Genomic DNA, 144,179 nt, shown 5'->3' on the forward strand with positions numbered 1-144,179 from the left:
TACAATAGTGCATCTAAATATTTTAAGGGGGGGGGGGGGTGAGAAGGATTACTTTATCCTATCCTAGGTATTCCTGAAAGAGGTGGGGTTTCAGGTGTCTCCGGAAGGTGGTGATTGACTCCGCTGTCCTGGCGTCGTGAGGGAGTTTGTTCCACCATTGGGGGGCCAGAGCAGCGAACAGTTTTGACTGGGCTGCGCGGGAACTGTACTTCCTCAGTGGTAGGGAGGCGAGCAGGCCAGAGGTGGATGAACGCAGTGCCCTTGTTTGGGTGTAGGGCCTGATCAGAGCCTGGAGGTACTGAGGTGCCGTTCCCCTCACAGCTCCGTAGGCAAGCACCAAGGTCTTGTAGCGGATGCGAGCTTCAACTGGAAGCCAGTGGAGAGAGCGGAGGAGCGGGGTGACGTGAGAGAACTTGGGAAGGTTGAACACCAGACGGGCTGCGGCGTTCTGGATGAGTTGTAGGGGTTTAATGGCACAGGCAGGAGCCCAGCCAACAGCGAGTTGCAGTAATCCAGACGGGAGATGACAAGTGCCTGGATTAGGACCTGCGCCGCTTCCTGTGTGAGGCAGGGTCGTACTCTGCGGATGTTGTAGAGCATGAACCTACAAGAACGGGCCACCGCCTTGATGTTAGTTGAGAACGACAGGGTGTTGTCCAGGATCACGCCAAGGTTCTTAGCGCTCTGGGAGGAGGACACAATGGAGTTGTCAACCGTGATGGCGAGATCATGGAACGGGCAGTCCTTCCCGGGAGGAAGAGCAGCTCCGTCTTGCCGAGGTTCAGCTTGAGGTGGTGATCCGTCATCCACACTGATATGTCTGCCAGACATGCAGAGATGCGATTCGCCACCTGGTCATCAGAAGGGGGAAAGGAGAAGATTAATTGTGTGTCGTCTGCATAGCAATGATAGGAGAGACCATGTGAGGTTATGACAGAGCCAAGTGACTTGGTGTATAGCGAGAATAGGAGAGGGCCTAGAACAGAGCCCTGGGGACGCCAGTGGTGAGAGCGCGTGGTGAGGAGACAGATTCTCGCCACGCCACCTGGTAGGAGCGACCTGTCAGGTAGGACGCAATCCAAGCGTGGGCCGCGCCGGAGATGCCCAACTCGGAGAGGGTGGAGAGGAGGATCTGATGGTTCACAGTATCGAAGGCAGCCGATAGGTCTAGAAGGATGAGAGCAGAGGAGAGAGAGTTAGCTTTAGCAGTGCGGAGGGCCTCCGTGATACAGAGAAGAGCAGTCTCAGTTGAATGACTAGTCTTGAAACCTGACTGATTTGGATCAAGAAGGTCATTCTGAGAGAGATAGCGGGAGAGCTGGCCAAGGACGGCACGTTCAAGAGTTTTGGAGAGAAAAGAAAGAAGGGATACTGGTCTGTAGTTGTTGACATCGGAGGGATCGAGTGTAGGTTTTTTCAGAAGGGGTGCAACTCTCGCTCTCTTGAAGACAGAAGGGACGTAGCCAGCGGTCAGGGATGAGTTGATGAGCGAGGTGAGGTAAGGGAGAAGGTCTCCGGAAATGGTCTGGAGAAGAGAGGAGGGAATAGGGTCAAGCGGGCAGGTTGTTGGGCGGCCGGCCGTCACAAGACGCGAGATTTCATCTGGAGAGAGAGGGAGAAAGAGGTCAGAGCACAGGGTAGGGCAGTGTGAGCAGAACCAGCGGTGTCGTTTGACTTAGCAAACGAGGATCGGATGTCGTCGACCTTCTTTTCAAAATGGTTGACGAAGTCATCTGCAGAGAGGGAGGAGGGGGAGGGGGAGGAGGATTCAGGAGGGAGGAGAAGGTGGCAAAGAGCTTCCTAGGGTTAGAGGCAGATGCTTGGACTTTATAGAGTGGTAGAAAGTGGCTTTAGCAGCAGAGACAGAAGAGGAAAATGTAGAGAGGAGGGAGTGAAAGGATGCCAGGTCCGCAGGGAGGCGAGTTTTCCTCCATTTCCGCTCGGCTGCCCGGAGCCCTGTTCTGTGAGCTCGCAATGAGTCGTCGAGCCACGGAGCAGGAGGGAGGACCGAGCCGGCCTGGAGGATAGGGGACATAGAGAATCAAGGGATGCAGAAAGGGAGGAGAGGAGGGTTGAGGAGGCAGAATCAGGAGATAGGTTGGAGAAGGTTTGAGCAGAGGGAAGAGATGATAGGATGGAAGAGGAGAGAGAGTAGCGGGGGAGAGAGCGAAGATTGGGACGGCGCGATACCATCCGAGTAGGGGCAGTGTGGGAAGTGTTGGATGAGAGCAAGAGGGAAAAGGATACAAGGTAGTGGTCGGAGACTTGGAGGGGAGTTGCAGTGAGGTTAGTGGAAGAACAGCATCTAGTAAAGATGAGGTCGAGCTTATTGCCTGCCTTGTGAGTAGAGGGGGAAGGTGAGAGGGTGAGGTCAAAAGAGGAGAGGAGTGGAAAGAAGGAGGCAGAGAGGAATGAGTCAAAGGTAGACGTGGGGAGGTTAAAGTCGCCCAGAACTGTGAGAGGTGAGCCGTCCTCAGGAAAGGAGCTTATCAAGGCATCAAGCTCATTGATGAACTCTCCGAGGGAACCTGGAGGGCGATAAATAGATCTAGATCTAGCGACTGCCTGTAGACATATTCTAGTGGTCTACAGACATGTTGTTAGAACAGTTATAAACCAGCCTTAACTCAAATAAATGTTAGGCATATGTCACTTTGGTGAATGAATTGTTATTTCTGTACATGGGCTCCACTATCCTGACGTGCACTCTCTTTTTCCATTGATGAGCACTCTCTTTCCATTGACATGCACTCTCTCCCTCGCCAAGCCCCCGCAGTGTGTGTGTGTGTGTGTGTGTGTGTGTGTCCAGTACCGACAGGTTTGTTTGTGAGGGTTCCTATCAGCCAGAAACATGAGCAAAGTTATGCAAAGCACTAGAGTTTACAATAGTGCTGCAAAGTGAAGTGTCTATTTTTTTTTAAGTCCTTATTTCTAAAGTTATGGAACGAGTCAAGTTCCCAACGACTAATAAAGTCTAAATGTGCTTAGCCGGTACTTAGCTTACAGCTATTGAACACACGTAGTGTAGCGCTGTAGCCTCCGTGGAATATTATAAAGGCAATTGAAACCAAGGCCTTGCAGCATCTTACCATGACATGCTACCTCTTCAGGGATCTCAAGCTACAAAGCTGTATATTTTCAGAACAAAGATTATCTGCCTACCAAATAATATCCTGTAACACTTCTTTCCAGACTCCACACTCTGCTTGCACATTAATGATTAATTACATTCATCCAAGAGTTCCTGTGGTGCGATGTCTTGCCAGAAAAGAAGGGCCTAGCTTATAGGTAATTAGTAATCACTGCTGGGATTGGATCATATTGCCCATGTCTTGATTGGGTTCTTTGAAGCAATGCTTCTTGAGGGGTGTGTGTGTGTGTGTGCAAGAGCCACTGATCTCTATTCAAGCACTTTCCGATCAGAAGAGGTAAAAAGCCATTACATTGAAAAACACTGAGAAGAGTGAGGGAAGGAGAAAACCTACATACAGTCTCCATCTGCCACTTACTACTGACAAAGTGAAGAGATCATACAAAAGTAAACTCTTTTCCAGGACACACTGTTCTCAAATGGTCTGCTTTATGGCTTAATGATGCAGCTGAGATGAAGGGATTTTAAAAGGGAATGGATTTGGATGAGAAAGGGTTGAATGTTGATGTATGTACTGTTCTTTCTCGTCTTGATAAAGGGACCATTTATGCAGAGTCATCGTGCATTTGAGATCCACTCTACGAGTTGTACAATCTACGTCATCGCGTATTCATGATGTGTGGTATAATATGCTTTCATTCGAACATTTTACAGATATGTCGTGTGGAAAATCATGATCGTCTATCTTTATACATTGTAGGCCTTTGTCAAATAGTGAACCCAAGCTACAGTAACAGATATCCATGTAGATTGAAGGAACTCAACGGCCTCCCCAGTAGTTTCTTATGGTTTACTACCGCCATCTACTGGGCACCTTGAGAATGAACGAGTGCCCCTTGTTTATATATAAATTATGTTTATTAAACCGTTTTGAATGGTTCCCAGAACTACCCAATGATGGTCCACTAACTATATGCCTAACCGTGGCCCTTAACACTAAATCTAATCCTAACCTATCTCTAACCTTGACCAATTCTATGATTTGAGAGCAATTGACTCACCATTAACACACTGAGAGTGTTAAACTCATTCATGCTTACCTCTCGGGGTAGTAGAATACTGGTGTCTTCAAAGGCTGCATAAAAACACAATTCAAGGCTTTATCTCTTGCTAACCTCTTTCTAACCTCCCGCCATACATTTCTGGCCTCAATGTATGTCTATGACATGGTCTATGATCATAGTAGTTTGTAGTCCACAGCCATACTGATTGTCTAGCGTATAGGTCAAAGGTCGTTCAATAACCATGCCTAACGTATATATAGACTAGATATTCCTCTCAGATAGTACGGTCCTACTGCTCTTTTCCGTGCACGCTCCTCTACCCAAAACCTACTAATCTAGGCACAAATGTTAATCCTACATCTTCTTGTACTAGGTTGGGCTTATTGAAGCTAATCACATGCTTATGTAGCCAGACTAAACGCTGTGCTCACCAGCATGCAGTTTGGTTTAACCAGGCTAGATATGTATCTAAAATAGCCTATCGAGACCAAAGTGGAGGATGTGACCAAGAAGGGCCAAGTGGAAGGTCTGGCCGTGGAGTTTGACCATGTCGAGGTCTTCTTCAATGTTGTTTCAAGTTTCACTCTCATCAACTCATTTATTGGTGTAGGGACTAAAGCAATTTAAAAAATTCACACATTGAAATAACAAGACGCATTGAGCCGCCACACTTTAGCTTGGGCTCATTTCCAGCATTTGATTTGCACCCACTGTCCCTAAATAGCTATGGCACTGGTGTTAATCATTGTAAACCTACAGCAACAACAACTGCTTACATGTTTTCATCTGCACAGCACCTTGCTCAGGCCCTGTAAATAACCACTCTTGTCTCCCTCAACGTTGATACTGGTCTGGAAGTGGAAGAGGGTTGACTTGAATGAGAATTTGGTGGTGCAATGTCTGGTACAGGTCAACAGGTAGATGGGAAAAGGTGAACGAGAAGCCTTTGGTGGGGCTCCATGTCATCCTTTTATGCAGTTATATTTCACACCTAAAGAACCATAATAATATGAAAGCAATCTAAGATTCACAGAGCAACTGCAAAAATGACAACCCGGAACACTGCCATTTTGGATCATCAAATTGCCCACCACCCATCATCATCCTCTCCCAGGTTCGTCCATTTCGGCTCCAAACTGGACTCCGAGGATACCGACTGGGATTTCACCATGGACGCCAATACCTGCAGCATGTACCTCATGAGCAGGGCTTCCTGCCCAAGCTGACCCCCATCATCAACCCCATCTCTCCACTGAGTACACTCCACATGACCTCTGACCTAAGGATTACAGGAAGACATATGTCCATTCGGCCCCTGTTGTTCCCTGATTATCCAATTATCCTATTGTGTGTGAGAGAGAGAGAGAGAGAGAGAGAGAGAGACAGAGAGAGAGAGAGAGAAGAGAGAGAGAGAGAGACAGAGAGAGACAGAGAGAGAGAGAGAGAGGTGCTGCTGCGGTCAACATGTTGTTTTTCCTTCCTCTGCCCTTCCACCCAGATTAACTGCATTGCATTGAGCCATATGACACTAACTTCTAGCCACTCCTCTTGGGTTTAACCATAAACTGATCAAATTACCACAAAGTGTAGTCTTAATTAGCGCTCCTTAGCATACAATGCATCCCTCCACTCTGAAATCTCAGTCAATCATGAGTTGGCTTTTATTATAATCAGCTGTCTTTTATGTAAATTGGGAATGCACCAGCATCTTCAATTTAATAGTGAGTAATTAATAGTTATTACTAATATCTGAATAATTTGGTGAAACACTTTTTGTACCCAAAGTCAATAAAGTTCATCGTCCCACTCCCCTTCTTGATCAGCTTTGTAAATTCAACTCAGATGTTGGCCAAGAAGTCTGGAGAATATCATTAACAATGCATCAATGGCAAGGTAAAGCATCATTAATGTGATTTTGTGTGATATGATATGAATAGACAGTATAATTCCTGGACAGCCAATGAGATGGGGCCACGGAGTCCATATCCACTCTATCTGATCGTCTGACCATGTATTTTGTCAAGCAAAACGTAGGCGTGACTATTCGCTGTGTGTCACCACATCTACACTGAGTGAACAAAATATTAGGAACCCTTAAAGTTTATATATACTGGCCAGGTTTATCCAGGTTAAAGCTATGACCCCTAACTTATGTCACTTGTTAAATCCCCTTTTTATTTTATTTTAACCTTTATTTAACTAGCCATTTGGGACGCATTCCTTCTCCATTTGAATCATATACTCTTCCATGACTCGAGGACAGCACATACTGAGTTAGATTATGATTTACTTTTAGTCCGGTCCTGACTGGCCTTGACTTGACCCAAACATAGACATCCATCTCTTGCAGACTACCATGCAGAAACAGAATCAAAAGCGCATCTATTTTGGTACTGTCAGTCTGTGGCTTGTTTTTGGAGTCAGGTCCAGGAATGGTTGTTATGTCATAATGTCAGGTCACATTTGGACCTGCAAACTGTAATGTTGGGGGATTTGAAGGACCACAGTCCTTCAATAGGAAATATCATGTTTTTTTTGGTGGGGCAATTTTGGCAGAAATCTTGCAGATTGGGAGGTTCAAGTCCCTAGTGAGACAACATGATAGAATGGAGGGATGTATTTTAAGAGGAAACGGTAGAATGATTATTTACTGGGAAAGATGGGTTGATATGTGGCTGTGTGAAGGTATGACTGAATGAATGTGGGAATGAATGCGTATACAAAGTATATGGTCCTCCAATCGGGTGTGAGGGTGGGAATGTGATTATTGTATGTTTTGTGTTTAGTTATTTATGTTTAGTGTTTTGGTTTCACGCTATGAGCACTGTGTGTGCTGGTCCTGGTGGCGCCCTGACGGCATCATGGGTCAGGTGGGGACAAGGCACCCACTGACCAGAGCACCCACTGACCAGAGCACCCACTGACCAGAGCGGCCATTCCTATTGTCTTAGTATTGTATTGTTGTTTTAATTCAAATGATATATATATATATATACAGTATATATCATTTTCCATCCACTCATGTTATTCTCTATGACATAATTGTCAGCTCATTGTAACATATGAAGTTCATTCTAAAATACAGAAGTAGGTTATTTCTTTCCCAGGAAACTGCACTCTGTGCACATTTGTATTGCTGCCCAGGACAAACACAATGTTCAACTATTCTTGGCCTACAATTTAAACCACAATTAGTTAATTAAATGAGGTGTTAGTGATGGCTGGAACAATACAATTACATTTGTCCATATTCTTTATCTCTTACATTTGCTGACTTCAAATAGTTATCTTAACATTGCTTCTTTTTTGGTGTACCATCTCACAATCTTGCAGGCAAAGGAATACCCAATCACTTGGCAGAGTATGGATGAGGAGGCCCTTAAAAGACTGGGGAAGAGTTGGTGCATTGCGCCACAGTACAGGCAGACATGTATAGGGAAGATGTGGGATCTACGTTGATCAGGGTATCAATCTTTGGGACCGATCCCTTCTCATCTGAAGTAAACAGTATTTATGGTGCAATAGTTTATGTGTCGGGGGGCTAGGGTCAGTTTGTTATATCTGGAGTACTTCTCCTGTGTGAATTTAAGTATGCTCTCTCTAATTCCCTTTCTCTCTCTCGGAGGACCTGAGCCAACGGACCATGCCTCAGGACTACCTAGCGTGATGACTCCTTGCTGTCCCCAGTCCACCTGGCCGTGCTGCTGCTCCAGTTTCAACTGTTCTGCCTGCGGCTATGGAATCCTGACCTGTTCACCGGCCGTGCTACCTGTCCCAGACCTATTATTTGACCATGCTGGTCATTTATGAACATTTGAACATTTTGACCATGTTCTGTTATAATCTCCACCCGGCACAGCCAGAAGAGGACTGGCCACCCCTCATAGCCTGGTTCCTCTCTAGGTTTCTTCCTTGGTTTTGGCCTTTCTAGGGAGTTTTTCCTAGCCAACGTGCTTCAACACCAGCATTGCTTGCTGTTTGGGGTTTTAGGCTGGGTTTCTGTACAGCACTTTGAGATATCAGCTAATGTACGAAGGGCTATATAAATACATTTGATTTGATTTGACTAAACAGAGCAAGTGCACTTTGCTCAGCAGTATCCTGACATGTCAGTACTATTTGATAATGCACTAAACTACAAAGATGGTCCTCTTCATGATGCCCTCTGATATCTTGTAAACACAACAGAGAGATCTGCTACTAGTTAGTGCTGCTGTGCGTTTTAGCAGTGATCTGTTTTATTTATCTTTATTTTTGTAATGGAATGTATTTTATATACCTGTAATACACCTCCATACACAAACACCAAAGAGAAGAGCATGCAACATTGAAAACATAACATTTTAGACAGTTAACAGAACCGATAACTATATTTTACATATGACATAAACAATTCAGCACAGTTGACAATAATTAAAAGCAATCAACAGTGTGTGTGGGGGGGGGGTCATCAAAACAAGGTTCATAAGACAGACGAGCATATCGGTAAACTTCTGTGAGAGAGAGAGAGAGAGAGAGAGAGAGAGAGAGAGAGAGAGAGAGAGAGACTGCAAACTGTATTGTTGGGGGATTTGAAGGACCACAGTCATTCAATAAGAAATATCATTGTGCTCTTGGGTAAAGTGTTTATCTTTGGGGCAATTGCAGCAGAAATGTTGCAAATGGGGAGGTTAAAGTCCCTAGTGAGAATGGAGGGATATATTGGGATACAGTTTATTGGAGGGAAATGGTAGAATGATGATTTACTGGGAAAGATGGGTTGATAGTGGTTGTCTGAAGGTTTGATTGAATAAATGTGGGAATACATGCATCCACAAATACACAGTATAAATGCTTGAGGTCCTCCAATCGGGTGTGAGGGTGGGAATGTGATTATTGTATGTTTTGTGTTTAGTTATTTACGTTTTGTGTTTTGGTTTCACACTGTGTGTGCTGGTCCTGGTGGCACCCTGCCAGCATCTATGGGCGGGTGGGGGCAAGCGTACCCAATGACCAGAGCACCCACAGTGGAGTGGCCATTCGTATTGTCTTTATATTGCATTGTATTATATTGTTGTCATTTTAATGTAAACTATATACAGTATAAATATATACATTTCAGTCCACTCATGTTATTCTCTATCATGCACAATTGTCGGCTCAATGTAACATTTGAAGTTCATTCTAAAATACAGACGTTGGTGATTTCTGTCCCAGGAAACTGCACTCTGTGCACATTTGTATTGCTGCCCAGGACAAACACAATGTTCAACTATTCTTGGCCTACAATTTAAACCACAATTAGTTAATTAAATGAGGTGTTAGTGATGGCTGGAACAATACAATTACATTTGTCCATATTCTTTATCTCTTAAATTTGCTGACTTCAAATAGTTATCTTTAACATTGCTTCTTTTTTGGTGTAACATCTCACAATCTTGCAGGCAAAGGAATACCCAATCACTTGGCAGAGTATGGATGAGGAGGCCCTTAAAAGACTGGGGAAGAGTTGGTGCATTGCGCCACAGTACAGGCAGACATGTATAGGGAAGATGTGGGATCTACATTGACCAGGGTATAAATCTTTAGGAGTGATCCCTTCTCATCTGAAGAAAGCAGCAAGTGCTGAGCAGCACTTTGCTCAGCAGTATCCTGACATGTCAGTACAATTTGATAATGCACTAAACTTCAAAGATGGTCCTCTTCATCTTGTAAACGCAACAGAGATCTGCTGCTTGTTAGTGCTCCTTAGCGTTTTATGAGTAATCGCACCTCTCTGATTCAGAGGGGTTGGGTTAAATGCGGAAGACACTGTCACGCCCTGACCTTAGTATTCTTACTTTTCTTTATTATTTTGGTTAGGTCAGGGTGTGACGAGGGTGATATGTTTTTCCCTGTCTAGGGTTTTTGTATGTTTATGGGGTTGAAGCTAGTCTAGGTGTTTTTATGTCTATGGTTGCCTAGATTGGTTCTCAATCAGAGGCAGCTGTTTATCGTTGTCTCTGATTGGGGATCCTATTTAGGTAGCCATATTCCTTGGGTATTTCGTGAGTTATTGTCTATGTATAGGGGCCTGTGTCAGCACCAGTGTTTATAGCGTCACGGTCATTTTGTTGTTTTTGTCTATGTATAGTTGCATGTCAGCACCCGTGTTTATAGCTTCACGTTCGTTTGGTTAGTTTAAGTGTTCTTCCTTTAATAAAGAGTATTCTCATCATGCTGCGCCTTGGTCTCCTCGTTACAACCAACGTGACAGAATACCCCACCAGAAAAGGACCAAGCAGCGTGAAAAGGAGGAGCAGCGTATAATGGAGCAGACAGCACGGACATGGGACGAAATACTGGACGGTAAAGGATCCTGGATGTGGGAGGAGATACTGGCAGGAGAGGATCGTCTACCATGGAGGCAAGTGGAGATAGCACTGGAAGAACGGCGATGATATAAGGGAACACGACTAGCACGGAAGCCCGAGAGGCAGCCCCAAGATTGATTTGTTTTGGTGGGGGGGCAAACGAGGAGATTGGCTGAGTCAGGTAGGAGACCTGAGCCAACTCCTCGTGCTTACCGTGGGGAGCGTGAAACTGGTCAGGCGCAGAGATGCGCATGGTGTCTCCAGTGCGCTATTCTAGCTCGGTGCGTTCTATTCCAGCTCCTCGCATTGGCCGGGCTAGAATGGGCATCCAGCCAGGAAGGAGGGTGCCGGCTTAGCGCTCCTGGTCTCCAGGATATCCTGCGCCGGCTCTGCGTACTGTTTCTCCGGTGAGTCTGCACAGCCTAGTGCGTCCTGTGCCAGTGCCCTGCAATTTGCAGGGCGAAAATAAACATCCAGCCAGGATGGGTTGTGTCAGCTCTACACTCCAGACCTCCAGTGCGCCTCTACAGTCCAGTACGTCCTGTGCCTGCTCCCCGCACTTTCCCTGAGGTGCGTGTCCCCAGCCCAGTACCACCAGTGCCAACACCACGCACCAGGCTTCCTGTGTGTCTCCAGAGCCCAGTACGCCCAGTTCCTCCTCCCTGCACTCGCCCTGAGGTGCGTGTCCCTAACCCGGTACCACCAGTGCCGGTACCACGCACCAGGCCTCTAGTGCGCCTCCAGGGTCCAGTACTCCCTGTTCCTGCTCCTCGCACTCGCCATGAGTTGCGTGTCCCCAGCCCGGTACCACCAGTGCCGGCACCACGCACAAGGCCTACAGTGCGCCTCGCCAGTCCAGAGCGTCCGGCGACAGTACCCAGTCCAGAGCATTCAACGACAGTACCCAGTCCAGTGTAAAGGAGGGGTGTCCAGAACCTAAGCCGCCACCAAAGTTAGATGCCCACCCAGACCCTCCCATATAGGTTTAGGTTTGCAGCCGGGAGTCCGCACCTTTTGGGGTGGGGGGTACTGTCATGCCCTGACCTTACTGATCTTAGTTTTCTTTATTATTTTGGTTAGGTCAGGGTGTGACGAGGATGATATACAGTGGGGCAAAAAAGTATTTAGTCAGCCACCAATTGTGCAAGTTCTCCCACATAAAAAGATGAGAGGCCTGTAATTTTCATCATAAGTACACTTAAACTATGACAGACAAAATGAGAAAAAAATCCATAAAATCACATTGTAGGATTTTTTTATGAATTTATTTGCAAATTATGGTGGAAAATAACTATTTGGTCACCTACAAACTAGCAAGATTTCTAGTTCTCACAGACCTGTTTTTAAGAGGCTCCTCTGTCCTCCACTCGTTACCTGTATTAATGGCACCTGTTTGAACTTGTTATCAGTATAAAAGACACCTGTCCACAACCTCAAACAGTCACACTCCAAACTCCACTATGGCCAAGACCAAAGAGCTGTCAAAGGACACCAGAAACAAAATTATAGACCTGCACCAGGCTGGGAAGACTGAATCTGCAATAGGTAAGCAGCTTGGTTTGAAGAAATCAACTGTGGGAGCAATTATTAGGAAATGGAAGACATACAAGACCACTGATAATCTCCCTCGATCTGGGGCTCCACGCAAGATCTCCCCCCGTGGGGTCAAAATGATCACAAGAACGGTGAGCAAAAATCCCAGAACCACACGGGGGGACCTAGTGAATGACCTGCAGAGAGCTGGGACCAAAGTAACAAAGCCTACCACCTACACATTACGCCGGCAGGGACTCAAATTCTGCAGTGCCAGACGTGTCCCCCTGCTTAAGCCAGTATATGTCCAGGCCCGGTTGAAGTTTGCTAGAGAGCATTTGGATGATCCAGAAGAAGATTGGGAAAATGTCATATGGTCAGATAAAACCAAAATATAACGTTTTGGTAAAAACTCAACTAGTCATGTTTGGAGGACAAAGAATGCTGAGTTGCATCCAAAGAACACCATACCTACTGTGAAGCATGGGGGTGGAAACATCATGCTTTGGGGCTGTTTTTCTGCAAAGGGACCAGGATGACTGATCCGTGTAAAGGAAAGAATGAATGGGGCCATATATCGTGAGATTTTGAGTGAAAACCTCCTTCCATCAGCAAGGGCATTGAAGATGAAACGTGGCTGGGTCTTTCAGCATGACAATGATCCCAAACATACCGCCCAGGCAACGAAGGAGTGGCTTCGTAAGAAGCATTTCAAGGTCCTGGAGTGGCCTAGCCAGTCTCCAGATCTCAACCCCATAGAAAATCTTTGGAGGGAGTTGAAAGTCCGTGTTGCTCAGCAACAGCCCCAAAACATCACTTCTCTAGAGGAGATCTGCATGGAGGAATGGGCCAAAATACCAGCAACAGTGTGTGAAAACCTTGTGAAGACTTACAGAAAACGTTTGACCTCTGTCATTGCCAACAAAGGGTATATAACAAAGTATTGAGATGAACTTTTGTTATTGACCAAATACTTATTTTCTACCATAATTTGCAAATAAATTCATTAACAATCCTACAATGTGATTTTCTGGATTTTCTTTCCTCATTTTGTCTGTCATAGTTGAAGTGTACCTATGATGAAAATTACAGGCCTCTCTCATCTTTTTAAGTTGGAGAACTTGTACAATTGGTGGCTGACTAAATACTTTTTTGCCCCACTGTACACCTTAGCCAAATACATTTCAAATCAGTTTTTCACAATTCCTGACATTTTAATCCTAGTAAAAATTCCCTGTTTAAGGTCAGTTAGGATCACCACTTTATTTTAAGAATGTGAAATGTCAGAATAATAGTAGAGAGAATGATTTATTTCAGCTTTTATTTCTTTCATCACATTCCCAGTGGGTCAGAAGTTTACATAAACTCAGTTAGTATTTGGTAGAATTGCCTTTTAAATGGTTTAACTTGGGTCAAAAGTTTTGGGTAGCCTTCCACAAGCTTCCCACAATAAGTTGGGTGAATTTTGGCCCATTCCTCCTGACAGAGCTGGTGCAACTGAGTCATATTTGTAGGCCTCCTTGCACACACACGCTTTTTCAGTTATGCCCACAAATTTTCCATATAATTGAGGTCAGGGCTTTGTGATGGCCACTCCAATACCTTGACTTTGTTGTCTTTAAGCCATTTTGCCACAACTTTGGAAGTATGCTTGGGGTCATTGTCCATTTGGAAGACCCATTTGTGACCAAGCTTTAACTTCCTGACTGATGCCTTGAGATGTTGCTTCAATATATCCACATAATTCTCCGTACTCATGATGTCATCTATTTTGTGAAGCGCACCAGTCCCTCCTGCAGCAAAGCACCTCCACAACATTATGCTGCAACCACTGTGGTTCACGGTTGGGATGGTGTTCTCCGGCTTGCAAGCCTCCCCCTTTTCCTCCAAACATAATGATGGTCATTATGGCCAAACAGTCTCCTTCCTGAGCGGTATGATGGCTGTGTGGTCCCATGGTGTTTATACTTGCGTACTATTGTTTGTACAGATGAACGTGGTACCTTCAGGCATTTGGAAATTGCTCCCAAGGATGAACCAGACTTATGGAGGTCTACATTGTTTTTCTGAGGTCTTGGCTGATTTCTTTTGATTTCCCCATGATGTCAAGCAAAGAGGCACTGAGTTTGAAGGTAGGCCTTGAAATACATCCACAGATATACCACCAATTGACTCAAATGATGTCAATTAGCCTATCAGAAGCTTCTAAAGCCATGACATAATTTTCTGGAATTCTGTAAACAATTGTTGGAAAAATGACTTGAGTCATGCACAAAGTAGATGTCCTAACCGACTTGCCAAAACTATAGTTTGTTAACAAGTGGAGTGGTTGAAACACTTAGGTTTATGTAAACTTCCGACTTCAACTGTAGGTACGTACTTCAACCGTAGGTACATGGTTGCAACAGCCCAATTTGCCAAGGCAGGATACTGCGAGTGCAGCCCTATCCAGACATCTGGCAGTGGCTTCTGATTAAATTCAATTTTCACAGAACCGCTTGTTGCGATTTCAATGAAGCTCTCTTGTTCAGATATCGGTAAGTGGACTGGAGGCATGAAAGGGATAATGAATCCAGTTGTTTGTGTCGGCCGTTTCGGGAAATTACCTGCGTAATTGCGCACCCAACTCACTCAGGTGCTTCGCTATATCACATTTGACATTGTCTGTAATGATGGAAAGACCTGTGTGTTGTCCTTGTTAATGCAGACAGAGAAGAGCTCCAATTTCATAATCATAGCCTCAATTTTGCCCCGCACATTGAATATAGTTGCGAAGGTTCCCTGTAATCCTAGATTCAGATTATTCAGGTGAGAAAAAACATCACCCAGATAGGCCAGTCGGGTGAGAAACTCGTCATCATGCAAGTGGTCAGACAAATGAAAATTATGGTCAGTAATGAAAACTTTAAGCTTATCTCTCAATTTTTAAAAACTGTTAATACTTTGCCCCTTGATAACCAGCGCACTTCTGCATGTTGTAAAAGTGTTACATGGTCACTACCCATGTCATTGCATAGTGCAGAAAATTCATGAGAGTTCAGGGGCCTTGCTTTAACAAAGTTGACCATTTTCACTGTAGTGTCCAAAACGTCTTTCAAGCTGTCAGGCAGCAAGAGCCTCTCGGTGGATGCTGCAGTGTACCCAAGTGGCGTCTGGAGAAGCATTGTCCCAGCCATATCCGCGGCAGCAGGAAGAAATAAGTCCTCCACAATAGTATGGGGCTTGCCTGTCCTAGCCACTCGGTAGCTCACCATATGAAATGCTTCTAGCCCATTCCTATTAATGGTATCTGTTGCTATACATTTATTACTACTCAAAAGTCTTCTTAATTCTTGCTCAAAAAAATCCTGTGGCTTATTTTTCAAATTGGCATGTTTTGTTTGCAAATGTCTTCGTAGGAGTGAAGGTTTCATTGAGTTGTGAGATAGTACTTTTGCACATATAACACACTGTGGCTGAGGAAAGGCACTACTCCCAATATAAGTGAACCCCAAATCAATGTAATTCTCATCATATTTGCGCCACTTTGATGGTCCAACGTCCCTGTCTGTTGTTCGGTGCTTTCCCGGGTAATGGGGAGTAGCTCTTCGGCTGCATCAGATTCACAACTGTCAATGTCCATGCTAGCTGGGCTAACAACAAATGTAGAATTACTGATGCTAGCATTGGATGTGCTTGTGGAAGCAGAACAACTTGTGTCGTCGTCAGGTGTAGTACTGCTGGTAGTAGCAGTACTACCAGTAGAGCTGGAATGTGTCTCTATGGCAGTGGCGTGCCGTGGGCCTGGGGCCTTCAGTGAGGTCCTACACAGTCCCACCTGAATTAATCCACCTCTTATTACCATCATTATGATGCCATGGCTCTGGACACTATACTATACACTATATTTAGACAGAAACGCAGTATAACCAGGCGTCGCGTCGCACCCAAAGCAGTTTCACCGTGATGATAAAGACACATAACTATTCACTGAAAATAAAAGAAAGAAAACAAATAATTTGCAACATAGGATATTTGCCATTTTATTTTGTTAATATATAGGCTATTTAATATCAACGAAATAAAATGCGAAACATACATGCACATTTAATCAAAAATAAAATGCATTGTATGCCTACTCACCAAAGACTGATTATTTGAACACAAAATCCATCCTCCTTTCTTTAGCTCAAGAAGACTTCAATGACTCTGTTGTACAGTCTATCTGTGCGTTTTAGTTCCACCAATAAGTCCTTTTCTATCGACATGGAGGCTAATGCTGAAAGCCGAGTCTGTCCAGTAGCATTTCTAGGAATACGTTTTGATTCGCTTTAAGGCCGAGAATGACCGCTCGACAGAAGCCGTGGACACAGGGATAGTCACTGTCACACATGCCAATATGTAAAGTTGCCCCATGTCCCCATTCAGATTTTTCTGGTTAAGGAAATCAAGGAAATCAGAGGGACTTTTCCCTTCAAAATCAGTCATAGCATACATTACAGTCAGTTCTGTTTTTAGCTTGGATAGGTTGAACAGTGTTCCGTGACTCTGTTAAGCTGGAGAAGGCTGTTTGTGGGAATTTTGTTCTGGTAGGTCTGAAAGTGCTGGGGGTCCAGGAGGGAGAGAAACATTCATTTTTCGTGGTCTTGAAACCTGTTTCGAATCTGGCAAAGAATGTTGTCCAGAATATTGCTGTGGAGTTGTTGGTAGTATGTGTGAGGGTCTCCTTGTGCATGGGCCTCTGCGTGCGCTGGGTGAACTTGAGATGCGCTGTGTCATCCTAGATTTGACTGAACCTGCGCCTCTTTCGCTCAATTGTAATAATAGGCATTCCCAGCAGTACAGTTTGCAGTGCTTCTCGGAGCCTGTTAGCCATTGATAGCGCTTGTAGTTGGAACTTTGAAAGTGGCGAACGAACCCCTTTCCCGCCTGTGACAGGCTTTGTAGCGTCGGCGTCGGGCGACCTCTCCTTACAATGTCTAACTTTTCTTGAAAAGTTTGTCTTGAGAATGGCGTTATAATTATATCCTCGACCAAATCGATATCTTCTCCTCCTTCCGCCATTGTGGGTTGAAAAACAGCTTAGTAGTACGCAAATTAATTTGTTTATCAAATTCAGATTCCTAGTTCTGAGGTTCTGCATAGACCTGCCCATAGGACCTGCCTCTCAATATTGGTAATCCAATCAAAAGACGTGCAAGCACTACGCCTGCCCCCAGCAGGTGTACAATAGCCAACTCTAAAGCTGATTGGTTGACACTAAATTTTCATTTCCATTCACTTTAAGCTACAAGCGCCCGCACTGTTGATTCTGAAGGCCTGGGGGCAGATTTTAGACCCCTGGCAACACATGATGGCTGAATATGATTGGATAAAAGATCTAACATAAAGACCAGCCCAGTCCAAATCTCAACCTGGGGCTGGAAGCAGTGCAACCAAGAGGAAAGCTATGAAATGAAGAGTACTCTGGGGAATAATTTAATATATATATGTGGGAATATATATTAAAAATATATAAATATTCTGATGATGTTTAGGCCAGCAGAGAAGGCCTTGCTGGCCCTGACGGCCCACCACTGCTCTATGGACTTACTTTTTAAAATCATTTATCTATTTTAGAGCAAATGGAATGAGCAACATCTAAGTTAGGATACATACGGAATTCCAACGAGAGAGTAATGGTTAATGTGATTGGATGTTAATTATTTAACTAGGCTACCTGTTTTTGACATTGTGTTGTTATTTCGCTGAACACTAGATAATAACATTTTCATTTTTGGCAGTGAAAGGAGGCTACTGATGCGAGAAAAAAACTCACCCAAATGTATAGCCCTGTTGGAAAATATAAATGGACTGTTTGAAAATGTGAAGATTTTTTTATTTTTTTATTAAAAATAAAAATGTGAATTTGGCGTACCCCCGACGGCATTTGCGCGTACCCCAGTCTGGGAATACCTGGTTTAGCGTGACACATGGGAGTAAACTACGGCTGTACCCTACCCAGGGGCGTGGTCACATTTAGCCACGCCTCTCCGTGTGTATATATCCAGTTTGTAGCCGCTGCTCTCCACGCCTTTCTGTTATTGAGTAACAATTTGTGGATGAGATTAGAAAACAATGTCATGCAGTGGAAATTCATATCCGTCTTCGTTGTTTAAATTCGGATATTGATTGAACGAACAGTATACGGATCCGATCAATAGGTCCACCTACTATTGCTATGTAATGTTTCTTTTTTAAATGATGTACTTTTTATTTTATATTGTTGCTTAGCCTTGTAGCAGTCAAAATCCTGAATTAAAAACGGTGTGTTACTGTAATAATACACACTGATCTCATCATCCCGCCTGCCCATCATCACGTACTGTAGCAACACCGTGCAGGAGTGGACATCACTAATCCTGTGGAATCCGTTAGCAGGCACACACAGTTCATACAATGGGCATGGCAGTTATTGCGTTTTGAGGTGAGTGACAAGTCATTGTGACTACTTTATGGTGTGATTTATAAAACAACAGTTGGTAGCTATTTTTCTGAAGGTTTGCGCGCGGTAATTAATTGCGGTTTTAGACCGCCAGGGCATAATAGTTAGCCGTAGTGTTAAGCAGTTATGTTTTAAGCGTCTACGGGAATAAATACTTTTTAAAGGCCGTCGATATGAATCATGTGAATGTAAAGATACGATGAAGCCAACTAGCTAGTTTGTTGCTAATGCGCGAGACCATATGCCATAGGCTTGAGAATAACGTTAGCCAGCTAAAGTAGCTAGGTTCCAAAAGGTGCCATATGGTCTCGCGTTAAACCTAGCATTGATTAGTGTTTTCTCCTTCAAAATTGGATTAACTAACGTTGGTCAGTGTAGTTTACTAGCATAAACAACGTCATGTTTTTTGGCGGTATTGGTTCTCATTTTCACTATCCCGGTGGCTGTTTTGCAATAATGTGTCTGTGTGGTAACTTTGCAGTTTGACATCGGGACTCGAGGACGGTTACATGCACACAACAATAGTTCGGACATATAAAGTTTGTAAGCGAAAACGATTTCTAAAACGTATACTTCCCGTTTGCTCGAGCTACCGGTGCTTGCACATGCGCATATCAATTACAGTGCTTGAACGCCAATTAAGCGTTAACGTGCCCTAATAATTCCAAAATTTGCTTAGAAAACCCGGTGTTTTAATCGGTGTATGCTTACTTCGATTTTGACGTTACGCCGATTTAAGATGGTCATGTAAACACTTAACGCCATACTCGGCCTTATCCTATAATCGGTTGAATATCAAATTATTAGTGTTAATGAATGTATGAGCGCATGTTTATTTTGATTGGCGATTTTCTGCTTTAAAAAAAATATTCCTATCATGTAGCCTGATTTCAAATGTGTCCATGTAACGTTAAACAGGATTATTAGCAAAATCATTATTCCGGCAAAACATGTAAACGTTTTAAACTAACTATTATATTAATCTGATGATTCACAATAATCGTACTATTGTGTAAATATAACCGTACTCGGTGAGGCAAGGTAACTCGCGTAAACTAACGTTATGGAATCTCTTTCTATACTGAACAAAAATATAAACACAACATGTAAAGTGTTCCATGTTTCATGAGCTGAAAATAAGGGATTCCATAAATGTTCCATACAAACAAAACGCTTATTTCTCTAAAATGTTTGTGAATAAATTTGTTTACGTCCCTGTCAGTGAGCATTTCTCCTGATTTTTAAACAGCATGATCATTACACAGGTGCACCTTGTGCTGGGGACAATAAAAGGCCTCTGTGCAGGTTTGTCCCATGCCACTGATGTCTCAAGTTTTGAGAGGGTGTGCAATTGCCATGCTGACTGTAGGAATATTCACCAGAGCTGTTGCCAGATAATTTAATGTTTGTTTCTTTAACGTAAGCCACCTCCAACATCGTTTTAGAGAATTTGTCAGTACGTCCAACCGACCTCACAACCGCAGACCACGTGTAACCACGCCAGCCCAGGACCTCCACATCCAGATTCTTCACCTGTGGTTGCGTAGGTTTCTTTCTGTAATAAAGACCTTTTGTGGGGAAAAACTCATTCGGATTGCCTGTGCCTGTCTCCCCAGTGGGTGGATCTATGCCCTCCCAGGCCCACCCATGGCTGCGCCCATTCCCAGTCATGTGAACTCCATAGATTAGGGCCTAATGAATTTATTTAAATTGACTGATTTCCTTCTATGAACTGTAACTCAATCAAATATTTGAAATGTTATATTTTAGTTCAATATAGCTAGCTAGCTTGGACCGGCTGTGGGAGCTATTTAGATATAGTCTTATCTCCTGGCACGTATTCAGATACATCAGGACAACTAGCAAAAGAGCCAGCTCTTTATATTTGAAATACCGCCACACTCAGCTCATAGCTACATTAAATGTAATCACACAATTCTTTTCATGAGACCGCATGGTATTGAGAATCCTCACGAACAAGTGAAGAATCTTGAAGTATGTGACCAACATCTGTGCCACATCATTCAGTGTGCGCACCGCTATGTTGGCAACATAGATGGTGGTATTTGCGCAAAACTGAAAGCATGACCCACCGCATTTCACCATGGAAAGATGACTGGGAATATGGCTGAATACAAACAGTGTAGTCATTCCCTCCGCAAGGCAAGCGAATTGTCAGTATAGAGACAAAGTGGAGTCGCAATTCAACGGCTCAGACACAAGACATATGTGGCAGGGTCTACAGGCAATCACGGACTACAAAAAGAAACCCAGCCACATCACAGACACTGACGTCTTGCTTCCAGACAAACTACACACGTTCTTTGCCCGCTTTGAGGATAACACAGTGCCACCGATGCGGCCCGCTACCAAGGACTGTGGGCTTTCCTTCTCCGTGGCTGACGTGAGCAAGACATTTAAACGTGTTAACCTTCACAAGGCTGCTGGCCCAGACGACATCCTTAGCTGTGTCCTCAGAGCATGCGCAGACCAGCTGGCTGGTGTGTTTACATACATATTCAATCTCTCCCTATCCCAGTCATGCTTCAATATTGCCACCATTGTCCCTGTACCCAAGAAGGCAAAGGTAACTGAACTAAATGACTATCGCCCCATAGCACTCACTTCTGTCATCATGAAGTGCTTTGAAAGACTATTCAAGGATTATATCATCTCAACCTTACCTGTCACCCTAGACCCACTTCAATTTCCATTTGCGTACCACCCCAATAGGTCCACTGACGATGCAATCGCCTGCACACTGCCCTATCCCATCTGGACAAGAGGAATACCCATGTAAGAATGCTGTTCATTGACTACAGCTCAACATTCAACACCATAGTACCCTCCAAGCTCATCATTAAGCTTGAAGCCCTGGGTCTCTCAACACCACTGTGTGCAATTGGGTCCTAGACTTTCTGACAGGCCATCCAGGTTGTGAAGGTAGGAAACATCTCCACTTCGCTGATCTTCAACACTGGGGCCCCACAACGGTGCATGCTCAGCCCCCTTCTGTTCACCCATGGCTGCGTGGCCATGCACATCTCCAACTCAATCATCAAGTTTGCAGACGACACAACAGTGGTAGGCTTGATTACCAACAACGACGAGACGGCCTATAGGGAGGAGGTGAGGGCACTCGGAGTATGGTGTCAGGAAAACAACCTCTAACTCAACGTCAACAAAACAAAGGAAATTATCATGGACTTCAGGAAACGACAGAGGGAGCACCCCCCTATCCATGTCGACAGGACAGCAGTGGAGAAGGTGTAAAGTTTTAAGTTCCTCGGCGTACACATCACGGACAAACTGAAATAGTCCACCTACACAGTGTGGTGAAGAAGGCGCAACGGCGCCTCTTCAACCTCAAGAGGCTGAAGAAATTTGGCTTGTCACCCAAAATCCAGACAAACTTTTACGGATACACAATCGAGAGCATCCTGTCGGGCTGTATCACCGCCTAGTACGGTGATGCTCAAAGTGATGTCACGCCTTCAAATAAAGCTCAACTAATCACCTGATGGATAATAATTACTTTGGATCTGGTTATCCTATGAAAGGAAGTTCCGCGTCCGGGTAGGCTAGTCTACATGATGAGAATATTTGTATTTTTTGTCGAACGGCAGTCAAGCACCGATCATCATGTCACCAGAATAAGGCCCTAGATATGTATTGGAAAGCGGCATCAAGCGCATCACTGTGCATTGTCGCCACCCTGTGAAGTTCAAAAAGATCCAACCATGTTGAACGAACAAATGATCTGTCGGCATTTCTAAAATTGTACCGACACTTCCTGTTTCCATCACAGCTGTCACAATTTATTTTTATTCAGTATGACTTTAAAAACTGGGTGGAACGTGTTTATATAAAGTAATCGAACTTCAGCTTGGTTCCGATACAATGGGTTGGAGCGAGCGGTCGCATCTGCACTCGGTCCGCAGGTAGTATTACATTTCATTACATTTCATTATAGTACAACGGTTTGATTTGTCTAATCTTAGCAATTTCTTCTTAGCTAGCTACACAGCCGTCTTTGTATCATAGATAATTGCGTAATTATCGTATTTCGTCGTCCTAACGCAGTCTACACTGCCCTGCAGCTAGCCAGCTAGCTAACGTCCACCGTTAGCTAGTCCACCGTCTACCGATTAGCAGCACAACTACTACACTCAACTGAACAACTTGATTAGTGTAGTGTTAGCTAGCTACATAGTTGTCTTTGCTGTCTTCGTACCCAAGATAATTGTGTAGTTTAGAGTGTGTAGTTTTATGTCGTCCTTAACATAGGAGACTCTGCTAGCTAGCCAACAGCTAGCCAACGTCTACCGAACAGAACTTCTGCACTCAACAATCCGGTCGCATTTCGCTCGCTCCACAGGTAGTATCACATTTTTCATTTCATTTCATTACAGTACAACGGCTTGATTTGTTTGATCGTAGCTAGCTACATAGCTAGCTACATAGCCGTCTTTGTATCAAAGATAATTGTGTAGTCTAGAGCGATTTCCTAGGTTAGTTAGCCAGCTATTGTCGTTCTTTTAACGCAACGTAACGTAATCAACACTGCTAGCTAGCCAGCTAGCCCCGAATAGCAGCACAGTAGAAACTATTACACTCAACGGAACGACTTGATTAGTGTAGTGTCAACAACGCAGCCAATGCCAACTAGCCTACTTAGTCAACAACGCAGCCTCTGCCAGCTAGGCCACTTCAGCAGTACTGTATCATTTTAATCATTTTAGTCAATAAGATTCTTGCTACGTAAGCTTAACTCTCTGAACACTCGTGACGTGTAGTCCACTTGTCATTCCAATCTCCTTTGCATTAGCGTAGCCTCTTGTGTAGCCTGTCAACTATGTGTCTGTCTATCCCTGTTCTCTCCTCTCTGCACAGACCATACAAACGCTCCACACCGCGTGGCGCGGCCACCCTAATCTGGTGGTCCCAGCGCGCACGACCCACGGGAGTTCCAGGTCTCCGGTAGCCTCTGGAACTGCCGATCTGCGGCCAACAAGGCAGAGTTCATCTCCGCCTATGTCTCCTCCAGTCCCTCGACTTCTTGGCACTGACGGAAACATGGATCACCACAGACAACACTGCTACTCCTACTGCTCTCTCTTCGTCTGCCCACGTGTTCTCGCACACCCCGAGAGCTTCTGGTCAGCGGGGTGGTGGCACCGGGATCCTCATCTCTCCCAAGTGGTCATTCTCTCTTTCTCCCCTTACCCATCTGTCTATCGCCTCCTTTGAATTCCATGCTGTCACAGTTACCAGCCCTTTCAAGCTTAACATCCTTATCATTTATCGCCCTCCAGGTTCCCTCGGAGAGTTCATCAATGAGCTTGATGCCTTGATAAGCTCCTTTCCTGAGGACGGCTCACCTCTCACAGTTCTGGGCGACTTTAACCTCCCCACGCCTACCTTTGACTCATTCCTCTCTGCCTCCTTCTTTCCACTCCTCTCCTCTTTTGACCTCACCCTCTCACCTTCCCCCTACTCACAAGGCAGGAAATACGCCGACCTCATCTTTACTAGATGCTGTTCTTCCACTAACCTCGTTGCAACTCCCCTCCAAGTCTCCGACCACTACCTTGTATCCTTTTCCCTCTCGCTCTCATCCAACACTTCCCACACTGCCCCTACTCGGATGGTATCGCGCCGTCCCAACCTTCGCTCTCTCTCCCCCGCTACTCTCTCCTCTTCCATCCTATCATCTCTTCCCTCTGCTCAAACCTTCTCCAACCTATCTCCTGATTCTGCCTCCTCAACCCTCCTCTCCTCCCTTTCTGCATCCTTTGACTCTCTATGTCCCCTATCCTCCAGGCCGGCTCGGTCCTCCCCTCCCGCCTCCGTGGCTCGACGACTCATTGCGAGCTCACAGAACAGGGCTCCGGGCAGCCGAGCGGAAATGGAGGAAAACTCGCCTCCCTGCGGACCTGACATCCTTTCACTCCCTCCTCTCTACATTTTCCTCTTCTCTCTCTGCTGCTAAAGCCACTTTCTACCACTCTAAATTCCAAGCATCTGCCTCTAACCCTAGGAAGCTCTTTGCAACCTTCTCCTCCCTCCTGAATCCTCCTCCCCCTCCCCCCTCCTCCTCTCTGCAGATGACTTCGTCAACCATTTTGAAAAGAAGGTCGACGACATCCGATCCTCGCTTGCTAAGTCAAACGACACCGCTGGTTCTGCTCACACTGCCCTACCCTGTGCTCTGACCTCTTTCTCCCCTCTCTCTCCAGATGAAATCTCGCGTCTTGTGACGGCCGGCCGCCCTACAACCTGCCCGCTTGACCCTATCCCCTCCTCTCTTCTCCAGACCATTTCCGGAGACCTCCTCCCTTACCTCACCTCGCTCATCAACTCATCCCTGACCGCTGGCTACGTCCCTTCCGTCTTCAAGAGAGCGAGAGTTGCACCCCTTCTGAAAAAACCTACACTCGATCCCTCCGATGTCAACAACTACAGACCAGTATCCCTTCTTTCTTTTCTCTCCAAAACTCTTGAACGTGCCGTCCTTGGCCAGCTCTCCCGCTATCTCTCTCAGAATGACCTTCTTGATCCAAATCAGTCAGGTTTCAAGACTAGTCATTCAACTGAGACTGCTCTTCTCTGTATCACGGAGGCGCTCCGCACTGCTAAAGCTAACTCTCTCTCCTCTGCTCTCATCCTTCTAGACCTATCGGCTGCCTTCGATACTGTGAACCATCAGATCCTCCTCTCCACCCTCTCCGAGTTGGGCATCTCCGGCGCGGCCCACGCTTGATTGCGTCCTACCTGACAGGTCGCTCCTACCAGGTGGCGTGGCGAGAATCCGTCTCCACACCACGTGCTCTCACCACTGGTGTCCCCAGGGCTCTGTTCTAGGCCCTCTCCTATTCTCGCTATACACCAAGTCACTTGGCTCTGTCATAACCTCACATGGTCTCTCCTATCATTGCTATGCAGACGACACACAATTAATCTTCTCCTTTCCCCTTCTGATGACCAGGTGGCGAATCGCATCTCTGCATGTCTGGCAGACATATCCGTGTGGATGACGGATCACCACCTCAAGCTGAACCTCGGCAAGACGGAGCTGCTCTTCCTCCCGGGGAAGGACTGCCCGTTCCATGATCTCGCCATCACGGTTGACAACTCCATTGTGTCCTCCTCCCAGAGCGCTAAGAACCTTGGCGTGATCCTGGACAACACCCTGTCGTTCTCAACTAACATCAAGGCGGTGGCCCGTTCCTGTAGGTTCATGCTCTACAACATCCGCAGAGTACGACCCTGCCTCACACAGGAAGCGGCGCAGGTCCTAATCCAGGCACTTGTCATCTCCCGTCTGGATTACTGCAACTCGCTGTTGGCTGGGCTCCCTGCCTGTGCCATTAAACCCCTACAACTCATCCAGAACGCCGCAGCCCGTCTGGTGTTCAACCTTCCCAAGTTCTCTCACGTCACCCCGCTCCTCCGCTCCCTCCACTGGCTTCCAGTTGAAGCTCGCATCCGCTACAAGACCATGGTGCTTGCCTACGGAGCTGTGAGGGGAACGGCACCTCAGTACCTCCAGGCTCTGATCAGGCCCTACACCCAAACAAGGGCACTGCGTTCATCCACCTCTGGCCTGCTCGCCTCCCTACCACTGAGGAAGTACAGTTCCCGCTCAGCCCAGTCAAAACTGTTCGCTGCTCTGGCCCCCCAATGGTGGAACAAACTCCCTCACGACGCCAGGACAGCGGAGTCAATCACCACCTTCCGGAGACACCTGAAACCCCACCTCTTTAAGGAATACCTAGGATAGGATAAAGTAATCCCTCTCACCCCCCCTCCCCCTGAAAAGATTTAGATGCACTACTGTTCCACTGGAGGTCATAAGGTGAATGCACCAATTTGTAAGTCGCTCTGGATAAGAGCGTCTGCTAAATGACTTAAATGTAAATGTAATACTGCTGTAATTGAAATGCCATTATATTGAATGCCTTTATCATAGGAGAAGGAGAGTGGTGGCAATGTAGCTAATACATAGTATGATTTCTATATGAAGTTATGAATTCATGCATTGATGCCCTTATTCCCAGTTTCATTCCATACTCAGCAGAATGCTGAAATGTGAAAACCTCAGTCTTTATTGTCTGTTTTACAGTTACTGTTTACCTTCACCTTGATTGCTCCTGCATTTGGCTGGTTTCCACCTCCTATCTCTACAGCCGTGTTTGCCTCAAATGCCTCTCTGGCCAATTCCACCAAGCAAACACTCACTCTCACTGCCTTTGACTGATGAATAGGTGACGACTCACTGAATGGGAGCTAGTGCTGGACAGTCAGACCTTGGGATACAACAGGAACAGAGCAGCAATGCACCGATGGCCAACCCTCCACCGCATTTGCTGTGAGGGTAGAGAAGTGAGGAGGAGAACGTGAACTGTACTAGATGCCATGATGGAGGACGACCAGCCCAAGTCGAAGCCACCTACACCTTCTCCCTTGCTGGACCTAGAACACAGTGACGGAGCCTCGCCAGTATCGAACCATGCAGAGGTATAGTATATCTAGTGCTTTAGCCGAACTGCTAATAGATAGCCTTTACATCATTTAATGATACTGAGTCACTGAAGCTATGAGAAATGGCGGACCGGAAGCTTTGGCATAATACTAGTTCAAAACTGATTCTAGATCAAATGTATGGAAGGCTTTAGTTTACATTTCCTATTGGCAGTGTACTGTGCACTCTTATTTGGCTTTATGCATTGATGGGGTCAATTATTTATGGGAAAAGAAAAGTAAAATCATTGCTGACGTTTTGTTAGGTCATTTGAAACATACCTCGAGATGTACCCTACCAGCAGATTTTCCCATTACTTTTGCCAGCCTCTTTTTTTCACAGAGTGTGGTATAAGTTGGAACAACAGCCTTTTTCATGACACTAACTGTTCTCATTGTGGCACACTCTTTGTAGTAAAAGTCTGTACCTACTCTTTATGATAAGCATGAGAACTATTACTTACTGGGAACACAGTAGTGTTTTGTTAGTATGACTAACCTCTTTGTCAACAATGAAGAACCACTTAACATAGGTGTGTCAAAGAAATGGAGGCAAAAAATCCAGTAGCGTTGGCATTTGCTCCAGTACCGCTCTTATTAGAGGTCGACCGATTAATCGGAATGGCTGATTTAATTCGGGCCGATTTCAAGTTTTCATAACAATCGGAAATCTGTATTTTTGGGCACCAATTTGGCAGATTTTTTATTTTTTTATATATTTTTTAACACTTTTATTTAATCTTTATTTAACCAGGCAAGTCAGTTAAGAACACATTCTTATTTTCAATGACTGCCTAGGAACGGTGGGTTAACTGCCTCGTTCAGGGGCAGAATGACAGATTTTTACCTTGTCAGCTCGGGGGATTCAATCTTGCAACGTTGCGGTTAACTAGTCCAACGCTCTAACCACCTGCCTTTCATTGCACTCCACGAGGAGACTGCCTGTTACGCGAATGCAGTAAGCCAAGGTAAGTTGCTAGCTAGCATTAAACTTATCTTATAAAAAACAATCAATCATAATCACTAGTTAACTACACATGGTTGATGATATTACTAGTTTATCTAGCGTGTCCTGCGTTGCATATAATCGATGCGGTGCGTATCGTTGCTCCAATGTGTACCTAACCATAAACATCAATGCCTTTCTTAAAATCAATGCACAGAAGTATATATTTTTAAACCTGCATATTTAGCTAAAAGAAATCCAGGTTAGCAGGCCATATTAACCAGGTAAAATTGTGTCACTTCTCTTGCGTTCATTGCACGCAGAGTCAGTGTATATGCAACCGTTTGGGCCGCCTAATTTGCCAGAATTTTACGTAATTATGACATAACATTGAAGGTTGTGCAATGTAACAGGAATATTTAGACTTATGGATGCCACCCGGAACGGTTCCGTATTTCACTGAGAAAAATAAACTACTTGTTTTCGAGATGATAGTTTCCGGATTCGACCATATTAATGACCTAAGGCTCGTATTTCTGTGTGTTATCATGTTATAACTAAGTCTATGATTTGATGGAGCAGTCGGACTGAGCGATGGTAGGCACCAGCAGACTCGTAAGCATTCATTCAAACAGCACTTTCGTGCGTTTGCCAGCAGCTGTTTATGACTTCAAGCCTATCAACTCCCGAGATTAGGCTGGTGTAACCGATGTGAAATGGCTAGCTAGTTAGCGGGGTGCGCGCTAATAGCGTTTCAAATGTCACTCGCTCTGAGACTTGGAGTAGTTGTTCCCTTTGCTCTGCAAGGGCCGCGGCTTTTGTGGAGCGATGGGTAACGCTGCTTCGAGGGTGGCTGTTGTCGATGTGTTCCTGGTTCGAGCCCAGGTAGGAGCGAGGAGAGGGACAGAAGCTATACTGTTACACTGGCAATACTAAAGTGCCTATAAGAACATCCAATAGTCAAAGGTTAATAAAATACAAATGGTATAGACAGAAATAATCCTATAGTTCCTATAATAACTACAACTTAAAACGTCTTACCTGGGAATATTGAAGACTCATGTTAAAAGGAATCACCAGCTTTCATATGTTCTCATGTTCTGAGCAAGGAACTTAAACGTTTGCTTTCTTACATGGCACATATTGCACTTTTAATTTCTTCTCCCACACTTTGTTTTTGAATTATTTAAACCAAATTGAACATGTTTCATTATATATTTGAGGCTAAATTGAATTTATTGATGTATTATATTAAGTTAAAATAAGTGTTCATTCAGTATTGTTGTAATTGTCATTATTACAAATGCATTTAAAAAAGCAATTAATCGGCATCGGCTTTTTTTTGGTCCTCCAATAATCGGTATCGGCGTTGAAAAATCATAATCGGCCGACCTCTAATTCTTATCAACTTTCAATTGTTAGGCGAGGCTACCCTAAACAAGTTCCTGACACCACAATCATTCTCTCTTGAAAGAATGCAAAAATTTCACCTCGCGAAGCTAAAGCTACAATATGCAACTTTTTGGGCGACCTGTCCAAATTCACATGGAAATGTTAGTTATAGATCAGTCATTCTCATTGAAAGCAAGAGCTGTTCTCTTTGCACTATTTCAATGCTTCCGTTAAGTTTGTTTTTGCATCTTTTGGTTTTGTACACCAGCTTCAAACAGCTGAAAAAACAATATATTTGGTTATTGAAAATATATTTCAGAGGTTTAATGGTACAAGGATTCTCTACTTCGAGTGGCGCAGCGGTTTAAGGCACTGCATCTCAGTGCAAGAGGCGCCACTACAGTCCCTGTTTCGATTCCAGGCTGTATCACAACCTGCCATGATTAGGAGTCCCATAGAGCGGCGCACAATTGGCCCAGCGTCGTCCGAGTTTGGCTTGTGTAGGCCGTCATTGTAAATAAGAATTTGTTCTCAACTGACTTGCCTAGTTAAATAAAGGTTACACATACACTATACATTGCTTGTTTTGTTACATAAACTGAAATTAAGCGATCTATTCGAATTTTAGCAATCCATTTCTGCATATTGCACCTTTTAATGGGGATCAGAGTACGATGGGGTCGTAAAGATGCTTTTTGGAAGCAAGTTTTGGAAAAACATCGAAGTGTCCCTTCGTGTCAAGTGTCTCTTTGGCAAAAAAATAACAAATATCCAATAAGGGTGTTCCTTTTTCAGAAGCTTGTATTGAAATGTCATTTTTGTAGTAAGAAAGTTTCATTAAAAAGTATGACTACTGACACATTTTCATTTGGAGCTAAGACCCTTTTCCTCTACGTCTCTGCCCCCTCTCCCCCGGTAGTTCCTGGGTGTGAACCAGATTCAGGTGGTGGTGAGCCGGAGCTCCACCCCCCAAGTCACGGAGGAGACCTACTTCATCCCCCGTAACCCGGTGGTGGATGCGGGCACCAACACAGACCCCCCGGTCATCTGCTGTGGCAGGCTCCGCCGGGAATGCCCCTGCCCGCCCCGAGGCCTCCTGTCCTCCCTCATCACCAAGGGTGGGCACCAGCATAGAAATAGGCCACTCTAATATTGTCTCTATGCTGGTGCCCATAGAATTGAATTCTAATTCTATAGACACCAGAATAGAGATACAATATTTGCCTAATGAACCTTCATAACGCTACAATGTGCTGATAATGCCATTGTGGTCTGTGTTTTATTTAATTCCGGGCACCAGGGGGGGGGCTAATGCTACCGTAGAAATGTTACCGTGGTGACGTTGCTATGGGATCAGGGGTTGGCATCTCTTGTAGTGTTTTGTGCTTGGGCGAGTGGAAAATGGAGAGAGCGGGTAATCTGTTAGGATGGAGTTTGTAGAACCAGTGTATGTCTGTTTGTGTCAATAAAGGCACAAAGGTCCTCTAGAATTGCTGATTTTTATCCAGTGCATGCTGTTGAACAGTGCCACAGTTATACCCTGAGGCATTTATATAGCACAAATGGAGTAGATTTACAGATGGACTAAGGCACTACCCACTGTCCCTGATGTACTGAAATATACAAGTTAACATTTAGGCTTTAGTAGTAGACCTTTGAATCCATTATACCTTGCAAATCAAGTACAGCACATTTTATTTTATTTGGCAGGTGAAAGGCAAAAACTGCTAACTGGCCATGTACTGACTTCTGACCTCTCCTCCCTCCCAGTCCTCATTGCGTTAGTGCTGTTTGGCGTGGTGTGGTCCATCACAGAGAAGGAGTGTCTGCCGGGGGGGAACCTGTTCGGCATCACCGTGCTCTTCATCTGTTCCGTCACCGGGGGCAAACTGGTGGGCCTCATACATCTGCCCAAATTGCCTCCCTTTCCCCCGTTACTGGGTAGGTAATGCGAATGGAGAGAGAGAGAGAGAGTGTGTGTATATATATGTGTTTGTGTGTTCCGGTTACTAGTCCAACGCTCTAACCACTAGGCTACCCTGCCGCCCCCAGTAACAGTCAGAGACGCCATCTTTTTCTTTGTCTTTGATATGGGAGTGGTGGCCTGGCTGCTGGTAATATATATCTGCTGTTATCGTAGATAGAACACACACACACACACGACTACTTACTATAATAAACCCACATTCAGATGAATTACACCCACTCACTATATTTAGCATGCATGCACTTGCTTGTCCCCTCACTACTGCTCTTTACTATACATGTCAAATGGGACTGTTTCAGCTGCATGTAACATGGTCAAACAGTCTTTTATTATTCTGTCTGGCTTTGCCAACACTGCTACTTTGTGTGTAGTACGTCATACATGTGTTACTACCATACCTAGACAGTGGCGTGAGTTTATATCCCACCTTATTCCATTTCTAACCAAATGAACAACCTTGTTGACTTAGACTGATAAGGAGTGAATTCAAATCTATTTGCATTTCTTAACACAATATAGAGACTTGGTCACGGCGCAGCTTTGACCAAAGTCTTGATGCCGGTAACCACATGACACGTCCTGTAGTTTGCATAGACCCCTATAATAAGACAGTGGCCACTCGTTCAGCCCACAAGGAGATAGTCAGACGTTTAGATTCACAACCTGCTCCTCACTTTCAACAGTCCAGAAAGGAGATTGTAGATAATAAATAAGTGTTTGGTGGGTCTTTTGATTTGCCATCTTTGTCGGATAGACACTACACTAACGATCAGAGGCCACTCCCATAGTTCAGAAGTAAAGTCCTGATTGTTGGATGTACATCTTTGATAGTTAATGTCTCTCCAACCCCTGTTTTTCTTTGTGTAAACCCAGAGGAACTCTGTTTCCCAGTTCAAAGTCCCCGTTTCATTGTTTGAACTGAACAGACTTTTTTTTGGCCTACGTTGCCTCAAATCCACACAACCCTGGCGTTGGCTAATGCAACTCTCTTACCAACTGAACCACACAGGACCACATTGATCTTTCTGACCTTCAAAAGGCCATTCAATTTCATACAGTAGATTAAAGACTCCAATGTTTGCATTATCCCTACTTGGAAACGTGTTTCCTTTACTCCCAAAAGACTCCTATGCCTAGAAGCCTTTGATATCTTAAACCAATTGATCTTCAACTGTTTTAATATTCAGTTCCATAAAAGGTGTATTTCTTGGCATTTGAATATCTTAGCCTGAAGTTTTCTGTTGAACTCTTTAAAAAAACATGGTTGTCTTCAGAACAAGTCCAAAGAAGTCCAAAGAATAACAACATGTTTTTTTACAAAAGTATTATTTTAGCATACTATTATATTAAAGTTATCATTGTTTTCTGTCATTCTCTACAGGTATGCTATTGACGGGCTTCCTGCTGCGTAATATCCCCGTGGTAACGGACGCCGTGTACATCGACTTCCGATGGTCTGCCTCCCTGAGGAACATTGCCCTCGCTGTCATCCTGGCCCGAGCAGGCCTGGGATTAGACGGCTCGGTATGTCAATCAAACACTCATCTCTCTCCATAGGCCGACGCTTTTAGTGTTTAGTACTTGTCTTTTATTATTTAAGTTCCTGTGTTAAAGGAAACATCCCCTCAAACTATATATGTGTATATCTTTTTCATTAGTTCACTGTTGATACAGTCCCAAAATGTTTTGCATTTCAGCAGTTAAGTTTTCATGACTTTCAGGAAGCAAAGTGTCACTTTCCACGTCGTCATGGCGCAAAGTACATCGTATGATGCAAAACTCATCATCATCATCATCATCATCATGATGATGTAGCAATTGACACTTTGCTTCTTGAAAATCCTATTTCTTCAAAACTTCACTGCAGACATGCAAAACTGTATCCACAATGGACTAATGCAATGTGGATTTTTCCATTAATGTGTGTGTACATGTGTGTTCCCAGGCTCTGAAGAAGCTGAGTATGGTGTGTGCGCGCGTAGGAATGGGACCCTGCGTCATCGAGGCCTGCACCGTCGCCATCGTCTCCCACTTCCTCATGGGCTTGCCCTGGATCTGGGGATTCATCCTAGGGTAAACTCTCTTTCTCGGTCTCGTTTTGTCTCTCTCTTTCTCTCTCGATCTCTTTGCTGTCGCTCTGTCGTCCTCTCTGAGCCTTCTACTTCTAAATCCCATTCAGTATTCTGCCTCCCGATGCATTTGTAAAGCTAAAGGGCTACCTAACACCGCTTGCATTCCAATAAGACGGGTGTAGAGTATTTGGCAGCTACCTCACCATGAACACTTGAAGTATCATTTATACCAGGGCTCTCTAATCCTGTTCCTGGAAAGCTACCGGCCTGTAGGAGTTCACTCCAACCCTAATCTAGTGCACCTGATTCTAATAATTAGCTCTAACCAGGTTAGTTCTAACTGGGGTTGGAGCAAAAACCGACAGGATGGTTAGCCCTCGATGAACAGGATTGGAGACCCCGCCTTTATACATTTTCATTTCATCCTGACACTTAGCCCTTTGCTCTCTTTCTTTCTCTCTCCTCTCTTTCTCGCTCTCTCCCTCTCTTTTGCTATATCTCTGTCTTCTCTATTTCTCTCGTCCTCGCTCCTCTTGCTCTCTCTCTTGTCCTCTCCACTTTTATGGTCTCTCACTCTGATCTGTCCATCATTCTATTCATCCATCCCTCTAAATATACTACATGACCAAAAGTGTGTGGAAACCTGCTCGTCGAACATCTCATTCCAAAATCATGGGCATTAATATGGAGTTGGTCCCACCTTTACTGCTATAACAGCCTCCACTCTTCTGGGAAGGCTTTCAACTTGGAGTTGGAACATTGCTGCGGGGACTTGCTTACATTCAGCCACGAGCATTAGTGCGGTTGGGCACTGATGAGCTTTACACCACACCAGCCGATGCTTGGGATTGCGCATGGTGATCTTAGGCTTGTGTGCAGCTACTCGGCCAAGGGAATTCATTTCATGAAGCTCTAGACGAACAGTTCTTGTGCTGATGACAGGTGATTTTTCCACACTACGTGCTTCAGCACTCGGCAGTTCCGTTCTGTGAGCTGGTGTGGCCTACCACTTCACGGCTGAGTCGTTGTTGCTCCTAGACATTGCCAACAGCACTTACATTTGCCCGGGGCAGCTCTAGCAGGGCAGAAATGTGATGATCTGCCACACTTCAGTAGGGCCATTCTACTGCCAATGTTTGTCTATGGAATATTGCATGGCTGTGTGCTTGATTTGATACACCTGTCAGCATTGGGTGTGGCTGAAATGGCCAAATCCACTAATTTGAAGGGATGTCCACATATAGTGTATATCTCAAACTAATCCCTATTAGTAAAGCTGCATCATTAAACACTTTCTTTACTCATTGTATTCTCCCCTCCCCTGTCCCTTCTAGGTTTGTGATGTCTTCAAATCAATCAATCAAATGTGTTATTTTTATTTAGAGCCCTTTTTTACATCAAAGTGCTTTTACAGTAACCTGACCTTTGAAAGCATCTTCCACGGGCCCACATTATATGTTGAACTCTCATAGTGCGTCTCCTCTCCTGTAGGTTTGTACTGTTACTTCAGAGGTCGTTCTTCAGCCTGGCAACCCAAACTCACCCATTCTGGCAACCCAAACCTGATGAATATGATGATTAACCCTCACTTTGGCTCTCCCGTCTCTTGTAGATTTGTGCTGGGAGCCGTGTCCCCGGCCGTGGTGGTTCCCTCCATGCTGCTGCTGCAGAAGGACGGCTACGGCTTGGAGCAGGGCATCCCTACCCTCCTCATGGCCGCCGGCAGCTTCGACGACATCCTGGCCATCACCGGCTTCACCACCTGCATGGGCATGGCCTTCGCCACCGGTAGGGATCCAATTAGTCGGGAGCATGTTGATTTGTGCCTCTGCTCTGAGCCAATGATGAGAGGAGACCAGTAGAAAAAAATAGAACTTTATTATTCTGTTTTTGTTGCAACGTTACTAGAGATCTTCCTGCAATCCGTGCTGGATCCAATAGATGGCGCCCTCACACTTCGGGAATCAAACCTATGAACCATGTTGCAAGCGCCATGCTTTACCAACTGAGCTTACACAGGACCATTTCGTATGAGCTATTACGGTGTCTTCCTCTGTATTGCATGATTTGTATTATTGACTTCCCGCTGCATACTGCGTCCCTAATGGCATCCCATTCCCTATAGAGTGAACTATTTTTGACCAGGGTCCACATAGGACTCGGGACAAAAGTAGTGCACTCTATAAGTAACAGGGTAACATTTGGGACGATCCCATCTGTTTTGATATTAACTTCATATGTTTTGTTGTGCTGTGTCTCCCTCTGCAGGCTCCATGTGGTACAACCTGCTGAGAGGTATACTGGAGGTGGGAGGGGGAATGGTAGCTGGGGTACTGCTGGGATTTCTGCTGCGCTATTTTCCCAGCAAAGACCAGGTAGGAATCTCCATCGAAAGCACTTCGCTTTTAGTCTAGGAGTAGGCGTAGGCCAGGTCTAGGAAACTGGCTTGTAGAGTTGACCTATAACTGAGCTCAGTTTTCTCAGTAGCGTTTCCCTTTCTCAGTAATGTTAGTCCAGGGACATAGTCCTTGTTTGGGAAACTTTATTAATGCGTCCTTTCTTCCTTCTCTCGCTCTCTCTCCTGTAGGACAACGTCGTGATGAAGCGCTCATTCCTGCTGCTGGGCCTGTCGGTGTTTGCCGTGTTCGGCAGCAACGTGGCCGGCTTCCCCGGCTCAGGGGGCCTCTGCACCCTGGTCCTTGCCTTCCTGGCTGGCCTGGGCTGGAGAAGGTCAAAGGTCAGTCAACGACCCCATCCCGTGCCGACCCCTCACTCAACCCTCCACACATCTTCTAGCTAGGCACTTACTCTCTCACCCAACACCCAAATGCCCCTCTAGCCCTTACCTCTAACACAGTGGACTAAACTAAAGCATCGGATAGCAGCTGGACAGCTTGGACGTTCCAGTGTAGCACAAACTGTTGTCTTAAGACACAGTGGGACCCTTCCAGTCAGTATACAGAGGCTCAATCCTAAATATACAGTCACCGAGTCACATCTGATATTGTCTCTTTGGGAGGCAGATTCTCTAGTAGAGAAACAAAGTTGTGAAGTCTTGGTGTTTGCTGAAATCTCTCTGTAGTCTGGTTTGTGTCTGGTAAGTGTTTAAAAAAAAGAAGAAGTTTTTGTTATCACTTGTCTTGATAGTGCTTCTCAAACCCTTCCATTTAACTACTTTCACAAATTGTGTTTGAAAACGTCAGTAATTTGAGAAACCGTAACGTGTGTGTCTGACTGACTCTGTGTGTTTGTGTGCAGGTCCCTGTGGAGGACATAGTGGGTATTGCCTGGGAAGTGTTCCAGCCACTGCTCTTTGGCCTGATCGGGGCTGAGATCCAGATCTCAGAGCTGGACAAAAACACTGTCGGTGAGAACACAAACACATGCATAAACACACAGTCAGTAAGAACACACACACCACATATACCTTTATACCCCGCTCTTTGGAGATCTTCTATCAGGTGTGTTTTCCTACTTCAACCTGAGTAAAGTGTTTATCATTCTACCCCCTATTCCCTTCCCTGTCCCACCAGGCCTGGGCATAGGCTCTTTGGCCATTGGTCTGTTGGTGCGTGTTCTCTTCACCTTCGTCTGTGTGCTGTGTGCCGGCTTCAACTTCAAAGAGAAGCTCTTCATCGCTCTGGCCTGGCTACCCAAAGCCACCGTACAGGTACTTAACGTTAAACAGGAACCAAGGTGGCCTGGAGTGGTCTAAGCCGCTACCTGTGGAGCACACGTACGATTTACCTCTGCCAGCACGGGCTCGAATCCAGCTTACTGCTCTTTCAGCACTCTCCTACCTTTCATCTCTCTATTTAAAAAAACAAAAAACAAGAACAGAACAAGATTCTAAGGCAAAAATTTTCCTGACACAATAAAAGGTTTCAACAAGCAAAATAACCATAGCATTTGAATATTGTAACTAACTTGTGATTGCAACACATTTTTGTCTGTAACAATATTAGTATTGTGAGTAAAAAAAAAAAATTGCACACTCTGGTGCTGCTCTGCATGAGAAGGGGAAGGGGAAAATCTGTCATATCATTCCCAACATCGGCGTTAAGTTTGACTTGAGCTTTCCAATAAATTGTAGGTGCTTTAACTCACAATGTTGAGGGTAACGTGGCCAATGTGTCGATCTCCTCCCTTCCTCTTTTCTCCCCAGGCGGCCATCGGCTCCACAGCGCTGGACATGGCCCGCACCAAGGAGGATACAAAGCTGGAGAAGTATGGCATGGACGTGCTGACAGTGGCCGTGCTCTCCATCCTGCTCACCGCCCCCATAGGGGCCCTGGTCATCGGACTCACGGGACCTCGCCTGCTGCAGAAACCAAAGAACCCTGCCTGGGGTGAGAACGCACACACAGAATGTGCAAACACATCGTCTGCATAAATGCACAGACCGAAGTGTACACACACACACACACACAGTAATAGGAAGGACTGCCTCACCATCTCAGTGTTTTTAAAATCGAAGCGCACACAAAAACCCACAACTACTACTAACCTTGCTTGAGTGCCAGCTGTCATCCTCCACATGACATAAATGGTGACCTTATACAGCACATTATGGTTTTAACCTCCACTCCTATTATACACCATTGTGCTTTTTGTTTTTAAACCAGCTTGTCAGAGCTTTGTCCACACAGCATAGGGAAGGAAGCGTGCTTATGAAAAGCAGTGTCCCTTTATGACGGAGATTATCTTTATTTGGAAAACCTGGAATCCAAACTGTTATGCGTTTGTTTCAACATTGTTGACAGTGGTGAAACAGAGCTTATCAGTCAGAATCTCAGGCTAATAAAGAGAAGCCGTGGGTTGGAGAATGATTTGCATTGTGGCTTCAGGTAGTCTTTTGTTTCCTGCGTCATGCTTCGTCTCAGCCCTGTCACCAAACAATGGTAGCTTTTTTTTATGACTACACTATGTGTCCTGGTGAAACGTGTTACCTGCCCATCGCTGTGTCTCAGACTACACTCACTGAGACATTTTCCATGTTGACCATTTGGCCTATAGTCATATTTTGTTTATACTCAGAGGCACTTCAGTTACACACACACACACACAGTAAAATTATTTTCTACCCTTTTTCCTTGGATATGCAGAGCGGGAGCAAAGCGGAACTATGACCGAGTCCCCAATCACCTACGAGAGTACCCTCTGATACCAAACCAACGTCGGTGGTGGGAGCCAGGAAGAACACTTCACTGAGGAAATTACATGGATGGATCGTAGGGAAAATGGTGGCACTTCAAAGGTGCATCTAAATGGCATCCTATTCTAGTGTAAAAATGCCACCCTATTCCCTTGAAAGTGCTGTACTGTATTGAGAACAGGGTTCCTATGTCAGACTCTTGTGACACCCAGGATATTGCCTTTCAGACAGTGGGGTTTTCAGAGGGCCTTTGCCACTTCATCTGTGTTATCTGTCCTTGGTGTGTTTGACACCCTGCCATGTTTATTTATATCTCCCCTGAGGGTAGTTTTCAGGCCTCAGGGGAGATATAAATAAACATGGCTGCCACTCAACCAACAAGCCACGATATCTAAGCATTCTGCACTATACTGAAACGTTACGATACAATGGCTGAAAATTCAGTAATGCTACTACTAAAATTCTACCCGATCATTAAAAGTGGTTCGAAGAGCGGAGCCACTGGAATTGAATGTGTTTGACATTGACCATCAGGCATATGTTGTGTGTTCATTATCACACAGTCGTACACTGGATGTACGCCCTCACAATTTTTTGGGGGTTGTTGTTGTCCTTAGGCATCAATTTACCAGCTGTTGATGTTGTATTCTGTGTGAATGTAATGTATTTGAGAAGTGTGTTATACTGTGGTTTGATACAGAGAAAATATTGTATTTAGCGATGGACGGTTGTTGCTAGCTAGACGCAGGACAAAGGCAAGACATTTTTATTTATTGTACGTTTCCAATTAAGCAATATTCAAATCATGTGTGTACTAAATGTGAACGTCACAAAAGAACATGAATAATATGGGCCCCTAGCTGAGATATATTTAAGACTCGTCTTTAATGCAAAATCAGTGTAGCTCAGATAATAGCATCATATTCTGAGCAATATAACTGTAAAATCAATGTTTTTAAGAAAAGACTGCCAAAATGGTCTGTTTTTTTAATTCATATTCATTTATTCATATTCTTATTATTCAGTATTTATAGTTTTGATTCCATAAAGAGTTAATTATGCAGTTGATTTAGATTTTCATATTTGTTATGTTTTATATGGACTCTTGAAAGGGTCCCTTAGGTTTTTCAGTAGTAATTTGTAGTGTATCATACCATGTAAAAGTCCTGTATAGCTTTTGAAACTTGAACTTCAAAAAGCTCAATGCCAATTTGATCTGTTACACAAACTAATTCCATTATAATTTGCTCCGGAGAGCATATAAACCGTAGGTCTAGCTCAGCCAGAATATTATACCCGGAAATGATATATTCATACCAGAAAGGATTTGATTTTGAGAGAGACATGTCTGCACTGGCCCTTTAACGAAGGTGGTAGTCTTTTGACACTGTAAGAGAACATGAAGGACACCTTCCTAATATTGAGATGCATCCCTTCCTTTTTCCCCTCAGAACAGCCTCAATTTGTCTGGACATGGACTCTACAAGGTGTCAAAGTGTTCTACAGGGATGCTGGCCCATGTTGACTCCAATGCTTCCTACAGTTGTATCAAGTTGGCTGGAATGTCCAGCACTCAAAGGACATTCTTCATACACGCGGGGAAACTGTTGAGTGTGAAAAACCCATCAGCGTTGCAGTTCTTGACACAAACCGGTGCCATACACTTTTCAAAGGAAATTCACCCTCTGAATGGCACATACAGTGCATTCAGAAAGTATTCAAACCCTTACTTTCCCATATTATGTTATTTTACAGCCTTATAAAGTTGATTCAATCAAAAATCCTCAATCTACACACAACCCCATAATGACTGAAACGGGTTAAAACATTTTTGCAAATTTATTAAAAATAAACTTATTTACGTAAGTATTAGGACCTGTAAGAATATTTTGAAGATAAATGTACAACACAGAGGACTAAAGGTCAAGAGGGAATTAACGATCAATGGAAATAGTGGGTTTTCTGTAATAGGGCATTAATGATCAATGGGTCAGAGACATGGGAGGAATTTGTCTATACGTTGTCTGAAACAGGGTACTTGTTATTTGGCCATTGGCCTAGTTTTATTGCAAGGAATTCTAATTGGTCAACCACAGGCTAGGGTTAGGTTATAAATTACATCCTGTCACTTGGTTCTGTGGAGAGAATCACTGAGGACAGGGAAGAATGAACATCTGCCTCTCAGCATAACATCTATGATTTGTCCTCTTTGAATAAACCTATTTTTCTCTGCCTGATTTGCTTTGGGGTCTGTGTTATTGAAGCGTAACATCAACTGCTAACAGACCCTTTGCTATGAGACTTGAGCTAAGGCGCATTCTGTTTCCATTGATCATCCTTGAGATGTTTCTACAACTTGATTGGAGTCCACCTGTGTTAAATTCAATTGATTTGGAGAGGCACACGCCTGTCTATATGGAAAGTCCCACAGCTGACAGTGCATGTCAGAGCAAAAACCAAGCCATGAGGTCAAAGGAATTGTCCGTAGAGCTCCAAGACACAATTGTGTCGAGACACAGATCTGGTGAAGGGTACAAAAAATGTCTGCAGCATTGAAGGTCAACAAGAACACAGTGGCCTCCATCATTTTTAAATGAAAGACGTTTGAAATCACCAAGACTCCTAGAGCTTGCCACCTAGCTATACTGAGCAATCGGGGGAGAAGGGCCTTGGTCAGGGTGGTGACCAAGAACCCGATGGTCCCTCTGACAGAGCTCCTCTGTGGAGATGCGAGAACCTTCCAGAAGGACAACCATCTCTGCAGCACTCCACCAATCAGGCCTTATGGTAGAGTGGCCAAGCAGAAGCAACATCACAGTAAAAGGCACATGACAGCCCGCTTGGAGTTTTCCAAAAGAGACCTAAAGAACTCTGACCATGAGAAACAAGATTATCTGGTCTGATGAAACCAAAATTGAACTCTTTGGCCTGAATGCCAAGCGTCACATCTGGCGGAAACCTGGCACCATCCCTACGGGGATGCGTGGTAGTGGCAGCATCATTCTGTGGGTGTTTTTCAGCGGCAGGGACTGGGAGACTAGTAAGGATCGAGGGAAAGATGAACAGAGCAAAGTACAGAGATCCTTGATGAAAACCTGCTCCAGATTGCTCAGGACCTCAGACTGGGACCTCAGAAGGTTCACCTTCCAACAGGAGAACGACCCTAAGCACACAGCCAAGACAATGCAGGAGTGGCTTCAGGACAAGTCTCAATGTCCTTGAGTGGCCCCGCCAGAGCCCGGACTTGAACCTGATCGAACATCTCTGGAGAGACCTGAAAATAGCTGTGCAGTAATGCTCCCCATCCAACCTGACAAGACTTGAGAGGATCTGCAGAGAAGCATGGGAGAAACTCCCCGAATACAGGTGTGCCAAGCTTGTAGCGTCATACCCAAGAAGGCTCAATACTGTAATCGCTACCAAAGATGCTTCAACAAATTACTGAGTAAAGGGTCTGAATACTTATGTAAATATTGATATTTCAATTTTATTTTTAATAAATGTGCGAATCTTAAAACCTGTTTTTGCTTTGTCATTTGGGAGTATTTTGTGTAGATTGGGGGGGGATTTAATCAATTTTAGAATAAGGCAGTAACGTAACAAAATGTGGAGACTGAATACAAGGAGTCTAAATACCTTCTGAATGCACACAATCCACATCTCAAGGCTTAAAAATCCTCCTTTAACCTGTCCCCTCCCCTTTATCTACAGTACACTGATTGAAGTGGATTTAACAAGCGACATCAATAAGGAATCACAGCTTTCACCTGGTCAGTCTGTCATGGAAGGAGCAGTTGTCCTTAATGTTTGTTATTTTTAAGTAAAGGAGAGTCACACACTCTAGGAGCTCAGATGCAAAAATATTTATGTCCAACGTTGACAGACAAGCGGTCTTATACCCTGATGAAGACAGCTTGTCTGTCGAAACGTTGGACATAAATATTTTTGCATCTGAACGGCTCTCCTTTATTTTAAGTGTTCTACTCCACTAGCCAGGACCTCGCCTAAATAGGTGTATTTCTTTCGCCTCTAGATTGTCCTTAATATTAACACTCAGCGTAGAAGCTACATTTTATTTTACCTTTATTTAACTAGGCAAGTCAGTTAAGAACAAATTATGATTTTCAACGATGGCCTAGGAGCAGTGGGTCAACTGCCTTATTCAGGAGCAGAACGGCAGATTTTTTTTTACCTTATTGGCTCAGGTATCCATTCTTGCAACCTTTCAGTTACTAGTCCAACGCTCTAACCACTAGGCTACCATGCTGCTCCACACGTATTGTAGTCGCCATGTTTTTGTTGTGTGTTAGAGGTGAGCAAAGATCTTATCTTTAATGTAGTGATATTTTATTATAAAGGGTCAGATTTTCCTATCACCATCAGAAAGCACAGGTCGGGTCCTAGCGTCAATGTTTTGGAATGGAAAACAGATGCAAATAGTAACTGGTGCTGCACAGGTTATATGTTGGAGTATGAAAACACCACCCAATAGTTGTCAACATTTTTGTTCAGACATAACCCATGGAAAATATGTGTGAAATGATTGTAAATCACTTGTCCAAACAGTTCCCAAAACTTCAAGGCCTACCTGTTTCTTCTTGCCATTTGACAACACTAATTTTCTGAAACAAAGTAACTCAGGTCAATTTTCTTTTATTTTACAAAAGTATGCAGGCGGGCACAGTTTGCCTAAATTCCAGTAAAACATGAAAAATACAGATCTATGTACTGTAATTGGTCATTAAGGTAAGGATCAGTAACCAAAGGAGCAGATTCCTTCAAATCTTATGTTGTTGAATGAATTAGGAAATATTTGCATGACATTGTCTGAATGCAAAGGAAATTGGACAACTGACATGTTTGATACTGTAAAGGCAAAAAAATGAATTACTTAAATATTTTGGTGTAGAAAAACAAGGGTTCGTTGTTTCTTGAGGGGAGGAGTTTAGTGAAATTAAGATGTTCTGAAATGTCTTAAGATCTTCAGTTTTGAATATGAGGACACACAGTATAGTATGAACACAGAATTAAGGCATGTTTTATAAGGTTATGAACCAAGAGAAATGGCAGGGGAAATCCTGTAAATGTTTTTGTATGCAAGTGAAAGACTTCAAGCTTACAGTAGTTCGGACAGTAAAGTTTTTCTTTCAACCTAACAAAATATACTACTACCCGAAATAGCAAGTTGCTAGCCTAATTGCAATTGTGATTGAAGTTCAAATTCCCCTCAATGTGGTCCCAATAGTTTGGAACCGAGCGGCGCTACCAAGGAGACCAAGGTTAGCTGTTGTTTCTAACGAGAGAGTGAGAGATAGCCGGACTGGAAAATGGCCACTGTACAAAAACTTGTCAGGAGACAATAAGAGGGAGTGGTGATAACATAAAACCTTTCAAACCTTCTCAGTTATTGCCCATTATTGGCAAGTTCAAATAAATAGGATTCACAAAAGTGTTGATGGTAAAAATCTTTGAGGAGTCACCAACATTTCTCCAGCATATCATTACCAAAAGCAAAGTATGCGCCACATTTTTTTTAACCAAAAAAAAAAAGACAAATTGGCAGAGTGCAAAAGGCCATGCCCCCAAAAAATACATTTTTAAAGTAACTAAAGACAGAAGGGAATAAAGACGACGACTCCCCTTACAGTGTTAAAGATGGATTATAATATCTTCTTCTTGAGTATGAGAGGCCCCACGTTGTCTCCAGTCAACTCGTTGTGCTTTATGTGTGATTTGTCACAAACAGGAAACTGCAACAGGAAACAACTTAATATTAGCTGATACACATAGTACGAGGAATTGCTTATAGATAGGCGAACTAGAGCCCCCCCTGCATAGTTGACCATTTATTTCGTCTTATTGCTTCCCCTTGGCCTCAAAAGACCGTGAGAATGGAAAAAGAAACTGCTGACATCCGCATAAATTGCGGAGGTTAGAAGACCACTAGCTATAGCAATAAGTCTTTGCGTCTAACATGATCTAAAATCAATCTCAAGCCAACCCCCCCATCCAATTTCCAACGCATAAAGGCTTATCAGGGCCTGTATTCAAAAAGCGTCTCAGAGTAGAAATGCGATCTAGGATTAGGTTCCCCCTGTCCATATAGTCTTATTCATGATCTGTCTGGCAACATTGATCCTCAGCACTCCTACTGAGAGACTTTGTGAATATTTATTTTTTATTTAACAAGGCAATATGGGTGCCGAAATGACTAAGAAGGTGTGGTGTTAGCAATAACCATTCTACTCTACTTCTAGTCCAATTTACCGTTTTGGAGCGCCAACAGCGGCAGTAGCAGACGTTTGTTCTCTTCAAGTCCTCAATATCGATCTCGTTGACCACTTTGGGGTTCTCCTTCTGGATCTTCAGGTTGATCAGGCTGTCCTTCTGCTTCTTCTTCTTGGGCAGGAAGGGCCTGATGGTGAGGTAGCCCAGCAGGGCCAAGATTCCCAGGAGAGGCAGCAACCGGAGCCAGTCAGAGACTGGGAAGAAAACACACACAGATGTTGGATCTCCTCAAATTGTTCCATCCCTGCGGTTCCCATAACATTCTGCCTGGGGTGTCCTGTATCAGTGTCCGATGCTATGACGCCTATGGCACCTTTGAGGGCTGTGTATTTGAATCTCACGGCAATCAAATGAAATGGCTTTTGATTAAAAAGAAGGGTGCCTAATGGGAGAATGTTGATCTCATTATACGATTTATCTCTAATTCAAAAGGCAAATGTAAAAACACCATCAAATCCGAACAAATAATAAAATAATTGAATGAGGCGCTCATCCTTGAAGCTGCTAGACTGAAGTTGGCTGTACGGAGGCATCGTTTACACAGGCATCCAATTCTGATATTTTTTTCAATAATCACATCCGATCTTTCACATCAGATCTATTTCAGAGCTGATCTGATTGGTCAACAATTAGTGAAAAATACCAGAATTAGTCTGCTTGTGTAAACACAGCCTTATATATTTTTTCCACTATTTGGTCTTTTGACAGTCTAAACACAGCCATAGTGTCTTTAGATTCCTGCAGGGACATTTCACTTGACTCCCATCTTTTCCTGAGAGTGAAAACATTAAAATGACAAATATAATATAGGCCTGGAAAAAACCTCAGTACTTATGCTACCGACTTCAGGCAATTTAACTTCAAAGCTACATAGCAATGAAATGAACTATAATTGAGCTTCCATTGCCATGCCAATTATTCCAGTCGCTTCATGTTCATGCATCTCCTATAGATTTGCAAGCGAAGACTTATTAAATCAATGTTTACAACGTCAATGATTCTCAGTATGGAGCACCTCAGGGCAATGGGAGAAACCATAATTTACCACTACTGCTTTCCAGACCTGGTTTCAAATCCTATTTGAATTCATTTCAAATATTGTCTGTGCTTGATTGAGCATGCCTGGCTTAATGGACAAATAGAATAGTCCCAAAACTGCATACCCCCTCCCATTTGGCAATCCAGACAGAATAGGGGAAAACACTAAAAGCATTTGAAAGATTTGGAAATATTACTTGAACCCGGGTCTGCTGCTTTCCTTAGCAAGGGGCATGTAATCTCCACACTCAAGGATATCTGGTATGAAGGCCCAACTCAGAACCCCAGCCACTAGTTTAGGGCTATTTTTAGGTCCCAAATCTGACACTTTCCTACAGGGGTGCATTCAGCGTTCACCCCAAAGGTCAAACTTAAGCGTTTCTTCAAGTTGTCAAAGCTTGAAACAACTAAGAGGTCCCATAGCTCATTTAAAGCCAACACTTACAGTGGGTTTGTCATAGTACTTAAATTCAAGGCATAACTTTTCAATGTTGTGCACTGACAGCTACTGTCGTCAGACCAATTTTCCTCTCTCACAACTACTCAGAAAAGCTTGTGTGTGAGCCTCGTTCAGGTGTAGGGTGAGAGGAATCTGTTCTCCATTGAGGAAGCACGCCATCCTAGATTTACACTGCTCTATGGGAATACTGTGAGAGCGTATTTAGGGTTTTGCAGCTAAGGCAAAGGAAAGGTTTGTAGACGCACAGTTTAGTGACATCAAATTGTATTAGCAGCAGTTTCAAAAGGAACTTCTATATTGTATATCTATATAGTATTGTTCAGTGAGTCTGATTAGCCTACATGTGACTGGTCGGTAACGTTTTACTTGAAGCAGCTTCTCAAATGTTATTATCGTCTTATAAACATTTAGACCGCCAATAGGCCTATAGTTGGTTCCCTCTGTTTTTAGGTGACTTTCAGAAGCTAGACACTTTTGCTTCATTGACTGACTGGTCTCAATGTGCCTGCCTGCCATGAGAGCAAGAATCATCACTGCTAATAGCATATACTTTGCTCATGTCAAGCAATGAACTCCATCAACTGAAGCTTGGAGATGGTTGCTTATGCATACAGGAGTATGTCAAACACACATCACTGTAGCCTGTATATCAAAGTATAAAACAGCCTCAACTTGGATTTTAATTTGTACATCTATTTTGTTGTAGCCTCATGTTTCATGTGCTTGGAATAACATGGTTTAGTTCCCTTCCATAGCCAAGAGAGGAAATGTGCTACATACAAACGAAACATTTGTTTGCCTACACCTACCGTACAGTACACTTGATACAATGTTTCCACTCTGAGTCTGATACATTGTAACCGTACAACCAAACGTATCTCAAAGTAGTGCACTGTTAAACTACCCTTCAATGTTCAATCAACTTGACTTGAGCCAAGTAAGGAACTTTATTCAATATGAAGTGGATTAGCACTTTAACAGCCACACAGAAAACCCCGACAATCTATAATACATTTGAAAAAAACACATTAAAACTGGCGAACTATTGTGGCTAATCTTGTAGGCGTGCGTGCATGCATGGGGACAAGCTTTTCTGTCTTTCCTGTTTTCACCATTGCAACATTGTAACCATTTACCTGTTAACCTCGCAAATCCTCCAATCGTTTCGGGAAGGGGGAGCTTCTTGAGGTAGGCTGGAAGCTGGATTTTTATGATCCTTGAAATCGTTTCTAAAACCATCTTGAATGAAACTATAGGCAGGTTTTAGTTTGAGCTGGATATTTCCTGAGGTCCGTTTGCGTCATTACGCTATCTTAGAAGCTCAAGTCTTGACCGGTGCGTAAAAATTGTCCGTGCAATAGAAATAAATAGAGAAGACGCGTAGATGTGTTGGTGAATAGACGCAATTGCGGAAGATGACGCTAAAACATGTAGCCAATGAACGTTGGCAGAGTTGGTGTCATCTGATTGGACAGTTTATAATGAAGCAAATACATAGAAAGTAGCTAATTTAAGCAAACGTGTAATTACTAAGCAAACGTGTAAATGTTTGTATACTCATAATTTAACTCATATAATAATAATTTGATTATAACTTCAAGAGGAAATTAAACAGGCTGGGATGTATCTATTTGCATCATCCAGTCTGTGTATTTGTGTGTGTGTGTGATGTGGGTAGTTGGCTACAAATGGGATCCACTTAAAGGTTTAGGGGCAACTTAAATCATATATCTATGTCTTAGGCATCATTCATAATCTCAAATTATTTCTGTTTAAAAGATGGCTTTTTCTCTCTCCATAGGACAAAATGGTTTGTCCATGTCTCCTCCGTCATGCAATCTGTGGTGATCTAAAAACACAGAAGAGGTGAAGTCTTTGTGAATGATGATGTGTTCAGAGAATTTGCTTACGCCTGTCAAATTATTTCAACTCACCTTTGATGAATGGAAGGACTATTGAAATGCACAGAGGAAAAGCATGCATCCCGTTGTACTTTCCATATCCAGTTGATATTTATTTCCTCATGAATCCCCCCCAAAATATAAACTTAACATGTTATGTGTTGGTCCCATGTCTCATAAGGTGAAATAAAATATCTCAGAAACTTTCCATAAGCACAAAAAGCTTATTTATCCCAAATGTTGTGTAGCATATCAAGAAGCTGATTAAAGAGCATGATCATTGTGCTGGGGGAAATAAAAGTTTTGAGGGATTGTGCAATTGGCATGCTGACTGCAGGAATGTCCACCAGCGCTGTTGCCAAAGAATTGGATGTTAATTTCTATACCATAAGACCCCTCCAATGTTGTTTTAGAGAATTTGGCAGTACGTCCAAACCGCAGACTACGTGTAACCATGCCAGCCCAAGGCATTCACACCCGGCTTCTTCACCTGCGGGATCGTCTGACACCAGCCACCCGGACAGCTGAGGAAACTGTTGGTTTGCACAACTGAAGAATTTCTGGACAAACTGTCAGAAATCGTCTCAGGGAAGCTCATCTGTGTGCTCTTCGCCCTCACCAGGGTCATGACCTGACTGCAGTTTGGCGTCGTAACTGACTTCAGTGGGCAAATGCTCACCTTTGATGGCCACTGGCACACTGGAGAAGTGTGCTCTGAATCCCAGTTTCAACTGTACCGGATAGATGGTGTCGTGTTGCGAGCGGTTTGCTGATTTCAACGTTGTGAACACAGTGCCCCATGGTGGCAGTGGGGTTATGGTATGGGCAGGCATAACCTATGGACAATAAACACAATTGCATTTTATTGATGGTCATTTGAATGCATGGAGATACCTTGATGAGATTCTAAGGCCCATTGTCATGCTATTTATCCGCCGCCATCATCTCATGTTTCAGCATGATAATAGACCCATATCTCAAGGATCTGTACACAATTACTGGAAGCTGAAAAAAAATTCAAATTTCTCCCATTTTCCTGTATACTCACCAGACATGTCACCCATTGAGCTGTTTGGGATGCTCTGGATCGATGTGTACGACAGCATGTTCCACTCCCCGCCAATATCCAGCAACTTCACACAGCCATTGAAGAGGAGTGGGACAACATTTCACAGGCCACAATCAACAGCCTGATCAACTCTATGCGAAGGAGATGTTTCGCACTGCATGAGGCAAATGATGGTCACACCAGATACTGTCTGTTTAAAAAAAATCCATGTCCCTACCTTTATTTTCAAGGTATCTGTGACCAACAGATGCATCTTGGGAATTCCCAGTTGTGGTCCTCTGCAGCTCAGTTGATAGAGCATGGAGCTTGCTATGCCAGGATAGTGCTTCTACACCTGCATTGCTTGCTGTTTGGGGTTTTAGGCTGGGTTTCTGTACAGCACTTTGAGATATCAGCTGATGTACGAAGGGCTATATAAATACATTTGATTTGATTTGATTTAGTGGGTTTGATTCATGGGACCACCCATACTTAAAATGTATGCATGCATTTTACCTTTATTTAACTAGGCAGGTCAGTCAAGAACAAATTCTTATTTACAATGACGGCCTACCCCTGGCCAAACCAAGATGACGCTGGGCCAATTGTGCGCTGCCCTATCGGACTCCCAATCCCAGCTGGATGTGATGCATTTGAACCAGGGACTGCAAAGATACCTCTTGCACTGAGAGGCAGTTTTACTCGGGAGCCCATGACATGCATGACTGTAAGTCGCCTTGGGTAAAAGCGTCTGCTAAATGGCATTTATTAAATTATGTGAAAATACATAGATTAGGGCCTACTGAAATCATTTAAAATGTATTGATTTCTTGGTATGAACTGTAACTCAGTAAAAAAAAATAGAAATTGTTGCATGTTGCTTTTACATTTTTGTTCACTCTAAGAATTACATTTCCATAGCAGGTTTTACCCTTGGGATTTCTATGATGGGCTTAACACGCACTCTAGTATATGAGGCATGCAGACCTCATCCGAGTTGATGATGAATGTGATTGAACTCCACTATCCAGAATTCTTTGCTGTTTAAAGCCAACCTTGAATATTTGCCTTGAGAAAATTCCATCTCACTGGTTGTACTAATTTTGTCAGCGACTTAAATAATTGGTATAATGACAACATATTTCATTGGTATCTCGGTTGAACAAGTCCAAACATTTTTGCAACACATTTTTTAGTTGGGCATATTTATAGTCAGCCCTTTGCCTTCTACGTTTAGGTCCCTAGCCTCCGGTGTCATTGGTGAATGACCGGAGATGTCGCATAGTAGATTGTTTGCCCGGCTGCTCTGTAAGTAGAACAACATATGTGTTCTCCTTAAAAGTATTCAATGTTTAGTTTCTGGTAAATTAAGTGCTTCACGAAGCACGTTTTGCACGGGATTTGTTGGTTCTTGCTCACAGGGTAGCCATGGCACTCAGCCCTCGTACATCTATACTGGCTAACTCTTTTAGCATGCTGATAGCGCATCAATTTCCAGGCCACAGTCCGAACTACTGAACTTTGACCGTGCTTGTCCTTTAGGCTTTATATTTAGCATGTCAATTCTATAAACGAGATTAGGACATGTAGTTAGCTATACTGTAACTGTCATGTAGTTGTTTTGGTAGCTTGGTAAGCTAATGCCACCTAACGTTACTCCCCCATTGTATTGTACGCTGCAACCAGCTAGTAAAGCTTTCCATTTGTTGGTTGCAGTGTTGGGGGAAGCTACTAGTACTCTGAAAAGAGTTAACCAAGCTACCAATTATTTCACTCTGAAAGAAACAGCTTTAGTATACCTTAAATTTAAGAAATGGTTTACTTAAATGGAGACTCATATCTCCATCACTAGTTTGAAGCACCAGCTGTCAGAGCAGCTCACATATCACTGCACCTGTACATATATGATATCATAGATGTTAACAGAATGTGTGATTTAGTGTAACAGTATAACTTTAGACCGTCCCCTCGCACATACCCGGGTGCGAACCAGGAACCCTCTGCACATATCAACAACAGTCACCCACGAAGCATCGTTACTCATCGCTCCACAAAAGCCGCGGCCCTTGCAGAGCAAGGGGAACCACTACTTCAAGGTCTCAGCGCAAGTGACGTCACCGATTGAAACGCTATTTAGCGCGCACCACCGCTAACTAGCTAGCTATTTCACATCCGTTACATGTAGTTCACTACTCCAACACTGGTTGGTTGGTGTGAAACGACTTAAGTCACCCGTCCATTCCGTCTCTTCTCTTTACTCAATTGTTTTGAGCATTTCATTTCTCTACAATAGCAATAGGCTAAGGCAATGCTCCATTAACCGTTACCGGATAAGTAAGTTCATGTTTGGCATAGCACAGATAATTTTCGACCATCCTTAACTTGGCGATACGTTTGGCCGAATCGAGAACGAAGATGGTATCGTTAAGGTTGGTTTCAAATTCTGTGCTACCACAAACAGCACCTATCCTGTAACGGCTAACGTAGTATCACATTAGTAGTATCACATAAACCTGTTATATATAATCTGCTAGCTACACATTGACCAGCTCATAGAAATAGCATAGGTCAAAAGCTCATAGGGTCCTTGGCTAATTCTGTGGACCAGCTGCCCCTGAGCAGAAGCCTGAAAATAACCTTATCAATCAGTAGCCTATCAGATCCTATCAATGTTTTTTAAAAATTGATTTTCTGCCTCAGTTTAGTTCAATGCTCAACACAAATGGAGGACTAACAACAACATGAAGTGTTAACCGTTAGCTAGCAAACGAACGTTACATGCAACCATGATGTTGCCCTCTGTTTAAGCAAGCCTTCATGGCCAAATAGCAGAATTTCCACTTCCACTTCTGAGTCTCACAAATGTCTGTAGATTACTATACACATTCATGGTCATTTGTTTCATTTCCCTTATTTATAACTTGCCTTTTGTGAAATAATAATCTCACCATGACCGTCATACAGAACTGCACAGACTAATGCCATTCATAGGCTTATTTTGGCAGGTAGGAGCATTGGGCCAGTAACCAAAATGTCACCTCTCCATTCTGTCTCCCTTTGCAGTGCAGCAAAATGGAGTAAGGAGCTGTTATACTGCTTCAAGAAAGAACCTCTACATTGATAAAGACACCAAGGTCATTTGCCAAGGCTTCACGGGGAAGCAGGTATGTCGGCTACACAACACCTGGCCGACACCGGCTGCTGTCTGCATTCAACTGGGTTGTGTTCATTACGGCACTCAAAGGAAATCTTAACTTTTGCAACTGAAATTATTGAAAATTTGCATTTCCTATTGAACAAGTCCAGGTAGTCCCTCTGTCTGTCTGCTTTCATCCGTTTGGTGCCGAATGAACACAACCCTGATTGGGTTATCTATTGACAGTGAAACACAATAACCCAATCAGGGTTGTCAACAGACATAGTTGACGATCTACCTACAGTAGCACAGTAGCTAGTTTATCTGCAACTGAGCACTTTATCCCCAGATAAATGACAGCATAATCTCGTTCCCCAATATTGTCTTAGGTGAGGATGGTAGGCCCAGACAAAAGAAGAGTATCGGCATCATTGTCCAACAAGCGAACAACTCTCTCCTCTTCCACCTTGTAGGTTAATACCCCCCTCCCCCTCCAACAACTCTTCATCAACTTAATATAGGGTTATTAAATATAGTTCTTCTAATGAATACTCATGCTAATTAGAAAGGGCTGAGCAATGACTCAATTGTTGCTGCTGCTGCGCACTGACTTTCCTCCGTGGCTTGATAAGCAAACCATACTTCAAATTCATTGTCCGCTCATTAGTGGATGATCGCTAGGACCGCCACCACCGGAGAAAAGAGCAAAGTGAGCAGACGTTGCATTATAAATGAACAGAGGAAGAAAAAAGATGAGACTGGCGGAGGGAAGAAATATTGAAATGTAAAGATATCTGCGTTGCGAGGGGGAAAAAAGTGCTGGCTCAGTCTTTCCTTTCTCTTTACTGCTGGTAATTATAGTTTTAACATTAGGGTCATTGATTTGGACGTGTCGTAGTTGGCCCTCGTAGCCACTTATCTATAGCGTTTCTAGACAGCCTCTGTAATTATTAACTGAGAAGGCTGATGGAACTTGGCAGGTTGAATATTAATAATATTACGACACATTATTGGACTCGGTGTCCCTGAAAAAGTAAAGTTGGGACTGTGAGTGATTTAAAAAGAAAAAATGCTTTTTTATTGATGACCTCTTGAAATACAGAGACAAGGCCATTGATTATGGTCGTTTGGTCCGCCTGAGTTGGATTTAAACTGATTGTATGTGATGCCAATCTAAGCCCCTTTCACTTACAGGCAAATCCTAACTTACATTTAAGTAGAATTTTTACTTAGTTTCCCATTGACCTAAATGCATGACCAAGTGACAATTAGACAAAGTCTAATACCTGAATATCATTTACCAAATCTCCTCTCTGACCACCATTCACATAGTCCTTGATTTACCTGCTGTTGTACCTAGTCTTAATATGCTGGCAGTGTCCGTGTGCCCATCCATGTCAGCTTGATCTCCCTCCCTCAGCGGGCACTGGGCACCATTCTGCCCCGTTGATTAATGGTGGATGGCAGGCCTGTTCTCCTCATTCCCTTATACCTGGCTTTAATGATATCTCAAGGTTTGCGATTGGTGCCGCAAGTGACCTGGACAACTCCCCGCTCCATCTATCACAGTCAGCCGCTGCCTCCCATCCCCTTGGCCCTAATCCTTTGAACTGAAGGAACTCCACGATATTGCTTCCATCTTACAGATCTGCAATCAAACATTGAAGTGGGCTAAGGTCAAGTGAGAAACGACTGGGTGGATTGGGACTAGCTGATTCTCTCTGATTCTTCCTCCTTCTCTCCATCTCTAGGGGACGTTTCACAGCCAGCAGGCAATCGACTATGGCTCCCGGCTAGTCGGTGGCGTATCCCCCGGCAAGGGGGGGAGGACACACCTCGGCGTGCCCGTCTTCAACTCTGTCAAGGAGGTTAAATGTGTTCCGCTATTTCTTGTCTCTGGTCTAATTCAGCCCTAAGCGAGACCTGGTTCTCAACTGACTTGCCTGGTTAAGAAATGGTTAATTAAATGCATACATTGATGAATAGCAAGCCCTAAATTCACCATGTCCCTCTGTCTGCACCTACAGGCGAGAGAGGGCACCGGGGCAGAGGCCACAGTGATCTACGTGCCCCCTCCGTTCGCGGGTGCCGCCATCATTGAGGCCATTGACGCCGGCATGCCCCTGGTGGTGTGCATCACAGAGGGCATCCCCCAGCAGGACATGGTCAGGGTCAAACACAAGCTGCTGCGCCAGAGCACCACCCGCCTGATCGGCCCCAACTGCCCCGGAGTTATTAATGTAAGAACACATATATATATATATATATATATATACACACACACAAGCTGCTGCGCCAGGGCACTACGCGCCTCATCGGCAGCAACTGCTCTAGAATGATCAGCGTAAGAGGCTAGAACACACACACACTTTTGGTATCAACTTTGTGTTTTCCTATTTTGCAGCCGGGAGAATGCAAAATCGGGATCATGCCGGGCCACATTCACAAGAAAGGAAGGATTGGTGAGATATTTTTGCCTGGCTCACTTGCATTCATCTCAGTGACTCATTGAATAAAATCCACTTTTACTTGGCAGCAGTGTCATAATGCTGACAGACCAATGGCTTGTTCTGTTCCTTATGGAAAGTTAACAGTAGGTTAGAGATCCCACGATACATGCTTCAGTCTCCAAAATGACATGTGTGTAGTTGAATCGGGAGAATGAGTCCGAGAAGGAGAAAGGACCCATGTGGCTATCCACGCTAGTTGCTCGGCGAGCGAACAAGCGGTTTATTTTCTTCACTGTCTCACGGCAGACAGTTTGAGAAGATGTCAGTGCTGCGGCCCTGTAGGCACTAGGCATCAGACGCAGCCATAGCGAATGTTTCTCCAGGTGCATTGGAGGCTGGTGGGAGGAGCTATAGAAGGACTGGCTCATTGTAACGTCTGGAATGGAATTAATGGAACGCTGTCAAACACATCAAACATATGGAAACCACATGTTTGACTCTGTTCCTTTTTATTCCATTCCAGTCATTACAATGAACCCATCCTCCTCTAGCTCCTCCCACCAGCCTGCACTGGTGTAGTGATGGAGTGACTGCTGGGGAGCTGCATCGCTGCACTGACGTCCTCGACCACTTGCTGCTCATTGCAAAGGCATACAGTGTGCGTCCCTAATGGCACCCTATTCACTATAGTCTATGGGGCTCCAGTCAAACGTATAGTGTTGGGTTTGACATTTTGAACATTGAGATATTAAATAGATGATAGAGAAGAAGCCTTGAATAGAAAGAGTGGGAGAGAATGGGCTTTATGTCAGAAGTTAAGGGTTCTCTGTAGAAAGCCAGAAGGCTGTGTTTGATGGAGGAGAGGAGAGCGACGTGTTGATTTAGGGAAGACCGATGGATATCTGTGGATTAGGTGAAGGAGGGGTTGAGGTCAGGAGGTGAGGGGTGAGGTCAGTTCCCCTTAAGGGAGTAATCATGGTTTAGTATCTGGTTATCTTCTTCCTGTTGGGCATAAACTAAGGATTGGAGAGAGGGAGTGTCTTTAAGTAGGATGTAAATAACTTTGATGGAGAGAAATGTTTTGCTGTCTGATTACAGCTGTAAGAACCTTTGGGAAGAATTAAACTTGGTTAAAGCATCTCTAGTGTCTGTGGGTTATTTACTCTGGACAAATAAGAACCTGGCAATAGGGTGCAATTTGGGCCGCACCCATACAGTATAAATACAGGTCCTTTTCCATATTTACATGCATTCTTCCTCCTTACCGCTCAAAGAAGGGGAAAAGGGAAGGATGCTTGTTAAGAGAATTGGAACTTGTCCTCATTCTCTCCTTATCTTTCAGGCATTGTCTCAAGGTCGGGAACTCTCACATACGAAGCTGTGCACCAGACTACACAAGTTGGCCTGGGACAGTCTCTCTGCATCGGTACGTGGGACTAAACGTTATGATATAAAGATACTGCAAATTTATAAACCATCGATATACAACTTTGATGGGGTGGGAGCCACTAACACATCTGAACTGATAATGATGGGGGCCTCAGTGGCTCGCGGGTCTGCGTACCCACCCATGCGGTCAAAGCTGGCCCTAGCCTTTTGAGAGCCCAAAGGAAAATTTCAGCAGAGAGAATTTTCTGAAGTTTTAGAGTAATTTAATGCAATTCTACACTTTGCCATGAGAGAAGTTTTTTTTTCTGCGGGACTACAAAAAGGTCTGCTAGTTGTCCACCCCTGGTATAGACAAAATACAGCGCCTTCTGACAGAATTCAGACCCCTTGACTTTTTGTTACGTCACAGCCTTATTCTAAAATTGATTAAATCCTCTTTCCCCCCTCATCAATCTATACACATTACCCCATAATGACAAAGCAAAAACAAGTTTGTATACATTCTTGTTAATTTATATATATATATATATAACTGATATCACATTTACATAAGAATTCAGACACTTTACTCAGTACTTTGTTACAGCTTCTTTGGCAGCGATTACAGTATTGAGTCTTCTTGGGTATGGCGCTACAAGCTTGGGGACACCTGTATTTGGGGAGTTTCTCCCATTCTTCTCTGCAGATCCTCTCAAGCTCTGTCAGGTTGGATGGGGAGCATTGCTGCACAGTTATTCTCAGGTCTCTCCCGAGATGTTTGATCGGGTTCAAGTCCGGGCTCTGGCTGGGCCACTTAAGGACGTTCAACGACTTATCCCGAAGCCACTCCTGCGTTGTCTTGGCTGTGTGCTTAGGGTCGTTGTCCTGTTGGAAGGTGAACCTTCGCCCCAGTCTGAGGTGCTGAGCGCTCTGCAGCTGGTTTTCATCAAAGATTTCTCTGTACTTTGCTCCATTCATCTTTCTCTTGATCCTGACTAGTCTCCCAGTCCCTGCCACTGAAAAACATCCCCACAGCATGATGCTGCCACCACCATGCTTCACCATAGGGATGGTGCCAGGTTTCCTCCAGATGTGACGCTTGGCATTCAGGCCAAAGGGTTCAATCTTGGTTTCATCAGACCAGAGAATCTTGTTTCTCATGGTTTGAGAGTCTAGGTGCCTTTTGGCAGACTCCAAGCAGGATGTCATGTGCGTTTTGCTGAGTTGCTGCTTCCGTCTGGCCATTAACATAAAGGCCTGGATTAGTAGACTGTTGCAGAGATGGTTGTCCTTCTGGAAGGTTCTCTCATCTCCACAAATGACTCTGGAGCTCTATCAGGGTGGCCATTGGGTTCTTGGTCATCTCCCTGACCAAGGCCCTTCTCCCCTGATTGCTCAGTTTGGCTGGGCGGCCAGCTCGAGGAAGAGTCTTGGTGGTTCCAAACTTCTTCCATTTAAGAATGCTGGAGGCCACTGTGTTCTTGGGGACCTTCAATGCTGCAAAAAATGTTGGTACCCCTCCCCAGATCTGTGCCTCGACACAATCCTTTCTCTGAGCTCTACGGACAATACCTTCAACCTCATGGCTTGTTTTTTGCTCTGACATGCACTGTCAACTGTGGGACCTTATATAGACAGGTGTGTGCCTTTCCAACAATTTAATTTACCACAAGTAGACTTGAATCAAGTTGTCGAAGCATCTCAAGGATGATCAATGAAAACAGGATGCACCTGAGCTCAATTTAGAGTCTCGTAGCAAAGGGTATGAATAGTTATGTAAATAAGTGTTAAGGGAATTTTTATCAATAATGACTATGTATACATTTCAATCAGGACTGACTAATCAGAATACCATTATGTTACTGTATAGATGTATGAATTTTCTTTTTATCTTAGTACGGAATATAATGTGTGTAATTACAATCAAGAAATAGAACAATGACTTGGTAGAAATTAATGAACTTATAGTCAGACTGGCTAGAATGCTTATCTACACAGGCAGACCTTGGCTCGGTCGTAAATTATCTAAGTAGGGAGAGACGATGTGGGAAGGTTTGAGAACTGTACAGCCTTTGTACCAGGGTGAAGAAGAGATGGGACAGTTCGAAAACTAATGATGTCATTTTCAGTTTATAACCTGTGGTAAACTGTATCATGTTCAGTACTCTCGAGAATAAACGCTGCTGATTGATTTTGAGACTGGTCTCTGTCCATTTTATGCAAATAAGAGTCTTACAAATTCTTAGGAATTGACCGTGTTTAATTTTAATTGGGTATTAAAACATTTTTATTTCAAATACATTTCGAAAAACTTGGTTTCGCTTTGCCATTATTGGGTATTGTGTGTAGATTGCTGAGGATGTATTTTCTCTATCCATTTTAGAATAAGTCTAACGTAACACAATTTGGAAAAAGTCAAGGGGTCTGAATACTTTCTGAAGACACTGTACACTAAGTTTACAAAACATTAGGAACACCTGCTCTTTCCATGAGACTGACCATGTGAATGCTGTGATCCCTTGTTGAATGCTGCTTGTTAAATCCACTTCAACCAGTATAAATGAAGGGGAGGAGACAGGTTATGGATATAAGCAGCGTAACTGTGTTCTAATGGTTTGTGTGGTTTTTGTCCAGGCATCGGTGGGGACCCCTTCAATGGGACAAATTTCATCGACTGCCTGGAGGTGTTCCTGCAGGACCCCAAGACTGACGGCATCATCCTGATCGGCGAGATCGGCGGCAACGCCGAGGAGAATGCTGCCGATTACCTCAAACAGCACAACTCTGTAAGAGGAGACACACATTTACATTTAAGTCATTTAGCAGACGCTCTTATCCAGAGCGACTTACAAATTGGTGCGTTCACCTTAAGACATCCAGTGGAACAGCCACTTTACAATAGTGCATCTAAATCTTTTAAGGGGGGTGAGAAGGATTACTTTATCCTATCATAGGTATTCCTGAAAGAGGTGGGGTTTCAGGTGTCTCCGGAAGGTGGTGATTGACTCCGCTGTCCTGGCGTTGTGAGGGAGTTTGTTCCACCATTGGGGGGCCAGAGCAGCGAACAGTTTTGACTGGGCTGCGCGGGAACTGTACTTCCTCAGTGGTAGGGAGGCGAGCAGGCCAGAGGTGGATGAACGCAGTGCCCTTGTTTGGGTGTAGGGCCTGATCAGAGCCTGGAGGTACTGAGGTGCCGTTCCCCTCACAGCTCCGTAGGCAAGCACCATGGTCTTGTAGCGGATGCGAGCTTCAACTGGAAGCCAGTGGAGAGAGCGGAGGAGCGGGGTGACGTGAGAGAACTTGGGAAGGTTGAACACCAGACGGGCTGCGGCGTTCTGGATGAGTTGTAGGGGTTTAATGGCACAGGCAGGGAGCCCAGCCAACAGCGAGTTGCAGTAATCCAGACGGGAGATGACAAGTGCCTGGATTAGGACCTGCGCTGCTTCTTGTGTGAGGCAGGGTCGTACTCTGCGGATGTTGTAGAGCATGAACCTACAGGAACGGGCCACCGCCTTGATGTTAGTTGAGAACGACAGGGTGTTGTCCAGGATCACGCCAAGGTTCTTAGCGCTCTGGGAGGAGGACACAATGGAGTTGTCAACCGTGATGGCGAGATCATGGAACGGGCAGTCCTTCCCCGGGAGGAAGAGCAGCTCCGTCTTGCCGAGGTTCAGCTTGAGGTGGTGATCCGTCATCCACACTGATATGTCTGCCAGACATGCAGAGATGCGATTCGCCACCTGGTCATCAGAAGGGGGAAAGGAGAAGATGAATTGTGTGTCGTCTGCATAGCAATGATAGGAGAGACCATGTGAGGTTATGACAGAGCCAAGTGACTTGGTGTATAGCGAGAATAGGAGAGGGCCTAGAACAGAGCCCTGGGGGACGCCAGTGGTGAGAGCGCGTGGTGAGGAGACAGATTCTCGCCACGCCACCTGGTAGGAGCGACCTGTCAGGTAGGACGCAATCCAAGCGTGGGCCGCGCCGGAGATGCCCAACTCGGAGAGGGTGGAGAGGAGGATCTGATGGTTCACAGTATCGAAGGCAGCCGATAGGTCTAGAAGGATGAGAGCAGAGAGAGAGTGTTAGCTTTAGCAGTGCGGAGCGCCTCCGTGATACAGAGAAGAGCAGTCTCAGTTGAATGACTAGTCTTGAAACCTGACTGATTTGGATCAAGAAGGTCATTCTGAGAGAGATAGCGGGAGAGCTGGCCAAGGACGGCACGTTCAAGAGTTTTGGGGAGAAAAGAAAGAAGGGATACTGGTCTGTAGTTGTTGACATCGGAGGGATCGAGTGTAGGTTTTTTCAGAAGGGGTGCAACTCTCGCTCTCTTGAAGACTGAAGGGACAGTGATGAGTTGATGAGCGAGGTGAGGTAAGGGAGAAGGTCTCCGGAAATGGTATGGAGAAGAGAGGAGGGGATAGGGTCAAGCGGGCAGGTTGTTGGGCGGCCGGCCGTCACAAGACGCGAGATTTCATCTGGAGAGAGAGGGGAGAAAGAGGTCAGAGCACAGGGTAGGGCAGTGTGAGCAGAACCAGCGGTGTCGTTTGACTTAGCAAACGAGGATCGGATGTCGTCGACCTTCTTTTCAAAATGGTTGACGAAGTCATCTGCAGAGAGGGAGGAGGGGGGAGGGGAGGAGGATTCAGGAGGGAGGAGAAGGTGGCAAAGAGCTTCCTAGGGTTAGAGGCAGATGCTTGGAATTTAGAGTGGTAGAAAGTGGCTTTAGCAGCAGAGACAGAAGAGGAAAATGTAGAGAGGAGGGAGTGAAAGGATGCCAGGTCCGCAGGAGGCGAGTTTTCCTCCATTTCCGCTCGGCTGCCCGGAGCCCTGTTCTGTGAGCTCGCAATGATTCGTCGAGCCACGGAGCGGGAGGGGAGGACCGAGCCGGCCTGGAGGATAGGGGACATAGAGAGTCAAAGGATGCAGAAAGGGAGGAGAGGAGGGTTGAGGAGGCAGAATCAGGAGATAGGTTGGAGAAGGTTTGAGCAGAGGGAAGAGATGATAGGATGGAAGAGGAGAGAGTAGCGGGGAGAGAGAGCGAAGGTTGGGACGGCGCGATACCATCCGAGTAGGGGCAGTGTGGGAAGTGTTGGATGAGAGCGAGAGGGAAAAGGATACAAGGTAGTGGTCGGAGACTTGGAGGGGAGTTGCAGTGAGGTTAGTGGAAGAACAGCATCTAGTAAAGATGAGGTCGATCGTATTGCCTGCCTTGTGAGTAGGGGGGAAGGTGAGAGGGTGAGGTCAAAAGAGGAGAGGAGTGGAAAGAAGGAGGCAGAGAGGAATGAGTCAAAGGTAGACGTGGGGAGGTTAAAGTCGCCCAGAACTGTGAGAGGTGAGCCGTCCTCAGGAAAGGAGCTTATCAAGGCATCAAGCTCATTGATGAACTCTCCGAGGGAACCTGGAGGGCGATAAATGATAAGGATGTTAAGCTTGAAAGGGCTGGTAACTGTGACAGCATGGAATTCAAAGGAGGCGATAGACAGATGGGTAAGGGGAAAGAGAGAATGACCACTTGGGAGAGATGAGGATCCCGGTGCCACCACCCCGCTGACCAGAAGCTCTCGGGGTGTGCGAGAACACGTGGGCGGACGAAGAGAGAGCAGTAGGAGTAGCAGTGTTATCTGTGGTGATCCATGTTTCCGTCAGTGCCAAGAAGTCGAGGGACTGGAGGGAGGCATAGGCTGAGATGAACTCTGCCTTGTTGGCCGCAGATCGGCAGTTCCAGAGGCTACCGGAGACCTGGAACTCCACGTGGGTCGTGCGCGCTGGGACCACCAGATTAGGTGGCGCGGCCACGCGGTGTGGAGCGTTTGTATGGTCTGTGCAGAGAGGAGAGAACAGGGATAGACAGACACATAGTTGACAGGCTACAGAAGAGGCTACGCTAATGCAAAGGAGATTGGAATGACAAGTGGACTACACGTCTCGAATGTTCAGAAAGTTAAGCTTACGTAGCAAGAATCTTATTGACTAAAATGATTATAATGATACAGTACTGCTGAAGTAGGCTAGCTGGCAGTGGCTGCGTTGTTGACTTTGTAGGCTAGCTGGCAGTGGCTGCGTTGTTGGCACTACACTAATCAAGTCGTTCCGTTGAGTGTGATAGTTTCAACAGTGCTGCTATTCGGGGGCTAGCTGGCTAGCTAGCAGTGTTGATTACGTTACGTTGCGTTAAAAGAACGACAATAGCTGGCTAGCTAACCTAGAAAATCGCTCTAGACTACACAATTATCTTTGATACAAAGACGGCTATGTAGCTAGCTATGTAGCTAGCTACGATCAAACAAATCAAACCGTTGTACTGTAATGAAATGAAATGAAAATGTGATACTACCTGTGGAGCGAATGCGACCGGGTTGTTGAGTGAGGAGTGAGGAAGTTCTATTCGGTAGACGTTGGCTAGCTGTTGGCTAGCTAGCAGTGTCTCCTACGTTAAGGACGACAAATAGCTGGCTAGCTAACCTCGGTAAATTAAGATAATCACTCTAAGACTACACACTCTAAACTACACAATTATCTTGGATACGAAGACAGCTAAGACAACTATGTAGCTAGCTAACACTATACTAATCAAGTCGTTCAGTTGAGTGTAATAGTTTTTTACAGTGCTGGTATTCGGAAGACTGTGGACGTTTGCTAGCTGGCTAGCTGCTGGGCAGATAGCAGTGTAGACTACGTTAGGACGACGAAATACGATAATTACGCAATTATCTTTGATACAAAGACGGCTATGTAGCTAGCTAAGAAGAAATAGCTAAGATTAGACAAATCAAACCGTTGTACTATAATGAAATGTAATGAAATGTATTGTAAGTCGCTCTGGATAAGAGCGTCTGCTAAATGACTTAAATGTAAATGTAATGAAAAGTTATACTACCTGCAGACCGAAGCGCTCACACACATTATTAACATGCTACCAGACTGTTAACACTTTGTCAATGGTCCACCAGTGGTCCACCAGTGCTTTCGTGAATCATCCAGACCCTTTTGGAAAGATGAGTGGTTCTGTCAGGTACTCCCTTTCATCGCTTTGATTCTGCCCTCAGGAGGGCACGCCCAGAGCCCCCAGTTCCAAAACTTGTTTGCGAGTGGACACATTTCTACTATACTTCTGAGTACCAGAAGTCCTCACAAGAATGGTAAACTAACTAAAATTCAGAGAAGTGAGGCATTTTGCCGGTCCTCACTTGTAAAAAAGGCTATTTTAAGGTTAGAATTAGTGTTAGGGAAAATAGGATTTTAAATAGGAAACAATTGTTGGTTCCCAAAAGTCCTCAAGTATAGTAAGGCACTGTTTGTGTGTATTTCCACCTGCTAATGGACCTTGGGTTCTGGATAGGCTGAGGGTGTGAGCTAGAGTGCATGTACTTCCAGTGAGGGAGAGGGTTAGGGTTCATGGTGCAGAATACGGCACACACCTTTGATTGACACTTTCCAGGCAGGTGTGGGAGAGACTGACGATTGGAGCATGGCTGGTGAATTATGCAAGGCTTGAAAAGTGGTTAAGTGCCTTTCAGCGCGACAGTTATTGCCAAGTGTGTGTGTTGCCCTCTAGATTTGTCAAGACACCGAATTTTGATTGAGCAAGGAGATTTTTGCGACGCGTATGTGTGCACACACTATGCGGTTTGTCTGTGTCAGGTGTTCGGCAGGAAAATATGAATTTGATGTGCTTTCTGCTGCCCTAATGCATGCAAATCTCTCTCTCACCACCCTCTGTGTCTGGAGAACAACTCTTTGGCTAAGGCCAAAATGGCACCCTATTTCCTAATAGTGTTCTTCTTTTGACCAGAGCCCTTTGGGCCCAGGTCAAAAGTAGTGCACTACATGGGGATTACAGTGCCAGTTGGGACACAGCCTCTCTCTCCCTTATGTACAAACCGGCTCATCCAATTTGAGCGTGTAAGCCGCGGGTAGTTCTCAGAAAGTCGATTGGTGTTCAACGCTCCACACAGAGGCAGCAGTTTAACCAAAGCCTGAAATAGTTTCATCTGGGCTGCTGTTCTGTCAACGTTGAGAAATGAAAACACTGAATGCAAAGCCAGCCCTAAATTGACATTCCTCTCTTTAGATTCTCATTGAACAATTCCATGCATCAGACATTTTCTTTTCTAGGGTTGCAAAATGTCGGTAGCTTTCTCAAAATTCCCAGGTTTTTCAGAAAACTACCAAGTTATAACTAAGTTAACCATGTATTTGCCAAGTAAATTATATCCAGCTCAGGGCTCCATCTATGCAGTTGGTTTGCTAGCTAAGTGGCTAGATGGCAAGATCCATATTGCCTAAAAAAATAAATATGTTGTGCTTCAAAAATAAATACAAAATGTATTTATTTAGAAATAGAGCTCCCTGTGTGCACTTCCAGTAATACGGTATGAAAATCTGAATACTCTCTTAACACAAATACTATTGTCAGTATTGAATTTTTGAATCTACAACATGCACACAAATACATTTATTTTACTCTAATTCGTCATAAGATCAGCTCGGCATATTTTCAGACACTTAAGGGAATCATACATGAAAAGTACAATACAATTACACTAGGGAATAGGGTGCCATTTGGGACTCTGATGAAAAGTAGAATACAATATCACATTGGTATGCCCTTACCAGTATAGATTGACATTTCAAAATGATCTCTTTCTGCACAGATGAAAAACCTTCAAAACCGTCAATCTATTAGTTACAGCAGACACATCATCCTAGGTTGCATCCCAAATGGCACCCTATTTCCTATATAGTGCACTACTTTCAACCAAAGCCCGGGCCATGGTCAAAAGTAGTGTGGTAGGGTGTCATTTGGGACTGCTCCTTAATGAATTTCATCACACTGGACAGATTACAAATGAGGGCTTGGTGTGAAATACGCAGAGGACATGATCAATGAACGGTCAGGCAACATTACATGAATTGAACTTTATCTTCCTGGAAGAGATGTATTAGATGTCCCCTGGGTGCATCCCAAATGTCACCATATTCTCTGTATAGTGCACTACTTTTGACCAGGGCTCATAGGACTCTGGTCAAAAGTAGCGCATTATTTAGGGACTAGGGTGCATTTGAGACGTCGCCATTGTTAACGACGGCCTCGTATCGATTCCATTACGGAAGACAGGGCAGACAGCGGAGCTCTTGGTCTTAAATTGATTTTGAGTCAGTTGACATTTTGATACATAGACATAAGATAATGTTACTTAAGCCTTACGAAAACACGTTATTACATCTAGTAAATTCTCATAAGTTGTACAACATTTTACCTGCATGTTTTAAGTAATTTGTCTATAAATATTCTTTAAGGTTGGCAGAGGTTTGGTTGTGCTGGGTAAAGACTGTTGAAATAGGGTTGGTATAAAGCAGTGATCAACCTTTTCTGAGTCAAGATCATTTTCCCAGTCAAAAAGAAGGCAGAGATCTACTTCTCAGATTTATAAAAAACATTACTTAACTTACGTTAACCTAATAAAAACAGTTCTGTAGGAATGAGGTTTGTGTAGTAGGTCAAATACATTATCATTATCGTTTTGTAATGGTGTTGAAGTCTCCCTCTGGTCATTCTTTTAAAAGTTATGAAATCTCACGTAGGCTAGTATCAAACTTTGCTGTGGCCGGGGTTGTGAAAGCTGTAGGCACGATGTTTTGAGACAAATTAAAAGGTTCAAAATGGGATCAGTTTGCCTACCCGATGCGCAGGGCTTCTGAATCAAGTGTATCTTCCGCCAACAGCGCAAAAAATAAAAGCAAGCCTTTATCATTCATTGGAAATGTCTTGAAGATCGCGATCAGCCATTTGGTGAGCACTTGTACACGATTTGAAGTTTAGGGATGGAGATCAAATTGTCGAATCAGTCTTTACTAAAAGTGTAACACTTGACACAATGTGCCCAATACAAGGGATGGGATGGATTAAAAATAGACAGTCAACTCATTTACAAAAGAGGAGCTTTAAAAGGGAGATCTATGCACCCAAAAGTTGCACTAATGTTTTTCATTTCACAGAGCTAAAATTAGTACACACTTTAGAGGTCATTGCATGGCCTACATATTAAAACTATTCCTCTAACTGTGGGCTGCTTTCCAACCTGTCTGTTTTAATATACAGAACAAAAATATAAAGGCAACTTGTAAAGTGTTGGTTTCATGAACTGAAAAAAAAAAGAATAATAATTGCACATTTATTTACATCCCTGTTGGTGATTGTTTCTCCTTTGCCAGGATAATCCATCCACCTAACAGGTGTGGCATATCAATAATCTGATTAAACAGCATGATCATTACACAGGTGCACCTTGTGCCGGGGACAAAAGGCCACTCTAAAATGTGCTGTTGTCACACAACACAATGCCTCAGATGGCTCAAGTTTAATTATGATTTTTCTTTAACAATTTTTCTCCCCATTATGTGGTGTCCAATTGGTAGTTAGTCTTGTTCCATTGTTGCAAAGGTCGAGAGCCATGTTATCCGCCAAAACACAACCCCGCACTGCTTCTTGACACACTGCTCGCTTAACCCGGAAGCCAGCCGCACCAATGTGTCGGAGGAAACGCCGTACAACTGGTGACAGTGTTAGCGTGCATGCGCCCGGCCCGCCACAGGAGTCCCTAGAGCGCGATAGGACACCCCGGCTGGCCAAACCCTCCCCTATCCCGGACGACGCTGGGCCAATTGTGCGCGGTTTTCTGTTCTCAGCCGTCTGCGACAAAGCCCGGGAGGCAGATGTCTCAAGTGTTCACTACAGAAATGCCCAACAGAGCTGTTGCCAGAGAACTGAATGTTCATTTCTCTGCCACAAGCCGCCTCCGTCATTTTAGAGAATTTGGCAGTATGTCCAACCAGCAGACCACGTTTAACCACGCCTGTCCAGGACCTCCACATCTGGCTTCTTCACCTGTGGAATCGTCTGAGACCAGCCACCTGGACAGCTGATGAAACTGGGTTTGCACAACCCAAGAATTTCTGCACAAACTACTGGGGAAGTGCTCTTCACTGATGAATCCCGTTTTCAACTGTACCGGGAAGATGGTGTCGTGTGGGCAAAGCGGTTTGCTGATGTCAACGTTGTGAACAGAGTGCCTCATTGTGGGGTTTTGGTATGAGCAGGCATAAACTACGGGTAACCAACACAATTGCATTTTATTTATGGTCATGTCGCGAGGATCTGTACACAATTCCTGGAAGCTGAAAATGTCTCTGTTCTTCCATGGCCTGCATACTCGCCAGACATGTCACCCATTGAGCTTGTTTGGACTCATTTCTACTATACTTCTGAGTACCAGAAGTCCTCACAAGAATGGTACTCAAATTCTTACAAATTCAGTTCCTGCCAATATCCAGCAACTTCGCACAGCCATTGAAGAGGAGTGGGACAACATTCAGGCCACAATGAACAGCCTGATCAACTCTATGAGAAGGAGAGGTGTCACACTGTATGAGGCAGAAGGTATCTGTGACCAACCGATGCAGATCTGTATTCTCAGTCATGTGAAATAGATTTTGGCTTAATTTATTTACTTCAGTTGACTGATTTCCTTATGAACTGTAACTGTAAAAAAATGTGGAATTGTTGCATGTTGCATTTTTGTACATTTTTATTCTGTGTAAGTCACCTTTTACAGAAGGTCTCTTTCTCTTTTTTTATTTTTGAGACTTCTAAATCCCAACTAGTATTATTCAGTCTCCATGCATTTGTCAAATGAAACGGCTTACTAAGACCGAACACCGTTGGGCCCATGCTTTCCAATGAGACAGGTGTAGAGTATTTGGCAGCTAACCCTCCGTGAACACTAAACATATCCTTTAATCCTTTTTCATTTTATCCTCTGACTCTTAGCCCCTGCTCTTGCATTCTCTCTCTCTCTCCTAGGTGCTTTACGCATGACGCCAAGCCCTTGTAATTCACTAACACACTCCAATTGTTGTCTAGGAGGGCAGGGGAGTGATTTTAGAAAGAGGTGGGGCAGCAGACTCATTCACATCTAGTGTGTGAACAGGGGGCCTCGTACATTTTGTAATTGTCTGTTTGTCTTAATCTGACAAGATTGAGGCTCTACCCTCGAGCATAGAGCAAGGCTTCCCCCTTTCGAAACAACCCCTGCCTCCTGCTCCAACCCTCCTGTGGGGGAACGAACTGAAGAAGAGGTGGGGAAACAACCTTCTCCTCCTCTTCTCTCTCGTTCCATTACTAAAGTAATGCATCTCCCCGGTTAACAATAGAGGACAAAGGCGGTGGGAACATTCAAATGCTAATTCAGCTTCTCTTGTTATGCACCGACTTCTTCTCTGAGGGAAGACAAACATTAATTGACTAATTACAGCCTAACATGTTTAGGTAGATTTTAAGTGTTGATACACACGGGGATGGTTCATTTTGTCAAAGTTGTGAATTCATTAGGACGGGACAAGCGAGTGCCAGAACTGGAGTCTTGAGGGCCTAGCTAGAGGAATGGCATTGGGCTTGCATTGATGAATCCAGGATCAGTTTTGACTTGTTGATCATAATGAATAAGATTGTATGGACAGGGACAGGCATTGTGAATAGAGATTCTGAAACTGAGGTGGCCATCCCTCCACCTGGAGAGCTACTGAATGTTCAGGCTTTTGCTCCAGCCCTGCTTCAGCTCGTCAAGGTCCTGAAAAGCAGCTGAGTAGTAGATGCAGGTGTGGAACAAAAGCCTACAGGACGGCATGGCCACCCTCGATCTCACCCATTTTAAAGGGAAAAATGTTGAGCCACCTTACAAGAGGAAACATTCACCTCTAATAATTAGAATCCTCTCGGCACCTTTTTTTCCCTTGATTGCAGTCATATTCCCCCGTTCAGTGAACATTTGCTTTAAGAGCCATCTCTTGTTAATACTGTACGTTGTTAGCCAGGTTTTTTTTTTTTTTACCTTTTAAAATTGATTTTCTTGGCTGAGAGATGAGCGGATTGGCTGCTCTGCTTAAACAATTATCCAGTGTCTTCAAGCGTGTTGAAATGAATAGGAGTCATCTTTCTGTACCTACCTGCCAGTTTCAGGAGCGTTCCTTTTGGACCGCCTGTGTTGAAATGGTAGAAGTGAAGTCAAGCCATAGGCAGGAGGCCCACCTTCCCTGGCTTGTCGGCCAGTTTGTTTGACACGCCGTGTTAACGCCTCCGAAGGATACGGAATGAGGGAGAGAAAGATGGAGGGAGAGCCTTATCACAAGGCAAGTACCCGAGAAAGAGCGTCTGAAGAGAGGCCTGGATTGTGTTCATTTGGCAAAAAAAAATACCGAAATGGGTAGTTACGACAGTACCTGGTCTAATAGGAAACGAACATTTTTCGCTACCCATTTCAAAATGTTTTCCTTCGCGTGCCCTAATGATCAAGCCCCCCACCCTTACGTCTTTCATCCCCAGTATGATGTTATTCCTGAGTGTGAAATATTAGCTCTCTCTCCCCTCCCGCCAGCACTGGAAGATTATCTCCAATGTTGAATTTAGCCATCCATCAGGACGAGCTGAGCGGACGGGACCAGAGCTAATCAGTGTCCGTGTGACTAATTACCTGCTTCTGCAAGAATGAGATCATATGAAATGGCAGGGAGGGGGGGTGTGTGTGGAGGGTGTATGTGTGCCCATCCACGCTCACACCCATGCATTTAACATTACATTTAAGTCATTTAGCAGACGCTCTTATCCAGAGCGACTTACAGAGCGACAATGCAATTTAAATGGTCTCATTGACTCTTTCACACACATCTGGACAGAGCATGTAATATCGTATTGACATGAATGTGAATAAAACATTTACTGTACACTACCATCTGTTGTAATAATAATGTTAAACCCGGAAGACATTTTGTCTGTTTTGCAGCGTCTATTCTGTTATTTGTCTGAGAATACAAGAGTGACTGGGGCTCTTTCTCCCCCCCCCCCCCCCCCCCCCTAGGGAGCGAATGCCAAGCCTGTGGTGTCTTTCATCGCCGGGCTCACTGCCCCGCCGGGCCGTAGGATGGGTCACGCCGGTGCCATCATCGCAGGGGGCAAGGGCGGAGCCAAAGAGAAGATTGCCGCCCTACAGCAGGCGGGCGTTGTGGTCAGCATGTCCCCTGCCCAGCTGGGCAGCACCATGTTCAAGGTGAGACTAGAGATATGTATTAAAGAGCTCATCTCTCTTTTCCATGGTTCAAGAGCCCTCTAGCCAACTCTAGGGGTGAGACCAGTAGAGAGAGAACATTTGTCATTCAGTGGTGCGACGGACCGTACCGTTCTCGCATCGCAGCTGGGGGAGGACGGCAAAAGGGTTACTTTAGTCCCACATCGCAACTCTGCCTCTTCCCTCAAATATACTAAAAACTATGAACTAAACAGAGTTTACTGTTGGTTGAGTACGTTTTGAGTTTTTTTCTACTTGAGTCTGTTGATGTTTTCAGTGTTTGGGTTCGTTAACAAGCAAGGTTGTGGGACTTGGGATTTAACTTTTTTTAATACGTAATAAACAAAAGGCAACAGCGAGGTGAAAGGGGGAAATGAATAACCATGGCTGTTGATGCCGGGGCGGGCAATTTAGCTCCGCTGCTGCTGCCTGTTTATTTCAATTTATCACCGGAGGACGGCAGTTTTAACAAGACGTATAAAAAGTTAAAGTGTGTATTACACCCATTCATCATCTTATTCTTTCATTACGAGCGAGCACAGTGTGGCAAACCCGAACACACAGATATGGATTTGTGCGGCGGTAGCACTGTTTTGGTTTAATTCATAATCATTGCGCATAATGATGAAAAACTCTTTCCCGGCCTGTTAATTTCCCAGCCCATTGTGTTCATACGTCTCTGTTAATCTCATTGGCGGCTGCTGTAATCGGCGTAATAATACACACGACACACCAGAGCAAACAAAGAAAGTAGTGCCCGTGGGGGGTAGTTTGGTTTGGTATAACATGCTCAGCTCTCAGTACAGTACAATGCCCAACCCTTTAGTGTTTTTGCTTGGTCAGTGAAGCTCCCCTTGTGTCCACACCTAGATTCAAGTATTTGTTTTCTTTCAAATACTGTAACTGCGCTAGATTAAGCTTGCTTGTCACCGATAGAATAGATCCAAAAGTGCAAACTCCACTCACCTAGCATTCCACGCAGACTCTGTCAAGCCCACATAAACCTCCATTCACCCATGTGTGCTGCTCTCTCCATTTTTCACTCTTTCTCATGGCCTCCCTTCTTGACAAAATGTCCCTGTCGCACACCAGCACTCTTCATCCCTCCCTCTCTCCTCTCCTTCATCCTGCCCTCATCTCTCATCTTGCTCCGCCTCTCCCCTTCTTTCTGTCTTGAGCACCTTTGACACTCTCCCCTCCTGACTATTTGTCACACACAAGGACGATCCTTCTTGCATCTCTCGCTCGCTCTCTCGCCCTCTTCAAATCTAATTTGATGTCACATGTTTTGTAAAAAAAAACTGGTGTAGACCAACATTGAAATGCTTACTTTACAGGCCCTTCCCAACAATGCATCAAAAAATAGAAAAGTAAAATAGAAAAATAATGACACGAGGAATAAATCCACAATGAGTAATGATAACTTGGCTATATACATGGGGTCCCGAGTCGATGTGCAGGGGTACGAGGTAATTGAGGCAGATCTGTACATATAGGTACGGATGACTAGGCAAGGGGGTCCCGAGTCGATGTGCAGGGGTACGAGGTAATTGAGGCAGATCTGTACATATAGGGACAGATGACTAGGCAAGGGGGTCCCGAGTCGATGTGCAGGGGTACGAGGTAATTGAGGCAGATCTGTACATATAGGGACAGATGACTAGGCAAGGGGGTCCCGAGTCGATGTACGAGGTAATTGAGGCAGATCTGTACATATAGGTACGGATGACTAGGCAAGGGGGTCCCGAGTCGATGTACAGGGGTACGAGGTAATTGAGGCAGATCTGTACATATAGGTACGGATGACTAGGCAAGGGGGTCCCGAGTCGATGTACAGGGGTACGAGGTAATTGAGGCAGATCTGTACATATAGGTACGGATGACTAGGCAAGGGGGTCCCGAGTCGATGTGCAGGGGTACGAGGTAATTGAGGCAGATCTGTACATATAGGTACGGATGACTAGGCAAGGGGGTCCCGAGTCGATGTACAGGGGTACGAGGTAATTGAGGCAGATCTGTACATATAGGTACGGATGACTAGGCAAGGGGGTCCCGAGTCGATGTGCAGGGGTACGAGGTAATTGAGGCAGATCTGTACATATAGGTACGGATGACTAGGCAACAGGACGGGTAATAAGCAGTAGCAGCGTATGTGACGAGTCAAGCGTAAGTTTGAGTAGCTATTGGTAAACTATTTAGCAGTGGCTTGGGGTTAGGAGCTGATCAGGGTCCTGTCGGGACCAGGTGCATCAGTACTACTTGCCGTGCGGTAGCAGACAGAACAGTCTCTGAGTGGACCATTTTTCCATCCTTTGCCTCCTTTCATCCATCAGAGAATGCCTGATGCCTCGGGGCCACCATGAAGCCCTAACACAGCCCCGCTCAACCTCTCTCTCTCTCTCTCTCTCTCTCTCGCTCTCGCTCTCGCTCTAGCACTGTGTCAAAGTTGAGTGTTGAGCAGAAGTAGATCTGTTAAACCACTTGGTGGCAGTAGACATCCAGGTATTTTAAAAGTAAGGCCTTTTCCAATGGGCAGCAACATGCATCTTTTTTTTGTTGCAGACCTGATAAATGACATTTGCATAAAATAAGCTTTTTCCTCTGTGAAATTGGAAATTCTAGGAGGAAGGGAAGGAGAGTATTTGTTCTATCGCCCTTCCTCTGCTGATATTTAGGAAATGGTGTATGTAAATGGTGACATCTCATGCGTGATGTTCTCCTTCATCCTTTTGGTTATGTGCTTTCACATATTATTTTCGCTGTCATGTCACATGCCTATGGATCTTGATGCTTTGGTGTGAATATACATGTGTTCTGTGTTTGGACTATTCCACACTGTATATGAGCCTTGCATAGCGCCTTATTCGGTGTGTATGGTATTTATCTCTGCAAGTGAAATAACAATTCTGAATTTAGTTGTACGTATAAACTCTTCATTAATCCCGGCTGAGATAAATATATTGTCTAGATCCCAAATGGCACCCATCGGGCTCTGGTCAAAAGTAGTGCACTATGTAGGGAATGGGGGTGCCATTTGTGACGAAGACATTCTCCCCCCCACCAACCCCCGGGAAGAAAGGAAAGTGCGTTTTTGGGGACTACTAGCACCCATCATCCCCCACCCCCTGTAGCTTCCAGAAGTAAACAAACTGTGTGACTCCACATGAATAAATAATCTCTTTCCCCCCTCTGTTCTGTCCCTCTCTCCACAGGAGTTTGAGAAGAGGAAGATGTTGTAAACTGCGAGAGGCAACACCCCCCCCCATCTCCCCTAACGAAGCCGAGCACCCTGATTTTGAGGTCGCACTGCTCTCCAGCGTCCTACAACTTGCAGACCCGCCCTGCAGTTCAGTTAAAACTACCATACGCACTCTCACTACGCAGTATTTTTTATTTCAGCTCTGAATTCATACCTTTACACGAGAGTAATTATATCAGTATGTCTTGATGGTGTCTTTTTCAAAACATGATAACATGCTTGTCGTAGACTTAAGTAAAAGTGTCCTTTTAGAGGACAGTTATTGCCATCCGTTATGGTAGCTTTTGATGTGTCTATCTTAGTTTGACTGGAGGGATGCCATGGTAACTGAGGTGGTCTGGTGTCTCTTTCTACTACTCTCCTACTGTAACCAAGTATTCCATTAAAACGTCTGTTCTCACTGGCTATACACCTGAATAAGAAAATATTTCTCAAACACAGTTTTGGTTGTGGGTTCATTTTTATGCCGGTCTCTCGCTCTTTTGCGCGCACACACAGGTTGGCATGACAGTGTGAACGTTTTATTGGTTTTATGAGGTATGGATGGTTCTGCTAAGCTTTACAGTGTAAAAGCATTACATACAATGTCTGTTTGGAAATGGTATGTAATACTAAACTATATTTGGAAGATGTTTTTCTTTTGTTCCAATTTGAAAAGGTCTCCACTGAACTGAATTCATCCAATCACACTCCCCCGTCATGCAGTGGCACTCCCTGGTGAGGCCAATTAGGAGGCAGTGTATATACAATCCAGGGATTTCAGGTGCTATAATAGAGCTCACATGTCACCCAATACAGGATTTGCATTTGCACACTTATTCTCTTTGCCTCATTGGAAAGGGAAAGTGTGTAGGAGGGCTTTTCTTGGTCCTAAAGTATAATTGCATTGCTTCATTACATAATGACAAATGTTGAAACTATACCAGATGAAAATGTTAATTCCTTCTCAATTCACATTTCATAACTGCGCTTGGAGCGGTGGTTTATTAAGGGATGAATACTACGGCTGTGTTTACAGAAGCAGCCCAATTCTGATCCCCCCCCCCCAATCATATCAGCTCTTTTGAGATTTTCCGTTTAGTCAAAAGACCAATCAATGGAGGGGTTTATGGGCTTGTTTGACAGTGCAGGTGCCTACCGACTACAAATCCCCTTGCATCATAACTACTCATTATTTGTAGATCAGCCTGGGTAAGCATTCACCATAGTTTTATTGTGTGAATCAGGCATTACATTTTGATCATCACAGCCTCAGTCAATTGGCCCACTTGTAGGTGACATTCAATTCATTAATTGTGTACCTTGTCCAGACTAGTAGAGCGTACAGTAACCTTCAGAAAGTATTCATACCCCTTGACTTATTCCACATTTTGTGTTTCAGCCTGAATTCAAAATGGATTAAATCTTTTTTTTTTCACCCATCAACATACAATATCCCATAATGACAAAGTGAAAACATGTTTTTTTAGAAACTTTAACAAATGTATTGAAAATGAAATCCAGATCTCATTTACATAAGTATTCACACCCCCTTTGCTATGCCACTTCAAATTGAGCCCAGGTGCAACAAAATGTGATCATACTTAAGATGTCACTACAACTTGATTGGCTTCCACCTGTGGCCAATTCAGCCCAAACCCAGTGCATGCTTTGCAGGCACATGAGAAGGAAAGCGAATGGAGAGGACTGTAGAGAAGATGCTCTCAAAATCTTGGCTCCTGGAGGAGACACTTTTCGGAGGTGGGCAGGATGATTATGAGATGGGAGTTGCATTGGGATGCCACTGTGAAGTCTGGAGAAAAGGAGTGTTGGGACAGGGATGCAGAAAGGTGGATTTCTGAGGAAGGGGGAGGAAGAAAGTAATTAGGAAAGCAGAGGTTGGATTTCAATTTGAGAAAGGTGATCAACATGGAGTCAGGATGTTGAGTGCAAACAGTGAGCAAGAACAGGTTCTGGAGGTGAAGGAGTGTGAGTTAAGTGAGGAGCTCGGAACTCAATGGGCATGAAGAAGAATCTGGTCCAGTAGGAGTGATATTTTTGGAGAATGTGGCTCCATTTGTGGTTTCAGGGTGGGTGAGAAAGGAGTTAGGTGCTGTTGAAACAGTGAAGGTAACATGTAGTGGACTTATGATATTTGTTTGTGTTTCTTCTGACCAGAGGGAGTGGGCACAAGGTGTCACGCAACTTGTCAAGATCGGTTTCTTGCTTTGCTCTTAGGACAGGTGCACAATTGTAAGGAGTTTTTTAAAACTGATGTTACCTTTATTTAACTAGGCAAGTCAGTTAAGAACAAATTCTTATTTTCAATGACGGCCTAGTGGGTTAACTGCCTTGTTCAGGGGTAGAACAACAGATTTGTACCTTGTCGGCTTGGGGATTGGAACTTGCAACCTTTCGGTTACTAGCCCAATGCTCTAACCACTAGGCAACCCTGCCGCCCGAGTGGTTAGAGCCCTAGCGCTAATTGTGGAGCTGGAGCAGTTGAAGATTCCTGATGTTTGTGATACCTGCTGTTTGGTGCGACGCAGATCCGGTGGTGAAACAGTCACTGTCAGTCCTTTTTGAGTCCGTCTTTACCTGACAAGGTCATGTTAGTATATATCAGTTATCCTGTTAGCTTTTGTGCCGAACCCATTGCTCTGTTTCAGGTGCAACGTTTATGGTCATGTCGCAGCAGTGTGTAGGAGGGAGATTCCAAGATGTGGGAAGTGTGCAGGAGGGCATGGGATAGAGGATTGTGTGGTTTCTGTGGATAAAGTTGTCAACTGTAGGGGTGCTCATGTTGCTGGGGGATTGGAAGTGTCCTGTGTGAGAGAGGCAGGTTGAAGTGGTCAAAGTAGTGCAGGTTTCATTTGTTGAGGCAGTGAAGAAAGTAGAGGAGGATGGCTCATGGGTGAGGGATCCTTAGAGGACACCTGTGAGTAGTAGATCTGTGACAGCACAGAGGGATAGGCCTGTAATTTTTGTGTTGTGGAGAAATGACCAGGCAGGAGACGGGAGTACAGTTAGTTTAGTCAAAACCTCTCGTGCTCTACAGCCCCCGGCCCAATGGTGCGCATGTGCATTTCCTATTAGGTGTAGTAACATAACACTGCCGTAAAACATTACTGCTTAGTAACAGCATAGTAACTAATATAAACCGATGTAGATCACAGATACTACATGGCCAACGCATGATATATGCTTCAGTAAGGTTGGCTTCTTAGAAATGGTTATCAACTGTACTACAGAAATGGAATGGAAATCACAGAAAATGGATGTCATGCCGATGGCATGGTGCAGGAGCGGATAGGGTTCAAGTTGTGGATGAGGTATTGGGTTTTTAAGGAGAGTAGTTAGTTGGTATGGTCATAAAAATACATATTTATTTGAATTTTCCCATTTTGTATAACAAAGTCTAATAGATTTATACTCTAGTTTAGTTTGGGGTGGTAATGTAACATATTGGATGCCAACCACTTAAACTCCGCCGAATAAGAAATGCATGTCAGACTGGGCACCGAGGTAGATTGGCTGACTGAATTTGAAGTGGAGGTAGTGCAGGGCTTAGCATGTCTTTCTGGGAGGATAAAAATACATTTTGGTTTGGAAAAGTTGAATATTTTCAGAAGCAGTCGGGTAATTGGTTAAGGGAAGAGCATTGGAGGGAAGAGAGAGGGGGTTGAAAATGATGGGTTTGAATCTCTTGAAGTAAGCAATAACAAGGGAGACTGTATGTTGAGGAAGATTGGTGTTCAAGTTCAAACAGAGTGAGCCGGAGACCAGTTTGAGTTCTGGAGGGGTGAAATGGAAAGGGGGAAAAGGTGTTGTGAGGAGCTCGGGGGCACTAGCCCTTGCATTGATGGACATGTCTATGAATAAGATACATTTGGTCATGTGGGAGTAAGACTTTTGAAGAGGGTGGAACCAGGCCTTTTGGCTGATCCATGGGTGGTTTCAGGTTGAGTGGAGAACAAATCAAATGTATTTATACAGCCCTCTTTAAATCAGCTGATATCTCAAAGTGCTGTATAGAAACCCAGCCTAAAACCCCTAACGGCAAGCAATGCAGATGTAGAAGAGGAGAAGAAGTGGACTTGTGATGTTTGTTTGTTCAGATCAGAGGGTGCAGGTGCTCTGTGCGACCCAACTTGGGGAAAGATTTATCTTGCTTTGTGGTTCGGCACAGGGAACCATTGAAAGAAGTGATTTCTGGGGTAGCATTATGTGTGGAGGTGGAGCAGTTGAAGATGGTGGGCGTAACAAACACCAGGAGTTTGTGACGCAGACCCAGTGAAACAGAGGTGACTCAGTCTGTTGGTTTGAGCTTTGATTGAGTATTTACCTGACAAAGTCATGTTAGGATTATTTTCCACCATAATTTGCAAATAAATTCATTAAAAAATCCTACAATGTGATTTTCTGGATTTTTTTCTCATTTTGTCTGTCATAGTTGAAGTGTACCTATGATGAAAATTACAGGCCTCTCATCTTTTTAAGTGGGAGAACTTGCACAATTGGTGGCTGACTAAATACTTTTTTGCCCCACTGTACGTTTCAGTAAAGTTGGCTTCTTAGCGTTGATCGCAATGGTTATAAGAGATGGAGATGGAACGTATAGTCACAGAAAATATATGTTGTGGTGGCAGCTTCAGAGCAGTACTTTGGGGTACGAGATTAGACTTCAGAAGAGTTACAGTGTGTGTTGAGTGGTAGTGTCCTGTTCTATCATGCCGTTGGCCTGGGGTAGGAACAGATAGGGGTAAAAGTAGTGGAATAAGGTGATGGGTTTTAATGAGTATAGGGTTAGTTGGTAGTGTAATTAAACAAAGATGTGTATATATTAGTGCATTTTTATACATTTATACATTTTTTTTCCTGCTTCCCCTTTCCCATTTTGTATCAAAGTGTAATGGATCTATACTTGAGTTCAGTTGGGGGCAGTTGGGGGCTGTAATGCAACAAGCATTTCTCAACGGCATTTACTAAAGCACCTTATACCACCCACCACTGCGACCTGTATGCTCTATTTGGCTGGCCCTCGCTACATATTCGTCGCCAGACCCACTGGCTCCAGGTCATCTACAAGTCCATGCTAGGTAAAGCTCCACCTTATCTCAGTTCACTGGGCACGATGGCAACACCCATCCGTAGCACGCGTTCCAGCAGGTGTATCTCACTGATCATCCCTAAAGCCAACAACTCATTTGGCCGCCTTTCCTTCCAGTTCTCTGCTGCCTGTGACTGGAACGAATTGCAAAAATCGTTGAAGTTGGAGACTTTTATCTCCCTCACCAACTTTAAACATCTGCTATCTGAGCAGCTAACCGATCGCTGCAGCTGTACATAGTCCATCGGTAAATAGCCCACCCAATTTACCTACCTCATCCCCATACTGTTTTTATTGATTTACTTTTCTGCTCTTTTGCACACCAGTATCTCTACCTGCACATGACCATCTGATCATTTATCACTCCAGTGTTAATCTGCTAAATTGTAATTATTTGCCTACCTCATGCCTTTTGCACATAATGTATATAGACTCTTTTTTTTCTACTGTGTTATTGACTTGTTTATTGTTTACTCCATGTGTAACTCTGTGTTTTTGTCTGTTCACACTGCTATGCTTTATCTTGGCCAGGTCGCAGTTGTAAATGAGAACTTGTTCTCAACTAGCCTACCTGGTTAAATAAAGGTGAAATACATTTTTTTTAAATGCCAACCACCATTAAACCTCGCTGAAGAAGTGCAAGTCAGAAACTATTCCATGAAGTCCAAGGAAATGTCCATAGAACTCAGAGAATTATAATGAGGCCTTCAGAAAGTATTAACACCCCTTGACTTATTCCACATTCTGTTGTGTTACAGCCTGAATATAAAACAGATTATGTTTAGATTGTTTTTGTCACTGGCCTACACACAATACCACATAATGTCAAGATTGTTTACAAATGAATTAAAAATGAAAATCTGAAATGTCTTGAGTCAATAAGTATTCAACCCCTTTGTTGTGGGAAGCCTAAATATGTCCAGGAGTAAATATGTGCTTAACAAGTCACATAACACGTTTAATGGGTTCACTCTGTGTGCAATACGTGTTTTAACCCCCCTAGAGTTGTCAATCTGAGTAACATTTGAAATAATCCCCATTTCAAATCCATCAGTTTAAGCTTGTGATATAGTTTAAACTACAGATGTGTTTGCATTGGATGCATCTTACTCCACCGCTGATGTCGCACTTGAAAGGTGGCAGAGCTAGAACGGTGTTTGACCGACCATGAGACATCCCGAAGATCGGTCTTCTCCCGAAAACGGCTGTAGTGTCACAAAGGTTTGACCTACAAAACTATTGACCCACAAACTATATGGAAAGGGGAGACTCTGACGAACACGATGGTGTTCTCCGTTTTGCTCTACGACCCCCACAAGTGTCAAGGGACACATCTTAAGGTAACCAGCTCCGGTTTGGAAAACATTATGGAAGTACAGTGCATTCGGAAAGTATCAAGACCACTTCACTTTTTCCAAATGTTGTTACATAATAATACTGCCTTCTTGTTTGGTACACCCACTGGAACAGGTTTCCATGCAGATTGTTTTTGACACAAACTTGTGTTAATATATTTATTTGTATGTGGCTGTCAGTGTCATATAGTTTGATACTTGTATCAGCGAAGAACAATACATAATACTAAGGTCAACCATAGACACTGCAGCACAAAGCTCAGTGACGGCAGTTGACTGTCCTTTTCCTTGGTTTCACCTTAACTTTTTGTAGTTACTGCAAACATGACCCCCCCCCCATCCCATTTTCTCCATGCAACAACACAATGGAGGCTGGATATTTGTCCACATGATAAAGCATGTATTTAATGTATGAAAAAAAAAGTCAATAACAAATGTTGGACCAAATGCACAGTTACTGCTCTTTCTCTTGGTAGGGCAGTATACTGGTCATCTGTGTAGTCTTTGTCTTCAACCCGTAAGTGGCCAAGACGTATTATGTATACATTGTTAGCAATTACTTTATAATCTGCATTAGAGAAATTACCATAATACAAATTGCCTGTGGAATTTCAATTTTATTGGTTTTGTGGGTTCAGGAGTTTCTACTTGTTATTCTCCTTCTACTAACTGTTGCGAAGTGAGCACACAGCCACAGCCAAGCTTTTTTATCTCGCTGCGCATATAATGAGACAGGCGAGAGGAACGGCCGCCACCCTCCGAGCGACAGCTTCGATCGCGGAGGTCAGAAAGTGTACGTGCATCGCACTGTGCCGGTGTGACAGGCGATGAGGCAAAAATAGCCTCAGGTTTCTACCTCGCTGACTCTTTCCTATTTTGTTGAAGCACTCTTTTCTTTTGAAATGGCCAACTTTAAAGACATACATCGTACATTCTCTGCACGCATGCACACCCAGGAGCGGCGTTAGAGGTCCTGGCCCGCACTGCCGTACCTCCTTGCCTGTCCAAATAAAATATTGAAATATTGATCATCATGCCCCGTGCAGAGGCGCGCGGACAGAAAGACGCGTCAAGCTCAGATAAAGCCCCTGTCTAAGTATGTGCAGAACATGTAGATTATGTTGTCTGGATAAGAATAGTATGGCATGCCATACTATTTATGTCCAGACAGAATCGGACACATGGCCTACATATAGTAACACAGAGGGGCGCAGTTTGCTTTCTCTGGTTAGATATTTTCAGCAGAGAGGAAGAGGGGAAATCAGAGTGTTCACGCGCCAAAATCTGTCCAGAATAGACCCAATAGATTTCTATGGGCTGAATATGCAGACCAAAGCTTGTTGCCTGCCTTCCCGTCTTTAGGACAACTACTCCCATTGTTAGGGTGGAGACATGAGTATCTCGTAATTGCATTTAAGTCATTTAGCAGATACTCTTATCCATATTTACTAACCATTTGTGAATTCATCTTAAAATAGCTAGTTGAGACAACACATTACAATTTTATTAAGTGTATTTTCACTCAACATATTGTAATGAAACGGCAGGGAGCAGGTCTCGAACGCTCCACGTTCTAGCCCGAGGTCCGGCGCGCTATCGACTGTGCCGCAAAAGCAGGCCCAGGGTCCATACACTATGTATGAGCAAAGTCCGTGCTAGTGGGACAATAGAAGTGCCTGTTACAAATAAAACAATTGGGGGAAGTTGGTCCTTGGGGCACCAGATCTCTGGTTTCAGTCACTTTGGAATGGAAAGTTGTCAGTGTACTGTTCAGATGCTGTTTTCCCGCCAAAATTACATCATTACTGTCTACATAAAAAGAATTCTAAATGCTTCACCAGAGAGCATGACTTAGCCACAGAGGATCATTAGCTTCTTCATTTTTTTTGCTCTGGATTGTTTCAAATCACAAGTGCGCAGGCCTATGACTATTTGGGAAGCCTGCAATTTGGGCAGCACATGTGGCAATAGGCCTGACTGATTATTGAGTTGTGGCTGTCAGTGAAAAGCATCTAAAATATGTGTGAAGATAATTTGTCTTGAGTATAATTTAAAATGTTGAGAGGGGGGGGGGGGGGGGAGTGTGTGGCAAAGATATGGAGCATCTCTCTCCAGAATGCATGCACTCAGCCAATTCATTGTGTGAATTGTTTGCCTTATGATTGTTTTTTTTTATATATTTTTTTTTATAAATTCCCCATTACATATGTCACCAGTAGGCCTAGTAAATGTTAGATCACTTGGTTGCATAAATTATGTTAATGCGTGTATTAATTTCGGCTACAGTCACTTGCAATTCTTATTCTCTGAGTGGAAACATTGTTTGCATAATTCACAATGTGCTACATTTGTGAAAAACAAGTTTTGGTTCATTTCATAACCAGCATTTACGAATGTATTAATTGTCTTTGGGCCAGAAGGGTTGCTGGATGAAATCCCTCGAGTTGACAAGGTAAAAATGGGTCGTTCTGCCCCTGAGCAAGGCAGTTAACCCACTGTTCCACGGGCGCGCGGAAGACGTGGATGTTGATTAACGGTGAATGTACACTATACAGTGGTAAAGTGCCACTGTATTGTGACTCGCTTTTGGCGTGCTGGCAGCATATTCAATTGTGCTTCAATGATTTAGGATAGCAAGTTTGTATGAAGGTCTGGTTATTAAATGAGTACATAGTTCAATAGTAATATCCTCTAAAACGCTCTGGTGACAAACAAAATTTGCTGCCCTGTTTCCAATTGTCCACATGGCTGGGAGAACCTATTCGCATAAGTAAATACATTTCGAAAATGTGAGAAAAAACCCCGATATATTATTAGCGTCTACAGGCTAACTCAAATGAGCTAGCTAGTTGGCTCGCTAGCTATCTAGCCAACTTCACATACTGTATAGATAGCTAAGTGAATGAAATATCACCATCTATCTAACTTCATAATAGCTAGCTATCTTAATGTATTTATCACTGTAAAAAAAAAAAAAACTCAAAATCCATTTTGTAGGTAGCTAGCTAACAGCCATGGAGGAGGGTGATAGGATAGTAGACCCAACTGTCAGTGAGAGAGCAGGCTATTCTGGATAGGGCAGGTACTTTTGTGTAGCTCCTGTCCCTAGAAGTGAGGATGGAGATAATGGTAACATAATATTTAGTGCAGTGTAATTTGACTATAATGAAGTCTTGTGAGGTTTTCTGTCCTCAGATAAAGGGAGCCATGAAACCTGTCTGCATATGAAGAGGTCCCAATGAAGAGCAGTGGTTCTCAGTACTGGTCATGGGGACTCAAAGAGGCACATTTTTGATTTTGCACTGCACAGCTGATTGAAATGATCAACTTATCATCAAGCTTCAAGTGGTATTTCTGTATTCATTTGTGATGCTATCCTTGATATGACCCTGTTATTGTTACATGGTACACATGCACATAAACTAGGCAAAAAAAAGAAAGTCCTCTCACTGTCAACTGCGTTTATTTTCAAACTTAACATGTGTAAATATTTGTATGAGCTTAACAATATTCAACAACTGAGACATAAACTGAAAAAAAGTTCACAGACATGTGACTAACAGAAATGGAATAATGTGTCCCTGAACAAGGGGGGGGGGGAAAAATCAAAGTAACAGTCAGTGTCTGGTGTGGCCACCAGCTGCATTAAGTACTGCAGTGCATCTCCTCCTCATGGACTGCACCAGATTTGCCTGTTCTTGCTGTGAGATGTTACCCCACTCTTCCACCAAAGGCACCAGCAAATTCCCTGACATTTCTGGGTGGAATGGCCCTAGCCCTCACCCTCCGATCCAACAGGTCCCAGTCGTGCTAAATGGGATTGAGATCCGGGCTCTTCGCTGGCCATGGCAGAACACCGACATTCCTGTCTTGCAGGGAATCACACACAGAACGAGCAGTATGGCTGGTGGCATTGTTATGCTGGAGGGTCATGTCAGGATGAGCCTGCAGGAAGGGTACCACATGAGGGAAGAGGATGTCTTCCCTGTAACGCACAGCGTTGAGATTGCCTGCAATGACAACAAGCTCAGTCCGATGATGCTGTGACACCGCCCCAGACCATGACGGACCCTCCACCTCCAAGTCAATCCCGCTCCAAAGTACAGGCCTCGGTGTAACGTTCACTCCTTCGACTATAAACGCGAATCCGACCATCACCCCCGGTGAGACAAAACTGTGACTCGTCAGTGAAGAGCACTTTTTGCCAGTCCTGTCTGGTCCAGCGACAGTGGGTTTGTGCCCATAGGCGACATTGTTGCTGGTGATGTTTGGTGAGGACCTGCCTAACAACAGGCCTACAAGCCCTCAATCCAGCCTCTCTCAGCCTATTGTGGACAGTCTGAGCACTGATAGAGGGATTGTGCGTTCCTGGTGTAACTCAGGCAGTTGTTGTTGCCATCCTGTACCTGTTCCGCAGGTGTGATGTTCGACTGTACCGATCCTGTGCAGGTGTTGTTTACACGTGGTCTGCCACTGCGAGGACGATCAGCTGTCCGTCCTATCTCCCTGTAGCGCTGTCTTAGGTGTCTCACAGTATGGACATTGCAATTTATTGCCCTGGCCACATCTCCAGTCCTCATGCCTCCTTGCAGCATGCCTAAGGCACGTTCACACAGATGAGCAGGGACCCTGGGCATCTTTCTTTTGGTGTTTTTTTAGAGTCAGTAGAAAGGCCTCTTTAGTGTCCTAAGTTTTCGTAACTGTGACCTTATTTGCCTACCGTCTGTAAGCTGTTAGTGTCTTAACGACCGTTCCACACGTGCATGTTCATTAATTGTTTATGGTTCATTGAACAAGCATGGGAAACAGTGTTTAAACATTTTACCATGAAGATCTGTGAAGTTATTTGGATTTTTAAGAATTTTCTTTGAAAGATAGGTGTCCTGAAAAAGGGATGTGTGCCCATGCGTCTATCAATCCAAAATGATCATGATTTGTTATCAGGGATATTATACTTTAGTAATCTACAATGACCTGGTGATGTTAAAGTCTAATAATTACATTGTCTTCCATATTCCTACAGATACCTTATAACTGGAGATTCCTTCAAAATGATTGCCTACAGTTAACGTGTAGGGCACTGCAAGGTTGTGTGATCAGGGCCATCTGGGACTGCCTGCTGGAGGAATTCATGTGTGTGAAGGCTACCTGTGTCCTGCATAACTTCATGAGGATGGACACGAGGACCAGGAGGGGATCTGCAGCTCGCCGCCGTGTCCCAGAGGAGAAGTCTCCTGCTCTGCAGGATGTTTCAAGGATGGGGTCCAACAACGCAGCAAAAGGCAATCCGTGTGCTTGGAGATCTTCACCTCCTACTTCTTCGAAGAGGGTGCTGTTCCCTGGCAACACTATGCACAACCAAAGGCTCTTAAGAGTAATTCACATTGCAATAAGAGTACCCTACCATTTACTTAGCTATGTCAACTACAGTTATTCAATTCCCAGTTTCTCCCCCTTTGATTTCTACTTCTCAGGTGAGGGTGCTGTTTAGGTAAGGGTGTGATGTCTATACAAAAGCACAACGGGCTATTTTAAATCTACACTCTCCAGTATAAATGTGATTGATGGATTGTGTTGTGCAGTAAGCAGGCTAAGGTGTATAACTGTGGCACCTTTCACCTTCAAAGAATAGGCAAGAGGGCCAAGCATGGAGAATAACAAGACACTTCATTATTTCCATAATTACGCTATATTGTTTGTCCTCGTGTGTCCGTTCAAGTTTTTCAGCATAAAATACTCTGCAGCAACTTAGTGTGGTGTGGACACCAGGTGAGGACACACACACAGATTCCTGTGGAACACTCACTTTAACTACCTTATTTTCTCAATAACAGTCTCTCTCCTTCACTTCATCCCTCTTCTACCTGTGTCGGTGAACCCCTCCCACATCTGAACTGGCAACATGGAGGGCACTTGGTCAGGCCAACAGGAAGTATTATTAAAGAGATGCTTTACATTATACCTAATATTATAACTAACATTATATCTTACATTATACCTAATATGCCTTTTCACTTGGATCATCGCAGCTAGCTAGCTGCAATCCGAATGGCTTCTCCTAGCTAACCTCTCTGTCCCGAAGCAAGCACCAATTAGCCTGGAGCTAGCCCATGCTAGGTCCATCTCCCGGCTAGCTGAAGGGGTCCATCAGCCACTCCTGGGCTACAACACCTATTTTGCCAATGGGCGCCATTTTACTGCCGGTTCGGAGCCCCACCGTTCCTTCATGACTGGACTACCGACACAATCTGCCCGAGGGGGTACTTCAACTGGCTACATCGTCGTGACATCCCCTGAATGCCCATCTGCTAGCCTGCTAGCTGTCTCGAGCATATTGGACTGTTAGCTGAAGAGCTCCATCAGCCAATATCTTAAAATGAACTGCCGAAATTGTTGCAACCCCTATCACTACCCTGTTCAACCTCTCTTTCATATCGTCTGAGGTTCCCAAAGATTGGAAAGCTGCCGCGCTCATCCCCCTCTTCAAAGAGGGAGACACTCTAGACCCAAACTGCTACAGACCTATATCTATCCTACCCTGTCTTTCTAAGGTCTTTGAAAGCCAAGTTAACAAACAGATTACAAACCATTTCGAATCCCACCATACCTTCTCCGCTATGCTATCTGGTTTCAGAGCTGGTAATGGGTGCACCTCAGCCACGCTCAAGGTCCTAAACAATATCATAACTGCCATCGATAAGAGAAAATACTGTGCAGACGTATTCATCGACCTGGCCAAGGCCTTCGACTCTGTCAATCACCACATTCTTATCGGCAGACTCAACAGCCTTGGTTTCTCAAATGACTGCCTTGCCTGGCTTGCCAAGTACTTCTCTGATAGAGTTCAGTGTGTCAAATCTGAGGGCCTGTTGTCTGGACCTCTAGCAGTCTCTATGGGGGTGCCACAGGGTTCAATTCTTGGGCCGACTCTCTTCTCTGTATACATTAATGATGTCACTCTTGCTGCTGGTGATTCTCTGATCCACCTCTACGCAGACGACACCATTCTGTATACTTCTTGGCCCTTCTTTGGACATTATGTTAACTAACCTCCAGACAAGCTTCAATGCCATACAACTCTCCTTCCGTGGCCTCCAACTGCTCTTAAATGCAAGTAAAACTAAATGCATGCTCTTCAAACGATTGCTGCCTGCACCTGCCCGCCCATCCAGCATCACTACTCTGGACGGTTCTGACTTAGAATATGTGGACAACTACAAATACCTAGGTGTCTGGTTAGACTGTAAACTCTCTTCCAGACTCACATTAAGCATCTCCAATCCAGCTTCCTGTTTCACAACAAAGCATCCTTCACTCATGCTGCCAAACATACCCTCATAAAACTGACCATCCTACCGATCCTATATTTTGGCGATGTAATTTACAAAATAGCCTCCAGCACTCTACTCAACAAACTGGATGCAGTCTATCACAGTGCCATCCGTTTTGTCACCAAAGCCCCATATACTACCCACCATTGTGACCTGTACGCTCTCTTTGGCTGGTCCTTGCTTCATACTCGTCGCCAAACCCACTGGCTCCAGGTCATCTACCAGTCTTTGCTAGGTAAATCCCCGCCGTATCTCAGCTCCCTGGTTACCATACCAGCACCCACCCGTAGCACGCGCTCCAGCAGGTATATTTCACTGGACAACCCCAAAGCCTCCTTTGGCCGCCTTCCCTTCCAGTTCTCTGCTGCCAATGACTGGAACGAACTGCAAAAATCACTAAAACTGGAGACTCATAACTCCCTCACTAACTTTAAGCACCAGCTGTCAGAACATCTCATAGATCACTGCACCTGTAAATAGCCCATCCAACTACTGAATCCCTATACTGTATTTATTTATTTATCTTACTCCTTTGCACCCCAGTACCTCTACTTGCACATACATCTTTCACTCCAGTGTTTATTTGTTATATTGTAATTACTTCGCCACCATGGCCTTTTTCTTGCCTTACCTCCCTTATCTTACCTCATTTTCACACACTGTATATATACTTTTCTACTGTATTATTGACTGTATGTTTGTTTATTCCATGTGCAACTCTGTGTTGTTGTATGTGTCAAACTGTACTTCTACACCTGCATTGCTTGCTGTTTGGGGTTTTAGGCTGGGTTTCTGTACAGCACTTTGAGATATCAGCTAATGTACGAAGGGCTATATAAATACATTTGATTTGATTTGAAACTGCTTTGCTTTATCTTGGCCAGGTCGCAGTTGTAAATGAGAACTTGTTCTCAACTTGCCTACCTGGTTAAATAAAGGTGAAACAAATAAAAAAACATTGAAATGCAGATAGAGATGCAGTAGTCACAGAGTTAATGATCCAAGGTCAGTTTTGCATTTCACCTCTTTCTCCCTCGGTTTTTATAATGCACAACAGATGTGCATTGAAGTACAGATTGAACTTGTATTTATAATGTTACAATTATATTTATGCACGTATTTAGAACACTTTGATAATGAACTTCTTTCAATAAAGTGTTTCACATTCTCTACTGGTTGAAATTAAGTCTCATTTGATGAAATACTACACCTTATCCTGTGTTTATCAGATCAATGCAGATGAAGGGCAATAGATGTTGCGATTAACCGGTTTTAGAGTATTTACATGATGCATAGAAAGTGTACTGTACAGTTTTCTAAAATTATTTTTCTGTATATAGGAATTACAAATCAGCCTTTAACTAGTTAAATCCTGTTTCTAGTCTATTCGTTAGAATTTGTAACCATTGATGTCCCAGGACCAAAATTGTAATACATACATGCAAACACAGTGTCATTCAAAGACTGGAATTTGATACTCCTGGTATTGGATATGACTGAAAAATAGTCTAAAAAGACATTCATACCTGTACTGCAACTTTATTTGCCAAGGTAGAGTACATGATCAGTGAATATATTAAATGTACAGGCTACAATGTGGGTATCTCATGCATAGTAATAACTACATGTATATACGACTTGCATCCTTGGAAAATCTGAGGGCCCTGAATTAGATAGTTGATATAATGTTGCAAGTTCGCTAGCTACAGCTTCAGGCCTGACCCAGTTGACAGATTTTTAATATTTGTTATTATCATTTATTGAACTAGGCAAGTCAGTTAAGAACAAATTCTTATTTACAATGTCGGTCCTACCCCGGACTTCCGATCACGGCCGGTTGTGATACAGCCTGGGATCGAACCGGGGTCTGTAGTGATGCCTCTAGCACTGAGATGCAGTGCCTTAGACCTCACTAGAGGTAGAGAGATGAATGTGATTGAAAGAACCTGAATTTTCATCAGGATATTTTCTACTGTTTTTATTTGTTGGCTTTTAGGCCTATGTATTTTACTTAGTTGAGGATGGAAGTTCTAGGTCTACTGCTGCATTGGCCTATAGGCACTCATTTCTTTAACCACCAAGGAATGGTTCGATGTGTCCATATGGCAGAGGCTGGTTCTCTCACATTAGTTGAATTTGAACTTTTAGATTTGTAACGTGACAATCATTTTGAGAAACGAAAACATTATTATTCAAATATAAAAAAGAATCATAGCTGGCACGCAGATCAGTAGAAACAGTAGGATAAATGGTAAGCTTCCCCAAACTTGAAACTCATGAGCCACCTATGGTCTTTGCAATTACACCCATTTAAAAAAATAGGAGGTCCAGTGAAACACATTGGAGGACCTGTGAAAAAAACATGCCATATCCAACTGATTCAGTTTGGCGCTGGCCCTGCACACATTATGAGCCTGTCCTCCCTGATTTCACCCTGCACCAGCCTTCACTGGATCCTGCACTCTTGAGCTAATTGCACACACCTGTTTGTTTGAAAGGACCTGGATGAATTTGTGAAAACGGTGGATGGGAAGAGGAGAGACACGTTCTCGGTTGAACTGTGTAAGGAGGCGACTAGAAACTAATGAGAACGATTGTTTGGCCACAAGTGAGAGTTTGATATCGTTGAATCTTGTTTTGCTACTGCAGAAATGTGTTAAGAGGTTCATGGGAAATGGTGGTGAATAGTGTGGATGAAATGTAGAAAAAGTTGGCGACGCAACAGCTGTGCTGGAATGAGAACAATATGGGTGTCGGATCTGACAGTATGGAGGATGAGGGTCAAGGGCCAGAATGGTCGGTAGTGGAAGAAGAGATCATGATATAGAACGCAGTGGATCGTCTAGTAAAGAAAGCCTAAAGAGGGCCAAGGTAGGAAGCAGGAGTAGTGATGTGTTGGAGGGGAAAGTGGTGATAGTGTTTGATGACACCACAGGGTGTAAATGAGGCCCTATCTAACTAACTAATGCCTTAGAGAAAGAGGCAGGTGAAATGATATTAGCTTGGTTCATTGGAGCTGGTAGATTGCTAATATTGTGTGGTAGCAAGGCTAAGCAAGGGTAGATTTTGAAAATGGGAAGAAGATTAAAAGCCATGTCCCTGGTGCTTATGCTAGGTTAAGGGGAGTCATCACTGGTGTCCCAATATCTATGTCCACAGATGATATTAAAGAAAATGTGAAGGGAGGCAGAGTGATTGAAGCGAAAAGGTTGATCAGTAGGAAAGAGGGTCAAAGAAGTGAAAGCTAATCAGTGATGCTGAGCTCTGAGAAAGTCCTGCGGGGAAAAGATTCCTCAGTTTCAATGTTAGCGAATTTGTCCCATATGCGCTGCAGTGTTTTAAATAACAAATAATGGGACATGTATTTTGGGCATTTGATTTGGCATGTTTTTTCACGGGTCCTCCAATGTGTTTCACGGGACCTCCTATTTTTTAGCCAGAAGAGAACTGGCCACCCCTCAGAGCCTGATTCCTCTCCAGGTTTTTTCCTAGGTTCCTGCCTTTCTAGGGAGTTTTTCCTAGCCACCGCACTTCTACATCTGCATTGCCTGCTCTTTGGGGTTTTAGGCTGGGTTTCTGTATAGCACTTTGCGACATCGGCTGATGTAAGAAGGGCATTATAAATGCATTTGATTGATGGATGTAGTTGCTCAGTGTGAAGGAAAGAAAAGACGTGCCAAGTGTGGAGGAGCACATGATTACAGTGAATGTGGAGGCAATGTGAAGGTTAAGTGCTGTAATTGTGGGGGAGAACACAGTGCAGCATTTTGGTGGATGCCAGGTACAGAGAGAGGCTAGAGCCGCTCAGAGATATAGGATCAGTCGTGATGAATCGTATGCAGAGGCCATGAAACAGATTGGTAGAACTACAGTGCAGAATGATGGATCTTACATGGGTATGTACCTGTAGTAAGTGGACCTACTGTCGCCGGGGCTGGTGTTTCTGATAGTCCTGGCATGGTTTTGAGGCCTGTTCAGAAATCTTGTGCCCATGAATGTGCAGGGTCAAAGGACACTTTGATCATGAATAAAGTTGACTCAATTAGATTTTATTGGTACGACTTGGGTTGTGGAAAGCAAAAATGCCAGGTTGAAAGTTATTCTGGAGATATTTGGGGGCAACACATGTTACTGTTGAGATATAGATCAATTTTAATGGGGGTGGATAGAAGTTTAGGGATTTTTTTGGTTTGGAATGATATTTTCATGGTAGTACAGAATTGGGCAGATCGTGATTGATCGTGCGATCCAGCACAGTAGGTGGCGGCATGCACTTAAACGATTGTTTGCTTCATGGGCATGTTTTTATTAAACATGACGTGGATGAATAAAATACTCATGTCCTGTATATTATGATGCAAGAAGGATGTAAGATACAGTTCATCAACAGGCCGGGCCTAGGTTTCACACCTGGGGTGTTCTTCCATTACTTGTTTCTCTTTTCTTCCTATTTGAAATTAACTGCACCCAGGAAACCACTTTGTCAGTTGGTATCCCAATGTGCTCAATAATTCGAAGGTAGTCTCTTTAGACTTCTTCCAGCAGCTGTCTGCGTGCAGAGCGCTTTGAGTCTGGCGAGAGATTATTTCCAACGTGACTTTTCAACCATAAATGAATTAAATGACAATTGGGTTGTTGAGTTAAGTGCAGTTGCATAAAGTGCAGCTTGGAAGATATCTTATTCAAATAGCTGCTATTTCAAAAAGGAATCATCGATTGTAATGTGAACATTTCTAGTGATGAAACAAACCTGATAACATATTTGTGCTATGTTTCCGAGTGAGTTAGGATCACCTATGAGTTGGGATCACTACCTAGGTACTGCTGCTGTGAAGTTCTATGAGGGACTTTTCAGAAGGTCTGTTGCTCGAAGCCTCTGCAGCCAGTCAGAGCAGCAGAATGTGTTCCATTCAACATCCAGGTGAATTCCTGAAATGTGTGCTATCTCTACGGGGCCTGTCCATCTTCATGAATACAGTCATCGTGATTGAGACCCACCCATGGACCGACCCCTAGGCATGGACTTCATTACCTGTCGAGTGGACACTCTTCGACTCCATCGGAGAGACACACAATGAGCGGCAATATTTAGAAAAATATATAACTCCCCCCTCCTCCCCAAACTCCTTCAAACAGACGACCCCTCATGAACTCGACGGATTGCCCTCGCAAGTGCTCTCCGCACACAATACTACACCTAATGAGTAATGTATGCAAAGAATATGCAGTTGGAATGTGCCAGGAAGTGCCTTGCATGCAAATGAGGTCCCAACTCATTCATTAAAGGCCTCAGCTATTAAAAGCGGTCTGATTTGCTTTCTCACTTACTGTTCCGAGAGCCGCAGCCTGGCGGTATTTAGCTAAATGCCCGGAGTGTATTCCAGGGGATCTTGTATAATGAGGAGAATGTTGATGGGATACTAGGTGGTTGGTTAACTCTGACGGTTTGCAACTCAAACACAACAGTAACAATAACGCAGAGGTGCCATGCCAATCAATTATACAAGACTTTCATTTGGGTCTTCCTGGTAATAATCTTCCTGGACACATACAGGTGGTGTTTTAGTTGAGCGTCATCCCCTGACCCCCAAATGGTAATTAGCTGGTTGTAAAAGGAACCATACAATTACCAGACTATATGTTTTTCTGATTGCTCTATGCTCCCTCTTGTATGTATGGCTATTATATATGGCCCAAAGTGGCAGAGATTACTCTTAATTGCTTTGACAGTCTTGACTGTACCTGACAGCGCAACAAGGTGCGATTGTCAAACACTCCATGAATGAATTACATATGAGAGAGGTAGAGCGAGAGAGTCAGAGAGGTGTTGAGTGGGGTAACTCAAGGGAGGTGTATGGGAGAGAGTGAGAGAATGCGAGAAAACAGAGGCCTTGACAATATGCAATTTGCATGAGGTAGTATTGTTTTAATGGAGCCACTGTCTCTCAGAATTACCCTGGAAATGGGAAAAAAGAGTGGGGTATGAAAAATACTAGAGGAGCTCGGCTCTCCTTTTTCAAGACAGTTTAAGATGATTTCTTCTTGCAATGGGGAAAGGTTTCATTTTTCACCCTTTGCTCGGATGCTGGTGTTGACTACAGAGCAAGACTTCCTCAGAGAACAAGCTGTTGTTTTTCTTGTCTGTGACACCTTGCTAGAACAAATGTTCAGGACCGTTTAAAAGAGAGGAATCTAGCACTTATGCTCCCATAACAGGTGGTTTGAAATGCATTCGTTTCCTTTTCCTACACTAGTTAAAGCCTGTAGGCCTATGATGTATTTGGACAATGACAACCGTAAGTGTAGTCTAGTGGCGGTCGGTACCATTTCAGATGACGGAGGACAATGTTTTTTTCGTGAACATGGATGACTTATTCCTATTCCATTCACCCAGTTCAACGTAACAGCGGTAGGTTTAGGCTACTATATGATACTCAAATTGTCCCTATACCCATCATGAGGTTGCTACAACCTAGCCTATTCATTAGTTTATAACGTAGGTCGAGAGACACATTTCATGTGACAGACAGTGACACATGGACAGACGGTGACATTCAGTACCGCCTTGCACACTCTTGCCTGCATCTACCTGATAGTGGGTGTAATCATTAGTCCAACAGTTGCAAACTAAAGTTTCTATTGGACAAATTCATGTATGTTTACCCCATTTTGTTCCATTTGCTTCTATTTAAGTACTTTTTTAAAACAGAATCGGCAGAATGAATACACCCCTGATCCTGCGTAAACACAGTTCACAGTTTCATAGCAGCCACGTTGTATTCCTTTTTGCATCTATGTTATGCGCTCTCCTCCTTTCACCTCTTCCATTTTGCTTGTGGACTTCAATGCACAGCACATCAGCTGTATGTGACCAGGTGAAAAAGGTGACCAAGCCAAACCGCTACACATAGCCTACATCGTTGTCACCATATTAGCTAAAGTAACGTCATAGTCAGTATAGCTAATAGAACGTACGCGTTAGTAAACCCGCTACAATCATGCAGTAACGTTACAGTGTATAGTCAGTAAGCATTTACACAGACTGGCCCCGGTGGCAATACATTTGTCAAACTTACCTTGACTTGGAAGAGTTCCAGTGTTGTGTTGGATATTCATAGCTAGTTAGCTAACATAGCATCCCTCTGTTTGAGCAGGGTGTTTCAGTAGGCTAAACTAGCTATCTAAATAAGTTCAATTGAAAGTGAGAAAAAAATGACTCTATTTCCATCTTGCTTCTCCTTCATTAAGGAAGAAATTCCTTTGTTCAAAACTGTTTAAGTATTTTATTTCTCTCTCTTTGAGTCAACTACTCACCACATTTTATGCACTGCACTGCAGTGCTAGCTAGCTATAGCTTATGCTTTCAGTACTAGACAAATTAGCTGATCCTTTGAGTGGACATGTCAGTTCATGCTTCAAGAGCTCTGATTGTTTGGAGGACATCCTCCAGAAGTTTTCATAATTACTCTTGAGAACCAAGAGCCTCCTAGGTTTTGTATTGAAGTCAATATACTCAGAGGAGGACGGAAGGTCGCTGTCCTCCGGCTACACCAGGGTGCTACAATACAGAGTGCTGTTGAGGCTACTGTAGACCTGCTTTGCAAAATAGGGTGTTTTAATCAATTATTTGGTGACGTGATTATATTAAGTACAGTTTTATCTAAAAAGGATAACTTTTTAAATGTTTTAAAATTAAATTTTTTATGAAATTCACTGAGGAGGATGGTCCTCTCCTTCCTCCTCTGAGGAGCCTCCACTGGTGTAGTCACTTTTGTCTTGGGTTTTACCGTTTCGGATTTCACAGAATCAGATGTGCATAGTTCCCCCACATTCTACTATGATTTGTTTTTTACAATTATATATTGACATTATGTAAGAAATGTGTTTCTGTAGCACGAGGCAGCTTGATGTACAAGTCCCAAGCCATTACAAAAAGGAAAGTTGCATGAAAGTTATGTCTCGTTATCGTCTAATCATTAGACCCTTCTTTCTAAACGGTGCATGGGGGCCTGTGGAGTTGTTTTCCAACACTTCTCCTTAGTAGAATGTGTAATGATTGCTGGGGAACGGCTGTCCCGCTGTGCAATGATGTCCAAACCACCTGGTGATGAGTGCACTCCTTGGAACCTCCCCCAGTGTGTATGCGTGTGCGCCATTCTGTTGTGTGTATGTACTAGTGGGGATTCTGACACTGACATTCTCAGGAATGGGTTGCCATAGAAATACATTTCTAGCAGTTGATACTGCACAAATAGGCATTAGGATGCAACTAAGGGTACAATTTAATGCAATCGTTTGTAAATATTTATTCAGCTCAAGGTGGAATAACTTTGTACATGTATACATTTCCCCAAGGTTAGATAAAAACACAGTTCCGCTTTGCTGAGGTGAAAAGGTGTCTCACTGCTGGCTTAACTAAGCCCCTCTCCCAAAAAGAGCAGTTACATCTTAATATCGAACCAAGTGGCGGGCCTGTCTGTTTTTCAAATTCATTACTAGGCTTTTAACCTACAGTATGTTGACCTGTTGGTCTTTTATTGCTCGAGTCGATGGTCTTTTGGCAAAGTTGAGGCTAATACAGGAAGCAACGTAATCCATATTTTGTTCACCAAGGCCTAGGGCTGTCAGACTTGAGAATAGCCATTAAGCTCATCTTCGCAGCAGGTGCCTAGCTCTCACTTTGTTCCCATCACTCAAACTCAGTGGGTCTGCAACTCGACTCAAAAGTGACCAGAGAAAGATAATGATCCTTTGAGAGTTCATCATCTTCTGAGAAGATGCCTGATCTGCCCAGTCTATTAAAGGGTTCACAGAGCAAGGAACTGCACCTGCTGTCTGTAGATTGATCCAACCTGTGATTCATACTGTTACCCCCCTGTGGAGCCTAGGTGGTTCACATCGGCTCTGTCCCAAATGGCACCCTATTCCCATATGAGGACGTTTAATGACGGGCTCTGGTCAAAAGTAGTGCACTATATAGGGAATAGGAAGTCCATTTGGGATGCACCCCATGTGGCTCACCGGCTCTTTGATGGTGATAAAGGGGAAGGAGGGAGGAACATCTGCGATTCCCCTCGTAGGCCCTTCCTGGCTCCCCTGCAGTCTGGTATATCTCATCAAAAGACAAATGATCTCAGCCGTTGGATCCCTCGAAACATGGATTCATCCTTCCAGTGCATTTGGTCTAGTGAGCAGCTTCACAGGTCTGGAGGACCACTTCACAGTGCCTCAGTGTGTTAGTTTTCACTGCAGTTTGTGATGGTTAAGAACATTTTTGTGATGGTTTTGCGATGATACACAGAGATCAACTATTTTATTTCATGGTACCGTGCCTTGCAAAAACAGCTTATGGTCACGACTTTCTTCACCATCAGCAGACGAAATTCGGCACTGACGAATCTCTGGCTGATGCAATCGCACGCAAAGGATGTTTTCCGTCTCCCCTCGTAAGTACGGCTGACTTTCCTGTTAGAGAAAGTAAATGGCCCAGGCACGGTTGAACGTCTTGCAAGGTGGAATTACATCAATGTCTGATCAACAACACCATAAACACCACGAGACAAGCCAGCAAGAGCAACCCTCAACTCCCCTCAAGGAGAGTGTCCATCTTTATCCCCCCCCCCCCACCCCTGTCTGGCGGCTCTAATATTATCCCAGAGTTTTGAGCCAGCGTAATTGTTGATTTAAAGCAGCTTAATTTATCATTGCCGTGGCAACTCACGAGAGCATTGAGGGGAGAAGGAGGGAGAAAAGGAGCGGGAGGGAGGGGAGCGAGGGGGGAGAGAGAGAAGGGAGAGAGAGAAGAAACTGTTTACTATCAGTCGTTCATCCATGTCGAGTCCATCACTCATTCTCACTTGGTGATCTCCCGATCGCATCAGAAATGAAATAGAGATGAACACTTGTTTTTCTGCTCGCCCCCCTCGAAAATACGTAATAATCAAAATGAATTTATTCCATCGTTGTCTCTCTTTGGTGTGGAGAAAGGGAGAAACCCATACATTTCAATTGAATCGATTCACACTTTTTTTTCCAAGGATACGAAAATTGTAAGAATGTTTGGATGCGTTTCGGTTATGTTCTCACCAATATAATGATTGTTTTCCCTAGAGAAATAATAACCGCTGTGTTCATCTTTATGGCTGTAGTTGTTACACTAGTTGTATTGGTTTTTATAGTAAAAAGAAGGAGTTATAATTGTATGTTTGTGTAAGGCTAGTTGGTACACTGTGATTGAGTCACAACTTTAGGTTTTGTAGTGATAGTTGTTACACTATAGGCATATTGGCTTTATAGTTGTGCAGTGAGCGTTGGTACACTGTAGTCATTGGTGTATAGTCACAGCACTTATTTGAATAACTCAAGCATCCATTCAATGCATTTTGTCCTCTCAGCTGAAAAGACATCATTTATTTATACACCAGTGGTGCTCATTGAGGTGTGGGACACAAATCCCTCAACCCCCCCCAGACCAAATATTTATCTTTCCAATTCTTTCCCTCAAACTTCTTCTTCCTCAGAGATAGTTTACCCTCGAGGCAGCAGACATATGTATCTCTTTCTTTCAAACTTTTAAAACATTTTGTTTTTACATCCCTCAACGTTTTGTTGTTATGCTGCTTCTCAGAATCTATTGGCACCGTTTGCATATGAAAGGCATTCTGGTTTGCTTCCAGTGTTTGATACTGATCTGTTCAGACAGTACACAGAGTTGTGATGCTTGTTGGTTTGGCATCTAAATTGTCATTGTGGGATTCATTAATATACTCTTCGGGTGTGGCAGTTTAAGGGAATACTTGTAGAGCAGCTCGGTTCAATAGCCAGTTACCCAAATAAACCAACTTAAAAAAGGACCAATCAAATTCTTGGAATTGACTGAACAACTTTGGGATTGTTGTTCTTTGGATTCTCATCAGAATCGTCGATTTGGGATCGACAATCCAAATCTTATCTTTTGTAATCTTTCTCGTTAGACTTGGCTTTCTTTTGTCCATACCTGCACTCTCTCTCTAGCAACTCTCCCTCTCCTCGAATCACAGTCCTTCTGCAGTGTGGGCCCGGTACCCACCTTAATGAATGGAATGCATGTGCCACGGGAGCATGACAACTCTGCCCACAATACTCTGCGAAATTGAAACTTTATTTGAGTCTGTCCCTGACGGGTTACTTTGGAATGAATTGAAATATAAATGCTTGTGACAGTGAATTTTCAACCATTTCAAATTGACAAGAGCATGACTTCTACTAACTACAAACTGATTTTTTTAAACATTTCAAATGCCATGCCATGGTGAGTTTACAAGTATTACAAAGTTCACTTCAAAATAAGGTCAATCTTGATATGCCATTATGTCTTTCATTATGAGTTGGTAAGGAAGAAGGCTAGATTTCATCCCAGTCTATAGAATATCAAATTGGGTGCTAATACCGAGGACAATATTGGAAATGTGTTTTATCACTTTCATGTGTCATCCTCTGGGGTTCTTTGTACTTTTAAATGGCTTTTAACTGTGAAACATTTTTTACCCAAATATATAAAAAGGTAAAGTATTTATAATTTATACTCAATGTGGATCCCATGTTTTTGTGTGTGTGTGTGTGCGTGTGTGTGTATATATTTATATATATATAGTGGGGCAAAAAAGTATTTAGTCAGCCACCAATTGTGCAAGTTCTCCCACTTAAAAAGACGACGGAGGCCTATATAATTTTCATCATAGCTACACTTCAACTATGGCAGACAAAATGAGAAAAAAAATCCAGAAAATCACATTGTAGGATTTTTAATGAATTTATATGCAAATTATGGTGGAAAATAAGTATTTGGTCACCTACAAACAAGCAAGATTTCTGGCTCTCACAGAACTGTAACTTCTTCTTTAAGAGGCTCCTCTGTCCTCCACTCGTTACCTGTATTAATGGCACCTGTTTGAACTTGTTATCAGTATAAAAGACACCTGTCCACAACCTCAAACAGTCACACTCCAAACTCCACTATGGACAAGACCAAAGAGCTGTCAAAGGACACCAGAAACAAAATCGTAGACCTGCACCAGGCTGGGAAGACTGAATCTGCAATAGGTAAGCAGCTTGACTTGTGAAGAAATCAACTGTGGGAGCAATTATTAGGAAATGGAAGACATACAAAACCACTGATAATCTCCCTCGATCTGGGGCTCCACGCAAGATCTCACCCCGTGGGGTCAAAATGATCACAAGAACGGTGAGCAAAAATCCCAGAACCACACGGGGGACCTAGTGAATGACCTGCAGAGAGCTGGGACAAAAGTAACAAAGCCTACCATCAGTAACACACTACGCCACCAGGGACTCAAATCCTGCAGTGCCAGACGTGTCCCCCTGCTTAAGCCAGTACATGTCCAGGCCTGTCTGAAGTTCGCTAGAGAGCATTTGGATGATCCAGAAGAAGATTGGGAGAATATCATATGGTCAGATGAAACCAAAATATAACTTTTTGGTAAAAATTCAACTCGTCGTGTTTGGAGGACAAAGAATGCTGAGTTGCATCCAATACGATTTTTGACCGTATGATAAATGAAACATGGGACCAACACTTTGCATTTATATTTTTGTTCAGTGTAGTTTGTACATGAGTTCTCAGATCATTTCAACGTTTTAGGAACCGTTTAACAATGAACTATCTAGACTCCCACAACGGATGATTAGTTTTCTTTACTTCTGAACATTGACTTCAAAAGACCAACTTGGATTCCCTGTTGCATTTCTGTTATGGATGGTGCCATTACCTACATTTACCTGTTTGTTTTTTGTTTGTAGCCTCTCCTCTGTAATGTCTAATATTCCTCCTGTGTACCAGCGCTGACCCAGCAGCACGACGAGTCTGCTGTAAATAGAATACCACCGGTATCCCCCTGTGAGCTTGTCGAGATTAAAAACAAAAGAGATGGATATCATTTTGAGGCAAGGTTTACAGAAGTACTCGCTTGTGCAAAGACATCATTCGTCTGAAAGCCCGACGCCTTTGTGCCTTTTGATTGTTTGTTTGTTCCTCGCCGACTCTGAGTATTTGCGGATTGAGTCTCTTAACACTGTTTTGGTTACTACATGATTCCATATGTGTTACTTCATAGTTTTTAATGTCTTCACTATTATTCTACAATGTGGAAAACAGTAAAAATAAAGAAAAAACCGTGAATAATGAGTAGGTGTGTCCAAACGTTTGACAGGTTCTGTATATGTCAGCTAGAAATGGATTAGTATGCCAGCTGAGCATTTCATGATGATGTCAGCTAATGAACTGCCTTCTGCCCACTCATTGACTGACATGGTGTCGGTGTTGAATGGAAGACAAGACTATCAATAGCGGCGCTGCATGACGATGGCGACCCCCATGCACTTACCACACAATATCTTGTTTGCTAAGTTCTCTGTACTGTACATTGCTCTCCTTTTACTCTTATTTTTTAATTTGGTCATTAGCACAGTATACATGATCCCAATTCTAGCTCCAAAACGCCGGCAATTTGAAAAAAATTGGCATTGGCATGTTGAACCAATATGTTGCACACCATAGTTTAAAAACTCAGTGGCTAGTAAAACAATGAGGTCATATCTGAATTCCAACATCTTTATGCACCTTTGCCATTGGTCTGCCAGAGGAAGTGTTTACTTCTAGGAACGGCTGTCATTCAATATGAGCATGAAGAAAAAAACACTGGTAATCATAACAGTTTGATGTACTGTAAATGGAAAATGGTGATGACGCTCATTGGTATTGTTGAAAAAGATGGGGAATAACTAATCGAGGCATCGCCAGTTTTTAACTGTATAGGGACACTTACATTTACATTTACATTTATGTCATTTAGCAGACGCTCTTATCCAGAGCGACTTACAAATTGGTGCGTTCACCTTAAGACATCCAGTGGAACAGCCACTTTACAATAGTGCATCTAAATCTTTTAAGGGGGGTGAGAAGGATTACTTTATCCTATCCTAGGTATTCCTGAAAGAGGTGGGGTTTCAGGTGTCTCCGGAAGGTGGTGATTGACTCCGCTGTCCTGGCGTCGTGAGGGAGTTTGTTCCACCATTGGGGGGCCAGAGCAGCGAACAGTTTTGACTGGGCTGCGCGGGAACTGTACTTCCTCAGTGGTAGGGAGGCGAGCAGGCCAGAGGTGGATGAACGCAGAGCCCTTGTTTGGGTGTAGGGCCTGATCAGAGCCTGGAGGTACTGAGGTGCCGTTCCCCTCACAGCTCCGTAGGCAAGCACCATGGTCTTGTAGCGGATGCAAGCTTCAACTGGAAGCCAGTGGAGAGAGCGGAGGAGCGGGGTGACGTGAGAGAACTTGGGAAGGTTGAACACCAGACGGGCTGCGGCGTTCTGGATGAGTTGTAGGGGTTTAATGGCACAGGCAGGGAGCCCAGCCAACAGCGAGTTGCAGTAATCCAGACGGGAGATGACGAGTGCCTGGATTAGGACCTGCGCTGCTTCCTGTGTGAGGCAGGGTCTTCAGTTCACTTCAGACAACCATGGTGAATGTGACCACATGAAATGTTTTATATAATTTCTGACACAATCACTTTGTCTACTCTTAATTATTACCTGATATGTTGGCATGCATAGCCTTTTTTTCCCAAACAATTCAGATGGTTGTTAAAAGCTGAATTTGGACAATATAACCGTTATAACAACACACTCAACAATTCCCACAGTTGTCTAACAACTCTAAATCACTTTGGCACAGTAGTAGGAATCGAGTAACATGCCGATAATGTTGTAACAACGTTAGAACTTTCAATCATTTTCATCGAACACAATCAAAGTTAACATTGGCCCTAAATGCTTTAATTTAACATAGGCCCTAAATGCTTTCAATTGCTCATCTTACAGGCATGCCCAATTTAGGCATTTTTTAAAAACAATATGGTGTTGCACTCCAAAGGGATATCTGTAGGTAATCAAATGTTATATATATATAGTATATGTGTATATATATTTATATATATATATATATATATGTGTGTGTGTGTTTTATTTTTTTGCCATTTTGGTTAATGATTTAGGCCTATCAAATGAAATGGGCTTCATGTGAAATCAATGTCAAAAGTGCAAGAGATGGGGGGCCTCCCGAGTGGCGCGGTGGTCTAAGGCACTGCATGGCAGTGCTAGCTGTGCCACATTAGGACAGCTCATAAGGTCTCCTAAATATCTCTGTTGACTAGGTGAGACTCTTAGGACTGAAGAGGCTTCATACATAGTTTTGATTTTCACCCAGAAGAGTAGGACTAAAATGTATCTTCTCAGCACCAATTTCCTACTCTTAGGTGCCTTGTGGATACGGCCCCAGTGCCCAGTTTGAATACTCATAAAGGGCATCCTTTTTCCCTTCTTGAAAGTAGCCTTATCACTGACTAATCATCTGTTGTGACTGGATTGGTGTAAGGAAGCTTCCCATTGTATTTGCTTTCGACTCTTGAAACGTCAGATGGTCAGTTACTTCAAGGAAGGATGCATTTTGAGAGTATTTTCGAACAGGGCCGTGGCCTATTACTTAAAGCTTGTATCCGTACAAGTCAAATTCTAGTATTCTATCTATGTATGACATGGCAACGATAGAAGACTAGAGTTGGCTACATTACACACAGTATGTAGACGAGGCTAAGACAGCGGCAGTACAGCCTTTTCTCTGATGAATAAAGAGCAGGCCCATCCCGCAAGTGGCTGCTGCTGCCAAGCTTCAAAACTTGCCGGGAGGCATAACCCTTAGTGCTGGGGCAAAGCAACGCGAACTGGAGTGATGAAGACAAGTGTTTTTTTTTTGTTGCTTCAGACTCTGCGAGGCATCGTAACCTAAAGGAAAGAAAAGAGTGGGAAGGGGGGCAAGGACATGAATTGTGAATGACAGATTTGGTAGAGAAGAAGAAAAGTCTCGCGTAGCAACTTTTGTTTTGACAGTGATACTACTCCGTAGTCAGATTGGGGAGGACGCAGCTAGGGATGTTTTGAAGACAACTTGTCAGACTTCTTTTTTCAAGTAAAGAAAAAACAGAACTTGCATGTACTGTAAGGCTGACTGTTCCTCAGTGGAATTGTGCTGAAACTTCGGCTATACCAACATAGTATAACTTGTTGAATAGTGCTGTGACTGGGTAGCAAATGAAATTCAGGCATCTGGCACATTTTATGCATCTGGCACATTTTATGCTGAAATGCAATGTCAAATAACCATTACATTACCTTGGACCATTACATTACCTTGGACTGTGAGAGGGATAGTGAAAAAGTAGTGAATTGAATTTCAAACGTACAGTAAATCTTATGCTGCCCAGTCGTCTCTCACCATATTAGCTTTGTAGCTTGCAGTTTTCCATGTACTGTACTATAGTTGTTTCGAGTGTTATTGCTTTCAAACAGGTAGACGCGAGCGCCTTGCTACATTTGATTGTGCAATGTATTTGACTGCTTTTGAGCCTTACTTCTTATATTCAGATCACACATCGTTGGATTCAGAACTGCAAATGAGAACTATATTAAATCTCTGGTCTGTTCCCGTGCGAAGACAGGCAGCTACATAAATATTGGTGGGTTAAACTACCCAGGCAACATTTTGAGAGGTATTAGCCTGAAGAATGCTGAATTTATATCAGTTAATTACTGCTCCTGAGCAATCAGAAAGCAAATACAGTTCAAGACGGGGCCTCACTGTACTGTATATCTACAAGGATTACTTCTCCTCCCCACAGTTGCTAAGTGCTGTTGGAGAACTGCCTGGATCCTAAATCATTTTGCGGCGTTTTTTTTGGGATCAATAACTCCCAACTTTGGAGGGATGGAGCTTGGTGTCTATTGGATTGATGCTTCTTCCCAGGGCAGGCGAACCCTCTCAGTAAATACATCTGCATTCACGCAGCTCTCTGTTCAATCACAGAGCTTTGGCTCCAGCATTACAAGATAGCCTCGCTTGGAACACCCACAGGGAGTTATTGGCATATCCTGCAAAGGAAGAGTCTTACTGACTGCTCGAGAGCCTTCATCGGGCATTGCAACTTGGCAAGGGGTGTCGGTCTATTGGTGTCTAGATGTTTCATGTTAAAATGAGGATAATGTTTAAAGAGTGCCTTTTTTGTGTCCCCATCGACCTCATTAAGAGTAATTAAGTCGCCCCAGAAGTTGCAAACAAAACTAAAATGGATGAATAGTATGAGATTTTAAAACTCTCCTCCACTCTAGAAGAACTGCTTAGCGTTACACAGTAGCATCCATTGGAAGTTTTTGTTTTAGGAAATCTTTGAAATTGTATAAGCTGCCAGTGGGTATCACAGTTCTATGCCTGTGTAATACCTATCCTGTAGTACAAAATATTTATACCTGACTTGATGTAACTACCCTATAAATACATATTCTGATGGTCCTTAGTATATAGTGGGACTGTTGAGTGTTTTCATTCCAAATCCTCTGCATGCATTACACAATAGGGTTGTTTGCACAATATTGTCTGACCCAACACCCTCTAAATGTTGTCGACTGCATGCATTGTCATGAAATAGGCCTGGCATTTTCTTGTTATGTGCGGATGTTGAGGCCATAGTCTTTATATATATAATGTCTTTATGTTGACCTACTGTACACAGGACTCATTTCCATGTATATGTAGCCTCTAATAGCTTTGTCCCAATTAGATTGTATTTGCCTTACCTCCTAATTATCCCCTAAATCCTGATACCTATTATTTAGAGACTTTTACCTCTTCACCGACAGGGCCTCTCTAGGCTTTTATCCCCCCAGATAGTCCCCTACTCTGTTTTCACCCGAGCAGACAACTAACCAACGGATTTCTATCCAAATATAAAACAGAATGCTGTTAAATGAGTAATAACACGTTCATATCCTCAGCTTGTTTTATGACCGCACTTGCTGGCTTCGGGCTCGTCCGCTCTCAATCTTGCCAAAAATAGAAGTTACACTGTCATTTGCTTGAAACGACATTGGCAAGCGCTTAAAAAGAGGAATATTAAAAAGTGTGTTTTAATCAATGGCTGTGATGGGGAAGGGATGGGGACGATGTCATGATTGCGCATCCTGGTGACGTGTCATGAATAACCGGCCCCTCCTTCCACATAATTCATTGAGGGGTTCGCCACGTCGTTTTAGTCTTCATTTTGCCCGCGTCATCCTAATGGTCACACACACACACACACACACCCTCTAAATGTGTACCTTCAGCATTGCAGCCCCCCCAAACTGTCATTATCGGGTCATCCACGCCGCAATGCCACCTCTCTACGTCGCCATTAAACACCATACAAAAATGTAATCTTTGCATTTCTTTGCCATCGTATAATTCAAAACATCAAAAAGACGTGGCTTTAGGTGTACTCCAAATAATGTGTTTCGTCTCTCCCTCAATCACCTTCCATTCAAAGCCATAATAACATAGTCATATTCCAGTCATATTTCTCCGGGAAAAGCGGACCCTCTTTGACATTGAATTATACTGTGACAACGCCAGTGAATGACAGTGTCCTTGAGTTTGACAGGAACCATCCTGTATATTAGTTTTGCCTGTGGTCCTGTCTATTCAGAGTGTCTTTAAAGACCAACCACCTCATCGTCTTCCACTCAGGCGTCTGCTCATCTGCTGTGAGGTGATTGGTAGTTCTCCTATCGCTGCTCTTTGGGCTCTTTAGTGTGTGTGTGTGTGTGTGTGTGTGTGTGTGTGTGTGTGCAATCGTGCTTGTGTTTTTGTTGTTGTTGAGAGCATCGAGTGTGTTTTGGGGTGTCTGTGCGTGGTTAGCTGAATGCATTGATTAAGCAGGACCTGGACTAAATTGAGTTAGGACTGGAGCAGATGTTTGTATATTAAACTCTGGGGCTCGAAGGCACTCTGGCACGGCACACCACGCTATTACTCTCTCTAAGTACTGGCAGATTAAGGCGTTCATAATGAATGCATCTTAGAAGCTCTCTTCCAGACCCAGGATGCATCCCAAATGGCATCCTATTCCCTATATAATGCACTATTTTTGACCAGGGCACAATTAGCCCGATTGGCCATTATCGCCCAGGTGGTGTAGTGTGCGATATAACAAGAGTATACTGCACCCTCAGGCCTGAGCTAGTGTGTTCCAAATATATATAGAGCCCTATGGGCCCTGGTCAAAAGTAGTGCACTGTATAGGGAATAGGGTGCATTTGGGATGCATGGTATAGCTGTCAACATGGCTCCTACAGCCCAGCCCCACAGGTTGGTGCATATGGGGAGAAGCTCACAACATCCTCAATGACTTTTATATGTAAAACCCCAGACTCCCGGCCACCCCATTTTACAGCAGAACCTTTGGTATGATGAGAAGCACATTTATAATATCACAGCATAATCAAGGATAGTTTAAGTCTCAAGCCTCTCAAGGCAACCTTGCGGTGAGAGCGATGACGAGCTCCTAGGAAGGGCCCCCGCCGAAGATTAGGATGAGTTTTATTTAGTTGCGAGATTGATCAGCTTGAACTTTTGCCTGACAGTAATTATGTCGGCTCTCTCTCTCTGTTCCTCCCTCTCTTCTTGCCCTCTCTCTTTCAGGGCCCTGTCTGAAATCTACAGTTGGCCACATGACCACCTCTACGGATGGCAGGGCTCCCTGAGGTGATTCTTCTCTGAGCGCCCTGGCTCTCACACTCTCTATGCCCTCAAACCAAATACTATTTGAACACTGTTACTGAGTATCATCCCTGGCCCCATAGGTGAACCAGGGTCCCAGGTACGTGTGTGTCCCTTCGTCACCCCCTATACTCTTCTCTTTCCCACCACCACCTGTGTGTGTAGTTTTAGTACCTTGTCCCGCCCCCTCTGGGCCTGACCTCTGTAAACCTCTGGAAGTTTATTTCCCCAAGTGCACTCAACCCCCACCGACGCCTCGCCAATTAGTCTCACACCGCCTTGAGCGTATACCAAGGATGCGGGCGCGTGCGTGTGTGTGCGCGAGAGGGAGTGAGTTCAAGAGGGATCGAGACTGTGCTAGAGTTTGCGTGTAATGTTGTGCCGACTGCACGCAGCTATAAACATTTGGCCCGTGCAAATCAATATTTGAAATATTTATTCATGTAGTCGCCTGCTGGAACACATTCATTTGAAGCCCACTGTCGGTGTTACGTCATCAGTTTTAGTTGCTGTTCCTTTTTTTCGGGGCAGAAATGCATGAAAGTGTGCTAAAGGAATGCTTACTTTCCCTGTATCCAATTCCGTGTTTGGTGCATGGGTGGATGCACCGGTGGCATTGTCCCCCAACGGGATAAAATGTTATTTCTCTCCAGAAATGTATTTTGGTTCTTTCATGCTTGAAAAGGATTTAGCTCCGTTAGCCAAGTGGCTCAGCGCCGTTCTCTGAGAAAGACTTTCCCCATTTATGAACATTTCAAAACTCTGGGCACACATGCAGAGAAGTTAACTCCCGTTTTCTCTGTGTGTGTGTGTGTGTGTGTGTGTGTGTGTGGTGTGTTGGAGCATTCAGTTTGGGTGTTTGAAACTCGATACAGTGAGTACAAGTTATGCAATGTGTAAAAAGTATTTTTAGGAAGTGTGTGTGTGTGTGTGTGTGTGTGTGCTCGTGTGTGTGTGTGTGTGTGTGTGTGTGTGTGTGTGTGTGTGTGTGTGCACTCGTGTGTGTGTGTGTGTGTGTGTGTGTGTGTGCTCGTGTGTGTGAGGGATTTGTATGGGCTTAATAGAAAATGACTCCAATAAAAGTGTTACCCAGTGAAATGCTACTTGAGTATAAGTCAAAAATAAATCTACAGTGGCAAGAAAAAGTATGTGAACCCTTTGGAAACACAGTCTGCTTAAACTAATAACACACAAACAATTATACATTTCCATGTCTTTATTGAACACACTGCGTAAACATTCACAGTGCAGGGTGGAAAAAATATTTAACCCCTTATACAGTATGTATTAACTGGTTGACCCTCCTCTGGCAGCAATAACCTCAACCAAATGCTCTCTGTAGTTGCAGATCAGACCTGCAAAACAGTCAGGAGGAATTTTGGACCATTCCACTTTACAAAACCGTTTCAGTTCAGCAATATTCTTGGGATGTCTGGTGTCAACTGCTTTCTTGAGGTCATACCACAGCATCTCAATCTGGTTGAGGTCAGGACTCTGACTGGGCCACTCCATAAGGTATATTTTCTTCTGTTGAAACTATTCTATTGTTGATTTACTTCTGTGTTTTTTCAGGTTGTTGTCCTTTTGCATCTCCCAACTTCTGTTGAGCTTCAATTGGTGGACATTTTCAAGTTGTCCAGGCCCTGAGGCAGCAAAGCAGCCCCAAACCATGATGCTCCCTCCACCATCATTTACAGTTGGGAGGAGGTTTTGATGTTTGTGTGCTGTGCCTTTTTCTCCACACATAGTGTTGTGTGTTCCTTACAAACAACTCAACTGTAGTTTCATCTGTCCACAGAATATTTTGCCAGTAGCGCTGTGGAACATCCAGGTGCACTTTTGTAAACTTCAGACGTGCAGCACTGTTTTTTTTGGATAGCAGTGGCTTCTTCCGTGGTGTCCTCCTATGAACACAGTTCTTGTTAAGTGTTTTACGTATCGTAGACTCGTCAACAGAGATGTTAGCATGTTCCAGAGATTTATGTAAGTCTTTAGCTGACACACTAGGATTCTTCTTAACCTCGTTGAACATTCTGCACTGTGCTCTAGCAGTCATCTTTGCAGGATGGCCACTCCTAGGGAGAGTAGCAACAGTGCTGACCTTTCTCCATTTATAGACAATTTGGACTGATGCACATACAGGCTTTTTTTGTAACCCTTTCCAGCTTTATGCAAGTCAACAATTCTTATTCTTCTGAGATCTCTTTTGTTCAAGGCATGGTTCACATCAAGTCATGCTTCTTATGAATGGCAAACTCAAATGTTGTGAGTGTTTTTTATGGGGCAAGGTAGCTCTAACCAACATCTCCAATCTTGTCTCATTTATTGGACTCCAGGTTAGCTGACTCCAATTAGCTTTTGGAGAAGACATTTGCCTTGGGGTTCACATACTTTTTCCAAACTACACTTTGAATGTTTAAATTATGTATTCAATATAGACAAGAAAAATACAATAATTTGTGTGTTATTAGTTTAAGCACACTATGTTTGTCTATTGTTGTGACTTAATTTGATGACCAATTCAGGTAATTCCAAAGGGTTCACAAACTTTTTCTTGCCACTTTACCTAAGTATCAAAAGTAAAAGTAATTTAAAAAAAATACTTTAGCATCAAAAGTTCAAGTAAATGTATGAATAATAAAAAAAAATCCTTATATTAAGCAAACCAGACGGCACAAAAAAACACTTAAGTAAAAATACTTTAATGTACTACTCAAGTACTTTTCACTACTAATGCACAGGCGCACACACACACACACACACACACACACACACACACACACACACACACACACACACACACACACACACTGAGTGTACAAAACATTAAGAACACCTTCCTAATATTTAGCTGCCCTTTCCTGCTTACTATTTATTAACCATCATGTTTTAACTTTAATTTAAAAAAAATATTGATTACTTTATTTAATTCCAAATCACCTTCTCATGTGACAAAAATCACAATTTTAGTAGTTCTTCAAAGTAAATAAGGCATACTTTTATGACTGCTGAATACCAACTATCAATCACTAAGATCATGTATTTTCAGCTAGATACCTTGCAAAGCAACTGTTCTTTATCCCTCTATCTTTCTCTCCCCCACACTTTATTTTAATTTAACCCATATTTTACCAGGTAAGTTAAATGAGAACACATTCTCATTTACAGCAACAACCTGGGGAATAGTTACAAGGGAGTCTGTCCTCACTATGTTAACCCTAGTGGAGTCATTTGGGGGATGAATGAGCCAATTGTACACTCAGGAAGATTAGTTGACCATGATGATGTGAGGGCCAGATTGGGAATTTAGCCAGGACACCTGGGTTAACACCTCTTCTCTTAGTGCCATGGGTTTTTTAATTACCACAGAGAGTCAGCACATCCGTTTAATGTCCCATCCGAAAGACAGCACCCTACACACAGCAATGTCCCCAATCAGTGCCCTGGGGATTTGGGATCTTTTTTTTAGACCAGAGGAAAGGGTGCCTCCTACTGGCCCTCCAACACCACTTCCAGCAGCATCTGGTCTCCCATCCAGGGACCAACCAGCACCAACCCTGCTTAGCTTCAGAAACAATTCAGCAGTGGGATTCTGTAGCTGGTGGTATTTTCAGGCTTGTGAAGAAACTGCTTTCTATCCCTCTTGATCATACATTCTCTCTTCTCTCAGTCTCGGTGTCTGCTCCGCACAGACTGGAAAAGTTTAATGGATTATGGTTATTGTAGTTAATTACCACGGTTTCTGCACTAAACTAGAATACTGGCCTGTTGGAAACTAAAACTCCCTAATACATCGCACAGTTCAGGTTTCATCTGATTTATCTGTAGAGAAACTGAACATCGACCTCGCAGAAAAAACCCGAACTAAATGTAATTCAAGTAATTGAACCTACCTTGGCCAATTTAGTTGTTTAAAGAAAGGAAAAATAACCGACATTACGGTTAATTGCTCAGCACTAGTAGGATAACACGAAGTTGTTTCTATTTTTGGATATGCACAGTGTATAAGTGCATATTATTATTGCATATGGGCGAGGTTAAAGGTTCATCTGTTTATTAGCTAGTACCAGGCAATTAGATGCTGAGTTGTACAGCATCAAACTCCTAGAAGAATGTCCCTTTCCTTTGCACCCCCCACCCCCCACACACACACACACTCATCACCTTTGCATTGAATAACCTGACATGTATGTCTATTAGACAATCTTCCAGTGTGTCTAGAAGAGAGGGGGAAAGTTGAATTAATATTAATGATTGTGATGACCTGCCTGTTCCACCTCTCCCCGGCAATTCATTTAATTCTATTTGTTTGGAACGAGGGCTGGGACGAGAGACTGGAGAGAGACTGGAGACGTGGCACTTTGAAGAGACAACTCCTTCCGACGAGGAGGTCCTTTGATGCCGCTCGTGCCCTTTGAAATAATTATGAATCTGAAAAGAGAAAGAGAGAGGGAGTGGGGGGAAAAAAGAAGAGCGAGCAAGGGAAACAACAGCAGTGTTATTTCTCAAAGACAAGGACAGCAAAGACATAATGAACCTCAGATCTCTGTTTTTTATCAGAAAGAAGAGAATGAAGTCTGAAGGCGGGGTTGGGTTGGGTTTAGTTCTAACTCTACCCTCGATAGTCTAACAGACAGCGGAGAGAGATAAAAGTATAGTCAAAGAAAACAGCAGTCCTTTTAAAACAGAAAAACACTGTCACAATTAGATGTACATATAAGAAATTAAAGCTAATATTTCTACATGTAACCCAATCTCTACATACAACGAGTGTGTCCCAAATGCCACCCTATATAGTGCACTACTTTTGACCAGGGCCCAAAGGGGTCGTTTGCCACTGCCATCTGTTGTATGTCACACATTGACGTTTTTTTGTGGAGATCCAGCATTTCATAGCCACTCAAAGTAACAACGTTTGTGATGACCATAAAGCTTTAGCTGCTAATCCATTTGATTGGATCCCCTTTCAAGGTATATGGTCTCTCGCCTTTGAAAACCAAGTCTGCATACCTAATGGAACCCTATGGGCCCTAGTCAAAAGTAGTGCACAATGTAGGGAATAGTGTGTAATTTGGGATCAGCCCAAATATCACTGACTCTCCCCATAAAAAAATAATCAGCATTTCCCTTTTCATCCAGACCACACTTTCCACAAACCCCCAAACAGTCCTTTTGTTTAAGAGTTGGGACCATTAAGTACAGATGGATTCTGACTCCTAAACTTGAAATATTGAGTGCCATAGTCTGGTTTCTACACCAGAAGTTAATGGTTATCTGTAGGAGGAATATATATGGTGGAGGCAATTAAGGTTGGAATGTAATTGAGTAAAGGAAAGGCCATCACAGGGTTGCAGGCACTACCTCTCAGGGTTTGAGGTAGTCACCTCATACAAGTACTCTGGCGTATGGCTAGACGGTGCACTGTCCTTCTCCTAGCACATATCAAAGCTGCAGGCTAAAGTTGCATCTAGACTTGGTTTCCTCTGTTGTAATCGCTCCTCATTCACCCCAGCTGCCAAACTAACCCTGATCCAGATGACCATCCTACCCATGCTAGATTATGGAGATGTAATTTATAGATCGGCAGGTAAGGGTGCTCTCGAGCGGCTAGATGTTCTTTACCATTCTTATTTTCAATGACAGCCTAGGAACAGTGGGCAGAACAACAGATTTTTACCTTGTCAGCTCAGGGATTCGATCTTCCGACCTTTCGGTTACTAGTCCAGCGCTCTAACTAGGCTACCTGCCACCGCCGCTTAACTTCCTGCCTAGCAATAAAGTTAGAGAGACGGAGGATACTTCACCAAATAATTGGTGGTGTATATATACTTATGCTGGTGGCAAAATGTCTTTGTCCGTTCAGCTGTTCGATCCTTGGCTTGAGCTTTTATAGTTATTTACTCTTATTTAGAACCTAACAGTACAGTACATGTAGCAGCTGTTGCAGCCAGGTCTGAAATAATTGAAGGTATGACATTGCAATTATCTGCTGACAAGAATGATCAGGGACCATCTATCATGTGCTCTTTATCAATCCAATCCCTTTTCAAGCCTGTTATTTTTCTCTCCCAAGGCTCTGGCTCTGTTTATCCAACAGCTGTTTTGTTGCTATCCCAATATACCATTAACAATGATAGCTTTCCTCACGATCCTGTGCAGATTAAGTCCCAATCCACAGAAGGGTCTAGAATTACGTCGGAGCGCAGGTGCCACCGTTCTTACTCATTTATGAACTGTGTATTTGTAGAGTTGAACTCATCACCAAAAATCTCAGCGAGGCTGGATTAGAGTACAAAGCCAGACCCTTGACCCAGACCCTTGACCGACTGGGAACACATTCGGGGTCATCTATTTGGTTCAGATACCAATGGGTTGGGCCAGAGCCAGAACACACATGGGTAAAGCGACGGTTTAAACATGTGTCATTGTCTTTCATACTCTGATTGGTTAGAGATGATCCAATCGATGATGACCATGTTTTGTAAAATTCCTCTCGTGCCCCTCTGCCGTCGTTGGAGTCATTTGTGGTGGTCTCAGACTAAAGTATGTAGTGAACGAGGAGCAAAATAAACAGAGGAGCGAAATAATTTAGTGTGAGTCGTCGGGATACTATTACCGCTAATGGGAATGCAATTATAAGAGAAGATTCCCCCTGTTTCTAGAACAAACAGCAGCTCCAAACACGCAGATGTACTAACAAGGTCTTTGCTATTGTTATCTGCTTATTGCATATTGTACACATCTTCCTCTCCTTTAGCTATGAAACCCTTATTTGTTATGAGGCACATTACACTGACTTGTGTGAGCTGTATCGCATTACGACATAACATAGTGGCTTTTTGGACCTTGGGGGGGGGGTTTGAGTACTGAGTGATTGATCATTGCTGTACTGTGAGGGGGCTCAGTCAAGACAGATTCAGAGGAAATGGCTCCCTTTTCCAATGTTAGATATTTGGATATAGTCCTTAGAACATTAAAGTCCTGGGACCGGTTGTACCTGTTGGTCGTAAGTGGGTCGTAACTCACCGTCCCACATGAGCTGCGGTCTACAGCGGACCTATAAATTGCAACCTGGGTGTAAGCCTTCTATGAGCCACGCCTAGGTATAGAGTCCTCGCATAGTAGGGAACAGGTGTAGGCTGTTAGTCCCAAATAATCATTATCATACTGATAGAAAATGAATCACTTGTTCATATTTCACAACCTCTGCAGGCTTTTGGAGTTGCCTATGTGCAAGTCATTAGGACAATAATACTCTTGATTTAGGCAACATTATAGCATCCTACATGTTTCTAAATCAGTGGTAGATGTGCAAACGAACAGATGAGCGTTCACCTCCACTTATTTATCCAGCCAGAGATGAATTATCCATGTTTACAGATGGAGATCCAGTGAAATAAATATTCCAAACGTAGTCTGGGACAGTTGTGGGATGCGATAGATCCCATGTTAATACGGCCACAAGCACCAAAAAAACATTTTACGCAATGTGGCTGACGCGACAGATCAGAACGTTTAGCTTACAATGTTGATAAACTATTAGGTGTAAAGTACTTAAATAAAATCACTTTAAATCACTACTTAATTTTTTTTTTTTGCGGTATCTGTACATTTCTTGACTATTTAAATGTTTTTCTACTTTTACTTCACGACATTCCGAAAGAAAATGCAGTACTTTTTACCCCATACATTATCCGCGACACCGAAAGCTACTCATTACATTTTGAAAGGAAAATGGTCCAAGTCACACACTTATGAAGATAACATCCCTGGTCATACCTACTGCCTCTGATCCGGTGGACTCAAAAAAACACATATTCCCATTTGTAAATTATGTCTGAGTGTCTGCGAACGTAGCGAAATGCTTGTGCTTCTAGTTCCCGACGATGCGGTAATATCTAGCAAGTAATCTAACAAATTCACAACAACTACCGTATACACACAAATGTAAAGGGTTGAATAAGAATGTCATATAAGTATATGGATGAGCGATGGCCGTGCGGCAGAGGCAAGATGCAGTAGATGGTATAGAAAACAGTGGCTTGCAAAAGTATTCACCCCCTTGGCATTTTTCCTATTTTGTTGCCTTACAACCTGGAATTAAAATGGATTTTTTTGGGGGGGTTGTATCATTTGATTTACACAACATGCCTACCACATTGAAGATGCAATTTTTATTTATTTATTGTGAAACAAACAAGAAATAATACACAAAAATGAAAACTTGAGCGTGCATGACTATTCACCCCCCCAAAGTCAATACTTTGTGGACCAACTTTTTGCAGAAATTACAGCTGCAAGTCTCTTGGGGTATGTCTCTATAAGCTTGGCACATCTAGCCACTGGGATATTCTTCAAGGCAAAACTGCTCCGGCTCCTTCAAGTTGGATGGGTTCCGCTGGTGTACAGCAATCTTTAAGTCATACCACAGATTCTCAATTGGATTGAGGTCTGTGTAATATGGGATGAGGGGGGGAGTGGGAGCAGACGTGGCAGTCTGGGCTTTGACTAGTCCATTCCAAGACATTTCAATGTTTTCCCTTAAACCACTCAAGTGTTGCTTTGGCAGTATGCTTAGGGTCATTGTCCTGCTGGAAGGTGAACCTCTGTCCAAGTCTCAAATCTCTCGAAGTCTGAAACAGGTTTCCCTCAAGAATTTCCCTGTATTTCGCACCAGAAAAACTGTTTTTCAATCTCAAGGCCATCAGACTGCTAAAAAGCAATCACTAACTCAGAGAGGCTGCTGCCTTCATCAATCAATCAATCAATCAATCAATCAATCAATCAATCAATCAATCAATCAATCAATCAATCAAATGTATTTATAAAGCCCTTCTTACATCAGCTGATGTCACAAAGTGCTATACAGAAACCCAGTGTCACAGCTCTTGTCGTAATGAGGATCGGACCAAAACACAGCGTGGTAAGTGTTCATGAGTCGTTATTAACCAAAACACTTGAACAAAATAACAAAGTTTAAAAAAAAGCAGTTCTGTAAGGTGCATATATAGAAAACAACTACCCACAAAACACAGGTGGGTAAAAGGCTGCCTAAGTATGATTCCCAATCAGAGACCACGATAGACAGCGGCCTCTAATTGGGAACCACACTTGGCCAAAAACATAGAAATAACTAAACTAGAATGCCCACCCTAGTCACACCCTGGACTAACCAAAATAGAGAATAAAAGCCTCTCTATGGCCAGGGTGTGGCACCCAGCCTAAACCCCCAAACATAGACTCACTAGTCACTTTAAACAATGCCACTTTAATAATGTTTACATATCTTACATTACTCATCTCATATCTACTATATGTTACAGGGAAAATCTATAGGCCGAAGTAATGACATGTACGTTTCAGGATTGATAAGGTACAGACCCCAAAGCAAACCTGAGGGCAGCCAGTGTGAGTGCATTTTTGTTCTCCAACCATGTCTCATCAAATGTTTTAAATATTATCCAGCAAAGGCCAGGGCCAACCAGATCTAAAAACGTCCTCTCACTGTCAAGTGCGTTTATTTTCAAACAGACCTCGGCATAATGCTTATTCCTTCGACGATAAACGCAAATCCGACCATCACCCCTGGTGAGACAAAACAACGACTCATCAGTGAAGAGCACTTTTTGCCAATCCTGTCTGGTCCAACGGCTGTGGGTTTGTGACCATTGTTACGTTGTTGCCCGGTGATGTCTGGTGAGGACCTGCCTTACAACAGGCCGGACAGTCTGAGCACTGATGGAGGGATTGTGAGTTCCTGGTGTAACTCAGGCAGTTGTTGTTGCCATCCTGTACCTGTTCCGCAGGTGTGATGTTCGGATGTACCGTGCAGATGTCCGTCCTGTCTCCCTGTAGCAGGCGTCTCACAGTACGGACATTGTAATTTATTGCCCTGGCCACATCTGCAGTCCTCATGCCTCCTTGCAGCATGCCTAAGGCACGTTCACGCAGATGAGCAGGGATCCCGGGCATCTTTCTTTTGGTCTTTTTCAGAGTCAGTAGAAAGGCCTCTTTAGAATCCTAAATTTTCATCACGGTGACCTTAATTGCCTACCGTCTGTAAGCTGTTAGTATCTAAACGACTGTTCCACAGGTGCATGTTCATTATTTGTTTATGCTTCATTGAACAAGCATGGGAAACAGTTTTACATCCTTTACAATGAAGATCTGTGAAGTTATTTGGATTTTTATGAATTATCTTTGAAAGACAGGGTCCTGAAAGAGGGAGGGACACCCACACTATAAAAATGGGAAATGCCACCAAACCTAATATACACTTATAGCTAGGCGGATAACTGGTGGTGTTTTTCTCTCTTATTTATCTATCAAAAAAAATTACTTAATATTTCTCTCTCTACCTAAGTAATGAGGAAGGCAAATAGTAATTATTACTTTTTCATATGGCCTTTTCTTCAATAAATATCTCTCTTTTGCAGTGATGGACCACCCTAATCATTTTCATTCATGTAAAACCCATGGTTTGAAAGACTGTGATGCAATTTTATTTATTTTTTTACGAAGAAAGGGGAGGAGAGGAGGAAAGGCAGCGCTTGAGAAAAGCAATTTATTTAGTTGATTTAAAGTTTCGTAGTGCATTTAATTATGTCTCAGTGAATAATTCCTTTGTTTCTCCCCCCAATACTGTTGCTTCCAGTTGCCACGGCGCCTGCCCGTTGATTGACGTGTGGAGAGATCTAAGCGAACGCGCCCCAGTTAGCGCTGATTGACACCTCTCAGGTGTGCTTTACTCCACAATCAGAGGCAGTGTGGGGCCGGAAAAAACAGAGGGGCTTTACTATTGATGGGCGTAAGCGCGCCAGTGGGAAGATTAGAGATGGGTGTCAGAGCTCCGCAACACCCAGAGAATAGCTTCTTGATTACACTTGAAATCAGCTTGCAAATCATGGGATCCTCGTTTTTTCTCCATTCTCTCCTCCTCCTCTTCTTTTATCATAGGCCTTTTCTCAATTGGATTTGCTCAACTCCTGCATACTCTCTCCTTCGTCCTCTCTCACCTTCTTTTGAAAAAGGTTGAATTGCGCGTCATCAGGCAATATATTTTTACAGGGTGGTATACCAAAATAAATGTATAAAGTGATAAAAACTCATTTAGCAAGTTGTGCAAGACATTGTATAGATAAAAGGATAAGTAACATATTGCTTTTAATTGTTTGCATGCTTTCTCCTTCAAGAAAATAATAGCTGATTCAAAGGGGGGGGTGGCAGATTTCAAAACTGATTTCCTTGAAGGACTCGGGTAGGATGCTTCCTCGCCAAAAGGAGGCTGTCAAGGAGGGGAGGACCATCTTCCCTTTGCCTGCTAACGAATTGACACTCTCCTCGACCACTTGTTGGTTTCCACCGTCATGGAGAGGAGAGGATGGAGGACAGACTTTTGCCCAAATGAGAAAGGCCTTAGTGTCTGCATCAGTCTGGCAGTGGAAGGATGGAGGGGAGCAGAGGTGGGGGGGGCAGTGCTAAGTACACAGAGAGGGAGATGGGAAATGCAGACGGGTGGTGAGGGGGGAATCATTGGGAGATGTCGCTCCACTTCACCGTCACTCGATGTGGCTAATGTGTTTCTTGTGTCACTCTGTAGGAGAGGAGTTGCGGCGTACAAGAGGGCTCGGCTGTCATAACAGGGGTACATTTTCATAGAAGTGCTGCAAGTCTGTGACTGTGCCATTGAAACCAAGAGGCCAATTGTTTTGTGCGGGTCCAACTCCTTATCTCCCCTTGACTTCACATCAATACCAGAATTCCAGTCGTTGTTTTCAAGTACTTGTTTGTTCATGCCATTTAAAAAAAAAACTCCTTCGCCTTTGTGTTGACTTTGCTCTCTCTCTCCTCCCCTGAATGTGATTACCGACGGCTCCTTGAGAGCCCATCACCGTAGACGCCACCATCCATCTGGACGTGTGATCCATTAACGACGTACGCTGTCTGCGGGGATGGAGTCTGTTATAATATCAGACAGAACTTTGCGGAAGTTGGCACCATCATATTTCAAATCAACGGTCTGGAGTGTTGAGAGAGGGACAAGCAGCAGCAGGAAGAGATACTTAGATTAGAGGTTTATTTTGTGTGTTCCTTTGTTTCTGTCAGGAGCAGGCGGCAGGCTGATGGATCTGTTATCTCACTGACTGTCTGTCTGGTTGATCCCCCACTTACAGCCTGTAGCCCCGGGCTGCTTGTGACCTGTCACTGAGGGCTGATCTGAATGACAAAACTGTACTTATGTTACAAGCCTCAGTACAGAGAGTCACTGTGTATAAAGAGTCACTGTGAGAGACGGAACCCCCCCCCCCATCTGGCACGCAGGCTTGAGCAAATGCTCGATGAGGCGGTGATTACACGTCCTCTGCTCATCTTAGCAGAGTTGCAAGAAGTTAACTTTAATGTGTTCTCATAAGGTTGACTGGAGGTAGAGCAAATCAGAGGAGAGACAACCACCTTGTCGCTCAACTTGCTGGCGGGATCAGCGCCGGCCTCCCATCAAAGTGGGATTACCGATGTAAATCTGGCTAATTGAATTGACATGTGGATACAGGCCATGATTTAAGGCTTCCGCTTTGTGGGACGACGCTCCCCGCTCAGTGAACGCTACATTACCGACATGTACATATTACCTCAATTACCCCAACTAATCGGTGCCCCCGCACATTGACTCTATACCGGTACCCCCTGTACATAGCCTCCACATTCACTCTGTACCGGTACCCACTGTATATAGCCTCCACGTTGACTCTGTACCGGTACCCCTGTATATAGCCTCCACATTGACTCTGTACCGGTACCCCCTGTATATAGCCTCCACGTTGACTCTGTACCGGTACCCCCTGTATATAGCCTCCACGTTGACTCTGTACCGGTACCCCCTGTATATAGCCTCCACAATGACTCTGTACCGGTACCCCCTGTATATAGCCTCCACGTTGACTCTGTACCGGTACCCCCTGTATATAGCCTCCACGTTGACTCTGTACCGGTACCCCCTGTATATGGCCTCCACGTTGGCTCTGTACCGGTACCCCCTGTATATGGCCTCCACGTTGACTCTGTACCGGTACCCCCTGTATATAGCCTCCACGTTGACTCTGTACCGGTACCCCCTGTATATAGCCTCCACGTTGCCTCTGTACCGGTACCCCCTGTATATAGCCTCCACCTTGACTCTGTACCGGTACCCCCTGTATATAGCCTCCACATTGACTCTGTACCGGTACCCCCTGTATATAGCCTCCACGTTGACTCTGTACCGATACCCCCTGTATATAGCCTCACTATTGTTCTTTTACTGCTGATCTTTAATTACTTGTTACTTTTATTTTTTACTTATCGATTTTTTTTTTACAGAACACTTATTTTTCTTAAAACTGCATTGTTGGTTAAGGGCCTATAAGTAAGCGTTTCACTGTAAGGTCTACACCTGTTGTATCCGGCACATGTGACAAGTACAATTTGATGAACTGTTAGTTCGTCCTTAACTCAGTCCGAATGTCAAAAGCTACCAATGCCAGGGTCACGCAGCAATTGTCTGATGATGGAAAAGGGGGCGGAAATATGCCGGGAATTGTGGGTAACCTTGTGCAAGGCTGAGGCGTTAATAACTCAAACCCTCTTGGTAGGCCGGGTTGTCTGATTGATCTCTGATTGATAACTGCTGAATCTCTGAGTCTTGAAATGACACTGCAGCATCATAGTCCCCCATAAACACATAACCAGCTCGGAACAACAATGACTTGGGTGCATATCAGATCCCAGGTCAGAGGGGACCGGCTCCGTTTTTCTTTGTAAGCTGATTGTTCTGGGTCTTGTATGTAACATTACGAGACCTTGGGACTATAAGGTTCTGTGATATTGAGCATGAAAGTTTTCACATTTCAGAACATTTTTGTCGTGAATTTTTCTTTCATAACCCAGGTCCTCACCTTAAAGCTACCTAAAGTGCAGAATATTTTTTAGCTGGGTGCAATCTGGGTTCAGCTATAAGGCTCTATCTGCCACAGAATGTTACAATTATTTCGATAGAAAAGTATAGACATTTAGTGACTTAAATAAGAGTACACACCGATCTTTCTAATCACATCATCAAATTCCTGACATTTACTCAGAGTAAAAATTCCATGTCTTAGGTCAGTTAGGACCACCACTTTATTTTAAGAATGTGAAATGTCAGAATAATAGTAGAGAGAATGATTTATTTCAGCTTTTATTTCTTTCATCCTTCAAAGTGCCTCTTTGCTTGACATCATGGGAAAATCAAAAGAAATCTGCCAAAATGGTAGACCTCCACAAGTCTCGTTCATCCTTGGGAACAATTTCCAAACGCCTGAAGGTACCACATTCATCTGTACAAACGATAGTATGCAAGTATAAACACCATGGGACCACGCAGCCGTCATACCGCTCAGGAAGGAGACGTGTTCTGTCTTCTAGAGATGAATGTACTTTGGTGCGAAAAGTGCAAATCAATCTCAGAACAACAGCAAAGGACCTTGTGCAGATGCTGGAGGAAACGGGTACAAACGTTTCTATATCCAGAGTAAAACGAGTTCTATATCGACATAACCTGAAAGGACACTCAGCAAGGAAGAAGCCACGGCTCCAAAACCGCCATAAAAAAGCCAGACTACGGTTTGCAACTGCACATGGGGACAAAGATCGTACTTTTTGGAGAAATGTCCACTGGTCTGTTGAAACAAAATATAAATATTTGGCCATAATGACCATCGTTATGTTGGAGGAAAATGGGGGAGGCTTGAAAGCCGAAGAACACCATCCCAACCGTGAAGGACGGGGTGGCAGCATCATGTTGTGGGGGTGCTTTGCTGCAAGAGAGCCTGGTGCACTTCACAAAATAGATGGCAGCATGAGTACGGAAAATTAGGTGGATATATTGAAGCTACATCTCAAGACATCAGTCAGGAAGTCAAAGCTTGGTCACAAATGGGTCTTCCAAATGGACAACCCCAAGCACACTTCCAAAGTTGTGGCAAAATGGCTTAAGGACAACAAAGTCAAGGTATTGAAGTGGCCATCACAAAGCCTTGACCTCAAACCTATCGAAAATGTGTGGGCAGAATTGAAAAAGCGTGTGCGAGCACGTAGGCTTATAAACCTGACTCAGTTACACTAGCTCTGTCAGGAGGAATGGGCCAAAATTCACCCAACTTATTGTGGGAGGCTTGTGGAAGGCTACCCGAAACATTTGACCCAAGTTAAACAATGTAAAGGCTATGCTACCAAATAATATTTGAGTGTATGTAAACTTCTGACCCACTGGGAATGTGATGAAAGAAATAAAAGCTGAAATAAATCATTCTTTCTGCTATTATTCTGACATTTCAAATTCTTAAAATGAAGTGATGATCCTAACTGACCTAAGAAAGGGAATTTTTACTAGGATTAAATGTCAGGAATTGTGAAAAGGAGAAGCTTGAGAGAAGCTCAATCCAAAATACATGGGCAGTCCGCTAATGCCCATTGACAGCCTGTCAATAAACCACATTCAATTTCACATTTTTGGGATGAACAACATTAGCGGGCTGCCCATGGGCCGAGAGTGATGCTTAAAATACCAGTTGTTTGGCAGTTAAGGATTCAAGACCGCAATGCATATCGCCATGGAGAAACTTCTACAATGAATTCTAGGAATCAAGTCTGCTTTAGATTTTGCTGCAAAAGTGCCTTATTACCCGCTCAACCAATTTGAACATATTGTAATGACCTGACTAGATCATAAAAGAACAATTGTCCAGACTGAGGCTTGAGTTTACGAATTGACGGTTTATTAACCCAACTTTACACAGGCTACTGTGTGGCCGTAGCCCACGCCAAATAAATGAAGGATACCCCACAAACCAACCGTGGCCTTCTCTTGTGAAGCCCAGACGTAAGAGAGAGAACAATGGCTAAACCTGGCCTTAATTTACCATGCTCCATCCCCCCTCCACGCCACTCCGCCAACCGCCAGGATGCCCGGCATCAGAACATTCCAGGCATACCCGTGATTGGCAGATAGGCATGTCGGACACCGCGAACACTGGTAAGTACAACACAACTCACTAATTGCCTAACACATAACACACAGCTGTGTGTGCGGGTCGCTATAATATCATGGTTTTAATTTGGTGGGTTTTCTGACCAGAGACTGGTTTGCCATTGTACAGTGACTCGCTGTATCCTAATTGCTGTGACTATTAGCATGCATGTTATTAGGGGCTGAGCTGAAATGCTCTGTGTTCTGTGGCATAACTACACAGCTCTGTGTTCTGTGGCATAACTACTACACAGACTGTACTGTACAGTACAACTGTGACCGAGCACCTGCCCCTTTGCCCTCCCGCTCGTCCATTGTTATTTTGGGTGGTGGTATATTGTATACAGTTTTTGTGGTTGTTACCCTCAAGTTGTCGTGACGTTGCCAAGATTGCCAGCCCCCATCGCATTTGCTGGTTAGTCGCGCATGTTTGTCAACCGTGTACTGAGCTCGCGCTCGTTTGCTCCATTTTCCCAGTCTGCCCTGTATGGAGATTGCATGTGCCTGGTGTGTGTGTGTGTGTGTGGGTGGCAAGGTACCTAGTTTAAATATCAGCACTACTGCCACAGCACCTGCAGGCATAATATTTGATTAACACTTCACAACACTTGATTTTCCTAATCCATATTCGTTCTGGTTTGCTGAGCCTACACCCAGCAGAGAGAGGCAGGAAGACAGAGAGGAGCGGCTGCATCTTTGACTCTCGGGTGTTACACATGTGTCAGGGCAGCAGCAGCACAGGCAGTCTAGACTCTAGCTAACCACCATGTACTAAAATATCCACACAAGCCACTGGCCACCTTCCCCCTGAAAGGTCTGTGCACAGTCCTGATGAGCACTATAGAACATTACCCGTGTAAACTGTCCAAGACCTTCTAAATATGAATAATATTACACTTGCCTGTCATCTATTTTACAAACAAAAACGTGTAGCAATAAAGTACAGAGATCTCAACAGTCCTCCCCCAGCTCCAACTTTTATCTGTTTAGTTTTTGTAATCTTCTTTCTCTACTTTCTGAATTTCTGATTTGCATTCAAGGAGGAGAGCAAATGAAACAAAGTGGAGAAAAAGCAGTGGAGAACAGAGAGAGAGAGAGAGAGAGAGAGAGAGCTAGCTCACCTGAGACACTGCCTTGTTTTATTTATGAAGGCTCTGCCAGCTCACGATGGAGACAAATTACCTTTTAACAATGTGAAATAGAATTTTGTTTACAAGGCTACGCTTCCCCTTGGTTTTTCGAATGAGATTTCTCACAGCCTCCCCATTTATATCGCAGATCCTTATCATCTCAATCTTTCAAAACCAATCAGTTTGAAGAAAGGGATGGGGAAGAAGAAGAATGAATCTGTGTCCATAAAATGGAGCCATTAGGTATATTTATGAATTCCATGCCCCAGCCCAATGCCAGTCCATTCGCTTCACGTAGTTTATTTGCACGTGGGGCTATTTGTCCACGGCTTTATTTGAAGTCTAAATTCTTGGCCGCAATTAAATCAATTGCTGATATAGGTAAAGTTCTCAGTAGGTTCGGTGAGAATGTTTAAGCTGTATCGGAGGTGTTAAAGGACACAACTTGTCCTTCCAAATACAGCATAACCACTTTGAGTATAGTCTGCCACTTCGAGGTAGTCTTGAACTTTTTTTTACCAGGCCGAACTGGAATATTTGGGGCCTTTATCCGTCATCTGGACAGAGAAAAAAGGGTAAGAGGAGCAGAGCCCGCAGCAATTTTCTCGGTAGTCGGGACAGAAAATCCCCAAACTACATCACAAACATACCCCAATATGAGAGAAACCTTCCACCCACTCCTACCGTGGCCTTGTTTTTCAAACATCACTACCCCTGGATACCTGCACGTGACATTTAGGAGTAGAAAAGTTCAATTTTTATAGCACAAAAGCACATAGTCTCATTCGTAGTCAAAGCGAGACAAAGTGTTATTTTATTAGCTGAAATAACAGGTGTTCTGATATGCCTTTTTTTGCAGAATACTGTCAAAAGCACCTCTCTGCACTGTAAATCCTCGATTCCATTATTTGGTGCTCTCAACCATAGTTTGTACATTAAAGTGATGGATGTCAAATGTAAAACTCCAAGGTTCCCTTTTGTTGTCTTCCCCTTCTGCCTTCCCTCTGCGTACGCTACCTCTTCCAGATCAGCATGGATCTTTTAAATACTCAGTACCTGTCTTGTTGTGCTTGCAGCCTACATTTTCTCTCTATGTAATCCAAAGTAGAATGTTGGTGAAAGTTTTTAGTCTTGTTGTCCTACTTCTAACAGCCCAAGACACTGACTACAGGTCATGGGTTTTAGGCCAGCAGCTTGCCTTGTCCCTCCCTGGCACAGATCTCCTATGTGGGGCGGCCGCAACGATTGGACAGCCAGGGGCTAATCTTACACCCTCGCTCTGTGAGATGTTTTGCCCTTTTGCCCTTTCGCTTCTTTTCACACCTCTGAGTCCCTCAGATGCCCCAGAGCTGAGTTGACAGACTCTTGAGAGTCTACCGGGGTCCAACTGGAGTGTCTCAGTGGTCCAGGGCAGGCTGGGCAGGCGGAGCCCCCAGGCATTCCCACAGGAGCTTTCAGTGGGGAAGAAGTAGAACTCTTCACATCTTCTCCTGTCCTGCCCAGTCACGACGAACCTCGTGGTGAAACCTCTCCCTTGCCCAGTCCACCGTCGCCATGTTTGTTTGCGCTATCTCTTTAACCTGTTCTCTGTCAGCTGGTTCACTCAGGGTCAGTTTTTTGAGAGATCTCTGCCACATCATGTAAGACTGACAGGATTCTTACGGCACTAGGGCTCCCTTGAAAAAGAAATTCACCTGGTTAAATAAATGACAAGAAAGAAGACAAAATCACCATAACCATAATAAAAACGTAAAAAAATTATTGACCGGAAATATTTTTGATAAAAGGCATCTGGTGAAAATGTGGATTCAACAGGCATCGATTCTTCGACTGGTCTTTTTTCCTGTCTTTCTGAGTACGGAGAAAGCACGCTGTGTTTCACCATAGCTGTGGGGTATTGTGCTCACTGTAGTGTAGCCAAACTCACTGTGCAAAATAGAAGATCTGAGATGGGAGAGAGGTAGCAAAAAGAATAGAGCCCCCCGTCCCTCATGTAATACATTATTGCTGATGTACAATCTGAAAACGTGGGTTTTTCATTTTCATTCCCTTACCACTCGAATCAGCAGGGAGGAAGAGGTGACAGAAGTATTTTGGGGCTGTCAAACCTTGCTGAGAAAATATGGCATGTTGCCTCTCATGTTACCCTCTCCACTATGATTGATATGTTGTTGACCTGTACTGCTCCCACCCTCTCTCGCTAGTCCACACACTCACACATGTGGAGAATATCCAGAGCCCAAGGATATATGCGGGTAATTCCCAAATAAAGGAAACACCAACATAAAGTGTCTTTAATAATAGGGCTTTGGGGCCATCACAAACCCCCAGAACAGCTTCAATGGATTCTAGTGTCCGGGAACTCTAGGACTGATTCCAGGAGAAATTGCATCATCTGGTGTTTTGTTGATGGTGGTGGAAAACGCTGTCTCAGGCGCAGCTCCAGAATCTCCCATAAGTGTACAATTAGGTTGAGATCTGGTGACTGAGATGGTTTACATCGTTTTTTATGCTCATCAAACCATTCAGTGACCCCTTGTGCCCTGTGGATGGTGGAATTGTCATCCACTCCCATCAGGATATAAATGAATCATCATAGGTTGTTGCCGATTTCCTCAGAATGGCTGTTTATTTACTGCCGTTTACCTTGCCCTCTAAGGGGTTGAAGTGGACCTAACCCATGCCAGGAAAATGCACCCTACACCACAAGAGAGCCGCCAGATCCCACATACCTGTAGATGAACCACTAACTAATTATGTTGTTTGGACATGTTCCTATCCAGAGGTTATTGAGATACGATATCGCCAGATGAATCTCTGTGGGAATTCTTCTACTAATAGCTCTCAATGAAATGCAGCTGTTGAGGAAAATAACAATTGAGTAAAATATGGCACGATGGTACATTTTCTCGACATCCCACATTATTTGAAAACAATTCAACAGACTGTAATTGATATGTGTAAGCAGCTTCTGGAGTCAGAACATTATAACACTCGTTTGGATTTAAAACGGGCTAAAAGAGATACAACCCTGTCTGGAGCGTTGCTCATTTTGTTGGTAAAGATATTTTCATATTCACACTGGTTTATCTTGCCTGTACAGTATTTGGAATAATACTTTTTATTTGATCAGCATAGATGAGCAAAGTCTAGGAGTTTGTCCCAAATGGCACCCTATTTCTTATCTAGTGCACTACTTTTTCGGAAATAGGGTGCCTCTGGGACAGGCCCTAGACTCTTCCCTAAAGTATATCCATGATATCAGCCTAACTTCTGTACCCTTCTATGTTGCCATGCCACCCAGTTAAGATTGAATTGCTATAATAGTCTTCTGACACACCATATATTCCCATGTACATTAGTGGCACTTGACATGGTTACCATGGAAATACTCCCATCTCCCCTGCTTTTCATTATCAGAATCACAATCTGTCATAGTTCACATCATCTCAGGAGGTATGGAAACACATAAAACTATCTTCAGTGCCATTTGTCATGCTCTGACATATAACCGAGGGAACAAGAGGAACTGGTGTGTACTTTAAGTTGGTACAGTGTGGATTCAGTTTGGAAATAGCAGAGAGGGAGCTGTTTGTATCTGTTTTCTGCTACCTCTTACCTGACATGAACGCATGTGTGTTAGGCTATTTATAGTACTTTCTACTGTTATATGGATGGATGATGAAAACAAACGATAGTGCATCTCAAGAGATTTCATCTTGCGAAATGAAATGTGAATCTATGGATTGATAGATTTTTTATTTCACCTTTATTTAACCAGGTAGACAAGTTGAGAACAAGTTCTCATTTACAATTGCGACCTGGCCAAGATAAAGCAAAGCAGTTCGACAGATACAACGACACAGAGTTACACATGGAGTAAAACAAACATACAGTCAATAATACAGTATAAACAAGTCTATATACAATGTGAGAAAATGAGGTGAGAAGGGAGATAAAGGCAAAAAAAGGCCATGGTGGCAAAGTAAATACAATATAGCAAGTAAAACACTGGAATGGTAGTTTTGCAATGGAAGAATGTGCAAAGTAGAAATAAAAATAATAGGGTGCAAAGGAGCAAAATAAATAAATAAATTAAATACAGTTGGGAAAGAGGTAGTTGTTTGGGCTAAATTATAGGTGGGCTATGTACAGGTGCAGTAATCTGTGAGCTGCTCTGACAGTTGGTGCTTAAAGCTAGTGAGGAAGATGTGTTTCCAGTTTCAGAGATTTTTGTAGTTCGTTCCAGTCATTGGGAGCAGAGAACTGGAAGGAGAGGCGGCCAAAGAAATAATTGGTTTTGGGGGTGACTAGAGAGATATACCTGCTGGAGCGTGTGCTACAGGTCGGAGATGCTATGGTGACCAGCGAGCTGAGATAAGGGGGGACTTTACCTAGCAGGGTCTTGTAGATGACATGGAGCCAGTGGGTTTGGCGACGAGTATGAAGCGAGGGCCAGCCAACGAGAGCATACAGGTCGCAATGGTGGGTAGTATATGGGGCTTTGGTGACAAAACGGATTGCACTGTGATAGACTGCATCCAATTTGTTGAGTAGGGTATTGGAGGCTATTTTGTAAATGACATCGCCAAAGTCGAGGATTGGTAGGATGGTCAGTTTTACAAGGGTATGTTTGGCAGCATGAGTGAAGGATGCTTTGTTGCGAAATAGGAAGCCAATTCTAGATTTAATTTTGGATTGGAGATGTTTGATATGGGTCTGGAAGGAGAGTTTACAGTCTAACCAGACACCTAAGTATTTGTAGTTGGCCACGTATTCTAAGTCAGAGCCGTCCAGAGTAGTGATGTTGGACAGGCGGGTAGGTGCAGGTTGCGATCGGTTGAAGAGCATGCATTTAGTTTTACTTGTATTTAAGAGCAATTGGAGGCCACGGAAGGAGAGTTGTATGGCATTGAAGCTTGCCTGGAGGGTTGTTAACACAGTGTCCAAAGGGCCAGAAGTATACATAATGGTGTCGTCTGCGTAGAGGTGGATCAGAGACTCACCAGCAGCAAGAGCGACCTCATTGATGTATACAGAGAAGAGAGTCGGTCCAAGAATTGAACCCTGTGGCACCCTTATAGAGACTGCCAGAGGTCCGGACAGCAGACCCTCCGATTTGACACACTGAACTCTATCAGAGAAGTAGTTGGTGATCCAGGCGAGGCAATCATTTGAGAAACCAAGGCTGTCGAGTCTGCTGATGAGGATGTGGTGATTGACAGAGAATCGAAAGCCTTGGCCAGATCAATGAATACGGCTGCACAGTAATGTTTCTTAGCGATGGCGGTTAAGATATCGTTTAGGACCTTGAGCGTGGCTGAGGTGCACCCATGACCAGCTCTGAAACCAGATTGCATAGCAGAGAAGGTATGGTGTGATTCGAAATGGTATGTATATGAACAGTATATGTTCATTTGTGGAACTCTCTCTAGAGGTGCTGGACCATCGTGTGCGTTTCTAACACTTTTCAACTGTGTTGTTCCCATTAACCACCCTCTCCCAGAAAACGGTCTGCCTGCCCGCTTTCACTGACTTTTCTTTCTTCACCAGATATGAAAATAAATAATTTTCGACTGAACTACTTATGGTATTCCTAACCTCTCTCTACCCACTTCAACATTCCCTTCCTTTTTCCCCACACCAAATAATGTACCAGATTTCATTCCTCCGGCGGATCCCTTAGATCCCTGCCACCTGCTCGTCTCCCTGCCCGTCCTCGAAGCTCGGTGAGGGGGGGGGGTCACTCTGGGTAAACAAGAGACTCTAATGGGAGGGAGGTATATCGCTCCCCCCCTCGCAGCTGCCTCCTAGCGCACTCAGTACAGCTGCTCTGGAGAGAGAGTGGAAAGGGAGAGGGGAAGAACTAGACAAACCGGTTAACAGAGGAGGGGATTGATGGAGGGGACTAGCTATACAGTAGGTAGCTAGGAAGCATAAGAGGGAAACAGGCTAATGTCCCCTCCCTCTTTCCCTCTCCTCCCATCGCTCTCTGACCCCATCTCTCTTGCCACCCCTATTCACCCCTCTCTGCTTTGATTGGTTGCACCCTGTAATGCATTAGCAAGCCACATGGGACTTGCTGTGGCTCAAACTACTAGATGTCAAACTGTAGGTTAGCTGAGGTTTGTTTTCTTCCCACCGTGGGTTAGATGAGGATGATGTAAGGTCCTCGGTTCACTTCCTCAATCTTCTCTTACCTTTCAGGTGTGGGCAAAGCAATTCATTGCAGACCTTGATCCAAATAGTATTTATCATTTTTATATATATTTTTTTTTTAAACTTTAGCTGCGCTCGATAGAGCTCACCTTTTGCAAATGGAACCAACAAAGTAGTCCCAAAAGTGCAAACCCCACCCATCTAAGCATTCTGGGAATGCAGGCTCAATCCACCACTCAAAGTATTTCAAAGAAAATATACTTTTTTTAAACCAAGGTCTTGTTCATTGGGGACATGAAACAACTGAGTGCATGAAGAATCGTTGACATTTACATTTACATTTAAGTCATTTAGCAGACGCTCTTATCCAGAGCGACTTACAAATTGGTGCATTCACCTTATGGCATCCAGTGGAGCAGCCACTTTACAATAGTGCATCTAAATATTTTAAGGGGGGGGGGGGGTGAGAAGGATTACTTTATCCTATCCTAGGTATTCCTTAAAGAGGTGGGGTTTCAGGTGTCTCCGGAAGGTGGTGATTGACTCCGCTGTCCTGGCGTCGTGAGGGAGTTTGTTCCACCATTGGGGGCCAGAGCAGCGAACAGTTTTGACTGGGCTGAGCGGGAACTGTACTTCCTCAGTGGTAGGGAGGCGAGCAGGCCAGAGGTGGATGAACGCAGTGCCCTTGTTTGGGTGTAGGGCCTGATCAGAGCCTGGAGGTACTGAGGTGCCGTTCCCCTCACAGCTCCATAGGCAAGCACCATGGTCTTGTAGCGGATGCGAGCTTCAACTGGAAGCCAGTGGAGAGAGCGGAGGAGCGGGGTGACGTGAGAGAACTTGGGAAGGTTGAACACCAGACGGGCTGCGGCGTTCTGGATGAGTTGTAGGGGTATAATGGCACAGGCAGGGAGCCCAGCCAACAGCGAGTTGCAGTAATCCAGACGGGAGATGACAAGTGCCTGGATTAGGACCTGCGCCGCTTCCTGTGTGAGGCAGGGTCGTACTCTGCGGATGTTGTAGAGCATGAACCTACAGGAACGGGCCACCGCCTTGATGTTAGTTGAGAACGACAGGGTGTTGTCCAGGATCACGCCAAGGTTCTTAGCGCTCTGGGAGGAGGACACAGTGGAGTTGTCAACCGTGATGGCGAGATCATGGAACGGGCAGTCCTTCCCGGGAGGAAGAGCAGCTCCGTCTTGCCGAGGTTCAGCTTGAGGTGGTGATCCGTCATCCACACTGATATGTCTGCCAGACATGCAGAGATGCGATTCGCCACCTGGTCATCAGAAGGGGAAAGGAGAAGATTAATTGTGTGTCGTCTGCATAGCAATGATAGGAGAGACCATGTGAGGTTATGACAGAGCCAAGTGACTTGGTGTATAGCGAGAATAGGAGAGGGCCTAGAACAGAGCCCTGGGGGACGCCAGTGGTGAGAGCACATGGTGAGGAGACGGATTCTCGCCACGCCACCTGGTAGGAGCGACCTGTCAGGTAGGACGCAATCCAAGCGTGGGCCGCGCCGGAGATGCCCAACTCGGAGAGGGTGGTGAGGAGGATCTGATGGTTCACAGTATCGAAGGCAGCCGATAGGTCTAGAAGGATGAGAGCAGAGGAGAGAGAGTTAGCTTTAGCAGTGCGGAGCGCCTCCGTGATACAGAGAAGAGCAGTCTCAGTTGAATGACTAGTCTTGAAACCTGACTGATTTGGATCAAGAAGGTCATTCTGAGAGAGATAGCGGGAGATCTGGCCAAGGACGGCACGTTCAAGGGTTTTGGAGAGAAAAGAAAGAAGGGATACTGGTCTGTAGTTGTTGACATCGGAGGGATCGAGTGTAGGTTTTTTCAGAAGGGGTGCAACTCTCGCTCTCTTGAAGACGGAAGGGACGTAGCCAGCGGTCAGGGATGAGTTGATGAGCGAGGTGAGGTAAGGGAGAAGGTCTCCGGAAATGGTCTGGAGAAGAGAGGAGGGGATAGGGTCAAGCGGGCAGGTTGTTGGGCGGCCGGCCGTCACAAGACGCGAGATTTCATCTGGAGAGAGAGGGGAGAAAGAGGTCAGAGCACAGGGTAGGGCAGTGTGAGCAGAACCAGCGGTGTCGTTTGACTTAGCAAACGAGGATCGGATGTCGTCGACCTTCTTTTCAAAATGGTTGACGAAGTCATCTGCAGAGAGGGAGGAGGGGGGGAGGGGAGGGGGATTCAGGAGGGAGGAGAAGGTGGCAAAGAGCTTCCTAGGGTTAGAGGCAGATGCTTGGAATTTAGAGTGGTAGAAAGTGGCTTTAGCAGCAGCGACAGAAGAGGAAAATGTAGAGAGGAGGGAGTGAAAGGATGCCAGGTCCGCAGGGAGGCGAGTTTTCCTCCATTTCCGCTCGGCTGCCCGGAGCCCTGTTCTGTGAGCTCGCAATGAGTCGTCGAGCCACGGAGCGGGAGGGGAGGACCGAGCCGGCCTGGAGGATAGGGGACATAGAGAGTCAAAGGATGCAGAAAGGGAGGAGAGGAGGGTTGAGGAGGCAGAATCAGGAGATAGGTTGGAGAAGGTTTGAGCAGAGGGAAGAGATGATAGGATGGAAGAGGAGAGAGTAGCGGGGAGAGAGAGCGAAGGTTGGGACGGCGCGATACCATCCGAGTAGGGGCAGTGTGGGAAGTGTTGGATGAGAGCGAGAGGGAAAAGGATACAAGGTAGTGGTCGGAGACTTGGAGGGGAGTTGCAATGAGGTTAGTGGAAGAACAGCATCTAGTAAAGATGAGGTCGAGCGTATTGCCTGCCTTGTGAGTAGGGGGAAGGTGAGAGGGAGAGGTCAAAAGAGGAGAGGAGTGGAAAGAAGGAGGCAGAGAGGAATGAGTCAAAGGTAGACGTGGGGAGGTTAAAGTCGCCCAGAACTGTGAGAGGTGAGCCGTCCTCAGGAAAGGAGCTTATCAAGGCATCAAGCTCATTGATGAACTCTCCGAGGGAACCTGGAGGGCGATAAATGATAAGGATGTTAAGCTTGAAAGGGCTGGTAACTGTGACAGCATGGAATTCAAAGGAGGTGATAGACAGATGGGTAAGGGGAGAAAGAGAGAATGACCACTTGGGAGAGATGAGGATCCCGGTGCCACCACCCCGCTGACCAGAAGCTCTCGGGGTGTGCGAGAACACGTGGGCGGACGAAGAGAGAGCAGTAGGAGTAGCAGTGTTATCTGTGGTGATCCATGTTTCCGTCAGTGCCAAGAAGTCGAGGGACTGGAGGGAGGCATAGGCTGAGATGAACTCTGCCTTGTTGGCCGCAGATCGGCAGTTCCAGAGGCTACCGGAGACCTGGAACTCCACGTGGGTCGTGCGCGCTGGGACCACCAGATTAGGGTGGCCGCGGCCACGCGGTGTGGAGCGTTTGTATGGTCTGTGCAGAGAGGAGAGAACAGGGATAGACAGACACATAGTTGACAGACTACAGAAGAGGCTACGCCATCAACTCCAGCTAAATGAATCTCCACCACCACCAGCTGTGTTAGTTAGGCACAATGATAACGATAAGCGTTCATATAAAGTCTGATGATGATGATATGAAACTTGATTGTGAGCGATTATAAACAGCGTGGTGTCGGCAGGTGACAACAGGTGTCTTCCGCATTTAACCCAACCCCTCTGAATCAGAGAGGTCCGATGGGCTGCCTTAATCGACATCCACAGCGCCCGGGGGAACAGTGGGTTAACTGCCTTGCTCAGGTGCAGAACGACAGATTTGTACCTTGACAGCTCAGGGATTTGATCAAGCAACCTTTCGTTTACTGGCCCAACACCCTAACCTTTAGGCTACCTGCCGCCCTAGAAGTCCTGGCAGCTCAGAAAAAAAGTAGCTTGCACTCATTAATCGGAGGAAGTGTTTTACCTTATACATGCCTAAGTGCTAATTGTACTTTTGGCATGAATACGTCTCCATACGCCTACCTTGGTTGATTGTATTGATTCAAAAATACATTGTATACTCAGTGAAACATTACTATTTAGAATGAGGGAATTTATTACGCAAAGGCTTTAATTCCCCTAGGCTTTGTTAAGGGGAATTACTACTATACATGAGTTTGAATAAGCTTTTCTCTTTCCTTCCCACACCACATTATAATTCGTATCCAGTAGTCAGTGCTGTGAGACATCCCAATTATAGATTTCTACCTAGCATTGTATACATTATCCAAACTCACTGTATACACTGTATACATTATCAATCATCTCATTGTCTACATTATCCAACCTCTCTTTGTATATTATACCACACACACACACACACACACACACACACACACACACACACACACACACACACACACACACACACACACAGTCATGCTTGCCGCTATCAACCAGCGGTTGCCCGCGCTGGTTCCTGGAATGAATTGCTCATTAACAATGAATTGCTGGAGGCACATTGTATTATTGAAGGGTCAATAAGACGTAGGCTCCTCCTCCGCTATCTTCTCGCCGTAGAAGAGGGACTGTGTGTTGAAAGAACAGATTTTACAGTGAGCTCTGCTGCCTCGCCTCATTGATCTAGGATCCATAGCTGGAGGAATCATTGACATTCTAATTCATCATGAGGCAATGATAGGGATAGATGACTTGTTTGCTGCTTGTCTATTCTATTCACCCACCAGAATACCAGTAAAGCCCATGTGGCAGGGCATTTCACCATCAAGTAGAATGTAGGGATAACTGATCAAATTGACGATGCAAATTATAACTAGATTGTGGAAATATGTGGAAATGTATATAAAAACACTGGAAACATTTTTTTGTAACTGCATTGGGCCTATAGCCTTTTGCACTCATACCCGTATACCTCAGGACGGCCCCCATTGATAGAGGGCCGTAGTAGGGTGCTCACATAGTGGGCATGAATATTAGGAGGCCGTAGTAGGGTGCTCACATAGTGGGCATGAATATTAGGAGTACCGGTAAATGTATTTAGAACCATATTTTTACTTTTGGGTTACCTGGTGCCTATTTTCAATCACCAGTTGCACAGAGGTATACGGGTTGAAAATGGCAGATTTAGGCACTGATAAGCGCCTAAATTGTAACGCAGTGGCTGTACAGTAACATGCTATAATTAAGCAATAAGGACCGAGGGGGTGTGGAATATGGCCAACATAGCATAGCTTCGCATAGTGCCTAAGAACAGCCTTAGCCGTGGTATATTGGCCATATACCACAAACCCCAGAGATGACTCATTACTATTATAAACTGGTTACCAACATAAGTAGAACTGTAAGCTAGTATCTTTGCATCATACTTGTGGTATATTGTCTGATATACACACAACTGAAAAGCTGTTTCAGGACACAAAAACTACCCAGTTTATGAGATTATGTATACATTTTCTACGATAACGATCACTTCTCTGATCTTGTCAGATATGAATAACCCATCTATCTGTGAGTACTTCCACCACAGCCTACTCACCCAAGTTGGTAGTTACCACATCAGTATTTCTCCCCTATCAATGTCCTGCTGAGCGCCTGCAATTTTGAAGTACCGCACACACTAAGCCATGTGCAGCGTAGCTAAACTACAGTATGATCCAACCAACCAGTTGAAGATTGAACAGTAGCCGGATGAATATTCAGACCAGCAAGCAAGTGGCAGCAAACCATGAACACTATAGCAGCTAGTAGCCCTGCAGGGAGGTAGAGAAGGAGGGATGGAGGGAGAAGAGAGAAATGGGGATCAAGTAAGGGACGTTCCCTCTATTCTCAAAGTCGTTCCTCATTCTCCTTCTCTCCCGGGTCTTCCTCAACGGAGCCTACAGATAAAGAGTAATCACCTAGATAAGGCTAATGGACACAGTAATGAGAGGGAGGAACAGATTTTTTCCCTTTTATAAATTGTACATTGTGTACAGTTGAAGTCGGAAGTTTACATACACCTCAGCCAAATACATTTAATACTAGTAACAATTCCCTCTCTTAGGTCAGTTTACGATCACCACTTCATTTTACGAACGTGAAATGCCAGAATAATAGTAGAGTGATTTATTTCAGCTTTTATTTCTTTCATCACATTCCCAGTGGGTCAGAAGTTTACATACACTCATTAAGTATTTGGGAGTAATGCCTTTAAATTGATTAACTTGGGTCAAACATTTTGGGTAGCCTTCCACAAGCTTCCCACAATAAGTTGGGTGAATTTTGGCCCATTCCTCCTGACGGAGCTGGTGTAACTGAGTCAGGTTTGTAGGCCTTCTTGCTCGCACACGCTTTTTCTGTTCTGCCCACAGATTTTCTATAGGATTGAGGTCAGGGCTTTGTGGTGGCCACTCCAATACCTTGCCTTTGTTGTCCTTAAGCCATTTTGCAACAACTTTGGAAGTGTGCTTAGGGTCATTGTCCATTTGGAAGACCCATTTGCAACCAAGCTTTAACTTCCTGACTGATGTCTTGAGATGTAGCTTCAATATATCCACCTAATTTTCCGTACTCATGATGCCATCTATTTTGTGAAGTGCACGAGTCCCTCCAGCAGCAAAGCACCCCCACAACATGATGCTGCCACCCCTGTGCCTCACGGTTGGGATTGTGTTCTTCGGCTCGGAAGCCTCCCCTTTCTCCTCCAAACATAACGATGGTCATTATGGCCAAACAGTTCTATTTTTGTTTCATCAAACCAGAAGACCTTTCTCCAAAAAGTACAATCTTTGTCCCCATGTGCAGTTGCAAACCGTAGTCTGACTTTTTTATGGCGGATTTGGAGCAGTGGCTTCTTCCTTGCTGAGCGGCCTTTCAGGTTATGTCGATATAGGCCCCAGGGTGTTTATACTTGCGTACTATTGTTTGTATAGTTGAATAAGGCATATTGAATGAAGTGACAAGTTAAGAATCATTCTGGTATCTCTTTTTCTGTAGTTTTGCAGTCTTAAAGTGTCATTGCACTTTCAAATCAAAGTTTGTCAGATGTTTTCTGACCTCCAAGTAGTCTAATGACAGGAGGAAACCACATCGTACGATGTCATGGGAAGTGGTGTCTGTTTTGACATTCCATTTTCTTTTGAGATCTGAAAACATCTGACTCATTTTTGAGTGAAATGTTCCTTAGTGAAAAACTTTTGTGTCTGGTGTGACAATGCTCTTTGCTATAAGAACATAACCTTAAGAACAACTCTTTGGCTTAGTCCAAATTCTTTTAATGACGGTAAATTATGAGAAACGTCCAATCCTGGCTGTATTTGATTGCGATTTGTTTGCACGCTTCTTGAAATGGTGTCTGCAAAACTCTCATTTACAGCGTAACCACAAAACCTTGCCTCCAGCTAGTTGTCGAAGGAAGTTACGATAAGGGGTAAAAAAAATTATAAAGCTATTGCGAATAAGCACATTAAAGAGCACGGAAACTGATATTGTCCCTTCTATAAATGGTATGTTGTGTATCTGCTGATCAAATTACCTTTGTCTGTCCAATGCTCCTCAAGCATTTTTAAAATTTGATTTAACTAGGCAGGTCAATTAAGAACAAATTCTTATTTACAAGGATGGCCTAGTAGGCCTCCCCTAACCCGGACAATGCTGGGCCAATTGTGCGCCGCCCTAAGGGACTCCGGATCACGGCCGGTTGTGATACAGCCCGGGATCAAACCATTGTCTGCAGTGAGATGCAGTGCCTTAGACCGCTGCACCACTCGGGAGCCTGTGGTTGAACTAGGTATGTTGAATGAAATGTCAATTTAAGAATTATTGTCTCCATACATTTGCAGTCTTTAAGTGGAAGACTATTTGTGTCTTGTGTGATGCTACGGTACTCTTTGGTAGAAGATCATGGCACATAAGGCTTTGTCAAAATGCAGTGCACCATGTAGGGAATAGGGTGTCATTTGGGATGCACACAATAACTTTCAGAACGATTCTTAATCCACAGATTCATCGAAATTCAAGGCCTCTACCTTTTATAATGCTGGTAAATTATGAAAAACTTCCTGTCTGTTTGAAATAGTGTCTGTAAAACTTACCTTAATCCCATGACCTTGCCTTCAGCTAGTAGTCAAAGGATATTACGATAAGGGGTCAATCCTCTGTGGAGTTTGTAAACATAAATACACTTCCCACCTACAGGATGCTTGGCTGCTCCCGCTGAGGGGAATGCGAAATTAAGCAAGATGGCTTAGCGAGAACACCTGCCGAGTTGGGCAAGGGAAGGAGCTGAGGAAGAAGTAGCCCTGGGGTGCTCTGTAACACTCATCCAAATTTCATTAGAGACCAAAGGGACGTTCATTGACTTAAATTAGTTTTTCAGGACTTGGGCCAGTGTAGAATTTAGTAGACTATGGGTGCGTCCCAAATTGCACCCTACTCCCTACATAGTATACTACTTTTGATCAGAGCCCTATGCAAGCTACCAGAGTGGGTAGCTGTAGGATAGCAGTACAATTTTCCATTGGATACCGTCGTTATATCCCTAGAACTTCTGGTGGAATGTGTTTTTCCACGCATTTCCACATGTTGTTTTTGAAGTCATTAAAGCAGAGATCCACAATAGGTACAACAGAAACTACTGGCCGCCAGTGGTGTGAAGTACTTAAGTAAAAATACTTGAAAGTACTACTTAAGTCATTTTTTGGGGGATCTGTACTTTACTTTACTCTTAATTTGTAAATGACGTCTGAGTGTTGGAGTATGGCCCTGGCTACCCGTAAATTGCTTAAATATAAGGAACGTGAAATGATTTATACTTTTTGATACTTAAGAATATTTCAAACCAAATACTATTACACATTTACTCAAGTAGTATTTTACTGGTTGACTTTCACTTTTATGTGAGTCCTTTTCTAGTAAGGTATCTTTACTTTTACTCAAGTATGACAATTAGAGCATTTGTTATTGTTTTTGTTTTGAGGAAATGAGCATCCAGCATGATTTTGAAGCTGTTCAGGATACGGAAGTCCTGCCAAAGCTGCATCTTAGTTTAATGAGACCCAAACTAGGATCAGCAGCAGCATAGCAAGTCCTCAATTTCCCCCATTGTGCTCGAGTCACAACCTCCCGCCATGCAAATCAACCATGTTTCTTTCACTTTCATATCCGCATCACAAACACAAACGAGAGCCTAACGAATCACATGGACACTGAGGAGCACCAAAACAATCATTGGATGTTGGTGTTTGATTAGTTACACACACACACACACACACACACACACACACACACACACACACACACACACACACACACACACACACACACACACACACACACACACACACACACACACACACACACACACACACACACACACACACACACACACACACACACACACACACACACACACACACACACACACACACTCCTATGATCATTCCTGGCTTATGCTGTCACTGCTACCCTGTTGGCTGGAGCCACAGGCTCTTTAGCTATGCCTCAATGGGGCTGGCACTAGATGGAGACATTCATCTAAAGACTGAAATAGGAAGAAGGAGTGAGAAGACAAAAGAGTGCATAAACAGTACGACGAGGCGCAAACCTGTCAATTTGACTGTTTGCATCGAGAGACTGGTTCCTGCTTTTGTAGCTGCCTCCCTTGTAATCAAATAAAAAAATTAAATAACATTTGATTGACCACCTTTACTCCACACACAGAAACTCATACAAAGCTCTCCTTCGCCATCCATTTTTCAAATCTGACCATAAATCTATCCTCCTCATTCCTGCTAATAAGCAAAAATTAAAGCAGGAGGCACCAGTAACTCGGTCCATTAAAAAAAGTGGTCAGATGAAGCAGAAGCTAAACTACAGGACTGTTTTGCTAGCACAGACGGCAATATGTTCCGGGAGTCTTCTGATGGCATGGAGTAGTACACCACATCAGTCACTGGCTTCATCAATAAGTGCTTCGACTTCATACGACTTCATCCCCACAGTGACTGCATGTACATATCCCAACCAGAAGTCATGGATTACAGGTAACATTCGTACTGAGCTAAAGTGTAGAGCTGCTACTTTCAAGGAGCGGGACTCTAACCCGGAAGCTTACAAGACATCTCGCTATGCTCTCCGACGAACCATCAAACAGACAAAGCATCAATAACAGGACTAAGATCTAATCGTACTACACCGGCTCTGACGCTCTTCGGATGTGGCAGGGCTTGCAAACCATTACAGACTACAAAGGGAAGCACAGCCGAGAGCTGCCCAGAGACACAAGCATACCAGATGAGCTAAATGACTTCTATGCTCGCTTCGAGGAAAGTAACACTGAAACATGCATGAGAGCATCAGCTGTTCCGGACGACTGTGTAATCACGCACTCCGCAGCCTATGTAAGTAAGACCTTTAATCAGGTCAACATTCACAAGTCCTCAGGGCCAGACTGATTACCAGGATGTGTACTCCGAGCATGCGCTGACCGACAGGCAAGTGTCTTCACTGACATTTTCAACCTCTCCTTGTCTGAGTCTGTAAAACCAACATGTTTCAAGCAGACCACCATAGTGCCTTTGCCCAAGAACTTTAAGTTAACCTGCCTAAATGACTTCCGACCTGTAACTCTCACATCTGTAGCCATGAAATACTTGAAATCTGTAGCCATGAAAGGCTGGTCATGGCTCACCCTAGATCCACTCCAATTTGCATACCGCCCAACAGATCCACAGATGATGCAATCTCTATTGCACTCCACACTGCCCTTTCAGACCTGGACAAAGGGAACACATATGTGAGAATGCCATTCATTGACTACAGCTCAGCATTCAACACAATAATTCCCTCAAAGTTCAGCACTAAGCTAAGGACCTTGGGACTAAACATCTCCTTTTGCAACTGGATCCTGGACTTCCTGATGGGCCACCACCAGTTGGTAAGGGTAGGTAACAACACATCTGCCAACCTGATCCTCAACACAGGGGCCTCTCCAACACCATCATTAAGTTTGCCGATGACACAACAGTGGTAGGCCTGATCACCGACAATGATGAGACATCTTATAGGAAGTAGGTCAGAGATCTGACCGTGTGGTGCAAGGACAGCAACCTCTCCCTCAATGTGATCAAGACAAAGGAGATGATTGTGGACTACAGGAAACAGAGGACCGAGCACGCCCCCATTCTCATTGGCGGGGCTGTGGTGGAGCAGGTTGAGAGTTTCAAGTTCCTTGGTGTCCACATCACCAACAAACTAACATGGCCGAAGCACACCATGATAGGCGTGAAGAGGGTACAACAATACATATTCCCCCTCAGGAGACTGAAAAGATTTGGTGTGGGTCCTCAGATCCTCAAAAGGTTTTTCAGCTGCACCATCGATAGCATCCTGACAGGTTGCATCACTGCCTGGTTTGGCAATTGCTCGGCCTCCGACCGCAATGCACTACAGATGGTAGTGCGGACGGCCCAGTATATCACCGTGGCCAAGCTTCCTGCCATCCATGACCTCTATACCATTATCAGAGACTCCAGCCACCCTAGTCATAGAATGTTCTCTCTGTTACCGCACAGCAAGCGGTACCAGAGAACCAAGTCTAGGTCCAAGAGGCTTCTAAACAGCTTCTACCCCCAAGGAATAAGACTCCTGAACATCTAATCAAATGGCTACCCAGACTATTTGCATTGCCCCCCTTCTATGCAGCTGCTACTCTCTGTTATTATCTAAGCATAGTCACTTTAATAACTCTACCTACATGTACATATGTGCCCCCGCACATTGACTCTGTACCGGTACCCCCTGTATATATCCCCACTATTGTTATTTACTGGTGCTCTTTAATTATTTATTGTCTCTTAATTTGTTGGGGTATTTTCTTAACTGCATATTTGGTTAAGGGCTTATTAGTAAGCATTTCACTGTAAGGTCTACACTTGCTGTATTCGGCGCATGTGATAAGTAAAATTTGATTTGATTTCAATTAACAGGTGTGCCTTGTTAATTTGTGGAATTTCTTTCCTTCTTAATGCTTTTGAGCCAATCAGTTGTGTTGTGACAATGTAGGGCGGTATACAGAAGATAGACCTATTTGGTAAACGACCAAGTCGATATATTATGGCAAGAGCACCTTAAATAAGCAAAGAGAAACAACAGTCAATCATTACTTTAAGACATGAAGGTCAGTCAATCTGAAAAATGTCAAGAACATTGACATTTTCTTCAAGTGCAGCCACAACCATTAAGCGCTATGATGAAACTGGCTCTCATGAGTATCGCCACAGGACTGGAACACCCAGAGTTACCTCTGTTGCAGAGGATACGTTAATTAGAGTTAACTGCACCTCAGATTGCAGCCCAAATAAATGCTTCACAGATTTCAAGTAACAGTCACATCTCAACGTCAACTGTTCAATCAAGTGTACTTATAAAGCCCTTTTTACATTGGCCGATGTCACAAAGTGCTGTACAGAAACGCAGCCTAAAACCCCAAACATCAAGCAATGCAGATATAGAAGTGCGGTGGCTAGGAAAAACTCCCTAGAAAGGCAGGAACCTAGGAAGAAACCTAGAGAGGAACCAGGCTCTGAGGGTTGGCCAGTCCTCTTCTGGCTGAGCCGGGTGGAAATTACAAGAGTACGTGGCCAAGATGTTCAAACATTCACAGATGACCAGCAGGGTCAAATAATAACAATCACAGTGGTTGTAGAGGGTGCAACAGGTCAGCAATTTAGGAGTAAATATCAGTTGGCTTTTCATAGCCGATCATTCAGCGTTAGAGACAGCAGGTGCGGTTGAGAGAGAGTCGAAAACAGCACGTCCGGTCAACAGTTCAGGGTTCCATAGTCGCAGGCAGAACAGTTGAAACTGGAGCAGCAGCATGACCAGGTGGACTGGGGACAGCAATGAGTCATCAGGCCAGGTAGTCAGTCCTAAGGCATGGTCCTAGGGTTCAGGTCCTTAGAGAAATAGAGGGAGAGAGAGAGAAAAAGAGATAATTATTGGGAGCATACTTAAATTCACACAGGACAACGGGGCGTCAGGTAGCCTAGTGGTTAAAGCATTGGTCCAGTAACTGAAAGGTTGTTGGATTGAATCCTCAAGCTGACAATGTAAAAATGTGTCACTCTGCCCCTGGACAAGGCAGTTAACCCACTGTTCCCTGGTAGGCCGTCATTGTAAATTAGAATTTGTTCTTCACTGACTTGCCTCGTTAAATTAATAATAATAAAAAAATAAGACAGGAGATATACCCCTGACACACACTATTGCATCATAAATACTGGAGGCTGAGATAGGATGGGTCGGGAGACACTGTGGCCCTGTCCGACAATACCCCCAGACAGGGCCAAACAGGCAGGATATAACCCCACCCACTTTGCCAAATTACAGCCCCCACACCACTAGAGGGATATCTTCAACCACCAACCTACTACCCTGAGACAAGGCCGAGTATAGCCCATGAAGATCTCGCCCACGGCACGAACCCGAGGGAGGGCACCAACCTGGACAGGAAAATCACGTCAGTGACTCATCCCACTCAAGTGACGCACCCCTCCTAGGGACAGCATGGAAGAGCACCAGTAAGCCAGTGACTCAGCCCCCGTAATAGGGTTAGAGGCAGAGAATCCCACTGGAGAGAGGGGAAATGGCCAGGCAGAAACAGCAAGGGAGGTTCGTCATTGTATTGTTAATCTCAGTGCTATAATGGTGTCTAAAACCAGACTGAAGCATTTTGTATACATTGTTTGATTTCAGGAAGGAGGTGAGTTGCTGCGCAACAGCTTTTTCTAAAATGTTTAAGAGGAATGGGAGATTCGATATAGGCTGATAGTTTTCATATTTTCTGGGTGAAGGTTTGGCTTTTTCAAGAGAGGCTTTATTACTGCCACTTTTAGCGAGTTTGGCACACATCTGGTGGATAGTGAGC

The 144,179-nt window shown here is 44.0% G+C and overlaps 3 protein-coding genes across 3 annotated transcripts; 2 read left to right on the forward strand and 1 right to left on the reverse strand.

The window, feature by feature from the left end:
* Positions 1–18,074: 18,074 nt before the first annotated feature.
* Positions 18,075–40,795, forward strand: LOC115137255 (sodium/hydrogen exchanger 9B2-like). The gene is made up of 13 exons (XM_029673460.2): positions 18,075–18,465; positions 26,751–27,003; positions 30,264–30,462; positions 31,115–31,285; positions 32,713–32,855; positions 33,277–33,404; positions 35,016–35,191; positions 35,672–35,778; positions 35,991–36,140; positions 36,662–36,770; positions 36,937–37,073; positions 37,569–37,752; positions 38,509–40,795. The coding sequence occupies exons 2-13, from the start codon at positions 26,902–26,904 to the stop codon at positions 38,565–38,567; spliced, it is 1,665 nt and encodes a 554-aa protein (XP_029529320.1). The 5' UTR covers positions 18,075–18,465; positions 26,751–26,901; the 3' UTR covers positions 38,568–40,795.
* A 2,400-nt stretch (positions 40,796–43,195) lies between these two features.
* Positions 43,196–47,725, reverse strand: LOC115137256 (CDGSH iron-sulfur domain-containing protein 2A). The gene is made up of 3 exons (XM_029673461.2): positions 47,481–47,725; positions 44,826–45,040; positions 43,196–44,308 (listed from the first exon to the last, which is right to left on the reverse strand). Exons 1-3 carry the CDS (start codon positions 47,581–47,583, stop codon positions 44,219–44,221), a joined length of 408 nt encoding a protein of 135 aa, XP_029529321.1. The 5' UTR covers positions 47,584–47,725; the 3' UTR covers positions 43,196–44,218.
* Positions 47,726–50,497: 2,772 nt separating this feature from the next.
* On the forward strand, positions 50,498–73,700 carry suclg1 (succinate-CoA ligase GDP/ADP-forming subunit alph). Its single transcript, XM_029673462.2, has 9 exons — positions 50,498–50,601; positions 52,357–52,457; positions 54,181–54,297; positions 54,457–54,669; positions 54,834–54,891; positions 56,222–56,305; positions 58,882–59,033; positions 70,164–70,352; positions 73,583–73,700. Exons 1-9 carry the CDS (start codon positions 50,568–50,570, stop codon positions 73,607–73,609), a joined length of 975 nt encoding a protein of 324 aa, XP_029529322.1. The 5' UTR covers positions 50,498–50,567; the 3' UTR covers positions 73,610–73,700.
* The last annotated feature ends 70,479 nt before the right edge of the window (positions 73,701–144,179 follow it).

Source organism: Oncorhynchus nerka, linkage group LG11, assembly GCF_034236695.1.
Source record: "Oncorhynchus nerka isolate Pitt River linkage group LG11, Oner_Uvic_2.0, whole genome shotgun sequence".
Taxonomy (NCBI): Eukaryota; Metazoa; Chordata; class Actinopteri; order Salmoniformes; family Salmonidae; genus Oncorhynchus; species Oncorhynchus nerka.

Coding starts and splice junctions, on each gene's coding strand:
- LOC115137256 (XM_029673461.2), bottom strand. CDS start 47,583: ATGGTTTTAGAAACGATTTCAAGGATCATAAAAATCCAGCTTCCAGCC. Junction 45,041..47,480: donor AGGATTTGCGAGGTTAACAG/GTAAATGGTTAC, acceptor TTTTCTTCCCAG/TCTCTGACTGGCTCCGGTTG. Junction 44,309..44,825: donor GCTGTTGGCGCTCCAAAACG/GTAAATTGGACT, acceptor TTCCTGTTGCAG/TTTCCTGTTTGTGACAAATC.
- LOC115137255 (XM_029673460.2), top strand. CDS start 26,902: ATGATGGAGGACGACCAGCCCAAGTCGAAGCCACCTACACCTTCTCCC. Junction 30,463..31,114: donor GTCCTCCCTCATCACCAAGG/GTGGGCACCAGC, acceptor CCTCCCTCCCAG/TCCTCATTGCGTTAGTGCTG. Junction 32,856..33,276: donor GCCTGGGATTAGACGGCTCG/GTATGTCAATCA, acceptor GTGTGTTCCCAG/GCTCTGAAGAAGCTGAGTAT.
- suclg1 (XM_029673462.2), top strand. CDS start 50,568: ATGTCGCATAGTAGATTGTTTGCCCGGCTGCTCT. Junction 54,892..56,221: donor TCACAAGAAAGGAAGGATTG/GTGAGATATTTT, acceptor CTTATCTTTCAG/GCATTGTCTCAAGGTCGGGA. Junction 70,353..73,582: donor TGGGCAGCACCATGTTCAAG/GTGAGACTAGAG, acceptor CTCTCTCCACAG/GAGTTTGAGAAGAGGAAGAT.